The following is a 144179-nucleotide window of genomic DNA, read 5'->3' on the forward strand; positions in this document are numbered from 1 at the left end:
GTTAGATTATAAGTATCAAATCATTGAGTGAAACTTAGTTCCCGTTTGAAATTTAACACAAACGATTAATCTTTTAATCGTTTGTATTAAATTTTGAATTGTTCGATTGGACAGTTTAAGAAAATTATTTTTCATAATTTGCTATAACATGTACGTTGGAGTTTATGGATAAGATTGATAAAATTTTGGTTCAGTATTTGTGTTGTTCTCCAGATGCATATTTGATTGTGGTCATCCTTGACTACTCTCATTTCGTGTATTTCGGAGACCAATGCAAAATGTTGTCGAAATCTTATCAAATTTATGATGTAGACTTCTTTGCACGTGTCTTAGCAAATTATGAAAAATAATTTTTTTGAATGGGTAGGGCCTAACCTTGTGAGAGTTAAAAAACTTAAACTGATGATTTTACGAACATAGTATGGATCAAAGCTGGATGAATGAACGTCGCATAATGAGAACTTATACGTGATGTCGCTAATTTGTATGATTCTCTTATAAATGGCTACTTATAAATTTACACGTTTGTCTGTGTAACGCCCCGACAACTTACAAGGAATATTTACTGCCCCCACACACGCTTAACCATGGAGTTCTTATGGGTTTGGGCTACCGAAAAGCAAATGCATTTGGTGATATAAGTAGCCAAATCAATCCCTTTAAGTTATCCTTCAACTGTATAGTCCCATACCTATATAGTCTCTAGCCCCACACATCACCACGAGGCTTTCCAATGTGCTTTGTCCTCACTCGCACACTTTTCGGGAAAACTTCCTAGAAGATCACCCATCCCTAAATTACTCCAGGCTAAGCATGCTAACCATGGAGTTCTTATGGGTTTAGGCTACCGAAAAGCAAATGCATTTGGTGATATAAGTAGCCAAATCAATCCCTTTAAGCTATTCTTCAACTGTATAGTCCCATACATATACAGTCTCTAGATCCCTTTCATTCTGTGTATGTTTGATTCATCCATGTATCCCTTCCACTCGAAGCGTGCCAGGAGCCACTCCTTGTCTGTGCCCCTTGCACTTCATGCCTCTTACACCGACGATCACTCCCCGCCTTCGTCAGTGCCCGGGTGTCACAGTCTGCAACTTTAAAGTTGTTTAGTTTAAAAGCAAGGAATGGATGGACCGATAAAAGTTTCATAGAGTTGTTGGAGTTGTTGAAGGAGATGCTTCCAGAAAATAATACTCTACCTATTCGTAATTACGAGACAAAAAAAAATTATGTCCAATGGGTCTTGAATATCAAAAGATACATGCTTGTCCTAATGATTGTGTTTTGTACATAAAGGAGTTTGCTTCGCTAAAGTATTGTCCAACATGTGGTTTATCTCGTTTTAAAAAGAAATCTGACAAAAACACTGCTAATGAAGGTAATGATGGTGCACCTGCTAAGGTGATGTGGTATTTGCCTATAATACCTAGGTTCAAACGTATGTTCTCTGTTAAAGAAGATGCAAAGAACCTTAAATGGCACTTTGACGAAAGAAAGTGCGATAATCTTCTTCGACACCCTGCTGATTCACCACAATGGAAGAAGATTGATGAAAAATTTCCAGAATTTGGTGCAGATCCAAGAAACTTAAGACTTGCACTTGCAACTGATGGTATGAATCCTTATGGAAACTTAAGTAGCAAACACAGTTCATGGCCAGTTATGTTGATGATATACAATCTTTCTCCTTTGTTGTGCATGAAGAGAAAATATGTGATGTTGTCCATGATGATATCGGGTCCTAGACAACCTGGAAATGACATTGATGTTTACTTAAAATCTTTAATTGATGATTTGAAATTGTTGTGGGAAAAAGGGGTGGAAGTGTTTGATTCACATGTTGAGGAACAGTTCTGTTTGCGTGCAATGTTGTTTTGCACTATAAATGATTTCCCAGCGTATGGAAACTTGAGCGGTTATAGTGTTAAAGGTCATTTTACATGTCCCATATGTGAAGAAAACACTAGTTACCTTCAATTGAAGCATGGTCAGAAGACGGTATATACAAGACATCAGAAAGTCCTTCCTCGTAATCACCCTTATCGTAGATTGAAAAAAGCATTTAATGGAAGTGCTGAGGATGAGGTTGTGTCCAGACCCCGAAATGGTGAACAGGTGTACAACGAAGTCAAAAACATTGACATTGTGTTTGGAAAACATCATCAAAGTACCTTTGCAAAAAACATTTGGAAGAAACGATCAATATTTTTTAAGCTTCCATATTGGTGTAAACTTGATGTTAGACATTGTATTGATGTGATGCACGTTGAAAAAAATGTTTGTGATAGTGTCATCGGAACTTTATTAAACGTGAAAGGGAAGAGCAAAGACGGAATAAAAGCACGACAAGATTTGGTGGACATGGGAATTCGATCTGAGTTACATCCACAGATAATAAGAAAACGCACCTATCTGCCCCCAACCTATCACACACTTTCTAAAAAATAAAAATAAAGTTTTTGTAACTGTTTAAGAAGTGTGAAGGTTCCACAAGATTATTCTTCAAATATTAGTAACCTTGTTTCTGTGCAAGAGTTAAAGTTAGTTGGTTTAAAGTCTCACGATTGTCATGTATTGATGCAACAATTGTTACCTGTTGTTATTCAAGGCATATTACCTCCTTTTGTTAGGGGTATTCTGACACGTCTGAGTTTGTTCTTTAATGTCATTTGCAAGAAAGTTGTTGATTCTCAGGGTTTAGATGAATTGGAAAATGAAGGAATAAGACTACTATGTCAATTGGAGATGTATTTTCCACCTTCTTTTTTTGATATCATGGTTCATTTGATTGTTCATCTAATCAGAGAAATTCGAATATGTGGGTCGGTCTTCTTAAGGTGGATGTACCCATTTGAAAGATACATGAAGATCTTAAAGGGATATGTCAAGAATAAGTATAGACCAGAAGCTTCAATCATAGAGCGATACGTTGCAGAAGAAATCATTGAATTTTGTTCAAGTTATATGCCATCTTGTGAACCAGTGGGTCTTCCCAAGAGCAGACATGAAGGAAAATGTGAAGGTAAGGGTGTTCGAAGTGTGAGAATTCAAATTGTTAGCAGAAAAGAAGTTGACCAAGCTCATTTGTACATCTTAAACAACACTGTTGATGTGATTTCTTACATTTCTGAACACGTTAATGAAATAAAGGCATCAAACCCAAGAATGAGTGAAAAATGACATCTTAATGAACATGTGAAAACCTTCTTACAATGGTTTAAGAAAAAGATTTATGCAACTCCACATGTTTCTGAAATTTTATTGAGGTTATCTCGTGGGCCGAACACAGATGTCATTACATATGGTGAGTACTATATAAACAATATTTCTTTTCAGACAAAGGTAGAAGATGACAAAAGTAAATGATCAGTGGTTTTAGAAGGAAAAAATATGCATAGACATGATGATGATGATTCTCTTGATATACTTGAGACAACATCTGTTGCATCAAGACCCATTGAAGACCTAGTTGATGACGTTGTCGATGACATCCAGGCAATTTGTAGTGATCATAATGAAGGGATTTGGGAGAAAACAATATCTTAATAGGTTGTGATATTTTTTGTATTGACTTTATATGTATGTTCATCATAATTGAATTGTTACTAACCTTGTATATATTTTTCAGGTATGTCGACCTAAGACTTAGGATCGGGACAGACCAGACGTGGTCGAGGCGTCACACGATTAGCAGATGTGACATCCGGACGCGTTGATGGGCAGAGGAGACATGTTGACATTGACCCGAGATCAGGTCAGGCATCAAGGCCAAATGTTGATAGGTTTAAGAGTTATCTGGGTAAGTTAGCAAAAAGCCATGTCTCTATCCTTCATGCATCTTGGGATAACGTCCCAGAGGTCGATAAGAACCTCTTATGGCAAGATATTCAGGTATGTTTACTTAAAAGAATTTTGATATACTTATTTCTTTCATCTTTTCCAAACATAATACAAGTTAGAAAGAAAGTATTATCGCATATAGCGATAAGATGGAGGGATTTCAAGACAAGGCTTACACGACTATATGTCTTTGGAGACAGACAACATAAAAATCCATGTCAGCAGTATACCTTCACAGAGGAGGAGTGGATACAATTTCGTGCATCTAGAGAGTCTGAGGAATGGAAGGTATGTTTCTTAACATCTACAAAGTCTTTCATTGAGTTCTTATGATTTTACACTTATTTTTATACATGGTTTCACATGGTAAAAGGTTAGCCGCCCAAGAAAGACAAAGGCTAAACGATGCACCACACTTGTTATCACGAGGTGGTTATGCAAAACTGGAAAAAAAATTAGAAAGTCTAGAGCGGATGCCTTGGGACTTGAGTCGCCGGACCTAGCACCTGCAACTGCTAGGTACGAGCTATGGAAGGCTGCTCGGACTAAATCTGATGGGAACATGACATCTTCCTCAACTGTCTTGATCTCACAAAGAATTGTAAGTTCAAATTCTAAACATTGTTTGATTGTGTATCTATCATAGCATGTCTTCTAAGTAACTTGGTTTTTCTATGTGCAGGATGAGTTGGTTGAGCAGCAGACTCAGGGAACATTTGCTAGCCAAGGTAGGGACGACATTCTAACAACGGCCATTGGAAAGCCCGAGCACCCAGGACGTGTACGTGGAGTTCCTAGGGCGATTGGTCTTCGTGACTACTTTGGCCCTACACAGAAACCACTCAATCAATGAGTCAGGAGGCACCGAGAAAGATGGATCTTCAGTGGGAGGAAAGACTCAACCAAAGCATGAGATCAATGGAGCAACGATTCATGGAGCAGCTACAAGAACAAAAAGAAATACAAAGAGCGCTTGAAGAGAAGTTGCATTCCATGACGCAGGGCAACATGGGGCCTGTTGAAACTCCCACACCACCTCGTGTCAGCACTAGAGGATCATGCTCTGTTGTAGAACCTACTCAGTGTAGCGGTCAATATGAGTTGTTGGTTGATGGGGATCCCCCACGCATTGTGGTTGTCGGACGAGTGCTTGAGGGAGGGCAGACTATTCATGGTGTTCCCATATTACCCCACCACGTGCGTGTAACGATTGACGAGGTTCGGGATCCCTAGGCTCAGGTGCCTATACCCACTCCAGAAATTAATTTTGTAGGGAAGGCCATAGGATCATTTATAGTCTGGCCTAGAGCATTGATCATGTCACACATCGCTACTCCACAAGTATAATGTCTTTGTTATTAGTATTTCTATGTTAAGTTTAAAAATATTTGTTGATAACTCTTTCATGAAATTCTTATCTTCAGTTCACATGTCCTCAGAAGCATCCGATTCATGATACAATCATACATGAAGATGATGACATGGCTGAAGCGGAGGATGATCCTCTATCAAAGCTAATGACAAGATTACCCAGGTTGAAGAGAGCACCATTAGAACTATATTGGGATTTGAAAGTATTTGGTCTTCGCCCCCATGTGCCAGTATATATCACATTGACTTATGCATTGGAGGTGATTGGGGGAGACAGGATGTTGAATATTTCCATCATTCAACTGTGGTGCATGTAAGATAGTTAATTTTTTCTTCCATATTACTTTTATTTAGATTCCTAGTTTCTAACAACTTAACTTTGTTGTTTTAGGTACATGGACACATTCGTTGTAGACCAAAGTCGGTCTTCCATGTACGGATTTGTTGAACCTCAGACCATTCAACCTTCTGGTAACACACTTGAAAACAGACAACATTATTTGCAAACATGGATGGATGAGTCAAAAAGAGACGTATACCTTGTGTCATACATTGATGGGTAGGTGTTTTTATATGTAAAAGTTCATTATTAAAGTTTCCTTAATTAGTTAAATAACTATTTGTCCTTCGTGATAGGTTGCACTGGCAGCTGATAGTCATCATTCCCAAACAATGTAAAATTATATGGTTTTGTTCGTTGCACAGGAAGATGAAAAATGACTTGTGAACCATGCTTCAAGGGTAAGTGTTTCTCCAAAAATGACTTTGAATTTGATGTTCACCTTAAACTTTTATGATAAATATAGTTATATTAATTTTACTTTGTGTTTTCAATCTATACAGAGTTATTGGTAAATCTCGAAGTCAACTAGTTCAAATTTTGTATCCAAAGGTTGTAAGTCATTTATAGTTCTAATTCATTTTCTATGTTATTCAATGATCTAAATTCTTGACTATTTAGTTTGTCATTTTAGTGTAACTAGCAGCTAGATTCATGGGAATGTGACTTCTATGTCATGTGTTGGATTAAGACCATCATTCGAGCTGTCATTACAGATGACTGGAATGAGGTAATGATGCATACCTTGAATACATTACAAATCAAATTCATCTTTAAACATATATGAAACCATAATGAATCTTTCTTCAATTTTACAGCGCTTCAAGAGTACATCTCCTATACTAGAGGACACAATTAGGCAGATAAGGCAAGAGTGGACAGCTTATCTTCTGCAAAGATGGAGCTAGGAACACTTTTATTTGTTGTTGAACATTGCTTAGGTTTAGTTTAAGTTTATATCTTGATAGTTTTGGTATTGGATTGTTTTTTATATTAAGTAGAACTTTCTATATATGAAACGCATATATATATTATACTATATTGTTCTGGGACAATTTTCTGCTTTTCAGGTGTGGTTTTATTGCAAAAATAAATTAATTTTTTTTAAAAAAACACCCAATAGACGTCGGTTAGTGCACTGACGGACGTCTATAGACGTCTGGCAATGCACAAACCGACGTCCAACCTTAAACTCTAAACAAACTGTTTCAGGGCATATGGACGTCGGGTGTGACCACATCCGATGTCTATACAGACGTCGGTTATACATACCTCGGACGTCTATATAGACGTCGGTTCTGACCACATCGGACGTCTATATAGACGTCCGAGGTATATCCTCCGACGTCTAAGTAACGTCACCCACAAATACGTTGGGTACAAGTCGGACATTAAAAGGCCAAAAGAACATACGTTTAAAGCTCTTTCTACACTGTAAAGATATCATTAATATGAGACAATTTCTTTTAACCAAATATTATTTCTTAGAAAAGTTATAAGATAATAATTGTTCATGGTTGAATTTATCAAAGATATATATCTAAAATGTTAGCGGTTCTGCTTTATCTCGTAAACCGAGTCTTGTACATATTTTTTCAAGAAACATGGGTATTTTATTCCGACACATTAAATACCCAATTTTGTGTGTATAAAGGATACAATGTTGCATATTCGTTTTAGTAAAAAACAAAAAAAAAATTTTAACTTCAAATTACATTTAAATTATTTATATTTCTGCCTTTTAAGATCAGTCAAAAATATATGTTAATTATCAAAATCATTTCATTTAATTTAATTGCAAATGAACCCTTACATTAGGATAGTGGCATCTATTATATTATAAAAAGAAAATAACCATATTAAGAAATTTATTTTAATATCTACTTTATTTTGTTAGCATTTTCTAAAAATTAGTTTTTCAATTATTTGATATTTTAAATTTTTTTATTTATATTTATTTTATTGTCATGTCTATAAAAAAAGTTATTTTATTTTTTTATTTATATTTATTTTGCTACATCACGTGTTGTATGAAAGTTATTTTATTTTTTATTTACTTATTTTATTTTTAATTTTATTTATTTACTTTGTTGCCCACATGTACACATAATTTATTTTACATTTTCATTCAGTTATTCTATTTTTAAATTCCTATTTTATTTTTTAATTTATTTTATAGATACATGTACATGAAATTTATTTGACCTTTTTATCCATTTACTTTATTTTAAATTAATTTTTTATTTAATTTATTTTGCTGTCATATATAATCAATTATCCAATATTTATTATTTATTATATGAAAATTAAACTAATACCCATAGTTTATTACAATATAAAAGTGTTTCTTCCTACGTCTCATTGAGTTTAACTTGCACTTTTTTTTTTATATTTCCAAATATATTTCTGTTAGAGAATATTTTGTTTTTAAAAAAGTTGACCGATTCAATAATAAAATCCAAGCACCAACCCTTCCTCCTTTGTTGCATTTCAAATTTGTAAACCTTACACCTCCTTTTTCATCCATTCCTCCTCTTTGCTGCATTTTATATTTCAAAGCCTACACCCTTTCTTTCTCCTCTCTTCTAGCGCTCCTGCCCTCTTCCCTCATTTTTGACCATTTCTTTTTAAGGTCTTCTCGCGGAGTGCTCCTCTCCTCCCTGGCTTGGTGATTGTGTCGTGTTGGTGTCGTGGTGAGCTGTAGCAGTGGTGAGCTGTAGCAGTGGTGGTTCTTCTTCTCACACAGTTCACATCAAGCTCTTCTTGGGCGTCCAAGTTGGTTCTTGGTTGTGATTTCCTTAAGCTCATTGTATGATAGAGTATATGATGCATGATGGGTGGTTATAGTGTGATAAAATGCTTGAACTGTTGTTATTATTACATTTGTGCTTGATTTGGGCTTATGCATATTGGATCTGTGAGAGGACGAAGTCGGAGGCCTTAACTGCACTTGGAATTGTTGTTGAGGCCCTGCCGCATTTGGAAGTGCGATTGAGAGGGATGTCGTAGCTGGAGATGCGGTTGAAGGGAGCCGCACTTGGAAATGCAATTGACGCTCGCCGCACTTGGAGTATGTTGCAGTTGGAATTGCGGTTTAGGGTTTTTTTTATTACTTTTTTTTTGCTTTATTATATTTAATTAAATTTTATTTGATTTGTTTTAAATTTAGAATTTGTAGTTGTAGCTATTGTATATTATTTAGTATTTTTTATATTTATTTTTTATATTAAATTTGTATAAAAATATATATATGAAATATTACGTTAGTATATTAAATTTATTTTGTTTATATTTTATATACTTTTTTATTAATATTTTATATTTATATATTCTGTAATTTTAATTTTTATGTTATGTTTTATGCTTAAATAATATTTAATATGTTTTCGGAGTATCTTTTAATTTTTTATTTGTTTGTTAATTTTTTTTTAATGTTTTTTTATAATTTTTAATTTTTTTATATTATTTATTATGTGTATTTTTTATTACATTTTATTTTATTTGTTTTTGAATTTATTTTTTTAATTTGTAATTTTTATGAAATTATTTATTTAATTAAATAATAATTATTGTGCCTAAATTTTTTATTTTTGACTTATTATTTTGTTTCTTAATTTATTTTTAATTTTTAATGTTTTTTTATAATTTGTAATTATTTAAGTATTATTTATTAAGTAATTTTTCTTGTTATTTTTTATTTTTTTATTTTATTATTAATTTTTTATTTTTTGATTATTTATTATTTGGTTCAATATTTATTATTATGTAATTATTTCTTTTATATATATATATATATATAATTGGTTAATAGAAATAGTTAGAGCTAGAGATGCATCATCTTCTCGTGATGAAGCTTCATCTTCTTGTGATGAGCATTCATCTTTATCACATAATGAAAGGAGATGACCTACGACATCTGCTCATAGAAGACACGTAGAAAAATATCGTGTGGACCTCATTCATGAGTATGAGCATGAGGAGGAGGACGAGTTTATACAGTAGGGATGTGGTGAAGATGACTATGTTGAGGAGAGGATGTTCAACAGCAGGATGACTATAGTGAGGAAGAAAATGAAGATGGTGGATTCTCAGGAGGTCCACATGACACCTCCTTACTTACCCATTATACCTAGCACGTTCCATTTGCCATATGGTAAGACTGGGTTAGTCATCAACATAAATGTTAATTGTTAATTAATTGTTTATTTATTTTTGTTATATAATTTTGTGTTTTTATGTAGGATCAAATGGAGATCTCCTATGACAAAAAAACTAAAACATTTTAGAATATACCATGTAGCTATTGAGCCTTATATCTCCATATCGGAGTTGGCCTCCTTAGGGAACCTACATGTGTCGATCATGGATTTCTTAAGAAAAAAATTTTAAAATTAAACTATAAATTACCAAATATAAATGTCTTATAAATTAAATCAAAATTTAAAAAAATTAACACATAAAAAAAAGTATACAATAAATAAAAATAACAAAAAATATTTAAAATTAAATACTAAATAAAAAATTAAACTTATTCAAAATTAAATATAACTTCAAATCATTAACACGTATAAAACATAAAAAACTTAATAAAAAAAATTCATATCAAAATATTAACTATTACCTACAAAATAACACCTAAACTATTAACTAATACATCAAAAGTAACATAAAATATTTTAAATTAAATAAATAAATATAATACATATAAAAAACAAAGCATAATATAGAGTATAATATATATTAAAAATAAATTAACTCAAATAAAATAACAAATATAGCACTCGAGAAACGTGGTGGTGAGTAGAAGGAAGGGAGAAGGTTGTTTAGGCAAAAGGTTTGCATTGCACCAGGAAAGAAGAAGTTTGGTAAAAGTGAAGGTAATGAGACTAACTATATACATCTATATTACCCAAAACAACCTAATAAAAACACTCTTTACCCAAAACAACCCCAATCACAACTTTCTTCTATCTTTTCTTCAACTTTCTTTACCCAAAACAACCCCAATCACAACAAAACCTAAAACTACTGAACCTAAACTCATACCTAATACATAAAACATATAACCATGGAGATTGTTTAGAAGCTCTCTATCACCACCTTCGTCCTCCACCTTCCTTCTCCAATAACCACAACACCATCACATATCACAATCACCACTATATCACCACTTTACACAACACAATCTCTCAACTCAAGAAACAATGAAACAATGAAAGTGAAGAAAATGTTACTGTAAAGAAAGTGAAAAAACTGGGAAGGGAATGCATGTAGGGTTTATACAATCAGAAGGGATTACGGTTGTTGGTTGGTAAGAGATCATTAACTCATCATTGAATTTGTTGATTTTAATAAATGAAGAAAAAATATGTAAAATAGGAGTGTATGGTGAGATAGGTGAGGTGTAGGAGCAACTTTCATGATATAATAAAATAAGTTAATAGGAAAGTTACTTTTTTTTATTCATGTATTTTGTATTGATAATTTATCTTAATAATTAAATTTATTTTGTTATTTGATACTTTTTTATATTAATTATTCTTTTTCTATATTCTAATATCTCATTATTTAGTCACTTAATAAAATTAAATTTAAAAAATATATTTTAATTTTATTTTATAAAATACTATCATTTAAAAACAATAATAATAATTTTATTTAAAAAAAACTATCAACAATAAAACATTTATATTAAGTTATAATATAAATATTTTTATAATTAAATATTCTTCATATTTTAGTATGTAAAATTTAAATCGGTATTACCTAATAAATAATTATACTAATCATGTCTATACATACTATAGAATTCCATATTAAAATTATATAGAATATAGAACTTCACTCCCAAGTGTTTAATTAATTTTAAAAATAAATAATTTAAATAATTTTTCGAGCAAAAAAATAATAATAAATATTTTTTTATAAAATTAAAATTAAATTTTAATAAAATAAAATTTGGTAGGTGGATTGGTGAACCAACCCAACCCACCACAGGTTCAACCCACATGAGTCGGATTAAAATCTAACCCGAAAAAAAATATAATTTTTTCAAATCGAATCCAGCTCAAACCCGTAGTGAGCCAAGTTAGCCCGCGAGTTGTGACCCATTTTGACCGTTCTAATAAATATGTTTAGAAATATATGTCAAAGTGAGAAATTAAATTTAAAACTTACATATACCAAGTCACAAAAATTCAAAATTATTTTTAATATTACAAATTTTCATAAAGAATAATAATTTACTTAGTTGTTTGTTTTGATTACTACTTTTTTTTTATTTGACACTCTAATCTTCTGCACAACTTACGGATATTTAAAGTTCAAATTATTTTCTCAATCAATATAGTTGATAATTAGAAAATAAAATAAAATATTTTAAGTCAATTTCTTTTAAATAATAAATGGAAAATAAAAACTTTAATCCATATTACATTCTTAAAAATTATTTTTAAATTAAGTTGATTTTTAAAATAAATAAATAAATAGTTCTTTAAATGCCTGTCCTTGCACACATTAACCATTATAAAATATAAAAATTCTAACATATTTTCTATATATTTATTTTGTTAAAAGTGACTTTTATTAAAAATATTATTTTTCTACATACTACTTTTTTATTTTTAAGATTTATAATTATTTAGTCATATAATATCATTAAAATTAAAAAACATATTTTACTTTTATTTCTTAAAATAATATTATTTTAAAAAAATATATGTTTATTGATAATAAAATATAAAAAAGCAAATAATTTTGTCTTCAAAATATTATCAATAAAAAATTATATTTATCATTTTTATATTAAATAATAATATAAATAATCTTATTGAATAATTTATTCTTTTTAGTGTGTAAAAATTAAATTAATTTTATCTAATAAAAATTAACATTAATGATGTGTACATAAAACTCTATATAAGATTTTAAATAATTATATTTAAAACAAAATAAATTAAAATTTTGTATTTAATAATTCATTTCAAAGATTTAAAATATATATTTTTAATAAAAAAAATCACATTTTTGTTTTACATAATAGTTTATTTGAAAGATTTAAAAAATATATTTGTATTAAAAAAAATCATATTTCTTAATATTATAATTTTTGTTTTATAACTTTTTAAATTATTTTTTACTATTTCCAACTTCGAATGTGATACCTTATAATTTTAGTAAGAGTGAAACAAAAGATAAAATCTAATGAATTAATTGTCTTAAAATATATTAATAATATATTTATGTTGTTATTAAATGAGTATAAAATCATACATTAAGACTACATTAATCAGACGAGTCTATAAATATACACTGTTATAAATACACATTGAATAAACACTAGTTAGATGCATATAGAAAAAAATTAAACAAATTTAGCAATATACATTAGACAAAACAATGTATATACTAACTAGACAAATATAACAAAAAATGGATTGAACGAATCATTATGTTTATTAATTAAATGAATATAACAAAAAAATTTAAACAGGTATTGCAATACACATTAGACCAATATGTCCATACATTGATTAGAATAATATGCCAAAAAATTATTAGACAAGTATAACAATATATTTTATACGAGTTTGCTCAAATACTAATTAGACAAAATACAGTAAAAAAATTAGATAAGTCATTTCATTCATTGGTTAAACAAATATTACAAAAAATATCAAAGAAGATTATCGATGCACTAATTAAACAAGTCTAACAATACTTATTGAACAATTTATCCATACAATTAGTAGACAAGTATAGCAAAAAATATTAAACGAGACATTTCATACATTGATTACACGAGTCTTGGATAACTTATTATATGAGTCTGTCTAAACATTGATTAGACGAGTTTACCAACAACATACAATGGATGCGTCTTGTAATATACAATATATATTAATACAAGTATATATATTAGACAAATTTATCTATACACAAATTAGACAAGTATATTAATACAATACAAGTTTGTTCATTCATTAATTGGATGAGTCTTGTAATATACTTTAGACAAATCTAAACAAACACTCGTTATACAACTTTTTTCATACCCTAATTAAATTGATTTAGCAAAAATCATTAGATGAGTCATTTCATACGTTGATTAGATAAGTCTAAGAATACTAATTAGACAAGTTTATTCATTGATCGAGGTCATACCCGAATCAAAATAATGTGCAATTAAGTGCAGTATAATACTAGAAAGTGACTCCTAGGTCGTTTCTCAAAGACCTAATTAACACACAATATAAACCCAAATTTAACAACAGGTTGGCAATTGGATCAATTGCAATGCTTCCTATCCTGGATTAACAACAAATAAATGTTCTTCTTACCCCTAATCCCACACGAATTACCCAACTAAGCGAAGGATAATTCGGTCATCAAAATTGCGAACTAAGCGAACGCAACACACCAATTCAATTGATTCTACACCACACAGATTAATCAACTAAGCGAAGATTAATCACCAATTAGGCAATTAAGTGTGTACCTAATTGTAAGCATAAAACAAATTCAATACAATGCAAGGTAAGACAACAGAATCAATGATAGCTCAACAAATCTCAAGTAAGCAATGCAATATCCCCAATTACCAACCCGCACAAATTCAAGCTACCATTAATATGGGTTCAACATAGCAAAACAAAATGGAAACATAATGCAACAAAGCCAATGTAGAACTAAAACGAAATGCACAAACTAGAGTCGGAATGTAGGGCTGGAATGCATAATTCAGATTGAAAACGAAATGAAAAAGGGGAACAAAATTGGAACCCATAAGCAGCAAACAAAAGCACAAAAACGCGATTCAAAGAACTCAAAACGAATTGGAAATACCCTAAGACGAATTTGCAATGCGAGAATGAGAATGGAATTTAAATGGGCAGAATCTAAATCGCAAGCTAAAAGCATAAAATGAAATTGCAAAATCAAAATTAGATTGCTCAAATTGAAAATGCATAATGAAAAATCTAAAACCCCAAATTGGGGGAGCTCTCACTTGTTATCCAAAGCTTAGAAAACATAAATGAGAGAGTGAGAGTTGTGTTTGGGGTCTGTCCCCCTTTTGCACACAATCCTAGGTCAGAATACAAAATGGGCCTAATCCTAAGAATGACCAAAACCACTCAATGTGTTAAATATGTCCAAAAAGCCTCAAAAACGAAATTACAATTGAAATTAAATTAGAAATTCTGATGTGGCAAGTGGAGAATGATGTGGCAGCCCTTTAATATCCCAAAATAATAATCCAAAAATTTCCCTGCAATTAATAATGACAATAATTATCCTAAGATAATTTAAATTAATTAAAATAAGAATTATTGGTCAAATTAAGCCCAAATATCAAAATTGAGAAAATATTGGACAATTAAGCACAATTTCCTAATCAAATGTAGTAGAAAAAGCTAAGTGAATAGTATAAAATAATGATTCATCATTCATGCATTGATTAGATGAGTCTATCAATAAATACTAGACCAGTTTGTCCATACATTGATAAGACAAGTTTAACAAAATAAATTACTCAAGTCTTTTCATACATAGATTACACAAGTCTATATTAATACACATTAGACGAGTTTGTCGACTCATTGATTAGACGAGTCTTGCAATATACATTAGATTGGTTTGAACATACACGGGTTAGACAAGCCTAAACGTACACATTATACAAGTGTGTCCATATACTTATGAGACAAGTCTAGCAATACGTATTAGAAGAGTTTGTTAATGCATTGATTAGACGAGTCTAGAAATACACATCAGACAAGTCTTTTCATATACTTTTTAGACGAGTATTACAAAAAATATTACATGAATCTAACAAAACACATTATAAGAGACTGTATATATACTAATTAGAAAATTATAACAAAAATATATCAGATGAGCTTTCCATATGCTGATTAGATGAGTTAAGGAATACTTTGATTAAACGAGTTATCAATTATTTGATCAGATCAGTCTAGCAATACATAGTAGACAAGTCATTAATATATTGATTAGACGAATCTAATAATACACATTAGACAAACTTTTTAATACACATTAGACGAGTATATTCATTCATTGATTAGATAAATCTTACAATATATATTAGACGGGTTTATTGATACACTAATTAGAAGAGTTTAGCAATACACATTAGAATTTTGTGCATAAAACATAAAACAAGTCATTCCCTACATTAATTAGACGAGTCTTAGAATGCGCATTAGGTGAGTCTATCCATCCAATGATTAAACGAGTCTTGCAATACACATTAGATATATTTGTCCATACATTAATTAAATGAGTCTAGTAATATACATTAGACAAGTTTGTTTATATACATATTATACGAGTCTAGTAATAAACATTTGACAACTCTATTCATTCTCTAATTAGATGTGTCTATACATTATACTAGTCTATTCATACACATTAGATGAATGTGTTCATATACTAATTAGAAAAGTCTAACATTAGATATTAGACAAATCTATCGATGCACTGATTATACGAGTCTAGCAATATACATTAGACCAATATGTTCATATATTGATTTATATAACGAATATACTCAACATATTTTTGTATAGCCTATTTTTTTGTGTTTTTAGAGAGTTTACTCTATATTTTTTCACATGTTATATACTTTGTATTTTTACAAAATTTACTCTTTACATTTCTATATATATATATATATATATATATATATATATATATATATATATATATATATATATATATATATATATATATATATATATATATATATATATATTGACTTTATAAACTTATGAATAATTTTTTACATTAATTTTATTCAAAATTTAATCATAAACATAAAATATTATGTTTTTCTTCAACCTCTAAATATCTTTTAATATAATATATTTACTAACATAATTAGATTTAATAGACTATTTTGTCCCCAGTTTTGCTGAATAATGTGAATTTAGTCCCTTGTTTTAAAAATGTTTGAAATTGGTCCCTTTATGTCAACATCGTTCTTTCCGTTAAATATCACAAATGGCGTTAACATTTTCTTTCTCTATCTTCTGTTTTTGTTTTTCTGTACAATGTAGTGTCTTTTGTCAGTGTTTGTAAATTAATTATTTTTCAAATAAACAGTTTTAAATTAATTACTGCAAGGGGACTTCCCCATCGTTCTTTCCCTTCGGGCCCCTAGCTTGCCGGAAAAGGAGCGCGCTTTACGAACCTTTTTTGGAGATCCGTTGACCCTTTGACGAGACTCTTTGTCGGCGAGCGTGGACACGCTCTCACTCACACTGCAAACTTCACAAACCTCAGAGATCTCTTCGGGCTTGATGAATAACTTCTCCTTCTCATTCTTAACTTCGGTCTTTATGGGCTTCTCCGCATCGAATTTGGGCTTCCATTTGGGTGTTTTTTACAACACTTCCTTCACTGTCTCTTCCTCTGGTGGCGATGCTCTGTTTTCTGAACCTTTAGAAGTAGATCTTTGGCTCGCGAGGCTTGCTTGAGGATGAAGAATAAGATCTGTTGGAACTGACACAACAACCCATTTTAGAAATGTGAAGTAGAGTGGTGGTGGCAGGTTGCTTGGTTCCAACAAAGACAGGAACATGAGAAGTTGTTAGTGAAAGAGTAGGGTGTGGCAAAAGAGAAAGAGAAAGTGGAACGATTTCTCCATTACAAATGTTGCAGTATTGTAATGAGAAGTAGCAGTAGCAGTATTTCAATCAGTTAAGTTAATATGTGTATAAAATACTGAAAATGAAAATAAGGACGAGAGATTGGGGTTCTCCGTGGATTTAGTGCGCAGATGAAGGTGATGAATATAAAGAAAATGTTGTGTTGCATGGAGGGGTAGCCACATCCACGTGAACTAGTAGGATGGAGACTTAGTCTAGGGTGCACTGTATGGTCACTAATGTCAAAGGAAGAATTAATATGGAATAGTTTTAGGAGCAGACTTTGCATGGGAGTATTGTGTTACGTGAATGAGGAAAAGGTGAGAGAAGGGAATAGATAAAGGAAAGGTTCTGATTGCATGGAGAAGGAGAAGATAGAAGGTGAAGATAAAAAGAGAAGAATGAGGGGTGAAAAAGAAGGTCTGGAATAGTAGATATTAGGTGAGAGGATGGAGGGCTGGTGGAACCATATGGGTTTCGTGAATTTGGAGAGCATAGGTTTATGTAGAAAAATGGTTAGATATGGGAGAAAAACATGCACGTGAAATTGGAAACCAATGTTACTGCTTTGGGCACCATGATTTTATACGAGGAGTGAAACGGAGGGGATCATTGGAAGAGCTTCACGTGTGCAGTGGAGTGAGTAGGGTTTTGTAAAATAAATAAGGTTGGGGTTGGCTAGTTTTATAAGAAAGGAGAAAGTGAAATAGGTGTGGTTTAAATAAAAAGAAAGAGCAGAGAATAAAGTAGGGTGGAACGTGAATTTAAAAGAGAGTGCAGAGGAGAATGGTCACAGAGAGGTATTGGGTTTCATTGAACATCCACTAGTTTTGAGTTTGTATGCAGGAAACAATCCATCCTCTCAGTTGGGCTTGGAAGGCAAAGATATGGGTGGATGCGAGATTTTGAAAGAGAAAGAAATAAAAATTATTCATGGTGAAGAACTTCCTGAATGCAACATATAAGGGTGAGGGAGGAGTGAAAATTTGCATTGAAACTTTGATTGAGTATGGGGCCCACGGTGTAAGTAAGAATAATGGGGTTTAATAAAAGTGTCTAGAGTCTTACTTTTTTCTTTAAAGGTTTTATTAAATATTTAGTGGTACAATCACTAATCAAAGATTCACATGTTTTTTTAAGAGAAATTTTTTGGGTGGGTCCCATTGCTATTTAAACCATCTTTGAAGGCTTACTTTTAGGTGAGGGGCTCACATAATTACTGGTACAAACACTGACAAAAATGTTGCATTATACAGAAAAACAGAAGAGAGAAAAAGAAAAGGTTAACGTTGTTTGTGATATTTAATGGAAGGGACGATGTTGACACAAAATTTAATAAGTGTGGACCAATTTCAAACACTTTTAAAACGAAGAATTATATTGACATTATTCAGCAAAACTGGAAACAAAATAGACTATTAAACCAAAAAAAAATATACAAAGAAACATCAACTTGTACATAGACACGAATTTAAAACTAGTTTGTGATTAAAAAAAGTAACTTGTTAATTTAAATCCACTTTTCAATAATTCAAATAGTGAAGTTCTTTTCAATCATTCAAATACTAAACTTCTTATAAAAATGTTGTTTCAATGTGCTTTTAAGTATAGGAATTTTGTGTCTTTCCACATGCACCCAATGAAAATATATCATTTGTAACTAGTTTAGTTGATTGTCAAATCAGACTTGAAGGCACCACTTCTAATTTTTATTTTCTTTTTTGGTAAAGTTGATTGCACTCACTAGTACAATAAAGAGTAAAGGCACCGGTTGTAAATGTTTATAGGCCTCGGTTCTACAACCGAGACATTCGGAGGCAAAGTAAAAAGATTAAAGTTTATGCTTCGGTTATTGACCGAGATAAATAGAAATAGAAATATGCCTCGGTTATCTAAGAACCGAGGCAATAGCGTGTGTGTGTTTTTTTTTTTCAAACTTTCCTCGTTCATTCATGCCCACCAAACTCAATTTCCCATTCAGCTCAAGAATCTAACACAACCAAGAAAATTATAACAGAAATGAAACAAATCCCAGTATTGCAACAACCAATAATCGTCAACAATCTGTGTACAGATGCAGCAAAGATCATGAACTTACCAATGTCCAAATTACAACCCACAAATTACAAATTACAATGAGAAAAAAATCAGATTCAGAAACTCAGATACAGAGATATGAAAATCAGATTCAGAAACTCAGACTCAAAAACTGCATCTTCCCCGCCGGAGTCGACGCCGGAGTCGCGCACGTTGGGGTTTGACCCTCTGAAGGTGACCTTCGCTGTGGCCTCCTTCCGTGAATCCTCCGTCCACCGCCACAGATCTGCCCTCCGCCCCTCCATGCGCGTAGATCTGCTCTCCGTCCACCGCCACAGATCGCCGCGTTCTCGCCGCCGTTGCGTTCGCGGTGTGACCTAGCCGCCACCTTGCCTCCACAGAAACCACCGCGATTCGTAGATCGATGAACCTCCCACCAAATGCCTTAGATCGCGCCTCCCCTCTGCTTTCGACGCCGGCCACCATCGCGACTCCCCTCCGATTTCGAAGCCGGCCACCATCGCGCCCCCTTCGCTTTCGACCCCGGTCACCATCGCGCCTCTCCTCCGCTTTCGACGCCCGCCACCATCGCGTCTCGTCCTCGCACCGTGGCTGTCAAGTGGCTCTGTTTCTGCCGGATGAGAGTGAGATGAGAGTGGGATGAGGAAAGAACGAGAGGGGAGATGAGAGTGAGATGAGAGTGAGACGAGAGTGAGATGAGGAAGAACGAGAGTGAGACGAGGAAAGAACGAGAGGTGAGATGAGAGTGAGATGAGTGTCAGAGGAAAGAAGAGGAAAAAGTGAAAAAGTGGGTCAGGTGCTGATTTGACCGGGTAATAGGCCTCAGTTTTACCTTTAACCGAGTCAATAGGGAGGAATAGAAAGGGGTTTAGGCACCGGTTTCGTAGCAAACCGAGGCAGTAGTTATGTTATAGACACCGGTTTTGTGTTAACCGAAGCAATATGACTTTTGGACCTCGGATTGATGGAGACCGAGGTATATAACCTTATACGCTTCGGTTTCTCAATAACCGAAGCGTATATGGGACGTCAAAATCTGCTTTTTTTTACTAGTGACTACATCTTAACCCACAATACACATTGGCCAAGTTCAACCAAACTTAGATTATAATGAATATCTCACCACCTTTACTCCCTATTGTGGATTCTGATGCAGAAGAATTTGTGACGAGCTTGTGACGAGCTCAAGTGTTTCCAAATGTTGGGTGTTACTGATATAAGCGTTGGGACGGTGGTTAATTTGAGTTGGTGCTCATGGTTGGACAATGATAAATAAGAAGTCATCGATAGTGGCGGATGAGTGACAAGAGTGGGGGTGTTGCCTAGAATGGTGATAAATATTGATTAGATATGGTTAGTTGTCAACTAAAGTAATGTCACATTATTTAAAATTAATATGACATATTTTTATTGGATTTACAGAAAAGATACTGAATTTTTTTCTTTTAAGGGACAACGAAGCAATGTCTAAAATGTTATGAAAATTTTACATTGAATCAAAAGAAAAAAAAAAAGTGGTATATAAGAAAAACAATTCACATGTAGATTAAATTTTAAGATTTTATATACAAGATGTTGATTCTCTTCTGTTCATTTCTAAGAATTTTGAGTTTGGAGTTTGGAGTTTGGAGCCTCTCGACAGCTTGACTTTTGCTAGGTCTTTTGTTTTTTAACTATTCCTTTGCACATTTTAGAGCTAATTAAGGTTTCCCATTGTTATCATAACTAACCATTTCACTACAAAAAATTAGATTTTTACCGGGGGTTATTTTTTCCGTTTCCAGCGGTTTTAACCCCGGAAAATATGTTACCCGCGGTTAGGAAAACCGTTGGGAAAACCTGCGTCGTTAAGTAATTACCGGCGGTTTTTTAAAAAACCGCCGCAATTAGCGGGGGTTTTGAAAAACCGCCGGTAATAGTGGAGGTTTTACTAAAACCGCCGGTAATAGTAGAGGTTTTACTAAAACCGCCGGAAATAACCGGGGTCAAGCAAAACCGCCGGTAATTTGTGAGAGTTTATGAAAACCGCCGATATTTTTGAGGGTTTTTCAAAACCGCCGGAAATGTAAATAATTTAATTTTTTTTATTATTCAAATTACTTTATTATCATTAATAAACCAAAATTAAATAATATGAAACCAAAATTAAATGTAAACATTAAATATAAACCAAAATATTATTATATAAATTGTAAAGATTAGAAATACAATTAATGTTTCTTAAAAATTAAAATTAACATGTTATGAATAATAATTATAGTTTCGTACTTCTTCATTATTTTCATCATTTGGTACTTCTTTATTTTATCCATCATTTGGTACTTCTTCATTTTATCCATCATTTGATATGCTTCCTTTTTCAAATACCTACAATATAAAACAATAATTAGTTAATAATATTTTAAAAAAATTATTAGACGAATTTAAGAACTATTGATGGTTGAAAAATATTAAAATATGATATAATAGAAACTAAATCCAAGTATATCGATGAAAACAAAAGGTTAAGCATTTTATGGAAAGTAAGAGAAAAAAACAACATAGATCTTGATCTTAATACACTACAAAAATATCTACTATATCTTTGATATATATCAAATCATATGATTCAAATTGTGAATCTTAACTGTACGAAAGGTAAAAAATAACAATTGTCCAGATTTGCATCTTTGAAACAATATTAAACAGAACATATAAACAACTATTAATATATGGACATAACTTACTAAAATTTGAACAAAATGCACAAGCACGTGAAAAAAATAATATATTTTTCTAAAATTAATTATTTTTGTAGTGAATAATGCTTTATTTGTTTTGAGAGAAAGGAATTAATACAATATATAGAAAAGATTTTATATCCTTTAATAATAAAGATATGATACAAGAATAAACAAAAACACTCTTAGTAATACATATATACTTTGTGTACTACTGATTATATAAGATATGTTCCTTATTTCTATAATTAAAACAATAACATATGCAAATATCAATTATATTAGAGTATCTCATACCTTTAGCGTGCTTTCATTCTTTGCCCAACTTCTCTCCAGGAAAAGATATTCAGAAAACCACATTGACCAACCAATAACCTGCACATTTTAACTTAGCAAATAGAACAACATTAACACAAATGTTGATATTATCAATGAAGCAAAAAAAAATGCAAGTAGGTTCAAAAGCTTCCATGTCCAATCAGGCCTGAAGCAAGCATAAATCATGTGATAAACCAAACCACCAAACAGAATCCCATCCCATTATTATCAATAGATACAAACAATAAAGCCTCATTTCATAATTCATTCCAATTTAAATCTAAGAATATCACATTTATGGTGAAATAAACCTATAAGTAGGCCCCAACTATGAGTACTTTTTTCCTAGTAAGATAATATTAAACATTTCAGAATGACAAATGAAACATGCAACTGATTCCAATTCATATGTAAATTCCAGTATTAATTTTCTTGTGATGAATGTGAAAGAGGTCATACTAAATAAGACAATCACAATCACCTGAGCTAAAACCCATCCAACAAGCCAATCAATGTCACTTCTGTGATTGGATATGGCAACATTCACTGTTGAAACCAGTGACACAGCCTGCACTAGTTCTATTTTAAACAAAAGAAAGGCTTAATTCATATATATACATATAATACCCCACTATGTGACAGGGCATAGATCAAGCAGTACAAAATTTAATAAGAGAGAACGGTTCCTGAACGTATGGAAGAGGCACCAATAGCAAAATGAAGAGACTTGAAGGACTGTACCAAGTATAGGAAGATCCAGTCAAGTATTTCTATGTGGTGTTGAATTTGCATCGCAAGCGTTAACAAAGATAGGTTACATCACAAAAGCATATATTGACAAAAAAATAAGGTTAAAGTCCAATTATTTGAATGGAAAGAAAACCAGCCCGTGTCATAGGCAAGGAAACCTACACTACAACCATATACTACACTAAAAACAGCGTCTGCACCAATGTAAAGGAAATAAAACTGCAGCAACAATTTTATTAGTGAAAAAGTGACTGCACAACTTTAATGAAGGAGTTTCTTAATTCCATTCGTGAATTCCAATCCAAGGTATACATCAATTCCATATATAACCTTCATTATTTTACCAATTAAATAAATCCTAAAGAATGAAGTAGATACAATACAAAGTAATTTGACAGATCATTTTATTCAAGGTATATGATTAAGTGCATATATATTCAGCACTAAAAGATTCTTTAGTCATGATTAATGTGCAGCTTTGGCCTACACCGAGAGAATTAGCACCTAGCAAGAAAAGTAAACTAAACACAGTAGGATTAATGTTCATCATGTAATCGAAACTCTATGGCTCGGTCAGGGATGATCAGAGCTTATTTCTCTTTCTCCTTCTTCATACTTCTTCAATTCACAGTCGCCTTTGCATCTTCTTCCAACCTAATTCTTGAAATCTAATTTACAAGAAGAGAAGAGATATGTGACTGTGAAGAAAGAAGAAGAAAAAAAATAAACCATAAAAAAAGAGTAACAGAGAGATAGAAAGAGATGAGAACCTCCTAAATGCTCTTGTTCTGCAGCGTGCAGCGTGCGACATGCGGCGTGGTGGCAGGTCGAATATGAAATTGCTGGAAGAATCTCGCTTAATCATTTTAGAAAAACCAAATCCTAAATAAATAAAAATAGATATACTAAAAATACTTATATCCTTATTTGATGTATTGAAACCAAGAAGAAGCATGCATACCTTCCTTGATACTAATCTAATTGTTTGCAGTGAATCCTTAGAAAATATAGCAGTCCGTAATTCTGCAACAAGTAGTTGCATCCAATAAATAAAAATTTAGCAGAACGAATAATGAAAACACATGCCTTTTTTTAAAGTAAATATTTGTTCAAGCTTAATGATATAAAAGTAAGGAGAAATGTGACAAGAATCATCATGTTACGTTCGTTGAGCTTACTTGGTTGCTAAGCCTTCAAGGTTTCCTCCATCACCAATGGTGATATAAACAGGGGCTGATTGATCTTTTATAGGAGTGCAAATGCCAAATGCCAAATGCAAAATGCAAAATGCTATTTGGCACCATTTGAAAAGGTACGGTTTCACCCTGCAACAAAGTGTTCATCTATGTTAAAAACTCTATTCTTACCAACATTTGGATTGGGTAAATGCATTACACCAAATTTAAAATTTCTCGTTGAGCAAAACAGAAAGAAATTTTTCAGATAGTTGAAACCAGATAAAGTGAATTGGTTTGAGAAGCTTACAATTTCTGGAGCAAAATCAATTTCATGGTTCCCTGCAGTCCAAATCCATGGTTGATATGCAACACTTCATTCTGTAAACCTTCCCCAAGTATCCCACCTCATGTTATCATGATTCGGGTAGTTATCAGCATAAGAGAGGTCGCCAACAAACAGTACAGTTTCTCCTTTTCTTGGACTCAATTCATAGTGAAAAAGAGTCACATTTGAATCAAAACTCTGACCAAGATCCCCTACAAATAATGTCACACCAATTTACAACAAAAATATTATCACTAACACAAGTATAATGCTTCAAAACCTACAAAACAACATTTGGGAAGGGATAGTGATCACAGATAACAAAAGTAGAATAATTGAAAAATTTATCGTAAAACCCTAGTCTCAGTCTCCCACCTTTCTTCCCCAATGGAGGTCAAAGTGAAGCTGCGCCTCGCAGATGCTAACGCCCACCGCCGTGTCACCAGCTTGCTCTCCCCCTTCCACGTCGTCACCCACCGAAAAAAACCTCTTCTTCGACGGTGTTGTGTCCGAGCTCTCTAAGCGTCGCGCTGTGCTGCGCTTGCACTTCTACGGTGACGACGAGCGGTGCGTCGTTTCGCTGAAGGCTCGAGCGGTGCTGGTGGACAGCGTCAGTCGCGTAGACGAGGATGAGAAGGATCTGGACCCACGGGTCATGCACGAATGCGTTGCAGAGCCTGGGAAGTTGGGATCGGTGGAATCTAGGGTTTTGCGGAGAGTGAAGGAGGACTTTGGAACTGAAAAAGAGTTTACAGGATTGGGAGGGTTTGGGAGAAGATAAAAAAGAAAAGCAGAGTTTCAAACTAAACGAAAGGCAACGAAGAGGAACTGGGGTTTACAATAATTAGTCAGAAAAATTATTTTAAAAAAATAAATAAATGTTTAGGGGCGGTTTTTACTTATAAACCGCCGGAACTATTTAGAATTTCAAAAACCGCCGGAAAATAACCTCTCTTAAAATATACTTTTTTTGTAGTGTTTGTTCCACCAAACATGCTATTCTATTATAAACTATATCTGTAATTCAAACTAAAATTTGGCTTTAAAAATATAAATGAAGATAATCTTCACTTCTAAAACTAGGTTGAATTAAACTCCAAGAAAGAAAAAATAATAATTTAATTTGTTATTTCTCTTTTTGTGAAATTAGAACAATTGTTAAGTTCCCATATTACTTTTATCATGTGGAGTTTAAATCGATATTTTTTTTTCATGTGGAAAATTAACATTTTTTTTTGACAAATTGAATATCATTTTTTTACAGTCATCAACCTCTACCCAATCACTGCCTTGGTCAAATTGTCAAAAAGCTATTTGTACTTTAGAAAAAATGCATCTTACTTTTTGTCATTCTTATAAAATAATTATTTCGATGAGACTTGTTCCAAGCAGTAAACTTTGCATGGCTTAGTTTAGAGTGTGAAAGGCTCCACCACCTTTTACATCAGTATGTTTTCAAGACGATTCAATTATGGTGGCTGATACGTCTGTGTCAACAATTATGGCGACACATATCAGAATTTACAACTCCTTGCAATTTTATATTTATTTTTACTTTATTCTTATTCACTTATTTATTGGTATTATATTCAAATCATAGTGGTTGCAAATCCACACTTCATATTTTCATCATAGTGTAACTTCAGATCAAGATGGATTTATAAACACTCAAGCTTTGTTGTGTTGTTTTGGTGGTAGGATTTGAATGAATTTGACAGTAATTTTTTTATTAATTTTTTGAGTAGATTTGTGGATAATTGAAAGTGAATTTGGAAATAAAGTTTATGAGAATTAGTGTAGGATTTGATTGATGTGAGAGATAAAATAAAATTGTTTAATTAATAGAAATTAAATATTACCAAAATATCCCTAATTATTAAAGTGATATAAAATGATAATTTTTAATGTTATATTTAATTGTAAAAATGTTTATAAGAAAAAAAAATTAATTATTAAAATATAAAAAAATATTAATTTAGTAAATTGAAATAATAATAATAATTATTATTATTATTAATTATTATTATTATTATCATTATTATTATTATTATTATTATTATTATTATTATTATTAACTATGTACAATATAAAAATAAAACAATTGTGATGTTAAAAAAAATTATATAAAATATTTTGTGAAGAGAGGCAAAACAGCGTTCCTTTCACATCATATAAAATACTATGTTTGTTATAAAGTTGGATAGGAGGAGTATGTTTCAAGTGGTCTCTCCTTGTTCACACGGGTAGAAAAGATTTTTCAGCATAATCACCTCCAAATATCTGTGGATGAAAAAAACACTTCATCCGCAAATCAGCGCGAATCAATTTTTGCAAATCTCTTAAATTTTGTTCACTTGAATGGATTTGAAGGAGAGTAATTGAGAGGATTTGAAGGTAAATTTTTTTGTTGTTTATTTGAGTGAATTTAGAGGTAAATAAGAGTGGATTTGGAAGTAATTTTTTTTAATCTTTCAGGTCAATCAAATCTTACATTAATTTTCACAAACTTTACTTCAAAATTCACTTTCACTTACTTCCAAATCCACTCAAATAAACAACAACAAAATTTACTTTGAGATCCTCTCAAATCTCCTCAATCACTATCTCTCAAATATTGAAGTGAACAAAGCTTTAATGTCAACACAATTATTTTCTAAATCCATCTTCTCAAATTTCTCTTTAAAGAGTGTTTTCTGTTCAAACGAAGAAACGACGATTAGTAATCAAACTACAGTATTCAACCAGAGAAATAAACACTCTTTCTCTAAACTGGAGAAAATATCAAGAGGCTCGGAATAGACAAATAACTAGGAAAATGAAATGTGCAAGAAGAGATTAATCGAGATTAATCAAGAACCGTGTTCATGATTTTGGAGTCTTTCAACGACTTGACTCATGCTAGGTCTCACATCTTTCTCTTCCTCTACACATTCCAAAGCCACTGTTGCCAAAATCTCCATCTTCTTTACGTTGTAATCTGATCCTAAAGTGGGGTCAACAATTTGTTCCACCCAAGATGTTCCTTCTGGTGTTTTCCTTCTTTTCTCCCTCACCCATGTTGCCAACCTCTCATTATGCGAATCTTGCCCTGGTTCTGTCACTTGGACTCCAATCATTGGACTCCTCCCAGTTATCATCTCCAACACAACAATTCCATAGCTATAAACATCAACCTTGGAAGTGATTTGCAAGTTGAAAACCCATTCTGGTGCCATGTAACCCCTTGTGCCTCTTATTCTAGAGAAGCTTGAGTTGTTGAGGTTGTTTCTATTCAAGGGCTTGGACAAGCCAAAATCAGCCACCTTGGGTTGGTAATCAGAGTCAAGAAGTATGTTTTGAGGCTTGATATCACAGTGCAAGATCCACTCCAAGCACTCTTCATGTAAATAGGCCAAACCCTTTGCCATTCCCATTGCAATGTTGTACCTCTTCCTCCAATCAAGTGAATTTGATGGAAGATTATTAGCCAAAGAGCCGTTTTCCATGTACTCATAAACCAGGATCCTGTGTTTTCCTTCCACACAATACCCCCACATGCCGATCAAGTTCATGTGATTGAGCCTTCCAATGATGCTCATTTCAGTGAGGAACTCACTCTCTCCTTGGTCCGCAAATTCGTGCAGCTTTTTTATTGCTGCAACTCGGTTATCTGATAACACAGCCTTGTACACTGTCCCTCCTGCACCCCTTCCGATCTCTTCACTGAAACCCTTTGTGGCTTGTTTCAGTTCAGAGTATGTGTACCTTCTGAACCCTGTAGCTGCAGCAAGAACATACCCTTGTTGGTCTGCCCTGACCAAATGGTCGCTACTCCTAAACAAGAAACACCACACCATAAAGATGCACACCGCCTCAAACCCTCCTAAGCCAACTGCAAACCAAAGCATGAACTTCACAGACCCATTTTCCTTGCCTTTCACATATGGTCTTTCTAGTAGCATTTCTGCATTTCTCGGACAAACCAAGCCATCATTGTTTTGCAGGTGGTTCTCTTGAGCACTTTCTTTTGGCAGACGCACGAAAAATTGCCCTGGGAAACCGGGTGAATGGTGTCCATTTAGCAACTTCGTCTTTGGGTAACACCAAAAGTTCCCATTCTCTACAGCAAAGCTGTACTGAAAGCCCAAGCACTCGCACACCTCCAAGCACAGTTTCTCACATTGTTTATATGTGTAATTTTGAAAGGAAGTTCCATAGTCATATCCATAAAAGTCCACTTCATAGAGAGGCACTACGCGATATTCTGTCTTGTTATCACAGGTAGTTTTGAATTTTGGTGTGCAACCCAAAGACCAATCTTGGCTATCAACCCAGCTATACCCTTCAAGACACTCACACTTTCTACCAATTGCTTTATCATGACTGCATATACTGTTAGGTCCACAGATCCCATGAATGAAACAAGGTTGTGATTTAAATTGCCCTGCTATTGACCAATCTTCTTGACCGTTTTCTCTGCTATAGATACGAACATTGCCATCATAGTCAAGGGTCAACCTTCGTTGAAGGAGTAACCCATAATCAATTGTCGTTAAACTATATTTATCAGAAACACTGAATAGACCCAAATCATCTAGAACTGCAACTCTGCTACTATTGTACGAGGTTCTTCCGTTACCAAACCCAACGTTGTTGCTAACCAGCCAAGGATCCGGCCAATAAACGCTTGAAACTTGACGACCCTCGTACAAAAGACGGAAAACGTTGTCGTTGTCGAAGAAGAGCTTGTAAAACCCAGAGGAATAGTTGCCCTCACTTCTCGCAGAGACAAGCTTCGTGAACCTGCCATCAAGTTATATTATCAGTGTGAATCAAATCGATTTTGAATTACATAAAAGCATTTTAGCGTGTAATCTAAAAGTTCAACGTGTAATTTCAGTAAAATGAAAGAGAAAGTGTGAAAAAAATTGGTGATATATACCTGGTGAGAAGCTGGCCAGGGAGGAGTGTATCAGTCGGAAAATTAAAGCTTTCCCACAACACAGAGCTTCTATTGGTCTGTTCCAGGAGCACGAGGTTCCCGGTGTCGTGCAAATGCAACTCCAACGGCTGCTCCGACAGAGTCTTGGTGTCCCAAACGTCGAACTGTCCGGCGTCAGACAACACGAGGTTGCCGTTCTTGAGCAGGGAGAGCGAGGAGCGTTTCCCGTTCACCGGAACGTCGCGGTTGGCCATCCAAACCACGTGCTTCTCCGCCTGCGAGAACCACACGCCGAAGCAGTACGCGTTCTCCCCCACGTTCCTGAACCCCGCCGTGAACGTCCCCTTCGGCGACGAAACTATCACGTCTTCGTCGGGTCTCTCCACGGAGAGGGGGAGCGCCGCCGAAGAGTGGAGGTACAAGAGGAGGAGGAGGAGGATGGACATGAAGATTAGTGAAGAAGAAGAAGATGAAGAAGAAGCCATGAAAACGTTGTTGAAGATTTTGGAAAGTGAGTCGATGAATTTGTAGTAGCCATGTTATATTATATAGTGAAAATAGCAACTGGGTGTGGGAAAAGAAAAAGAAAGTTCGTACCTTGTATGTAGACAAGACACATGTGGGTGATTACGACCTTCATTGGTTCTTTCGTTCTTCTTTTTTCTCGCTTCACATTCATATTTCTTGTTTACACAAATCTTAAAAAATGATATTTTATTGTTTGATCGGTAAAACAGATAACTTTGGAATGAAAAAAAGGAAATGGATGCCGTGTACGACAGCGTGTGAGATTTGAAGAATGCAGACTTTCCAATTATAGGAAAAGATAAAGAATGTAAAGTAAAGCAGTACTGCATAGACTGTAGTATTTTATTCGATCCACCACGCCATTTGAAATAAGAAAGTTTGTATAATCACGAAGTCAAACGTTACGTACTCTTTTGCATCTGGAAATGCACCTCATGGATCAACTCACTCTTTTCATGCTTCAATTTCAAAAAGATAAATAAAGACAACCAAGAAGTCTTTGTTTAAACATACCCTTGTGACCCGTAAAATCATATGGCATAATTGACTTAAAATTTCTAAGAATAAATCTTATGAAATCGTGACCACCTCTAAATTGAAGTCATGTGGAAATAGTTTCTTTATAAAATTTAAAAAAGTTGAGGTCGTTATGACTTATATGATTTACTTTTAAACATGAACAAGAATTGTTAGGAGCAGCGAAAAATTAAATTAAATCAAAGTTATCTTAACTCATCGCGACTTTCATTGTGAAATCAAATATATCAAATTTTTTCTTTATTGTTGGACTTGAAGAGTTCTTCAGAACTCTCATCAAACTCTGGGTCGAGCTTTTCACTAAGCTCTCTACATACTCATCTAGGTTATGCGAGTTGTCTAGGCTCCTTCCTAGGCAATTTACTTGTTTGGTCAGCCTATTACTTTATTCAACTCTTTGCTACTCGATAATCTTGCTGAGTTTCCAAATCTACTTGACAATTTTGTCTAGTTCTTCACTCACTCATTCCTCACTCAATTGTACATTATAACTTTCGTTCAACATATTTACAAAGAAGTCGTCATGAGTCATGATGACTTCACCTTTTCAAAATTTTATGAAGAAATCGTTAGGACTCATGAAGACTTATCCTTAATGTATAAATTATAAGTCAACTACTCCATTTTTGTAATTTATGAGGTAAATTACTCTATTTTTAAAAGTTTTCCTATTCTTAAGAATCTTGTGTTCAATAAAGTATTATACTATGAATCTTATTTACTCATGTTCAATGAAGTTATGTAACATCTCAGATTATATAAAATTATATAATATAGTAGTCCACATTTTAATATAATAGAACAGTTGGAAGAGGAAGAACCACATATAAAGTATTAAGATTACAGTCATCCCAAAATGGCTATAATTTAAAACTTTAAACACGACAGAGTATTTCAAACTACACAAAACGTTTATGAATCCTAACTAGGCTAAGCAGCGGCGCCATCTCCCTCCAAGGCCTGCTCTAGAGGCACCTCATCTACCTCTGCTCACATCCAAATGGATGATCATTGCAAAAGGAAACACCACACACAAGAAGACACAAAAACAAGCAGAAGGGTGAGCTAGATATACAAAAATCATGTTATAACAATCACACACAACATGCAAGTTTAATTCAAAGTTACTAGAACACATAACATAATTTGTTACACTTTAAACTTGACTCATCCAGACTTAGAATGATTGTCGAGCTATGGCGGGTCATGCACTCGTGGTGGCTTCTACTGCTTCATAAAGCCATTGCCAATGGGTTTCACCCTACCACACTCACGAGGTTAGTCTGTACCGCGCCTTGGAGCACACTGGAAGCCTCCAAGACTAAGACTTCCTACTACTCCTCACGACATAGATCGATCCTCTCTAAATGAGAAGAAAGACTATTGGAGCTTCAGGATAACCCCCAAGACTGAGCATCAATGCAAATCATCCTAAACATACTAAGGGCACCACCATGTATCCCCTCCTTGAGAATCATGGAATTACGTCCAATAACCACACTTATCATTTTCAATACCAACCACAACCTCTTTACTCGTACCTTTTCAATTTAACCACAGTACAAAAATCATACATTGCCTTTCAGTCATCACACACACTTAATTCAAACCAAAACAAATAGCTAAAGAGTAGACTGGACTCAGATGATTCACTCAGCACACTCCACTAGCAAGGCGAGATAGGAGCTTCTCGCACAACGCACCTTCGCTCGCAAGGTGAATTAGTTCGTTGAGGTACCAGACCTCAAACCTCTCGCATAGCACACCCGAGTCGTTATGCGAGAGCCTAGACAGAGACCAACCCCCTAAAACCTCTCGCTATGCGCCCAATTCGCCTTTCGAATTAAACTGGCAGTGGCTCCAAGCCACCACTAGTCGCATAGCGCCCAGATTCGCTATGCGAATCACCAGACAAAGAGAAGCACCCTCCAGTCATTCACACAGCGCACCAGCTCGCACAACGAATGACTCAAATAGAGAGCACCCTCTTCAAGGACTCGCTATGCGAGACCATTCGCGTAGCGAGTCTGCATAATCTACAAAACGCAAAATCTGCAGAATTATGCACTCACACACCCCCTTACCATTTCTAGGCCTTTTCTCCAATTTATAACACCTTAATTCATGTTTTAAACCTAATTAAACTTGTCTAGATGTTCCTAAACCTTCCTACTACAATTCTAAAGTGATTACAACTCAACTTTTACTCTTGAACATCAATTTCCACAACTTGAGGACCCCAAACTCAATTCTAACACTTTGCACTTATTTGGACCACTTTGATGACTCAAACAAGTCATAATACACTTACTAAGACTGCCCCTACAGACCACAATAGTCTTTGACTTCTAACTCTCAAAATCACTACCTCACTTCCTCTATAAAGACCTAAAACACTACCAAACCTCTTTACTTTCAACATAACAGCTGCTATCTCATAATATACTCATCTAACATACTCAATTATAGTTACACATCACATCTACCACAGTTCACAAACCACAATTCAAATTGTTTACAGATGAACATTATAGTACATATCATTCCATACACTCCAACTTAAAATGTAACCCAAACAGCAGAAATAATGCATAATCCAGTACATACACCTAACATATAACTAGTTATAAAGAAGTATTCTAGCTCCCATTACCTCAAAACTTCACAGTCCAGCTCAAAGGCTCGCCTCAACAATACCTTGAGTTGTGAGGAACCTAGACAACACCCTACAAACCACCACTGGGTGATCAAGAACAACTCTTAGAGCTAGAATTTGGACAGGAAATGCAAGAGAGGAAAGCATAAGACGCATGCAATCAGTAGAGATTGCATGGTTTAGATCCAAAACAGCGAAGGAAAGGGAAAAACAGCTTACCGGTCAGAATGAAGAAATTGATCGGTCAAAGGCGGAGCCCTCTACGTCGTGGAAACTTGGACACCACCTGATTGACAATCCAACGACATGATGAGAAGAAATGGTAGAAAGAAGGCAGAGGAACTTGAAGAAATGAGTTCTAGAGAGAGATAGAAGGATTTGGCTAATGAACCAGGATGTTCTAAAAATTATATTTATACTGGTGAATGTGTTTTAACATTAAAATCTGGTTTCATTAACGTAATACACCTATCAGCTTTCTAATTCTAATTTTTCAGGTCCTCACAAGTTATACTCTTTCTTTTTTAACTTAGACATTTTGGGATTGTCTTTTTACTTTTTGAAGTTTCATAAAAAAATCAAGAAAAAGAAAAAGTTCATTATTGATTTTTTTTAGTTTTCTGTTGGCTCTATAATTAAATTAACAAATTTTTGCTGATTGTCTATGATTTTTTTAGTGAGTGTACAACACATTTTTTTCTCTCTTTTGACTCCTCTAATGATTACTAAAATAACACTCTCCTTGACCTAAAAGACCATTAGACTAGCTTAAGGTTCAAATAGGTAAAATCTTTGCTTTAAAATGGTCTCCAAATTTTTTTTTAGTACTAATATACCTTTATTAAATGGTCTTAAAAGAGTAAGAGTAACATGACACACATTGACAATCATTTGACACACCTAACAAGAGTAAAATGGTCTTAAAAGAATGAATTTTTATAATTTTTTAAGAAAGTAAGAAATAAAAAAGGGTAATATCAAGTGAATGTAAAAAAATTATGTGTCAAAGTATCATTTTTCCTAAATTAATTGTAAAATTATGTTTGAGAATAAAATTAAATTAAATCATTACATGTTAATTTGTATAGGTATTAAAGAGAATGATTAGTTATCTTTATTCTCTTACTAATCAATTTTGATTTTTATCTTCATATTTTATCTCTCTGTGACTTCTATAGGAATTTTACTCCTTGGCTTATTTGCTTTCTTCTTGAAAATTACTTCATTAGTTTAATTTGATACATTAGTCAATACTCATTAATTTATTATCATCTCTTTTCTGCAGCTGTCTCATGATCTCCTATGGTACATTTTAACAAATTATTTTATTACTAAATATAAAAATTTCATTTTTAAGTTTGCTTTACACATTATAAACCCTTGAACTACCTCTGCATTAAGCATCACCTCCTAGTTATTGCATTAAGAGTCATTTGACTCAAGTTTAGAGAGCTATTTTCTTGTATCTAGGTGCATGCGCCCATTCATAATGAAGTATCTAGCACTAAGTGTTACTTTTGTTTATGTGACACTTTTTGCTTATTTTCATTGCTTCTTCTTTAGAAAATATGTCTTTAGGTGATTGAGAAGAGGGTTAAGGTTTTGGGCTCTTAGGCCTTATTCTTTTGAGTGGATTTGAGGGAATTTGAAGATAAATTTTTTTGGCATGTATTTGAGTGAATTTAGAGGTAAATGAGAGTGAATTTGGAAGTAAAATTTGTAAGAATTAGTATAGAATTGTATTGACGTGACAAATTAAAAAAAATTATTTCCAAATTCACTCTCATTTACCTCTAAATTCACTCAAATAAACGACAAAAAAATTTATCTTCAAATCCTCTCAAATTCCCTCAAATGAACAAGGCCTTAGGGTTATCTTGAAGACCACAATTTTCATAATTGGATCTTCGTCTACTTCCATTGTGCATATTTTCTTTTTTGTACTCTTTTTTTCATTGGGGTTAGATATTTAATTAATGAAAATCACGTGTAATTTGTATTATCTATATTTATATATGTCTTTCCATTGTTAATATTTTTTTTCTATGATTAATGTTTGTTGGTTTGATCAACCATTGATTGATATTTGATTTATTGAGTACTAAAAAATATTTTTTATTATTTAGAACTAAAACAAAAATATCTATGAAGCTTTTATCTAGAATTGAGTTTGACTAATTATTGTAATTCTTGTGAAAGAAAGTTTTCATAATTGACTTTTTAAAAAAATAGAGTTTTTCTACTAAGGAATTGGGATGGGAGTAATTAAATTGAAAAAAAAAAGTGAGTAATAATTTCCATAATAGTAAAGTTTGATAAAGTTTATATACCATATCCTTTGTAATTTATCTTGAATTTCAATTTTTTGATCCCAAAAAAGAGTGTTATTTGTTTTTTTCTTTTTGCATAATTTTAGTTATTGAATCATTAACACAATTTATGAAAATAATCTTGTGTTTAAATTAGTTATCTTTTTATTTATTTTTACACTCTTCTACTTTCCATCACTTCTAAAACAAAAATTACATAATTAAAAATTAAATTATTTTATTATTAAACATTTCTTGATATACTTTTATTACGAATATCTAATATATTTTCTTACATTGCTTTCAATTAATAAAAATATATAATTAATTCTTAATAAAAATAAATGCAAAATAAATAAAATTATTCTAACTATTGTCTTTTTTAGTGGGACCAATTTCTCAATATAAGATTAGCATAAAAGAAAATTCAACCCTAAAGACTAGTGGGGAATATTTAAGTTCAAGTCAACGTGACTTTTAAGTTTTTAAGAAAAAGGAAATGAAAAAATACTTCTGTTTTTAAATTAAAAAGTCATGGCTTTCATAAATACATATTAATATTTCATTTCATTTTCTTTATTTTAAAATGTAAGAAATAAGTGAAGATTTATTAAAAAGAATATCAACATTGAGCTCAAGAAGAGCCATATGTTTTAGCACACAGGCAATGAATGCTACAAGCTTGATTATGGACTATAGATAACAATAGGGCTCCTAACAATGTAACGTGTGCTTCTCCAAATAAGGGAACCTGATACTATTTTCATGCTTGCCATAGATTTTGCTTTCACCACTACCTTGAAGCTCTTCTTCTGCTGAGTATGAGAGAAAATGAGGCTTGCAGGTTTCACTGTGATCTCCACTCCTTTGGGAGATTTGATGGTGGCATTGAAGATGGTTGGAGCAGGACCAACATTGGTCACTCTTCTCCTGAAAACTCCTACTGTTGTGCCTGAGTTGTTTTCCACACTAAGTTGCATGGTGGGGTAGTTGAGAGCATCATGGCCAAGTCCTGGAAGCAAAGAGGTGCAGTTCACAGGAGAGCCAACTAACACTGATAGAGTGGAACCATTATAGCCCTCATGGCATAAAAACTGAACATATGCAAAGTCATCCATGTCATAGACTAAACCAGGGCTCACAGCTCTTGTAGGGCTCACTTGACCAGCACCATAGGCAAATTCTGCCTCCTTGTTAATTCTCTGGCTCATAGGTTTAGCTGAACAAAGAAGTAGATAGACAAGTCAAAAGTCAAGCCTTCTTAAAACATAGTGTTTAATACCTGCTAGTGTCGGTGTCATCAAGCTTAACCAATCAGAAATTGTAGTTGGTAGGTACAACTTTTATGAAAGTCTTTTACACTAATTACTCTATAAGACATGAGACACAAAAGGCTTCAGATTTTGCATATGATGAAACAAAACAACCAGCAAAAGTGGAAATAGGCTTTGACTCTCACCTGTAGTAATAATGGCTGATCTTATTGCAGCAGGAGACCAATTGGGGTGAAATGATTTCACATATGCTGCTACACCAGAAACATGAGGGCATGCCATAGAAGTTCCAGACATAAGTGTAAATTCTGAAAACTGGGTATCTCCTTTCTCTCCAGTAATTGACTTCATAGGTGTATAAGATGCCAAGATGTTAAGGCCAGGAGCTGTAACATCTGGCTGCATCAAAAAGATTGGAAAAAATGTTATTTGACACCATTTGATTACCACCTTACAACTTTTCTAGGAGGGAAATGGTCTTAATAATAGTTAACTTTTGTATTTCTAAAGAAAAAAGAGAGTAATGAGGAATAGTGTTAAATGGGTGTAAAAAAATTTCTGGTGTCAAAGTACCTTATCTGATTAGATTATAAAACTTACTCAGTTCCTCAAATAGTAGCTAAATGGTCAATATACTAACAGATAGCATTATGATTGCTTTGCAGCCTCTGGTACCTTGAGAATATGTTTAGATGCTGGATTTGGACCCCTAGATGAAAATGAAGCAGTAAATGGAGCTGGAATCTTTACTTCGTGGGTCTTATGTATTACTGCTGATGGTGATCTTAGTTTAACAAGAAATTAAAATAAGTTATCTAGAGATGATTAAGTAGAAGAGTGTTGTATTGTAACAATGATTCATTTATGATAAGCTTGTTAAGGAAAAGTAAACAAGTAACCAAATATGGAGAGAGCAATGAAGAGAATCTTATCATACCTTGTGGAGTGTGTATAATTGATAATAATTTGACCTATGCTACTATTCACTATGGTAGCTGGAGCCATGAATATTTGGGCAATTTCAAAAACTTGGTCAGTTTCCATTATAGTACCAATGCCACCAATTCCTTTCACAACAGATTCACTGCCCCAGCCACTTAAACTACAGTATACAAGTTTTCCTTTCACCTTATTTGGATCCAAGGAGTCTTCAAAGCAGAACCTGTCAATGCATTGAATTGTTCTTTGCTAATATGGAAAGCTTAACAATGTGCTGTCAAAAGAAACAAAAAAGAATACCTAGCATTTTCCTTGCTTCCAGAGTTTCTGGCTGCATCAGTCCCATTGACAAGGGGGTACTGTTTCTGTTTTGGATTGAAGGTGGTCAGCCCTCCCCCCTGCATTTTCACACAGTTGGATGTGTAGGAATATAGAGTGAATTTTAGTAACCATAAGGTAAATATATATAGTCCTTTTAACCAAATAAAGTTAATTTTTTTTACATGTTAAACAGTATTTCAAGTTGACATTTGAGCTGTATTTGGTCTGTGTAATGACAAACTACATTATTTGATCTTGGATATTGATGTGTAAAATTTTGTACACCATGTTTCACTTCTGTTTTTCATGGATTTTCTGTTAGGCTGTGACCTAATTCCATGATCATTATTTGTTAATTTCTCTTAAGATGTTTTTATTGCATTAAGTTGTGTTTTTCTGGTTTTGAAAAGATTGCTGGTGGACTGAAATAGAGGAAGAGAAACTGGATCGGTGAAATATCATGATACAAGTTCAATGTAGTAACTTGTAAAGACTTGCAACTTATAACAATGTAGACTCACCTTAAATACTGAGTTACATGCATCATGACTCAACTTGAAGTCTATCAGAATCACAGAAATTTCTCAGTTCTCATACAGAAACAATAACTGAAAATCTCCTCTACATTCTCATAATTGATTTCAATGCAAAAATTTCCTCTGTATAGATAATTATAGGTGTATGTGAAATTAAAAATTGGTTAATTGTGAACACAACTGTTTTCATTTTAAAATATGGTAAAGTTGCTGTGGTTATGTGGAAGAACATATGTGAATGCCAAAGTAAGAACTTACAGAAAAATTCTTTCCATTTCCCAACTGAATAGTGCTCCTGAAATCCCTACCAATGGCACTAGCAGCCACTGTTACAATCCATGGTGCAGTATTTGTGACAGTTGCCATGAATGGTCCATCATTTCCAGCTGAGGCCACAGTGATTATGCCTTTCCTCATGGCATGAAATGATCCAATTCCTATAGAGTCCTGCACATAATTTGGATTCCCTCCACCAATGGAAATGGATATGACATTAACACCATCATGTATAGCAGCTTCAAATGCTGCTAGTATGTCCATGTCTGCACAATCATCACTCGCCCAGCAGACTTTGTAAACTGCCAATCTGGCTGATGGCACAGCACCACGAGCCGTTCCTTTGGCTATGCCAAAGAGACTTGCATCTGGGACAACAGTTCCTGCTGCTGTTGATGCAGTATGAGTTCCATGACCAACCACATCTATGGGGGATAATATGTCAGATGGATCAGGCCTTCCACCAATCTTGAAATATCTGGCTCCTATCAGCTTGCTTCAAGTATTCCATGGACAGAATACTAATATTTAATTCAACTATTAAATTATTCATTTTAGTAGTTATTTTTTAATCTTTTTCTCTGTCCACTTATATCAATAGTTTCAAGTAAACTACTTTCAGATAAGTAAACGTAAAATTTAACTAAAACATGATCACAGATTCAAAAAACAGTGACAAAAATGTACAGAAGAATAGGGATGTTACCTATTGCAGCCTGAAAAATTTGCATATTTATCACAAGTTCCTTTCCACTTTGCAGGTGGAGGACCAAATCCATCGTCCTTGAAGCTTTGAAGCTGAGGAGTGACCCCTACCTCGTCAATATGGAGAGACACAATGTCAGTTAAACCATGTAAGTTTCACTATGTGTGTGTGTGTGTGATATCAAGAACAAGGATGAAATATTGAAAATGGAATGTAAAGTATGATGAACCTGTATCCAAAAGAGCCACAATTATGTCACTTTCTGATTTCAGTTTTCTCTTAGCAGTCAAAGGTAATCCTATGAAGTCCCATGATCTTGTTGTGTGTAGCTTGCGGTACTGATTTGGAATAACAGAAACTACTTCATCCATGGCTAAATATAGCAAGCAAGAAAGTAAAAAAAGTGACTAAAACTAAAACTACTCACTAATTGACAAATAACATGAATAAACTAGGGAAAAATGACCACATGCCAGACAAGTTCTTAGCTTCATCCTCGGACAATTTAGCAGCAAATGCATTAAAGCTCTTTGTGTAGCTGTATACCATGGATTCTTTGGCTTCAAGGATGCTGCTAAGTAAACACAGTTCAAAACAAGAGCTACACAGTCACTTTTTTTGTGTCTTACGCTTGAAGAGTAAAGAATAAGAAAATGTTTATGATTTTATTAGGCCACCTTCCTTTAACAGCAGAGAGAATATTTAAATGGGCGTCTAGAGCTATGTCTCTACTCCCAGCATGATCTCCCAGGAAAACAATGTAAAAGTTCTGCATACATCTCAAATGTTGTGATCAGGCTCATATACAGTAGGAAACAGAATGACATGTTAGAACCTAAGCATAAATAGTGAATATGTGGTTGGTCTTTCCTTAAAAAAAAATAAAGGATTAAGTATGCTTGATACAAAATTGGATTTCGTTCATATCCCAAAATTTGATATATTTTGGTCTTCAAACTTCAAAAATAAATTAATATAGAGATTTTTAATCCAACAATATCAATTCTTTTAGGTGTTAAACAGTATTCTAAATTGGCATTTGAACAGTAACATGTCAGATGATTTAAACAGTTCAATTATCAGCCTGAAATACAGTTTAAAAGAGGTTGACGTTGTTGTGTTAAAAGACTGTATAAATTTGAAAAAATGTATCAAAATTTGGAATAGAGATGAATTGCAATTTCGTATCCAATTAACTAAAAACATATTTAACCAAAAATTAAAATAGTACATATGTATTCAGATATAAAGAATAATTGAGGAGAATAAATTGATTGCCTTTTGTTTGTCACCATCAGCTGAAGCATTTCTCAGCAGAAGCAGAAACAATGGAAACCAAAGAAAAGGAGTTGGGAAGTTTCTGCATGAACATAGTGACATCTTAGGCTTATAACTCATTAACATACGGATAAACAGTGTACAGCTTCCAAGAAGAACCTTATATACTGTAGAAAAGAAAGAATACAGAAGCAGGTTTCAACTAGTTTTGCTTCTTTCAATTATTAATCAAGGTTTTTGGTGGGGGAAACTTGCAAGTCAGATTACAGAATTTCTGATTCCACCTTTGACTACAGTCAACATCACATTGCTTCTTCAGGATAAACTTCTACTAACATTCTCATTTTCATCATCTTTGTTGGTCTTATCATATAGCAGTGTTAATGAAGATTAATAATGCTGAAATCTCCTAGTTTTTTTGTCTTGGGTTCAAAATCAACAGATGATGAGAAATTGAAGAGTTTGAGAAGTTTGATATTGCTTAAGTGCAGAAGAGACATTGCTTAAAGAAAATAGTCATTTGCATTAAGAACCCTTTATTCCTTGAATTCCAATGCAAGAGAGTTAACCATTTGGAAAATATTATTTGTTTTTCATTAGCATAGCTTGAAGTTTAACCTAAATGAATCACAAGTTGATGATATTAAACAATTGGCAGTGTCCCTCTTAGCTTTTTCTTATTACCTTGTAGAACAACAATGTATAAGAATTTACTTTGATTTCCTTGTATGGATTAATTCATGATCTTGTTTATTGGTACATTTTTATTATTTTTTTATTAGAAAATAAGTTTTAAATCTAATTTATTCTTACAAAATTAATTTATAAGATTTTAATTTAGTAATAGGTGATACAATAGTTTTAATAAATCATACTAAAAAAATTTTAATCTAATATTAGATGAAGTTTATTATCTTAAAACAATATTAATTAGAAAATGAAGTTATATGATAAAAATTATTTTATTTATATATTATTAAAAATATATAATTCTTAATTTGTAATTACCATAATTTTATTTCATTGCTTTTATAGAAAAGTTTTCACATAGAGAAACAAATCTATTCACGTTTTTAGAAAGAACCTTTTTACTTTTGAAAAAGAAACTATTATTAAATCAATTTATTAATATGTATTTAGTAATGTAATAAAATAGTGTTAAAAACCCTTTGAGACAGACAATTAGTCCTTATCACTCCTTGTTCCCTCCTTAAGATTTAAGATAAAGGTCTCACATTCTTTTCAACATCCTTTAAAGCTTTATAGAAATTCTCAAACTATTAATTCCTATAAATGATTTTTTTTTATAATGAAATTTATTCTATTTTCTAAAATTTCAACCATTTATATTTCTCAAAAAGTTATGTGACATTTTTTTTACATTAAAGTTTTTCTTCAGATTTTTTGTTGACTTATAACTTCCAAATTAATCTCTTTTAAACAAGAGTTGTTTCTTAGTTGTGAGAAAGGATGAATATTTCATATATCTTTCTCTATTTTGTTTATTTGAATATTAAAGAAATTACAATTAATTAGATCATGGTGCATGTTATTTAAAGTTAATATTAGAATTAACTATATAATGGACCGATAAGATGCATAAAATAAATGTTTATGAGAATATCAAAGTTAAAAGATAATGTAAAATTAAATAATGATAAAAAATAAATAAAAATATCAAATAACATCAAATTAAATATATAATAAATTAGTTATGTTTACAATTTGAATAGAAGTTGTTATCTACATTTCTATTCCAAAATAGATTCAACCTAAGAAAAAAATATTTAATTAGAAATTGAAAATTACAATATTCCAAATAGGGTTTAAGAACTAAAACATCTAACTAACTTAGTAGAATATGCTTACAACTTGTCATATTAATCATGCATGATAGTTGTACCATCTAGAATCATCTCGGTGTTAGATCGACCACCCTAGACACTAGAGAACATTCTCATGAAAAGATATGAGAATAAAAAGTACATTATCATATTATTTAATCGAACTGTAGAGAGTGATGTCCTAATGTCGATGTTTGAACTTAACTTGAAAAAAATAGATCACATGATTATTATTCTTAATGAACTTGTCATATTTTCAACCTGTGAAAAGTTGAACTTATCTCTACGCGTAAGGCAATGTCCTTTGGGCCGATATCTATCTTTGGGAGAGACTAGTGGATCTTGATATTGATCATCTACTAGTTGAGTCAATCGTCGTATGCGTACGAGATGTTTAGAGACCGACTTAAAGGATTGAGCCATAATTTGGGACCCAAGTTCATCTATTAGCTAGTTTAATTTTTATTAAGCGATATAGGATTTTTTTTATCTGGTTATTATTTTTGTATATTGTTATTATTTTCTCTTAGTTTTTAGAGAATAAACAAATTGTAACAAATTGTAACTTATTTTCTCTTATGATCAATGAACATAATTGTTTTGGCCTTAATGATTATTACTTTGAATTAAGAGAGGTTATTGTATTTTTTTGTCTTTGATTTAAGACTCTTAGTTTTTTTTACCGAAACAATAATCATAGTATCAAATGCAAAACTTGAAATTTTGTTGTTGCATCTAACATCATATATGGAATTCCACATTGTGGGAACATGAAGACACAATAGCTTTTTGCAATCAATTTTTTAAAACTCTATACACTTTGTGATGAAGACCTTACAAATTTGACAACATTTCTAATACTTATTGAATTATGCAACTCTTTTAAGTCATCAATCATAAAAATATTGTCTATCCATTATTAATTCACTCATATTCTTTATTTTTTTTAATATGTAACAACCATATGATTAGATGATTTATTATCAACTTGACACATTTCTAACTCTTCATTCTCTTAAAATTTCCTATTATCTTTATGATTATATATGATTGAAAAACTAATCATCCTTTTTTTATACCTCCAATCATTGTCTATGAAATGTGCAATGAGTGTCAGGTAGTTTAAGTTATGAATTGACGTCTAACAATGGATAGTGAGTGCTACTTTTAATATAATTTGACTTAAAGAAGACCTTTATTTTAACCTAAAATGTTCCTCCATATACAACAAAAAACAATTTTCTTTAATGGAACAAAAAAACTATTGAATTGATTGTACAAATTCTTAATATTCTCACCCTCCATTGGTTGTTCATACACAATAATAAAAAGAAAATTTCCTCTCAACAAGCTTAAATATTATAAAATCAATACAATATATCCCATCTTATTTTCTCATACGTCAAACAATAATATAAAGGTTTAATGTTTCAGTAGGTCCATTTTTTCGTCCAGAATCTCAAATAAGTTTCCTACTTATTTGGTGTCTCAATTGGGTCCTATTTTTGAAAATTTGAAACAAATAGAGGCTTGCCGTTAAATTGGACAAACATTGTTTAAGAGGGCCTTACGTGGCATGCTGACAATATTGTTTAAATTGACGTGGCATTAAAAACCTGATTGTGAAGTGTATTTTGTAATTTATGAATTAAAGAATTAAGGGCAAATTGGGAAAAAGAAATTAAATTAAGGGCAAAGTGGGAAAAAAAATAAAATTAAGTGTAACCCCTTTCTCTGCAATTGACAAATCGAAAAATGATTGAGGAAAGAAGATTGGGGCTTGTATTAGGGTTCATGGGAGAAAAAAAAGATCATTTTTGTTCGATTGGAAGCGAGGGTTCCTGGGTGAAAAACATCGGCTTGAAACAAGGGTGCATGCGCGACGTTTGGAAGAAGTTGAAGCACGGGGTGAGGTGTGGGACCTTGTGTCATTGGAAGCACGAGGCTGAAGCACGTGGTGAGTGGAGGTTAATCTGAACAAAGGTCAGCGTTTGTGCTTTATTTTCTTAGTTTTTATAGTTGGGAAACTACAATATTGGGTGGTGGTCCCCCATAGTTTCAATGGTTTGGTCTGTGTTGTTGATTGCAATATGATGGTCCCCCATGTATGTTTAAAGTTATTTGAGTTTGTGTGAGTGGATTTTGTTATGGTTTTAATATATATATATATATATATATATATATATATATATATATATATATATATATATATATATATATATATATATATATATATATTTATATTTGTCGTCATATGTTTGCATAATAGGTGTGTGTAGATATATTTATATTGTGTTATGCAAAATGGACGACATTATTGACTTTGTTTTCCACCATGGAGGGAAGTTCATTAAGAATGATGGTACCCTGAAGTATGAAGGGGAGACATCTTCTTCACCCTCATGCACCTCTTGTGGTTGTTAGTGTAGTGAAAGGTTTTGAATATGATAATTTTAAAGATTTATGGTATTGTGTAGGAGAGGGTTTAGTGTTAGAAAATAGGTTGGAAAAATTGATTAATGACACTGGTGCCATGCATATGGCTAACTTAGCTAGGCTTAATGGTGAGGTTCATTTATACGTTGTACATGTTATTTCTAAGCCCGAAGTGATACATATGCTTGAATATATTACTAATGATCAAGGACAAGTTGAAGGTCATGGTGAAGTACAAAAAGAGGTGAATGAGGGTGAAGAAGATGGTGATGGTGTTGAAGTAGACGGTGAAGGTGATGGTCACGTACAAGAGGTGCATGAGGGTGAAGAAGATGGTGATGGTGTTGAAGTAGAGGGTGAAGTTGATGGTCATGTACAAGAGGTGCATGAGGTTGAAGAAGATGGTGATGGTGTTGAAGTAGAGGGTGAAGGTGATGGTCACGTACAAGAGGTGCATGAGGGTGAAGAAGATGTTCATGGTATTAAAGTTGAAGTTGAAGGTAATGGTGACGAAGAGCAACAGTTGAATGTGTGTGAAGGAGTTATGGAGGAAGAAGTTGATCTTTGTAGTTGGAGTACATCTACTGATGAAGGTGGTGTACATGGAAATAGTGAGTGCTTAGAGGGGCTAGTTGATGTGAGTGTTGAATGTGATATAGATGGTGATATAGATGGTAATGTGGAAGTAGAAGTAGAAAATCTTTCTGATAGTTCAGACAACAAGATTGATGATGATGATAGAGGTTTGTCAGATGAGGAGTGAAAATATGAGGAATCACTTAGTGCAACAGATAGTGATGAAGAGGTTAATGATAATGAAGGTTACGGGAGGTTTGGTACATTTTGTATGCCAAAAAGTATGGTAGACTTTACATGGGAAGTAGGGACTTATTTTGCTAAAAAGCAAGATATTTTAGATGTTGTAAAAGGTTATGCTTTGGAAAATGGGAGGAATATAAAGTTTGTAAAAAATGACAAAACAAGATTGAGGCACAAGTGCTTTGGTGCAAAACGAGAATGCCCATGGACCATATATTGTGCTTATATGGAGGTTGTGAAATCATGGCAGCTGAGAACTATAAATGACAATCATACTTGCAATAGGGAGTTCAACCTGAAGTTACTTGATGCCAAGTGGTTGAGCAAAAAGTTGGAGAAAACAATAACGAAAAATCTTAAAGTGAAGGGTGTAGATATTCGTGAAAAAGTTCAAAGGAAGTGGAACATAGGTATATCTAGGTGTATGGCTTATAGAGCCAAAACTATTGCTTCTGATCACATTGATGGGTCCTTTAAGGAACAATATAAGAGGATATATGATTATTGTTAACACTCCGGCAAGTGTACCGAATCTTATCAAGTAATAATAAATGGTAAGACCAAATATCGTTTCCCAAGAGACTAACGGCCTAGACATTCATGTGGGTTCTTGATTCTGATCACATTATAAGGGTCCTTTAAGGAACAATATAAGAGGATATATGATTATTGTTAACACTCCGGCAAGTACCGAATCGTATCAAGTAATAATAAATGGAAAGACCAAATATCGTTTCCCAAGAGACTAACGGCCTAGACATTCATGTGGGTTCTTGATTAATTAAGACTTGTAAACAAGATCATAATGTTTATAATGCAGAAAATAAATATGAATGCAAGTGTTGATCAATTGACTTGAAGAATGCACAGGTGATTGGTGTATAAAATATGGAATGATTATGTTGTTGGGGTTTCCGACTTATCTTATCCATTCTCATGTATTTATGAATTCATCTTCTTCATTAATGTTAATGTCACTTTCTAATTTACCTTAAACCCGATGTCTCAGTGAAGAAAGTCTACTCTTAATTACTAGATCACAATGTCTTGTATCCCCAGCAATTAATTATGCATTACATTCGCACAAAAGCTTAAAGACAACCAACTCTCCTATCCCTGTGTCTATGTAATATTGCTTTTGGAAGAATTTCCCGAGTTCTAGATTTCCCCATATGTTTCCATATCGACAACACCAAAAATCATGCAATTGAATGAGTTAAACAAAGTATGCATAAAGTGTAGAGGAAAAACCCTAACAATTAATGAAGTAAAGCATTTATAATATAAATCAATTCAATATATGAGAGTTTCACAGGATTACATCGTTTCCCCAACAACAATGGAGGTTTAGTTCACCATAGACATGGTGAAACTAGACGAAAATATGGAAAAGAATGAAAGATAAAACCCTAAAAGTTGAAAATCGAAGCTTCCGCATCTAAACTTCGCCTCCAAGGGATGAAAGGAGTGTTTTTGCGCCTCTTTCTGTCCAAAGATATGAACCCTAGGTCGTCCAAAACCTTAAATAGTTCATAAAAATAACATAAAACAGGTCCAAGCCCACGTCGTCGGCGCTCAACGCCCCAAAAGGGCGCCCAACGGTAGTTGTGACACTAAACTGACGCTGAACGATGGCGCTCAGGCGTGAAACAGTGGTTTCACCTCTAAATTGGCGCTCAGCGGTGCGCTCAGGCGTGAAACAGTGGTTGCACCTCTAAATTGGCGCTCAGCAGTGGTGCTCAAGCGTGAAACAATGGTTGCACCACTAAATTGGCGCTCAGCGCCCCAAGATGACGCTCAGCGCTATTTGCGATTCTTCTATGTGCTACTTTCCCTGCCTTCCCTAACTCCAGCTCCTTGCTACTTCAACTTCTTCATCCAATTCATCTTAATTCCTGTCAAAACAAGGAAAACCACGCATAAAACCAATAATACCACCTTCAACTCTCTTATTCTCACAACTTAAGCAAAAACATGATTTCAAGCTAGTTTCTAAGTCATAAAGGGTGTTTTTAATATCAAAATTAAGTATAAAAATAACGATATTTCAACCGTTATCACAACCCCAAACTTAGAACTTTGCTTGTCTTCAAGCAAATAAGATATAACTCAGTCTTCCACCAATCAATACAATGGTTCAACACATTCAAAAACTCTTTCTTCCAAGACAAGTAATTACTTAAATCAGCTCATCAAATAGAATTCAGTTAAGATGTACACATGCCTTGTTTAAAATCACTCATCATCATGGTGTTCACATAATCACATAATATCCAACAGATGCTTATTCTCATGAATGATCAATTAACTAAGCATAGATGTAATCATGTATTCATGGAACTATTCCTCACCGGACAAAGTGTTTCACTCAATCACACAGGTGTATATAGAGGTCACTCATTCACTCTACTTATCCCAATGTCACATAGAACAAAATTGTCTTTCATTTACCACAATCAAACATACTCACAGACAAGTATGATCACAAGAACGTTTCCATGGCTTGTAGCGTGGCTGGGCTAAGAAGCAAAATTGGTTTTTCAAGATCACAAAATCCTTGAGTTAAGAGAGTCATTCATAAATTTATCATTCAAATACAATCTCTCTTTAGACAAATCAATCTCACTCATTCCCAACTTTCCCCTTTTTGCATTGAGCTTTTCTTTCTTTGCATTCTATTTTCTTTTCTCTTTTTCATACTTGCTCAATACTTAGATCAATGCTTTTCATCACTTTCTCTTTCAATTCTCCCAATCAACCCCAAACTTGAACCTTTATCAATACCACACCATGATTCTCAACTTAACTCAAGGTAAAGATTTTCGCAAAGGATATGATCTGTTTAAGGCTTAAGGTTCAAAAAGGGTAGAACACTTTGTGCTCTCTGTCCTTTGGGCTAAAATCATACATTGGCTAAGAAAAGGGGTAATAAAAAATGGCCTTGATCATATGACACAAGCAAGCAAGTAGTTCAATCATAGAAACCTGGGCAAAATCATTCATGCTTTCAAAAGAATAACAATCATTCACAACAAATACTCTGGAGTTCAAAACCTCACATATAAACTAATTCAATGTTCCACATACACCAAATACACATCATGCTTAGCATCATAATCACAATCATAACATCATGCATCTGCTCACACAGTTTGTGAACAACCACCTATATATCAGCATCTTATGCAACATCTCAACATCAATCAATATCAAAGCATCATCAAGCAATATTCATCACACGCAGATCAATATCAAACCATCGCATCAAATATAAGTCTCAAACTGAGTACATCAACACCTATTCTGAAAACATAAGCAAAATAAAGTTCACAAGACAAAGATAAGCAACATCCTGTTCTACTGCAAATAGCATTCATCAGTAAATGCTATCATCATCCTCTACTAACAATCAGAGTCCTCCTCCTCCTCATCATCTTCCTCTTTCTTCATCACCATCTTCATACTCATCATCTTCATCATCATCCTCCATGGCCGAAGCTTCAGCTACTCCAGCTCCACTAGCCTGTGCCTGATCCTTTGGCCATCCCACCACAGTATTAAACTCGTCCATCGTCCACTACCATCTAGGGGGTGTATCATACATACCTATAATCATCTCTACAGTGGCCACCTGTCCTCTATGTAATGCATGCATCCTAGACTCCATCAGGGACATATACATGTCCCTCATCTGAAAAGGCTCTACATCCTGAGGCTGCACATGTGCTGGTGGTGGTCCTCTCCTATGAACTCTAGGAGGATGTGGTGGTGGCACTTGTTGGGCCGCCTCATCCAACATGCAATACTGGTTATAGTAGGAAGAATCAATCTCCTTCCTTGGTCGCTCCATCGACGGTGTGGAAGTATTCACCCCAGCTAACTCACACAGATGCGTGATCAAATATGGATGCTCTAGAGGTGCTTTGTCGTTCACAAAATTGGCACAAGTCTGAATCTCATTTGCTATGACCTGCCCAATATTAATATTCAACCCTTTAAGCACATAATAAAGGAAGATGGCCTTAATGGTAGTGATATCAGACACATGAGAACACGGCTGAATGTTGGCATGAGTGAATGTCATCCAGTACTTTGCCAAAGGAGTCAAATGGGATCTCCTAATATGAATGGGCGCATCATTCCTGTTCCTTTGGAAGTGTCCTCGAGGTACACACAATGTCCTCTCTACATCATCAAAATCTGTTCCCTCCTCCATACTCAATGCAAACTGACACTGTTCACTAGCCCACTCAGTATTCAGAAACATGTTAATAGTATCAGGATCATACCGAATAATCTTTCCTCTCACATAGCTCATGTACTTCTATGTATGAGTATTGCCAAATGGCCTTGCATTGGTGTAAAATTCATTGACTACTGCTATGTTTGCTGATGTAGGGTAAGTAGCTACATTCTCCCATCCTCTTCTTTCTAATTCCTCTCCAAATTGCGGGGCCAAGGATGGTATCCACCCCACTTTTCGCTCCATCAAAAGCCTTCGATCTTGAACTATTTGAAAGTGTCGCTCATGCTTATGAGAAAGGAATTTGTTTGAATAGAAACGTTCTGGCTCCTTTCTCTTGTTTCCCATGGTTTTAACTCTCTTCCCTGACGAGGAAGCCATCCCTGCATCAAAAATAATTCACAAAACCACAAGTAGCATTATCAAGCATTAGTATATGAACCATCAAAAACAATCCAAACCTACTATTCTTATCACCGCTGAGGACAAAACAGGGGCCATCAGTGTCACCTGCAACAAGAAACATTCAACCAGACAACAACAAATGGCCAGCAGCCAGAAAAACAACTTCTGCAGAAATCGCGCTGAGTGCCCCTTAGAAGGCCCTCAACGCCAGACAGTTCATCCATGAAAATGACCTAAGCCAGCCTTAAACACTACTCACATGCATTTTTCACAGTTCCAATCATCAATCAAATATTTTAATCAGTCCAAATAGTGATTATTTCAACAAATCATGCATAGATATCAAAATTCCTCAAGAATCATGCTTGGACCACAACATTCATTCAAAATCATACTTTGAAATGTCCTAAAATGTAAAATGCATGTACTTACTTGGTTGGGGATACTCAATGTGCGAAGAATGCCAAATAAAATTGGGGAGACCAAACCCTAATAGTAGTGCTCTCAACAAACCCCAAACTTGGATGGAAAAATGAAGAAAAATGGGTGGAGAAAGGGTTTTATGGAGGAGGATTAAGGAGAAAGTGGAGAGAAAACCTTTGGAGAGTGCTTTGAAGTGGTTAGAAAGAGTGAATGGAGCGGCTAGGGGTAGACCTAAGGTAAGGAAAGTGTCTCATGGGCCAACTTACACTGCGCCCGATTTTAACCTAAAAACCCAAGTCTACAGAAGTCGCGCTCAACACCCCCAACTGGCGTTGAGCGGTGTGCGCGATTCATCTCTCCTCTTTTCTTGCTTGCCCTAAGCATACTTAACCAATATTCACTCAACCTCAACTCTCAATTTTTCGAATTTCATGCATTTTTCACTCACTTCGCATACTCTCACTCAATCAATGCATTTAATCTCTCACACCACTCAAACATTCAACAATTAAGAATCTATAATGCAACTAGAACAAAAATAAATCAAAACAACAAAGATAAATTCAAACAACTGGGTTGCCTCCCACGTAGCGCTTGTTTAACGTCATGAGCCTGACCCATGAATCTTCCAGCATCCTTTAGTAGATGCATATCTTTCTCACCAACACCCATAAGTAGGTGTGTGTATAAGCATAGTATCCTTCAGTAGATACTCTATCGCCTAGCATCCATCCGTAGATGTTATGCCACAACAGTCTCATAACAAAATAAAACAGTGTTCCAAAATTTTAAATTACATCACCAAAATAAACAATAACTCAAAGAAATTAATGTTTTTAAATCACTGGGGTGCCTCCCAGTAAGCACTCTTTTAATGTGATTATCTTGACCCAATAAAACTCAAGTTCCATCTTTAATGTTGGTGTTCTACTTGCTTTCATCACATCAACTCAACAATTGCTTTCGGTCCACCTTCTTGACTCGTTTTGAATATGGAGCTTCAATCTCTATCACTCAATTCTCTTTAAAATCTTTCATAACCCACAACTTGTTCTTGAATCTTACAAGTGTGCCAAGTTTGAATTGTGCATCCACCAAGTCATCATGAACCATCCTTCCTTTGTCATCTTTTTCTTCTTCCCTAACCTGTGACAAGAAACAATTTTTACCTTTGATGACCGGCTTGGCAGCTTTAAGGCTAGTCACTATTGCATCCTTACATGCAGCTTTATGATTAGTCTTCTCTTCTTGAATCTGTTGCTCACCTTTGAAGACATTAAAGATCACATTTTCATCTTGGTCTTGAAGCACTATCATTCCATCATCCACATTGATGATTACCTTTGTCGTTTTCATAAACGGCCTTCCAAGAATAATTGGGATCTTCTCATCTTCATCCATCTCCATCATCACAAAATCCACCAAGAATTTAAGTTTCTCTATACAAACCACAACATCTTCTGCTACACCATAGGGTTTCTTGGAAGACCTATCCGCCATAAGCAAAGTCACCTTTGTTAGCTTGATTTCAAGATCACCAATCCTTTCGAGCAGAGATAAGGGCATCAAATTAATGCTTGACCCTAAATCAATTAAGGCTTTCCTTATATTCACCTTCCCAATGACGCAAGGAATAGTAAAGCTTCCTGAATCTTTCACTTTTGGAGGAAGTGGTTTCTCCAAAATAACACCGCAATCTCCCTGTTCATCCATAGTCTCCTCATCTAAATATCTCTTTTTTGTGAGGAATTGCTTCATGTGCTTCGCATAAGCAGGAATTTGCTGCAGTGCTTCGGTCAAAGGTATAGTAATCTCCAATTGCCTAAAGATCTCCTTAAAACGCTCATATTGTCTCTCTTTATCTATATTTTCACGCCCCTTAGGGTAAGGAATAACTTTTTCAATTTTCTCAAAAAATTTCTCTTCCCTCTTCTTTTCTTTCTCTTTCATCTCAACCTCACATATTCTCTCTTCTCTTTCTTCTCTCTTCTCTAACTCAACTCTTTCTTTACTCTATTCCACCCTCTCATCATTTATGCTTGCAATAGCTTTACACTCTTCCTTAGGGTTAACCTCAGTGTTAGCCCCAAATTTCTTTTCTGCTTTGTCTTTCATCTTCTTGGCCAGTTGGCCGACCTGCATCTCCAAATTTCTTGTAGCAGCTTCAATGCTCTTGTGATTGGAGATAGTCACCTGCATAAATTGTTGAAGAGTGTCTTCTAGCTTTGTTGATCTCTCATTTAGTGCAGATACTTGTTGCCATAGTGATGGTTGCTGCTGTGGTCTATTAAATTGTCCTGCTTGTCCAGTTTGTCCATTTTGACTTTAACCCATGCTTGGGTGAGGTTTCCACCCTTGGTTGAAGTTTCCTTGGCGGTATTGGAATTGATTGCCCATATAATTGACATCTTTTAGGGCCTCCACTGGAAAAGCACATTGACCATTGATATGATCACTACCACATAATTCACAGAGTTGTTGTTGAACCTGTGAAACATTCTTCAGCTCCTTTTGCAACTGAGCGAGTGTCTTTGTCAAATTCTCCAACTGTTGAGTTATAATTTTATTTTGTGCAAGCAAGACATCTTGAGATTGTAATTGTAGAACTCCCTTCTGTTGAGATGGAGCTCTTCTTTCATTATGCATCTCGTTATCATTAGTAGCCATGTTGTCAATCAATTCAAAAGCTTCCTCTAGAGTCTTACACTTAATATTACCTCTAGCTGAGGCATCTAGCATCAATTTGGTTTGTGAACCTAGACCTCCAAGGAAAAGAATGACTATTGTTGCTTCATCAAAGCCATGCGTGGGCGTCTTCCTCAGCAAACTCTTGTATTTATCCCATGCTTGACCTAACGTCTCCTCCATACCTTGCCCGAAAGAAGAAATTTATGGCTTACCCTTGTTGATTTTTGACTGTGGGAAGTACTTGTTCAGAAAATTTGAAACCACAACTTTCCATTCAGTAAAGCTATCCTCCGAGAAAGAATTCAACCATAGCTTAGCATTGCTTCCCAATGAGAAAGGAAATAAACTAAGGTTTATAGCGTCATCCGGCACACCATTGATCTTCACAGTGTTGCAAATCTCATTGAATGTGGTCAGATGTTCATATGGACTTTCATGAGACAATCCATTAAATGGGTTGCTCTTCACCAATTGTATCAACGCCGGTTTCACATCCATATTTGTAGCATTGACCCTCGGCCTTGCAATGTTGTTAAAGTAATGAGGGCCAACAACAGTGGTGTAATCCGCCAGAGTGTGTCTGCCATTATTTTCTCCAGCCATCTCTTCAGTACTCTGGTTAGATTCTTGTGGTGAGGGTTGTAACAGTGTCTCTAGAGAAGGAAATAATTCTCTAGATATTCGGATTCTCCTTCTCCTTCTACTCTCCTACAATCCTTCAAGAAGAGGTTTCGAAGTTTTCTTGCTTCTAGTTCGAATTATACCCTCCATACACAAGAAAACAAAACCCTAAAAAGCAATTTTAAAACAAAACAAAACAAAAAATACACTAAAATAAAAAAATCAAGTCAAAGCTAATCAATAATCACACGAATAGAATAGTTAAACCATGAGTCCCCGACAACAACGACAAAAACTTGTTAACACTCCGGCAAGTGTACCACATCGTATCAAGTAATAATAAATGGTAAGACCAAGTATCGTTTCCCAAGAGACTCACAACCTAGACATTCATGTGGGTTCTTGATTAATTAAGACTTGTAAACAATATCATAGTGTTTATAATGCAGAAAATAAATATGAATTCAAGTGTTGATCAATTGACTTGAAGAATGCAGAGGTGATTGATGTATAAAATATGGAATGATTATGTTGTTAGGGTTTCCGAATTATCCTATCCACTCTCATGTATTTATGAATTCATCTTCTTCATTAATGTTAATGTCACTTTCTAATTTACCTTAAACTCGATGTCTCGGTGAAGAAAGCCTACTCTTAATTACTAGATCACAATGTCTTGTATCCCCAACAACTAATTATGCATTACATTCACACAGAAGCTTAAAGGCAACCAACCCTCCTATCCCTATGTCTATGTAATATTGCTTTTGGAAGAATTTCCCAAGTTCTAGATTTCCCCATATGTTTCCATATCAACAACATCAAAAATCATGCAATTGAATGAGTTAAACAAAGCATGCATAGAGTGTAGAGAAAAAACCCTAACAATTAATGAAGTAAAGCATTTATAATATAAATCAATTCAATACATGAGAGATTCAAAGGATTACATTGTTTCCCCAACAACAATGGAGGTTTAGTTCACCATAGACATGGTGAAACTAGATGAAAATATGGAAAAGAATGAAAGATAAAACCGTAAAAGTTGAAGATCGGAGCTTCCGCATCCAAACTCCGCCTCTGAGGGATGAAAGGAGTGTTTCTACGCCTCTTTCTATCCAAAGATATGAACCCTAGGTCGTCCAAAACCTTAAATAGTTCATAAAAATAACATAAAACAGGTCCAAGCCCACGTTGTTGGCGCTTAGCGCCCTAAAAGGGCGCCCAGCGATAGTTGCGGCACTAAACTAACGCTCAGGGATGGCACTCAGGCGTGAAACATTGGTTTCATCTCTAAATTGGCGCTCAGCAGTGGCGCTCAAGCGTGAAACAGTGGTTGCACCTCTAAATTGGCGCTCAGGCGTGAAACAATGGTTGCACCACTAAATTGGCACTCAGCGCCCCAAAATGACGCTCAGCGCTATCTACGATTCTTCTATGTGCTACTTTTCCCGCCTTTCCTGACTTCAACTCCTTGCTACTTGAACTTCTTCATCCAATTCATCTTAATTCCTGTCAAAACAAGGAAAACCACACATAAAACCAATAATACCACCTTCAACTCTCTTATCCTCACAACTTAAGCAAAAGCATGATTTCAAGCTTGTTTCTAAGTCATAAAGAGTGTTTTTAATATCAAAATTAAGTATAAAAATAACAGTATTTCAACCGTTATCAATTATGCACATGAGTTGTTGGGAAGAAATCTAGGATCTATAGTTAAGGTTCATGTTGAGGATAATGAGGGTGAAGTAATTTTCAAGAGATTTTACTCTTGTCTAAAGGCATGCAAAGACAATTTTGTCTGTTGTAGGCCAATATTTGGATTAGATGGAGCCTTTTTAAAAGGAAAGTATGGTCGTGAGTTGTTAACAGCTGTTGGGAGAGATGGAAATGATCAAATGTTGCCCATTGCATATGCGGTGGTAGAAGTTGAAAAAAAAGATTCATGGTCGTGGTTTCTGAATCTTTTGATTGATGACCTTGTTGGTGAAGAAGTATGTTCATCAATAACTTTTGTGTCAAACCAACAAAAGGTAATAGTGTATTTAATTTGGTACGTTCCTACACTAATTCATTACTTATATATGCTCCTAACTGCTCTTTATCATTTTAAAACCATAGGGTCTACTACCAGCCATACAATAACTACTTATTGGTGTTGACCAAAGATTTTGTGTGAGACACTTATATGCAAACTTTAGGAAGAAATATCTTGGTAAAAATCTAAAACGGTTGATGTGGAGGGCATTTACTACCACTCACCCACAAACTTGGGAGATGGAAATGAGAAATATTAAAGATGTGAATGAAGACGCATTCAAACATTTGATAGCCATCCCTCCAAGATTTATCTTTTGAACTTCACTCCAAGGTTTATGTTTTAAACTTAACACTATTTTTTTGTTTTTAAATATTGTTAACATATGTTTAGATCATATGCTGTAGATATTGGTCAAGGTTTAGATTCAGCCTAACACCAAAATGTGACACCTTGATCAACAATATGAGTAAGACTTTCAATAGTGGTCTGGTTCATGCCAAGACTAAACCAATCATAACAATGTTGGAAGAAATCAGGGTGTACATCATGCAATGATGGGCAAGAAACAGGTTTAAGATATAGTTCATTACAGGATCAATTTGTCCAAAGATCCAGACCAGATTTAGAAAGAAATCCCAATTAACCAAACATTAGATTGCTAGGTAAACTTTATTCATTACTTTTGAATTGTGTTGAATTACTTTTTTGGTTCGTAAATATTTTTGCCATACTTTGTTTACAGTTGGTCAGTAAATAAACTGTTTGAAGTGAGACACGTCTCCTACAATGGAGACAAGTTTGTCATAAATATAGACGACTTTTCATGCTCCCTGCAGGAGATGGAGCATCACTAGAATTCCATCTTGTCACTTTCTGGTCGCAATGAAGTTTCTCAATATTGATGGAGAGCAGTTCGTTCCAGCTGGCTTTATGAAGTCCACCTATGAAGAAACATACGCATCAATCGTATACCTCATCAATGACAATAACATGTGGGAGCTAACACCATATTCGGATGTCATGCCTCCTAGGAAAAAAGTTATGCCAGGAAGACCTAAAAGGAAAAGAAGACTGGAACAGTAGGAGATCAGAAAGGATGATTGTCGACTAAGAAAAGCTGGTTTGCACAAGAGATGTAGGCTATGTAGGGAGGTTAGGCACAACAAAAGTCGTTGCCCCAAAGCAACCCAAGAACCTACTCATGAAGCTACCCAACAACCTACTCCATCATCAAACCCAGTCATCCCATCAACACAACCACTCATGCCATCATCACAATTATCTGAAGTTTTTCATGACCATGAAGCTCAACCATAGAAATGTGTATGAATGACAATGATGCCAAGTTTAAACATCTTATTATGTAATAATTCACTTGTAAGGAACATGACAACAAATACCCCCACCCTATTCACCTTATTTTAGTGTCCATACATAATTTGCAGACAACTTTGATTCATTGATCTCAACATGTTTCTCTTCATCAATTTTCATATACCATTAACATCATTCCTTAATTTATTAGGATTCCTACTTGAGTAACACAACTTCATTCATTCAGATAGTCAAATACATTGTTATTTGAGTTTTCATTCACAAACTCACTTTAACATCATCAGTTGCATCCTAACAAAACGAAAAACCCTACTAATATCATCCTAACAAAACGACCAACCCTGCTACATTATGAATTTGTCATCGATATTGAAATTACAATAATATTAAGCAGAAAAATCAAACAAACCACCCCTATCAACACCTTTATCCATTTTTCCACAACCTTAACATACTTCTACAAATCACTCATCATCTTCGTTCCACCTCCCATTTCTTCTATCTTTGACAAACACTCATGTTTTTCTTCCCACTTTAAATTTGTATAGCTTTTCTCAATACCATCATCACAACACCATTTGAAGAAATTGCAACCACCTTCTTCATGTCCATTCTGTAAAAAAAAACATCTAAAAGGACTTTTTACTAACACAAACAACTATTCATCCACGTTGTTTTACCTTGTGCTTAGGACAGCCCAAAAATTGCTTCCCTCTGTTCTTAGCCGTTCGAGTTGTTCTTACCACTGTTTTCTCTCCACACAGGCAAAAGGGTGAGACACCATCAATCCTAGATACTCCACCACCACGAAAAATGACATTAGAGTTTTGATTCTGCTACCCATTGCATGTCGAAGAAGAATAAGAATGTGACTTCTGCATTTGATTATCCATCTCTTCCAATCGAACAAAAACACACTTCTTTTTCTCCCACGAACCCTAATACAAAGTCTCAATCTTCTTTTCCCAATCTGTTTTCAATTTCTCAATTGTAGGAGCTGCACTTAATTTAATTTGTTTTGCCCACTTTGTCCTTAATTAAATTTGTTTTCCCCAGTTTGCACTCCAGTTTTTAATTCACAAATTACAAAATACACTTCACATTCAGGTTTTTAATGTCACGTCAATTTAAAGAAAGCCATGTAAGGCTCTCTTAAACGACATTTGTCCAATTTGACGGTAAGCTTCTATTTGTTTCAATTTTTCAAAAATAAAGATTCAATTGAGACACGGAATAAGTAGGAGAAATATTTAAGATTGTAGAAGAAAAAAGAGACTACCGAAACATTAAACCTAATATAAAACGATCTTAATTTATAATAGTATAAAATTATGATTTAAATTTTAAAAATGATTTCAATTATTTATTTTATTAATGTACGTTTCATTTTTCAATCATTAGCCTTAACTCTTCAATGCCACGTCCCATTTTTTAAATTATTAATTAATATTAATGTTTTATTGTTGTTTAATATTTTATATTTACTATTTTTTTAAAATATATTTACGAAAAGTAACTTTAAGTTTTGAAAATTTGTTACGCCAAATGTGACATTCGTATTTTTCTAACTATTAATATTGTATAGCCTTTAATTTTTAATTTTTTTTATCATTCATTTGTTTATTTTAACGTATATTTTTGCTTAAATGATTGTGCCTATATATATTTTTTAGTTTTAAATAGTTTTCTAGAATGTTTATTTAAGTTGTGTTTCGTAAAATTTGCAATGCAACTTGGCCTATTGGCAAAAGAGAGAAAGATTAAAATCTTACACAAATTCATACTTCAACTAACCTCCATCACATCATAAATAGCATGGTTCATTAATTTTTATATGGTTGTGTTTTTATCACTCTTAAATTATTTTTTATACATTACATTAATAATTTTACCTAATTATGCTTAGACTTCAATGAATCGTTCAGCTTAAACTAAAAGAGAACTAAAACATACAAGATAATACAAAAATCAAACCCGTCATTTTAATAATTATCATAAATGTTCTAAATATTTTACATTAAAAATCAGATATTTAGAAATTTGTCTTGGATACGTATAATATGTTTGATTAGCATGAGATGCCATAATTAAACTGAGCAGATAAACACTCAAATAACTACAAATATAATCACCAATTTGACTATTAATTTAATTTAAAACAATTAAAAATAGTAAATAGCTTTCCACGGTTTTTCTTAAATGTAAAAACTTGCAACGGGATAAATCATAAATAAAATTAACAAAATATGTTGACTCTAACATAAAATAAATACAACTTTGATAAAACACTTTAGAATGAACTAAAACATAAAGAATAAAACCCAAACAGAGATGTGGATGGAGAAAAACTTTAATCATATGCTTACCTAATTAACGTAATTCGACCAAATTTAGAAAAAATGGAATTAATAATTTTAACTTATTAAAAATGGAGACATGAATAGGGACGAGAAGATATAGTTGCGGGTTTTATCATCTCATTTAGTAAAAAATTATTCTTAATTTTATATCTAATAATGGATATATTTGTAGTCATTTTTTACTGTCTCAAATATTAATTACATGTTTTTTAAAAATTAAAAATAATACTAATATATTATCAAATATTTAATGTAAAAATAATATATTTCAATTTTTTCAATATCAAATAAAAAATAAATCATAATTATAAAAATATTAAAGATTAAAGTGTAACATCTCATTTTAGTAGTATAAAACTACTAAAATAAGACGTACATAAACGAAAACTTATAAGAAACAATAGACTGTCGATGAAGATCTTACATTTGGAGAACCAAAACTTTATTTATGTTGTTCCTTCATTCTCAACCTCACTCTGATATGACTGAAAAGACGTTTTCCTTAAGCTCACACCATTTAAGGTGATCATCGCAAAAGAGAAAACATACATAAAGACAGACAACACAAAAAGTAAGTGTAAGCTAGTGACAATTCATCTTAATCAAAGAAAATTTCATCACACATTATATTACACACATAAGATAAACATCCATCCTAACATGCCACAGACTTAGACTTGACCATCTGGATACAGTATGAATGTCGAGGTACGGTGGTTCATGCACTTGTGGTGGCCTCTAACGATACCCATTCAAATCACACAAACCTATGTCATCCACAAGGTTAGTCCGTCAAAACCTATGTCCCTAACAGATGACCATAGACTAGGATCTCCTGCTACTCTCCACCACATTACAATCCATCTCTACTTGAGATTGATGTTATTGAGAGGATAAACCTCGGATTAACTCCATACATTCATACAACAACAACATAGATACCACCATGTAACTTCTCCACGAGTCATGGAATTACATCCATCAACCATTCAACTCATTCACAAACTACTCATCACAATATTCATATGCATCATTTTCATTCACATAGTATACCAATAAACGAGACTGCTAATAATACATTAGAGAACAAGAAACACACTTACAAGTCAACAGAAATCACAACACAACACAACACAATTTTCTTCATAGCATCTTGATACCCACATTAGGCAAGGAAAATGACTTTGAAACCTCATTAACAGTTCCGGAAGGGTCCAAAATCCCCAAAACGACCTAAAGAACGTAAAAATTGATATCCAAAACACTGAATTTGAGATTTTCAAAACCTGAAAAAAACCAAAACTAGTGCAGTGGCGCTCGGGCACCCTTAAAAGGGCACTCAGGCTCTAGATCCCTAGACAAGGGCACCCAGACGAATTCCTCTCTCAAAAAGGGCGCCTAAGGGGCGCCCAACGCTACACCAAGTTCTAAAACTCTTCTATTTTGAATTTGGTGACCCTCTACACAAGTTTAAAAAGTTCCTACCACCTTAGGCACTAGAAACCTCTAAAAACATACTTCTAACTCAAAATGACCATCCAAAACCCCATATCACTTACCTAAGCTACCCAAACTCAATTCTACATTTTCTAACTTCCATATCAGCAAACTAACATCATGTACAAGTCATAATACGCTAATAACTCACTTCAACCTTCCAGTTTACTCCTAGACTTGTTGTTTCAAAAACTCACCATGTAAAACCTCAATTTGAACCAAAAAACACCTAATAACTCCCTCTAACATGCTCAAAAACTGTTCTACACTAGATTTTCTTCATTTGACAGCCCAAATAAGTCATAATAGGTCTCCCAATCAGCTTCCAACTATCCAAATAGCCCTCACCTCTTATCTTCAATTCTTACTACTCAAAACCCCTTTTTTACTCCAAAAACACTTTAAAACTTCCACTATAAATTACCTCTTCATTCCATATCAGTTTCCAATCAAATAACACCTCTAACAAGTCTCAAATGAACCCATGACAGTACTAATCCAGTTATTTTCTCATTCTAATACCTATCTCTCAAACCCAATTCTCAAAACCTCTCTTTTTTTTACCTTAAAACTGAAGAATTTGGTTAATCTTCACTCCAACCACTTTGAATTCAATATCAATCGTCAATACACTTCATTATACACAAACATATCAACAGAATCATTACAACTAAACCATACCAAACATCTAACCATCACATAGTCTTTAATCATTATTTAAAGGAACTAATATTAACCACAATATTCAGATTGTTATCAAATCAAATTATCATACATGCAAGCACTAAATTTACACAACATAATAGAAATACAAACACTAGCTTCCCTTACCTTACACCGATCAATGAAGCTCTAAAATGCTGACCCCCTTGCTTAGAGTTTAAGGAACTCTAGAAATGCCTACAAAACACCAAATTGGAAATGGAAAGAGTCCTAAGGACCACAAATTACAATAGAATTAGGAAGAGAAATAAAAAGATGCATGCGACAAAGAATCACTTCCTAGAATTTCAAATTAGAAACGGAAGAGAAAAAGGAGTCGAAAGTTATTTACTCTATTCTAGAAATTGATTGGGTAGATATGTAGATTACTCCACCGTGATCTCCTAGGAACTTCCTGATCGTCAAACAGATGATTGATGTGCTATAATTGAGAAAATAGAGAGTTCTAGAAAAATGTTTTCTAGAAAGATAATACATTTTTAAATAATAAAACTTATTTATAACAAAACTATTTATATACTCATGTTTTGTTTTGATATTTAATTTACAAAAATAAATATTATTTAGGTTTAATAGGTTCGGAGGTCCCTATATTTGCGGGTTGGTTTCAATTGGGTCCTCCAATTTTGAAAGTGATCAATTGGGTCCCTAATTTGGTCAATCTGATTCAATAATAGGATCTTCGTTAAATGCAGTTAACGACGTTAACTTTGTTATCAAGTGGCAAGCTGAGGCATCCAGGTGGCATCCTTTTGAGCTGTATAGGTGGATTTATAACATTTTTATATTATTCACAAATAAAATAAAAGAAAAGTTTACAAGTTTAACATTTTTGGTTTCGCGGTTTTCGTTTTCGTTTTTTCGCTCTCACCTCTACAATTCTTTCATCCCTTCTATCTTCTCTCTCGATCTAACCTCTATCTTCTCTGTCGTTCTAACCCTAGTTGCGTTTTACCTTGTTTTGGGATTTGACCTTCACTTCTTTCATCTATGTCGTTGTGTCATCTATTCTTGTATCTTTTTTCTGATTCGAAGTCTGGTGGCGGTTTGGGTGTCATGAATTTAATTTTTTTACGTTGTGTGTGTTATAATGAATAAAGGTGTTATATTGAAAAAATAACGCAGAATATTAATAAGTATTTAAAATGTAGGCAATGGTTTCAGAAATGAATATAAGTTGTGGAATTTGTAGACCAAAAAACCATACAAGTGAATTTAAGGGTCATTACTGGTTGGGAGGTTATGTTTGGTGACCCCAAGAAGTGGAAGTGGGGAAGAAGCCATTCTTACTGAGGGGACCAAGTTGGACAAGTGCAGAGCTAATCTGCAAAAAAAACATTATGGTAATCGTTTACAGTGGCCTCGTAAACGATTACACGAGAGAAATCACTGTTTTGTACAGAAAGTTGAACTGAAGTAGTCAGTTGTGGTGTCCTGGGTGATCATTGGCAAAAAATGTTAATTTAAAGCACAAGTCTACTTGTATTTACTTGGTGTTGGTGTTTGACTGGTGGTAGAGGGTGGTAGGTGATGGGAGGTGACCCCAAGAAGTGGGGAAGAAGCCATTCTTACTGAAGGGACCAAGTTGGAGAAGTGCATGGCTAATCTACAAAAAAAACACTGTGGTAATCGTTTACAGTGGCCTGGTAAATGATTACACGAGAGAGATCACTGTTTTGTACAGAAAGTTGAACTGAAGTAGTCAGCTATGGTGTCATGGGTGATCATTGGCAAAAATTGTTACTTTCAGGCACAAGTCCACTTGTATTTACTTGGTGTTGGTGTTTCAGTGGTGGTAGAGAGTGGTAAGTGATGGGAGGTGACCCCAAGAAGTGGAGAAGAAACCATTCTTACTGAGGGGACCAAGTTGGACAAGTGCAGAGCTAATCTGTAGAAAAAACACTGTGGTAATCATTTACAGGGTCCTTGTAATCGATTACAATGGCAAAAAAGGCCTAAACTTGATTACCATGACATAATTTGAAAGGTCTTTGAGTATAGATTCCAACAAAACAAGAATCAACTCATTTGGAGTTCGGTGGAGAAAGTTATGAGCAAAACAACCAAGAAAGGTCAGAGTTGGTAGGAATATATAAAACGCTAACTTTAAGGAATAAACTGTATGAACTCAGATGTCCAAAAATTACAAATTAGTAGTCATTGGAAAGCTTTTTGAGTCTAGTTTCTAATAAAAAAAGAATCACATCATTTGGAGGTCGGTGAGAAAAGTTATCATTAAAATAGCCAGCAAATGTCAAAGTTGACAACATGTTATCTCACTCAAATTGTCTTTGGCTACTTATGTGCGCACAGGTGGCTCCTGCAGCACAATTTTTTGTACAAAACTAGACTTTTGTTCGTGTAATCGTTTACAAGGCTCTTGTAATCGATTACAAGGCACAAAATGGCCTGCACTTGTTTCAACACTTGAACCAACTTGGTCTTGACACCAACGTTGGCAAAAGTGTGTCAAAAATCTGTTGTCAAATATCGGGATCCTTAAGGAAATGAATGAAATGGAAGAGTTGTTATAAATTCAGTCCATATACTATGTACAAAATTACTGCTAAATTATCTTTATAGAGTCCATATAATGCTGAATTATACAGTCCATATAAATTCAGTCCATATAAATTACTTTATAAATTACTGCTAAATTACTGCTGAATGTATATAGTCCATATAAATTCAGTCCATATAATGCTAAATCATCTTTATAGAATAAGCAGTTTCATTGTTATAATGCTAAATTATAGCATTGTTATCCTGTTCAGACCACAGATAAATTGCTGAGATACTATTGGCTTCAGCTTTACATTTGATAGCTTTGAGTTATGAGCTGCTGACATTTTAAATTACACTCATCAGGTCATCCCATTAACCTTGAGTTATTCCTTGTGTTGCAAACACAGAGATAAAAAAACTTCTTAAAGAAGTAATCACTGCAAACACAGGAAGATAAAGACAAAACTTCTAAAATAACAAAAGCTTTGAGCAAACTGGTATGAATCATTCCATAAAAGCAAAGATAACATTTCATAAATGCAAAGTTGACATTACAGCAAACTGGTATTAATCAGAAAAGGTTCAACATCATAATTTTTTACATCATTACAAGGTACAAAAAACAACTGCTGCAATTGTGCCAGTAAACATCAGAATTGGTTGTAGCTTGCTTGCTTAAGGCTGATTTGATGATGGTATGTTTTCTTCATTTGTTGGGTTGCTTTGTTGTGTTTGGTCAGGGTTGACTTCACCATCTTGGGTTGATTTCTGGCAAGAAGTTCTGTTGTGACCCAGCTCCTTACAAATGCCACATCTTTTATGTATACCACCCTTCCTCATTCTTGTTTCGTCCCTGACTAACTCCCATTCCTGCAACCTTCTTTTCTTCTTGGGCCTCCCTGGCAATATTCTCTTTTTTGGAGGGAGCACATCATTATATGGGGTAATTTCCCACATATTCTGATCATTAATTGGATACACAATGGAAGAGTATATTTCTTCGTATGTTGACTTCCTAAAGCAAACAGGGATGAAGTCATCTGCATCTAACCTGGACACATGCTACACCTCCAACGACCTTCGCGAAACTCTTCCACGTGATTCACCGCCAAAAATTACCTGCTTCTACTCAAAACCACCGATAGATCACTACAATTTAATACAACGAAAGCTTATGTCTAAGTAATTTCTCACGCAAAAGCGATGCTCCCCAAATGCCAGCACAATGCCATTTCCAGCAACGAACCTTAACTTCGTAGATTTTCCCAATTTCTCATACAGAAGCTACCCCAAAATAGGAAACATTGCTTAATATGTTTAATAATTTAATATGTTTAATAATTTCTAATTATATTTTCATTTATTAATATACTTAACAATTATAAATGTTAAAAATCCACGAAGGATGCCACCTGGATGCCTCAGCTTGCCACTTGATAACAAAGTTAACGTCGTTAACTGCATTTAACGAAGATCCTATTATTGAATCAGATTGACCAAATTAGGGACCCAATTGATCACTTTCAAAATTGGAGGATCCAATTGAAACCAACCCGCAAATATAGGAACGTCCGAACCTATTAAACCTATTATTTATTCATACTCAATTAATAAAATAAAAAACTTTTTGTCAAAATTTATACAAGTTCAAACAATACCCATCCATTTATTTGTTATCTCGCAATGAAAAATCCTATTAAACTAAGAAATGTCTCATATTCACATTCAAAGTTAATATCCCTGCCATACTTTTGTCAAAAAAATAATTGATAAAAGACGGATAAATATGAATTCAAATTTTAAAAATATTATCTAAATTTAAAATTATTATGCAATAAGTATTTACTTAACTAAACAATTTGAAAATATATTTCAAATTATATAGACAGTGTAATTGAGAATATAAATTTGGGTTTGAAAAAACATTTTATATGGTATAGTTTGAAATATATTTCCAAATTTCACAATTCAAGGAAGAATATTTTAGACATTTCCGTACTTCATGGAGGTGCAGGAAGAAATCACGGGGTGCAAAAGTAATTCTGAAATGTACGGCAGGTGTGGAAGGAAAACTATAGAGTGCATAAAGAAGTATTTCATTTACTATTTTATTCAGTTTCACGATAAAATGTCAGAATGACATAGTTAATACTAGCTATTATGTGATCACATGATCTAAACATAGAAAAACCATATCCAACACGATTAGATCAAACCAAATCGCATGCTTCATTTAAATAATTTTCCAACACATACTTTACTTTTACCAATGGATTATTTATTTATTATTTTCCAAACACGAACATCAAAAAGAGATATACTTTTTTTTTCTTCAAAAAATAAATTAAATTTTATTTTTAAGACAAGGAACCATTAAAAAGATACTTATCATGTCACTCTTAAAATTTTCTTTTAAATTGTTTTTCATTATTTCCCCCTTAATTTACGCAATCTCATATTTTATTAACCACTTTCCAAAGAAAAAAAAAATTAAGGCTGATAAATTTTTCTAAATTTCTCATTTCTTCTCTCATATTTCATTTTATTTTTATTTTTAATCAATATTAAACTACGAATAATCTAAAAAAAGAGTAAAATGAAATAATACAAAATAAAAATTTTGTGCTTATATTGACTTCTTTTATCAAATAATTTTAACACACACGTTTGAATAATCTCTTCTTAAAAAAACTATTTATTAGTTTATAGTATCTATAAATTCAGCATTTCCAGACACATTCATTTTGTAAGACATTTTTTTATTGTTCTTTAGTTTTCCAAAATCCAAACTACTAAACAAACTACCATTCCTCCAAGCATCAACAATATTATTTTTTATTACATAATTTATATAATAAAAATAATAATAATAGTAGTAATAATATATATATATATATATATATTATTTTTACTTTTTATTTTTTTTCTCCAAATCCATGGACTAAGGTTTTGAAGAATCCATGTGAAAACCAAGTGAAAGAGACGAAACACGCCGTCCACATCCATGACAACATGCATAGAACAAGTGGCTACATCGTGTTTCTCTCTGCAAAATGCTTTCTTATATTAATAATTCTTTCATATATAAACATAAATAAATATGTAATAAATATATAATAATAATACCAACATGCCAACTTCCACTTTTCGTCACCCGCACTAAACCGACCTAATTTTTATAAATTATCAACAAGTTTAATTAAAATTTAAATCTAATTTAAGAGATAAGAAAACAAAATTAGGAGGGAATTCAAATAATGAAATAATTAAGCCTAAAACAACAAAGGAATAAATAATATATTGAAAAAAAAAAGAATTTTAAATAACAGAATGAAATTAATTTTGAATATTTCTGTAAAGCGACAGACAGACGGTACATGCCATCAACGTCGAGAAAAAAAGAAAAGAAAAGAAGGAAATAAAACGCTGCACACCACAAACGAGGCACCGTTTCATTCTCTGATTCATCATCACTCGCTTTTTCTTCTTCTTTCTTTCTTTTGCCTCTCTTTTTTCTTCTTAGCCACGTTTCAGTCCACTTCCACTATACAGTATTTATACCGTATCTCTACGGTCATCTACACCGGCCAATGGCGGATGCTGATCTCACCTCCCCGCTTCTCTCCCCCGATCACATCGTACTCACCGTCCACTCCTCCGCCGCTCCCTCCGCCGATGGCAACCCCTACCGCTCGCTCGGATGCGACGACGAGCTCCTCGTGCCGCCGCCCACAACCCTGGACCCCTTCCGCAACGGCACGCCGACGGTGGCAGGGCTCTATGAGTGGGCGAAGACGGTGCTGTGTCTGCCGGTGGCGCTGCTGCGGCTCGTACTGTTCGGGCTCTGCCTCGCCGTCGGGTACGTGGCGACGAAAGTGGCGCTGGAAGGGTGGAAGGACAAGGAGAATCCCATGCCCAAGTGGAGGTGTAGGGTTATGTGGATCACAAGAATGTGCGCCAGATGCATTCTTTTTTCGTTTGGGTACTCTTCTTGACTTCGCTTCTGGTTTTTCTTTCGATTACGGTTTTTTCAATTGATTTTAGATCTTAGTTTCAGCGACTGGTTTGTTTAGATGTTTGCTTTGTTTTTAGGATTATTTGCTTTCTGGGAAGTTGGAACTGTTCTTTAAAGATTATTTGCAAGAATTGTACCGTTGATTTTGGAGAACGATTATTTAGCTAACACGGACTGATTTGTTTGCTTATTTATGTACTATTTTTTTTCGTAAGAGGGGTTTTGGAAGGAAGTTATTTTTTTCTGGAATTATTAGTGTATGCAAGGGAAAACAATGGTTTAGGGTACGTGCGGTGAGTACGTTTGATGTGGCATTTGGGCACATGCTATTATTGCTCCTTTGGACATGGTAATTTGTTACGTTGTGATGGGAATTGCTTAATGATGATTGGAGTGAAGTTCATAACTGTGGTTGGTGAGAAAAAGACCGCTTCAAGTTTGGTGAGAATGGGGGAAGGGACTTTTTTTCCGTTGTTAATGGAAATGGGGCGGGTGATTTTCTCGTTATTTCAGCAGATATGTTTGTCAGTGAAATTTTTTTTATTATTCTTGGGTTGGGACGTGGGAAATGATGGGGGGAAAATAGGTGAATTGCTTGCCAGAGAAATGCTAAAATTGGCTTTCGTGCAAATAGTTTTGGTAATTGCTTTGTTTAAGGGAGGACAAGGGACGAGTAAAGAAGAATGAAGTATTCTTTATAGTTTTATGAATAAGAATTGGAGGTTTCCTTGTAACGTTATGTTTTGTGGAAGGTAGCATATGGGCATAGAGTGTACCGTGTATTTGTACATGTGTATATAATTGTATAAGAATTTCATTAGAGAAATCAGTAAAAACTAAAAGTAAATTAGAAAAAAAAAGACTGAAGTAAACAAATAATTGCCATTGCGTATTATATGACCACAAACCTCAGGTAAATATTAGTTTATGTTGTCTCATTCAGGTAAGCATATGATGGTTCGGTTGTTTTTACTTGAAGGTTCTTTTTGTTTTCTACATTTGTTTACACCCTTATCTTATTTGGTTCTGAAACATGAATATCTTTGTATTGTTGTCTCCTTCTGCTCATTGCAGCTATCAGTGGATAAAACGTAAAGGAAAACCTGCACCCAGGGAAATTGCTCCTATAATTGTATCCAATCATGTATCATACATTGAACCGATCTTCTATTTCTACGAATTATTTCCCACTATTGTGGCATCTGAGTCTCATGACTCCATACCTTTTGTTGGCACCATTATAAGAGCAATGCAGGTAATCTCATTTATTGGTTGCGTTTTATGTATGCAAATTCACAAATACAAGTACACTTGCCATTCAACCATTTTCCATTTCTTCCACTTCTATGTTTTCAGGTTATATATGTTAACAGATTCTTACCATCATCAAGGAGGAAGGCTATCAGGGAAATAAAGGTAAAACATTTCTTTTTGCACGGCTATTGTTATTTGATCTATATATGGAGATTGCTGTTGTTTGATTATTATGTTGTCAATTGATGCTCAATCGCCTATCTATTCTCATTTACCTCTTTTGACACCCCTACTTTTTAGCAAAATCTCTAGAAAAGTTTTGTAAAATATATTTAATGATTTAGGGTGTGTATAACTAATATAAGTAGAGCACGACATACAGTAAAGTGTTTCCTCATTTTTTTTCTTCTGTTGGCCTTTGGTAGGTGTGTTTAAATATGTTATTAGCATAAAATGTGCTATGTTAATTCTTGAGATTGTAAAAATAAGTTAGGAAAAGTCTAGCTGTCTGTAAAATCTTGAAAAAACCATGGAGCCGAGTGATGGTTGAGCAAGTTGTAAAGTAACAGTTGCTTCAGATTGTAGAATTGAATAGCAAGAATTATTCAAAACTAACTGGGCTGAACAACAGATATGCTGGGCATGAATTACTTTATATAATTTGCATGTTATCAATTTTATAAGCTATTTGATACAGAAATCTGCTTTCAAGGAACTGAATAACAGAGAAGGGCCTCTTGCGATAAATTTCCCCGAGTTCTATTATTTCCTGAGGGAACGACAACCAATGGCAGGAACCTTATCTCCTTCCAACTTGGTGCATTTATCCCAGGATACCCAATCCAGCCTGTAATTGTACGCTATCCTCATGTGCACTTTGACCAATCCTGGTAAATTATTTGTGAAACCCCATGCAATTCATTACCGTTGTTTGTAAGAATAGAATATCGCACTAATTGTTTTACATGCAAATTTGTTAGGGGTAATGTTTCTTTGGGGAAGCTTATGTTCAGGATGTTCACTCAATTTCACAATTTCTTTGAGGTATACTCTCTTATGGATTGGGTTTTCTTAATAGAGTTTAATCCATCACTTTGGGAAACTTATTATTTTTTGAAGTGACTTTGAACTTTTATCTTGAATTGAACAGATAGAATATCTTCCAGTTGTTTATCCCCTGGATGGTAAGGAAACTGCAGTTCATTTTCGGGAGAGGGTGAGTTTTCTGGTTTTGTTGTGCAACTTTCATATATTGTTGGAGGATTTTAATATTTACGCTCATATTTGCTAAATGCTGAAAACAATCGTATCTGTATGATACTAGAAATCTCCATTGGTTTATAAATTTCTGCTGTGAATTGAGTTGAAGAAGATTTGTCTCTGGAAATCTTGGAATCTTCATTTACCTCTGGATTAGTTTGGTGTTTTGGTTTCCTTATGAAGTGGTGAACACATTAAGGGCAAACTTGATGTTAAAGATTGTATAAAATTTAACTTTGAATTTTTTCACCCTAAATTTCAAGGAGGCACTAATCTGATGGATTGCCGGTTCTAGGTCTCTAGGATCCATTTTTCAAAGTGATGGCAAGATTAATGGGGATGATGCACTTGTACATAGGATTTCAGTAGATGGACAGTTTGATTGGTTTAGATATCATAACTCATCTAATATGTATGCAAGAGAAAGTCGGAGTAGCTTCTATCTAAAGGAATTTAATCAAAACTCATCTAATATTTTGTAAATATTGCATCCTTTTCCCTTTTTATCTCTTCTATCACTGTCTTTTGTTACATAGAAGTATACTGCATGATTTGAATTTACTCGTTCCTTGTATTGGTAACTATTCAACAATTAATAAGTGGACAAATGCAGACTAGCCGTGCTCTTGCAACTGCATTGAATGCTGTCCAGACAGGACATTCTTATGGAGACACAATGTTTTATTTGAAAGCACAAGAAGCAAAACAGGTGTGTTTTTTTTATTGGTTTCAATTATATCTTGATTCTAGTTAGTTTATTGTTTTTTCTACTTATAAATTTGTTCGTTTTCTATTATATATAATGGTCAAATTCAAACATGAAAATCAAATGTCAGGACGCGTGTGCATTTTTATATTATTGTGTATGTGATAATGAATATCCAGAGTTTCGCATATTTAAAAACATTTTGATATTTCAGTTACTGTTGTCTACTGGATGTAATCTCTACTAAAGTGAAAACATGGGTATATCCCTTTTTTGCCCTTATCAAAATCCTAAGAGTAAGTCTCTAATCACCTACATAAGTGTCCATGTACATTTAAAAGCCAACAAAAAAGGGAAGAAAACCAGGAAGTTTGTCACAAATGGAACTTGTGTAGAAGAGACAACCAAGTAAACAATTCTAGCATTCTATTTTTTTTACTTACTGTTTTCTTCTTGAAGATTGATGATTTCAATGTGCTGTGATATGGGTGAATAACTCCTCTTGCTGTTGAATGGCAATCTGGGTTAAACTGAAATTCTGTTGACGTGTACCAAAAATATTTTTGTTGGCTTGGTATTAGAAATCATTCTTGATGATTGAGACAATTGCCATGGATTTTGAATGCAGCAACTTGAATTTCTACTATGAAATTGAAATTAAAAAATTTATATGGGAAATAGTTGTTGGCTAATCATATTATTATTCTAATTAAGAGAACAAGCTGGTCAGTTTATAACCTAGTCATGTTATCTCGGTCTAATTCTTTATTACTACTAACATAGATAACACCCAACAGTTATAACATGGCCACATGCTTCCATTGAAGCCCTCCTTTTTCCTCTCAAGTTTTTGTTTATTTAATTATTAAAGTGATGTTTAAATAAATCAAAATTCTCATCGGTTAACTTATCTTTCTTCAAGCTTTACAGTCCCACAACTATTTTCTCAATCTCCACGAGTCCACTCTTCAAGTGGCTGGCATGCGTATAGATCATGCTTCGAGTCTTTTTTTTTGGATTAAATCAGTGTATTTCTTTAATTATCCACCTTAAGGAATAAAAGGTAGAGTATTAATGCAAAATATAGATACCTTAGGTATGTAGATTATGTTTAATATTTTCTTTATATTACATCATTGCTTTAAAAAGTTTAAGTTATGCTTAGCATTCATATTTTGATGTTGCTGACATTTTATCTTGATTGAATTTTTTAGGAGAACCCCTCAAGTTATATGGTTGAAGTGACTAAGTTTGAAGCAGTGAGTCCCTTACATAAAACAAGTTTGAATTGATATTCTATTTTTAAATATACCCTTGACTTCTTTTTTTCTTTCCTGATATTATCAAGTCTCTGGTAAATTATATTTTTTGCTCTTATGTAAGCTTTTGAGTTACACTTTTTAAATCTGTTTCTTTTTTAGTATATGCAAATGCCACTGTAACCCTTTGTCCATGCCAGTGGATGCTAGAGGTAACTGATAAGTGCCCAAGATTGGCTCCATAATGTTTGAGCCTAATAGTAATCCCAGTGAAAGGGATAAAATATTATGTATTGTGGTATATTGATCATGGTGTTAGTATAACACATCCTATGTCGTTGATTGATATTCCTATGTGGTATTACTGAAATAATAAAGATTTTTGTACTTTTCAGTCATTTCATGTCAGCAGCATGGAAGTGGTGGACTTTCTGGATAAATTCTTGGCCATGAATCCTGATTCCAGGTATTAACATCACATTCTTGTAAGTTGTAACTGTAGCTAACTAGAAAAACGTGTATTGCTCTAGTACTGTGGGAGGGTAACATTATTAACTGATGTTTATATTCGGTGGTGAGCAATTAAAATATTGATGAGGATGAATGTTGAGTTTTTACTTGAACTGATGGTGTTAATACATTGTTCACAATGAAATAACCTTAAACCTTCTTTGTGAGACATGGTTGTTGAAATCCTTACGGTTGCTAACTTCATGTATATCTATATCCTTGCAAGACGTCTCTTGAAAGAAATTCTTCACAGGAAGTCTTAGGAACCAAGAATTGAAACGAGAAAGAATATAAATTTTTTACTGAATATGATCGAAAGAACAAGAAATAGGAAAACACTTTCTCCGAATTACAAAGGATTTCTCCTTTCACAAAGAGCGAATGTTCAATTTACAATGTCATCAATTTTGAATTTCTCCTATATATATATCTAACAATCCAACCAATTGGATCTGGTCCAACTAATGTCAGAATCTTCATGGCTCAAATTTTGTGCTTCCGCCATCTCTAACTGACTCTCCCTCAAAGATCTGGCACCAATTTGTCAAATCTAGAAATGAAAATGGGAAGAAAATGATTTTTTTTGTTGAATAGGAGTAAAGAACAAGAAATAGGACACGACTCTTCTCCTATCCATCTTCCCTTACCCCTCTAACTAGCTAAATACCCATTAATTACATTTGCTCAAATTGGAGACCCGGACAAGATGTGTATACTATTGATACATGGATGTGTTGTTTTATGAGATTACCAGTAGCATCTCAAATTCCTTTTATTTTCCTTAAGGTGTCTTAGGTATACAGGCACATGTTGCTCTTTCAAGCTTGGGGATCTTAGATTTTCGGGCATGTAATATTTCCAGATAGATTTTTAAGTTTCCCATTCAGTCCAATAAGGGCATTACACATGCCTAAGGACATGTAAGACAATTAACATTTGTCATACAATGGGGATCTTTAACGATAATAATCTATAAGGTTTACAAGTACACCAAGTACCTCTCTATTGAGCTATAGAAACCTGTTGAAAGCTAATCAATCCTTCTGTCCGCGAGTATTGCTGGCAATTCTCAGCTAAAAATCTATCCATCCTTGCATATACGCATTGGGGCAAAGACATTAAAGTAAGATAATGGTTTTTGCATAATAATTTTTTTTTTTTTGCTTTTTTTACTAGCAACTGTAACCTATATATGTGATTGTATTTGGTGAACTTTACCACTTGTATGACGGAGTCTCTATCTTGCTTACAGTGGTCGTGTCCAATATCATGACTTCTTGAGGGTTTTAAGACTTAAGGCTTGCCCGCTATCTGCAAAGGTAAGTCATCAAATAGCTTGAAATTTCTTTAATATTGAGGGATTAAATCAAGATTTGATGTTGCGATCTGCACATTTTGTTACATTCTCTACTTCCATCTGCGTGACATGGTTTTATGGTATATCATTATCAGAATGCTAAAAGATTTTTACTTGGAATTTTGATATAAGTTTTTCTTCCTTTCCTGTGGAATTTTTTCAGCTTAGGAAATTTTTTCTAACTTCCTCTTTTTCATTTGTCTACTTTCTGTTGCCAAACCAGAACTCGAGCTTGACTTGAGAGTTCACTTTGCTGCCTTTTTCATCTTTTGTTGATTATATTATGTTTTATATTTCATTACAGATATTTTCATTCATTGATGTGGAGAAGTGTGGGACAATTACTTTCAGACAGGTAACTATCTGTGATGATGTACCACGTTTCTGTGCTATATAGAAGATTGGAAGTAGCAAAATAATGCTATGACATCTGGATGCACTTTTTTTTTGTGTGCAAAACCAATAATTGCAACACAAGGTTCAAAATTTTTTTGTTTGATTCCAACACTTATGTTTTGTGCACTCTTGTAATTTCATGTTGCTTCCAGTTCTTGTATGGATCTGCCCATGTGATGTCGCAACCAGGGTTCCATCAAGCCTGTGAAGAAGCCTTTGCTGGGTGTGGTGGTGCAGTAAGGCCATATATTGTAGAACAAGAGGTATGTAATCTTTCACCTTATTCGCCTTTACAAAGTGTATGGTTATCTCTAACATGTTTTCGATTCCCTTCAAAATCAGTTACGAGATTTCATTCAACCTGTTATCATCAGCTGGAATGCGGATGAGGTGATTTATATCTAGTCTTCTCTGCATTGTTTGTCATTAAAAATTAAAATTCTTAAACTCTTTGTAGCTTGGCTGATTTAAACTGGTTAATTGTAGGTCAATGAACTTTTTATGTTATTTGATGACGATGTTGATGGAAGAGTTGACAAGATTGATTTTATTTCTTGCCTTAGAAGAAATCCTCTTCTCATTGCATTTTTTACACCTCAACCAAAGCAAAAGGAATTTGAAGGTAATGGAGTGATAGAGGTAGTGTGATGGATGGATCTCACATTTGATAAGATACTCTGGCTTTTTAGGATGTTGTCTTTTTTGTGGACTACAAAGAAAAGAAATCAGTAGGGGATTCTTGGTGAATACATACAGTGTAGGGTTTTTTTTTATTTTTGCTCTGATTAATTACTCATGAAGCTTAAATATTATGCAGATCTGAGCCATCCGTCCTTTGTTTTTTAATATTTTTAGCTATAGGTGAGTTTTCACAGCTAGATGTGAGTAACCTGGGTGTTGTGATCACACTGATTCAACATATGAGTTTTGGTTCATGGGGTTCAGTGTGGTTCATGTAGAGTTTGAGCCATCGTGTCAATTTGTAACAAACAGTATAACTGTAATTTTCAAAGATGTGAACATGATGAAAGTAATGTACTTGATCTTGGATTTGAGTCTCAATGAAGGACTGAGGCTGCTTTAGAATGTTATACTTTCGTATATTAATTATGTTGAGAAATAACTCTCAGATTAACAACAACCATGCTTTAGAAGTCAAATAATGTTTTATTCTAAACAATGTTAATCCAAATATAACCTACGGAACGCTGTAGACTGCACTCATTTGAAGTGTTGGTCATTTTTGTTGTATTTGAAGATTTTGATATTTACAATTTTGATATTTATAAAATTTTAGAACACTTAATCTAACATATAGTTTTTGTTTTTTTGAAAATATATTAATTCCTTATTATTTTAGTAATAATGATGTTAAAATATTATTAGTATTATATGCTAAAATTTATTATTAGTATTATATGTTAAAATTATTATTTTTATTATATGTTAAAACTATTCAGTTTTAAATTCGTTAAGAAAATTAAAATGTTTTTTTAATAAATCATATAAGAAATGTAAATCATATATTTTAAACCCATCTTAAAACAATGTTTTATTTTTAGGTAATTATGGTGAGTAATTTTCTTTAGTTATTTCATAAAACTTAATATCAAAATTTTAAGTTTGAAATATATTATAAAACTTTCATATAGTAAAAACTAAATTGCTATACCAACCTATAAATTTGAATAAAAATATATCCATAATATTTAAAAATACATTTTAAAAAATTTCAATTCCCAAACCTACATGTTAATTGCTAGATGGCCATTATCAAACATTTATTTTTTTTGTAAATTTGAAATTCCTTAAATGATGTAGCTGTAACCATAGATTGTAATTGTAATTGCTACATACCATTATCTAACCACCAAATTGACATGAATGAAGTTGTCCCTCTTTTCCACTACACATGCTTCCTCAATTATATGAAGTATCTTATTGAGTTAAAGTAAGGAATCTTCAACTTATCATCACCACCATTCATTTTTATCAAATGATGTGTGTAAATTTTGATCACACAAATTAACCATTAAATAAACCAAACCAATTCTAATGTGAATACACAAATACCTTACTCTTATCATAATATATCTGATATAGTGGTAGTTCAATTGATTACATTATGAACTTATACTTTATTTCATGATTTAGAATGATTTGAAAGATGTCAATAATGCATATGGTTGATTGATATGCTATGTACAAACAATTATATCCCTTTTAACTAAATCTTATATTTGTTAAATTTGAGGATTAAAATTTCTCATAATTGTTATATTTACTACAAAATGCCTTTTTAGTAAGATAGGCTTATGTTCAAAATATATCAACTGGAATATAAGATAATAATTTTTAATTTCGAAACTAATAAATCCCTATTCACATGAATTTAAATGACAAACAAAGTCAAACAAGGTATAAGAAATTACATTAAAGTTCAAATTACAATAAATAATATATTTGAAACAAATAAAATTTAAAATCAACATATGCAACAAGTAATATTATGTTTAAATATATGTGGTGAAAATATAATGTATGTACTAGAAAGATAAGAAAATTATGATAGAACAAAGGTGTGAATATATGGATTTATATCTATGAACTTCATGATAACAAACTCTATTTTATTTTTTACATAAATTATTTGTCTTCTCCACTTACGTTATCATTGTCATGTCCTTGTCATCTTTCTCCTTGTACAACCTTCAAATGTAGGTATGACACTTTTTTTTTGGTCTTTTTGGTTTTCATGGTTAGGGTTTGCTTCTTCTTGTTTGTAGCAATGGCAACCAATTTTTACCAAGATAGTCATTTGTTGGTTTAATTAAATGTGATAAATTTTGTGGCAATTTGGGTTCACTTCACTCACCTACTTTGTTTCTTAACTTAAATATTTAGAAATTTGAATTCTTTACTAAGTTTTTGATGTTGTCTGTACCTTCAAAGTATTGATTCACACTGAATTTAATGTTTTAACTTATATTAAAAACAATTATAATATATTAATATTAACGTATTTTTAATGTTCAAAAGAGAACAACATAATAAAAACCCAGTAGAAAATATAGATAATGTGTCAATTTTATTATTTTATTTAAATCTTAAATATTTATAGATACATTTATATAATTAAATGTTATATATATAAAAATAATATATTTATCACTTCTCAAACAAAAAGAGAAATATTGAAAAATTATGATAATTTTTCCTTCAATCCTGTGATTAATTTTTTTTATGACATGAGTAAGGTTTTTGTAGAGTTTATATATATATATATATATATATATATATATATATATATATATATATATATATATATATATATATATATATATATATAATTGAGAGCTTCAGGGTTAAAAACTAAATTAAACTAACCTGAGTTTCACAAAATTGAAACTAGAATTTATTATATCTATTCCAGTATGTACTGTTTTATTTTGTTAGCCAATTAATACTATATGTAGTCCAATCATGCCATTGCAGCTTAATTTGTCTTTTTTAGTGTACTAATCACCATAAGTGTGAATAAAATATTGTTAAGTTGAGAATTTGTTGATAGATTGTCTTTTCTAAATTGGAATTTGTTGAAACCAAGATAAATTATCTTCATAATTCTTAAACAATTAGAGAAAAAGATAGTGTTTCGTAGTGGGCCGAGAACACTCTTCCTTGCTTCGGACTTGTTGTTCCTTTCCTGATATCGATCGGAGTTTTACCTGCACAAAACACTCCGACGCTCAAGTCAGAATTACGCTATGGCAGGCTAACTTAACTATTGATTCCGATGTCTAACCTGGTCATTAATCTTGTATTTATAGGCTTCGTAAAATGGCCAACCCATTAATCATCCATTAATGCTGTATATTATTGTGCCCTGAAATATGCTAATTATCCATAAATGCCGCATTCTTGCTATTATCGTGATTATTAACCGCATTGACTAACCATTAATGTCATTTACCTCACCTGGACCCTCTACCGATCGACTCAATCGGCCCGACTCTCCTTCCTCCTAACCGATCGGTTACTGGGAGGTAGTACATTAAGTCCCCCAAGCCCCGAGCGCTTATTAATAGGCACGAAGAGATTTAAAGTTTAAGGCGATTGAGGTAAAGAGTAACCGTTGATGCTAGGACACGTGTAATTGTGTCAGTTGGATTTGAAAGGTCGACTCTTCTCCAACGTTGGATCTAGAGGACACGAAAGACTTGGATTTATCGTCGAAACCACTTTTCTAGGATATAAATACGGGGAGGGTCCACCCGTCATTTTCACATCTTTACTCCTCTTTTCTCTCGTCCCCGATCATCTTTGCTTAAAGGTGATTATGTCTTCTTCGCCTTCCGCCGATGAGGTTGCCGGTGAGGGTCTGAGGTACGCTGACGATGCGATAGAGTCATCGTCCTCAGTAAGCTCTTATATTCTTGGATATGAGAACAAAGGTTCCGAAGGGGATGTGGAACTGAAGGTCGACAACACCCGAGAATGGTTCGACGCAGCTCCTCCTCCTACTATTAAAGGGTACAAATGGACTCTGTATGAGGTAGGCTTGCACGTTCCTTACTTTACTACCAACGCTTCCATAGAGTTTTTGGCCAGTAGAGTGTGCTTACTATCTAATATAAGAGATGCTGAGCACATTAAGCTAGTAGTTTGTCGAGCAAACGAGTGGGCATGTCATGGGCATGAAGGTTATGATCTAGATTTCTTTTATGTGTACGTCACCCTGTTTCGAGATTTAGGTGTTCGACTTCCCTTTACCGACTTTTAGATGGGCGTTCTGCAAGCCCTGAATGTATGCCCAACTCAACTACACCCGAACGGGTGGGCTTACATGCAGGCCTTTTCCGTGGTTTGCTCCGTCCTCCTCTTAACCCCAACTCTTGCTGCCTTTCTGCACTTCTTCCGAGCTATACCCATTGCGAGTAAATCCTGGGTGTCCCTCGCCCCTGTGAAGGATAAGCAATTGTTTACTTTGTTCAATGCGTCATACAAGGATTTCAAGACCAATTTCTTTAAGGTTGCAATGAAGGACTCCCACTGGTCGGGTTTTTACACTAAGGATGGTCGGCCAAAATTTCCCTTTTATTGGACGTCATGTCCCAAGAAAGTGATTTCTTGGTCTAAAGCTGAAATGTCCCTTGATGAACTAGACGTGGTAAGCCAATTCGATCAGCTACCTCAGAAGATCTTCTCTCACAAGCTCATCGGTTTCTTGGGCTCTAACACTTTGCGTGCTAGAGTGTTCGGTAAGACTTTTATTATCCCCTTACCGCCACCTGTGACTTATCTAAATTTTTCTTCTTATTTCAGATTTATACGGTGGCATGGAAAAGCATCAGGCTTTCTTAGCAATGATGGCCCACAAGAAAGAAGAGTTGAAGAAAGCCGGAGAAGGCACATCCTCTCCTAATGTTGCCGTTTTGAAGGATCCCCCTTCCCGATCGGTGCATTCTGCCCCAAAGGTTTCTATTGATCAACCCTCCAACTTTCCTCCTACGAATCCTGGAGAGGTCCACCTTGAGAGTGGTGCAAAGAGAAAAGCTTCTCGAGAGAAATCCACTTCTTCTAATAAGAAAAGAAAGAAGAAGACATTAGAGGGTCCTCTGCGTGCCGGTCCCCTCGATCCCAATTTGGGCATTGTTGAGCATCTTCAATATCACCTCCAACCCGAGGAAAAGAAACCCTTTAGGGAGATGTCTCCCAGCGAAGCTTTGGATATGGCCTATGAATTCACCGCTCGGGCCAACGTGTGTATGAGTTATGCTGCTGGCGCAGCCAAATCTTTGATGGATGAAGAATTGGAAGTTGCTCGTCAAGATTTAGAAGCTGCCCAAAAGGAAAACGTCAGCCTGTCACTTCGTCTGAGCGAGGCCCTGAAAACTGTGGAAGACGATCGTGGTAAAGCCGCCACTGCTCTAACTCAAGCCAAAAATAACAATCGCCAACTCAAGCAGGCCAATGACACGTTGAAGTTGGACCTGTAGAAAGCTTCCACCCAAAATGATGAATTGATGAAAGAGAAGGACTCCCTGATAGCCGATAAGAAGAAACTTGCTGCAGAAAATGAATACCTAGCCCGTGCCGTATGCGACGAGCGCCTTCATGGGTTCGAGCAAGGCATCACGCAATGTCATTACTTCTTTGAAACCCCTCTAAATCACCCTGGGTTCGACATCATGAAGGTCTTGGTTGACGGCCAGCTGGTGACATTAACCCTTCCTGACGATAATGCCACCCAGCCTGCCATTGACCCTAACATTACTAAGGAGACTCTAGTTTCCGAGCGTGTGGGTGATGAAGACGCGACCCTCAACACTTGATCGTGAACTTTTTCTAAGCTGTACTTTTGACTTTACCTAGTTTTAGACCTACACTTAGTGTACTTTTCTGTACAAACTTTTAACAATGAATGATCAAGACGTTAGTCATATTTTGTATTCCATATTAGCCAACATTAGTGTTAACTGATATCCTCATCGCGATGCTAATCCCAATTTTCTTCATCGTTAAGAAGTAAAAATTGTCCGATATTTACCGATAACAGACCATAGATAAAGGGAACATGATCTTTGAGCTCGGAGCTCGCAAAGTTAGCCGATCGGTAGGGACCCCCTTTTGAGCTTAACAGTCTGAGGGCCTTCCCTGTGTTGAGTGACGAACGACAGGAACCCCCTTTTGAGCTTAAAAGCCCGAGGGCCTTTTCCTGTGTTGAGTGATGAACGACAGGGACCCCCTTTTGAGCTTAACACCCCGAGGGCCTTTTCCCATGTTTAGCGACGAACGACAGGATCCCTTTTTTGAGCTTAACACCCCGAGGGCCTTTTCCCGCGTTGAGCGACGAACAACAGGGATCCCTTTTTGAGCTTAACAGCTCGAGGGCCTTCTCTTGTGTTGAGCAACGAATGACAGGGACCCCCTTTTGAGCTTAACAGCCCAAGGGCCTTTTCCCGCGTGGAGCGTCGAACTATAGGGACCCCCTTTTGAGCTTAATAAGCTGAGGGCCTTTTCCCGCGTTGAACGACGAACGATAAGGACCCCCTTTTGAGCTTAACAGCCCGATGGCCTTTTCCTGTGTTGAGCGATGAACGATAGGGACCCCCTTTTGAGCTTAACAGCCCGAGGGCCTTTTCCTGTGTTGAGCGACGAATGGCAGGGACCCCCTTTTGAGCTTAACAGCCCGAGGGCGTTTTCCCGCGTTGAGCGTCGAACGACAGGGACTCCCTTTTAAGCTTAACAGCCCGAGGGCCTTTTCCCGCGTTGAGCGACGAACGACAGGGACCCCCTTTTGAGCTTAATAGCCCGAGGGCCTTTTCCCGAATTGAGCGACGAATGACAGGGACCCCCTTTTGAGCTTAACAGCCTGAGGGCCTTTTCCTGTGTTGAGCGACGAACGGTAGGGACCCCCTTTTGAGCTTAACATCCCGATGGCCTTCTCCCACATAGATCGATGAACGACAGGGACCCTCTTTTGAGCTTAACAGCCCGAGGGCCTTTTCCTGTGTTGAGCGACGAACGACATGGACCCGTTTTTGAGCTTAACAGCCCGTGGGCCTTTTCTCGCGCACCACAATTATAAAATGAACATAAATTGTATAAAAAACCTCCTAATGTTATTTATTAACTGAATGCAAATTTACATAGTTGTAGCTAAAATAAAACTTCAAATGAGTTGCGTTCTAAGTATTCGGGACAACTTTGCCATTCAGATGCTCCAACCGATATGCTCCACCGTCAACGCTTTCAACTATCTTGAAAGGCCCCTCCCAGTTGGCAGCGAATTTTTCGTGGGCCCATTCTTTCCTTGCATCCACTGTTTTACGCCAAACCATATAACCCCCTACAAACTGCCTAGGTCGGACTTTCGTATTGTATCTTCTTGCAATCAGTCTCTTTTGCGCCTCTGACCGGACGACCAATGGTTTTTCTTGCAAGACATCTAACTCGGCCCTCAATGACTCCGCATTTCGCTTAGCATCTTTTAACCTTCTCCTGACCGTGGGTTCTCCTACCTCAACCAGAAGCATCACATCGGTGCCATATGTGAGATTGAAAGGAGATTCCCTTGTGGTGCCGTGCGGCGTATAGCGATAGCTCCACAGGACTTCCAGCAACTCATCTGACCATGTGTCCTTCGCCTCTCCAAGCCGCCTCTTCAATTCTTGAACAATGGCCTTCTTCATCGCTTCTGCCTGCGCATTAGTCCGGGGATGCTCCACCGAGCTGGTAATGTGCTTTATTCCCAATCCCTAGTAAAAGGCTACCAACTTCTTGTCCATGAATTGCCTTCTGTTGTCCGTGATTATCGTCTGCAGTAACCCAAACCTACAGATGAGCTTCCATACAAACTTCTGGACATGTGCAGCGAATATGGTAGTGAGAGGCTAGACTTCCACCCATTTAGTAAAGTAATCAATGGCTACCAAGAGAAACTTTCTCTAAGCCCTGCCGACCGGTATGGGACCTACAATATCCATTCCCCATTGGGCGAATGGCCATGGGGATACAAGACTATGTAGCTCAGTAGCGGGAGCCTTAAACACATTCCCATTCTTCTGGCAGCTTAGGTACTTTTGGACAAAAGTGCCACAGTCTTTACTCAATGTTGGCTAGAAGTATCCTACTCTTAATACTCGGGCTTGGAGTGCCCTTTGGCCAGTATGTCTCCTGCACACCCCCTCGTGTAATTCCCTTAAAACATATTCCGCTTCCTCCGGCATTAAACACTTCATTAGCAGAGCTGCGAAGCCTCTTCGGTACAATTCTTTCCTGATCAAAAAATACAGAGCAATTCTCTTAGCGTCTTTCGCTTTCATTGGTCTCCCTTCCTCCTGCCCCTTGATTAACTCTATGATTTCCTTTCTCCAATCAAATTGCTCAGTCGGCTGGAAGGTGGCTGAACATTCTATGATAGGTTTCATCAAGGTCCTTCTAATCACTAACGACAACTGTCCCTTTTCGTTCCCGCAGGCTAATTTGGATAGCAGCACATCCGCTCCAGTGTTCTCCTCTCGAGGTATATGCTTCACCTCTATTGTTTTGAACCGCTCCCTTAACCTCTGAGCTCTGTGAAAATATTGAAGCAACTGATCGTCTTTTACTTGGAAGCTTCCATTTATATGTCCCTCGACAAGCTGCAAATCAGTCCAGCACTCCAAAGAGATAACGCCTAAGTCAAGACCAAGCTCCATACCTGCTATCAGGGCCTCATACTCAGCTTGGTTGTTACTTATCTTGAATCTAAAGATAAACGATTGTTCAATTATCACACCGTCTGGCCCTTCAAGCACAATACCCGCTCCTCCTCTACTCTTACTAGTTGATCCATCGACGAAAAGTTTCCAGAGGAATGGGTTATCCCCGTCATCTATAGGAAGTTCCGTCGCAAACTCTGCCAAGTGTTGTCCTCGTACCGACCCGAGTGGTTCATAACGTAAACCGAACTCTGATAACTCAACGGACCAACCCACTATCCTTCCTGCCAAATCTGGTTTTCGCAGGATTTTTGCTACTGGGTGATCGGTTCTTACCACCACCTGGTGGATCTAGAAGTAAGGCCTCAAGCGCTGCGCTGCGTTCAATACTGCCAGCACTACCTTCTCCAGCTGCTAATACCTTGTCTCTGAATCTTTGAGAATTCTACTCATAAAGTAGACTGATTTGAACTCTGGAGGTTCCTGTACCAGTGCAACACTGATCGTGACATCAGTCGTAGCTAAATAGAGTTGCAAATCATGCCCACTCTCTGGTCGCCCCATGACAGGTGGGCTAGTTAGTATCTGCTTCACTTCCGCAAATGCACCTTCGCACTGATCGTTCCACAATCCTTTAACATCCTTCTTCATTATTTTAACGATTGGCCTTATCCGTTCGGCCTATTTAGGGATAAACTTGGATAAGGAAGTCAATCGTCCAACTAACCTTCGCACCTCCTTCAAATTTTGAGGACTTCTCATCTCTAACACTGCTTGGCACTTCTCTGGATTAGCTTCAATCCCCCGTTTAGTCAGCATGAAACCCAAGAACTTTCCTGCCGCAACCCCGAACGAGCACTTAGCAGGATTCAATCGCATACCGTAACCCCGCACCTGTCCAAACACTTCTGCCAAGTCCTTCGCATGCTCCTCCACCGTGCGGGTTCTTACAACCATATCATCAACGTAAACTTCCATACATCTCCCAATTTGCTGCTTGAAGACTTTATCCATCAACCGCTGGTAAGTGGCCCCAGCGTTTTTAAGGCCGAATGACATGGCCTCATAATAGTAATTAGACCGCTATGTGATAAATGCTGTTTTTTCACAATCTAGATGATACATGGGAATTTGATTATACCCAAAGTAAGCATCCAAAAAACTAAGAATCTGATATCCCGATGTGCCATCTACTAATCCATCAATGCTAGGAAGTGGATACGCATCTTTCGGGCATGCCTTATTCAAATCAGTGAAATCTGTACACATTCGCCATTGCTCGTTCAACTTTTTAACCATTACCACATTAGCTAGCCACGTGGTATACTTCACCTCCTGAATGAACCCTGCCTCCATTAACTTCTTAACTTCCTCGTCCACCGCCCTCCCTTTTTTCGCTCCCAGTCTTCGTTTCTTTTGCGCCACCGGACGGGCTTCTCTGAATAAAGATAATTTGTGCAACATTATACTGCGATGAATTCCTGGCATATCTACCACCGTCCATGCAAACAAGTCTTTATTATCCCTCAATGTTCCTCCGATGGCCTCCTTCTGATCATCCTCGAGGTTCCCTCCAATGGAAGTATATTGCTCTTCCTTTTCTCCCAGACTCCACGACTTTAGCTCATCGAGCGGTTCCATACGATCTTCGATGTTCGTCCTAGGATCCAGATTTGCCATAGCTACCTCCACTCGTCTTGCTCTTGGTCTTGGTGTTCACGGTTCCATCTTTAGTCCTGCCACATAACATTCCCGCGCCATCCTCTGATCCGCCCTGACCATACAAATCCTGCCCTCGTTTGATGGATCCTTCAACGTCAAGTGGGGTGTGGACACTATTGCTCCAAAAGCATTCAAACAAGGTCGACCTAGCAAGACATTGTACGAGGTGTTAGCCTCAACTAACAAGAATCTGACCTTCAATTCTTTGGCCCCCCGCTCAGTCCCCAAACTCGTTCTGAGATTTACATACCCCATTGTATCCACCCTTTCACCAGCAAAACCCAAAATCTGCTCATTAAACGATGCTATGATATCTTTCGATAGGTTCATTTGCTGGAACGTCTTCCAATATAATATATTGGCCGAGCTCCCCTGATCTATCAAAACCTTAGCCACGGTATACTGGGATATTACCGCCATTATTACCATCGGGTCGTCTTGATTAGGGTCGGGAGCATGAAAATCTTTGTTCGAGAAGGTAATCCTAGGCATTGACCTCTGCCTCACATCTGCTTGATTGACACTTCTCAGGCTTCTCAAGTGCCTCTTCCTGGCTGACGAGGTCGCTACTCCTCCCGCGAAACCCCCCGAGATGGTATTGATATGGCCCTTAAAGGATCGCTCTACCCCAGTTCTTCCCCCACGCCGATCTTCCCAGCGCTTTCCATTAGCGCTTGAGTGCTGATTATTTTGCCTTGGATAATTATTCCTTGGCGCCTCCCGGCTCTTTTCTTCCTGTACGTATCTCTTGAGATGACCCTCTCTAACTAGTTCTTCCAACATATCCCTCAGTGTGCCACAATCTTCTATGTCATGCCCCAAGTTTTGGTGATACTTGCAATGCTTCTGTCCATCGACATTCTTGGGAGTGGGTGCCTGTATCAAGGTTAAAAGATCCGCCTGCAAGGCCTCTTCCATCACCCTCGTTCTTGTTGCACTCAACGGTGTATACCGGGTGTATCGGGGACCCTTAAGGAATTCTCTTCTTTTGAAGTTCCTTCCTTCATCTTGCTCTCGTGCTTGCTTTCCATCCTTTCGTCCTTGATCGCGACCTACCACCCGCGCATACTCTTCCTTCTGAATCTGCTGATAAGCCCACATTTCCTCCACGTGTATGAACTTGTTGGCTCTGTTTTGTAGCTCCACCATGGTCAATGGTTCTTCAGCATACAAAGTATCTGCCAAAGGTCTCGGTCGTAAAGCCTGTGTGACTCTATTAAGTATGAATTTCCTATCCACATCCTTCACCTGCCGAACGGTCCTATTAAACCGATCCATGAAGTCCCTCAAGGTTTCCCCTGTTGCTTGCCTCATTTTTAATAGGGCCAAATACGTCAGCTCTTGGGGCTTGCTTGAGGCATACTGTTGCCCAAATAGATTGCGCAGCGTCCCAAAACCATCAATCGTCCTGGGTTCCAACGAATGGAACCAAGCTATGGCTTCTCCCTTCAATGATAAAGAGAACACCTTACACCACACCAGATTATCATTAGAGTAAACAGTCATCGGATCTGCGAAGGATCTTAGATGCTCACTTGGGTCAGTCGATCCATCATACTTTTCCATTGTAGGAAGCGCTTTATTCTCAGGCATAAGCGCCTCCATCACAACCGCCGTAAACGGGTGCAAACCCTCAGATTCATCCAGCCGTTCCCCTGACCGACATCAGCTCTTGGGTTACGTCGGCCTCCCTGGTTTCCTGCAGCACTGTTCGCTTCATGGTTTCCACCTCCCCCGTGCGTGTTTCCTCCGTCTCCTACTTGTGTTGTGTTGGGATCACTAACGGTTGGAACGACTGATCCCTGTATCCGTCCCGTTCTGCTCTTAACGCCTCAATCTCCGCCTGCATTGCCTCCATCCTCCTTTTCATTTCTTGCATCAACTCCCCTAGATCCGCTTATCCCTCCATCCTTGTGATCTTAACTGGGTATTTGTTCTCGGCCCCACGGTGGGCGCCAATTGTTTCAATAGTGGGCCGAGAACACTCTTCCTTGCTTCGGACTTGCTGCTCCTTTCCTGGTACCGATAGGGGTTTTACCTGCACAAAACACTCCGACGCTCAAGTCAGAATTACGCTATGGCAGGCTAACTTAACTATTGATTCCGATGTCTAAACTGGTCATTAATCTTGTATTTATAAGCTTCGTAAAATGGCCAGCCCATTAATCATCTATTAATCCTATATATTATTGTGTCCTGAAATCTGTTAATTATCCATAAATGTCGCATTCTTGCTGTTATCGTGATTATTAACTGCATTGACTAACCATTAATAATATTTATCTCGTCATTTACCTCACTTAAACCCATTATCGATCGACTTAATCGGCCCGTCTCTCCTTCCTCCTGACGGATCAGTTACTGGGAGGTAGTACATATAGATTTTGTTTATTTGAAGTGCAACTTTCTTCAACTTCCAAACAAAATAACCTCATGAAATAAAGTTTGAAAAAAGTACGACTTTAAAGTATATTAAATTATAAACATTTTGTTCAGTTAATTTAGATATTCTTTACACCAATCTTGGTATTTTTGGTGTAATTATCTTATAACCCGTATCTTAAAACTTACATCAATTTTTTAATTCTCTGTTTTAATGTAATGTATTATTTTATGCATCATAATTTTATCATTTTTTTACCATTGAATTCTGAAAAACAAAATGTTCCTCATTACCAGATTTTATTTGTATCAATACAATGTATTATCATAAATTTTATATTTTTGTGATCTCAATAAAAAAAATAATATAAAATACTTAATCAATCGCTAACGGATATAACAAATCTGACATTAGTGGTTCTTTTAATAACCAATATACTTAATTATTCTAGATATTGCCAAAATAGCATCATCAAGTCCTCAAAATGGCCATTGAATTGTCAAATTAATCGTCTAATCTATCAGTAACTAACACCTTCGAATGGTCACAAATTCACTAAATAGAATTTAATCCATCAACAAGTTTTCATCATTCAGTCTTTTGTCAAACTAAACCAATATCTGAATATTAGTGGCCGTTAGTTAATTAAATATTAAATATTTACGTTAAATTAATTATTTTTAAAAATGTGAAATCAATTATTTTCATAAATATCTCCATTTTATCAATTAAATTTCAGACTCATACACTACAAAAATAATTAATTTTAGGGGGTTATTTTCCGGTGGTTTTAAAACCCCCGAATAATTTCCGCGGTTTTTTTTCTAAAACCGCAAATATTCTTTTGTTATTATTTTTTTATTTTTAGAATACTTAGGAATCCATCGCGCTTTCGGTCATAGAATATTTCATCTAATCTACTTTCAGGAATACTTTGAACCCTAACCTCCCTTCATCAAATTTTCTCCCAAACTCTTCCCCGCAGCACAATCTTCTCGTGCTTGGCTTCGTGTTCGTCTTCTCTTCCTTGACTTCGTGTTCGTCTTCTCCTATGAGGTGGAGCGTCGAGGTGGAGGCGTCGAGGCATTTATGGGTTGAGCGAGTTCGAGGTGCTCTGGCGCGCTCCCGCATTAATTGTCAAGGTATGACTGTGTTCGATCTTGGCTCTCCGGTTTTGGCTCTCTCGTTCTTTGTTCGATCTACTAATGTTCAATATTTGTGTTGTAACTCAAAACATTTCGTCTCTGTTTTTGGCTCTCTGGTTTTGGCACTTACGTAAAAGTTAATGAAACTTGTTGAAGGTATCAGGAATCTACTAGGCGATTTCTATCACTACAATACAAAACATTCTCTCTCCAATCCCTCAAACTGAAATCCTCCCTGGTATGTTCATCTTATCTCTTCAATCTGCATGGTTTAGTTGCACCTACACTTTGATGATTTTATTTTGAACAATTTTTCTACTATATCTGTTTCCTTTAATTTTCTTATCTTTTAGGGATTTTATTGGATGGAATATCGAATTTTATGTCATTAAACTGGCTTCGAACTGGATTAAATTGTGTAACTTTGGTCTTGAGCAAACTGGTTAAAATGTTGAAATATTGCATGGAAAGGACAATCCTTAGTTGAAGGTTTTGACTATGCTGCAAAAACATAGCTCCAGATTACTTATGGTTTTAAGGAAGTTTTAGAAAACTTTTAAAAAGTAAGTAGATCGAGAATCAAACACTTTGCACTGGAACTTTGTCCTTGCATTTCCCCAGGAAACCAACATCAGTATTAATATCTTATATGAAGAAATGTTAATATATACATAATCTTAATTATTATTTTAATCTCCTCCGTTTTATGTGGTTCAATTGCTGACCTATTGGTTCAACCTTTAACTGATTAACCCAATATCTAAACCAAGTTAATGACTATTATTATTTTTAAAACACTGGTTTCATGAATTTATGTGTGATCTAGTATAATAGGATAGCACTCTAGAATCCTTGTAGTTGATCCTGTTTGGTGAGCATAAGTATTGATGTTAAAAGACCATTACACAATCAGATATTAAATTTTACAGGAAATAAGTTTACTTTTTACTCGTCAAGTATCCAATGGATCGACAATTTGTTCCATTTGCTATGTTTTTTGAAAATTCAGACTTGGAATGAAGTCATATATCATTATTGTTATAATTTATAAATGTAAAGAGTCTTTCAATTAAAATGTTAAACTACTAAGATATTTTGTTTGAGACACGACATCAAAAGTTCAATGTCCAAGTGTTTAGCAGTTCAATCTTTGTTGCCCTTGTTCTTTATAGTTAAATTAATTTAGGTCTGTTAGTGTATAGCCTTATAGTAGGCTTTAAGTAGGGAACCTATCCCTGTAAGACAGTTGCACTTATCACTGTTAAATAGTTACTTTCAACAGTTAGAATTTACCTCTTGTATCTTGCTCTATATATATGGAGCCTCTGAGTACACTACTCTCATAGTCAATAATACAACTTTGTAGTTCTACATTCTCATAATTATAACTATTGATTTCTAATTTTTAACTTCAATTCATTTTTATTTAGATTGAAATGAATTGAAGAAGATATATTGAAATTTTAAAAGATATCAGATAAATTTTTCTGATATCTACATTTTTTTTATTTACTTCTTGTGTATCAGGGAGCCCCATTAGTTGTGTTACAAGATTTAAAGACTCTTCTGCTAAAAAAATTCTCAAGTGGTAAGAAAAAACATGTTGACTTTGTCCTCACTTTTGAAAAAAGTTATTGTAAATTACTTGTATTTCTTTTTGCTTTGTATTATTCTGCTCATATGTCCCTAGGCTGAGTGTGTTGCAACTTCCTATAATATGATTTATGTAGATAATACGATATATGTAGATAAAAAGTGAAACAAAATCAATCCTAATAAAGTAGCTAATTGTGAAATTAGCTCCTGAAATAAATCCCTTGATCTAAGGGATTGTGGGTTGACTTTCCCCATAAAAGGAAAGTAGATTGTAAATGATTTTCCTTGGATTAGTTCTCAAAGTTTAGTAAATTCATCTTATGTAGTGTTTCGTTGAATATCGTCACTTTTTCTAACCTTCCAATCCTCTTTGGCATGAACAGAGGTCATTTTAATGGACAAATCATGGATAGACATGCCTCGAAATACAAGTCAATATATGAGAGGATTGAATACCTTGGACTTTGCACTCACTAATAGTGGTGTTAGGGGAAAAATAATATGTCCATGTCCAATATGAAATTTTAAGAAATGACAAAGTTGTGAAGAAGTAAAAGAGCACCTAATTATTAAACCTTTTCCAAAAGGGTATACATTGTGGCTTCTACACGGGGAGAGAAGAGTAAATGACGAAGCACCTCAAGTAATGGCCGAAGAAGATGGTGGAAGAGTTTAAATTAATGATAATATGTGTGAAATGATTAATGATGTATTTGCACATCATTGCTCTAACAACGACATGACGGATGATGATGAGATGGGTGTAGAGTCAAGCCATACTAGAAGTCATGATGGGACATATTTTTTTGAATTAATGCAAGATGGACAACAAAGCTTATATGAAGGATGTGATAAATATTCAAAACTTTCTTTCTTGGTGAAGTTGTATCACGTCAAATGTCTATGCTGAATAAGTGACAAAGCTATGTCCATGATACTGGAGTTGCTAGCAGATGCATTTGAACATGCTAAAATTCCAAAGTCATTCTTTGAAGCCAAAAAAGTTATTAACAAGCTTGGTCTTCATTACACTAAAATTGATGCTTGCCCGAATGATTGTATGTTGTATGTTGGAGAAGACAAAGATAGAGATTCTTGTAAGAAATGTAAGATATCAAGATGGAAGCCAAAAAAGAGAAATACAATTGGTGACGATGTTGTTGTTAATAAGCGAAAGAAGATTCCTACAAAGGTGTTAAGGTATTTTCCTTTGAAGCCTCGATTACAGAGGATGTTTTTGTCATCTAAAATAGCTGAGCATATGAGATGACATGCATCAAAAAGTACGGATGAAGGCATGTTAAGACATCCAAGAGATTCTAAAGCATGGAAGAAATTTGACTTGATGCACCCTCAACTTGCCTTAGACCCTCGAAATTTGAGACTTGGTTTAGCTACTGATGGGTTCAATCCATATGGCAACTTGAGCACCAATCACAGTATTTGGCCAATTGTTCTCATACCATACAACCTTCCTCCTTGGATGTGTATGAAACAAAGTTCATTCATTCTCTCCATGATCATTCCTGGAAAGCGAGCACCGGGTAATGATATTGATGTTTACTTACAACCATGAATAGAAGAGTTGAAGGAGTTGTGGAACACTGGCATCAAAACTTTTGATTCATATGGGAATGAATTATTTGATATGCGTGCAGCCATATTGTGGACTATTAGTGACTTTCCAGGACTTAGAACCTTATCTGGATGGAACACACATACATGATTAGCATGTCCGAGATGTAATTTTGACACTACTCCTAAGAAGCTTGTCAAAGGTGGGAAATTTTGTTTTATAAGTCATCGTCGGTGGTTAGATGGAAGACGTAGGTTTAGATTGGCTCATATGAGGTTTGATGGAACTATTGAAAATAAAAGCCAACCAATGGCAATCTCAGGTCATGATATCTTACAACAACTTGGTAATGTTCATGTTGAATTTGGTAAAGAACCTATAGTTGAAGAAAGATCAAAAAGACAACACAGAGTTGATCATCCTAAGGTAGAGACTCTACAATAACGAAAGAAAATTATATTTTTTGACCTTCCTTATTGGGTAGATAAGTTATTGCACCACAATCTGGATGTTATGCACATTGAAAAAAATGTCTGTGACAATATATTGTTTACATTGTTGAATGATAGTACAAATAATAAATGCAAAGACAATCTAAAGGCAAGAAAGGACTTATAACTTTCGGGTATAAGACTAGATTTGTGGCCTGACGAGAATGGTAGATATCTTCCTGCTATATATACATTGTCAAATGTAATTAAGGATATGTTTCTGAAAAATTTGAAGAATATAACTGTACCTGATGGTTACTCAAGTAACATCAGTAGATGCGTTGATGTCAAACAACGTAAGATTGGAGGACTAAAAAGTCATGACTCACATGTGTTGATGGAGCAACTTCTCCCTTTGGCAATAAGAAGGACACTCCCTAAAGAAGTCTTGTCTATTTTGATTGATCTATGCTTTTTTTTAAACAATTATGTAATAAAGTTTTGAAGATAGATGAACTTGTCCAATCACATTGTGTCACATGGAGATGTTATTCCCTCCTTCTTTTTTCACAGTGATGGTTCATTTGATTGTACATTTAGTAGAAGATGCCAAGCTTAGAGGACCTGTCCAATATTGATGGATGTATCCTATTGAGAGGTACTTGGGAAAATTGAAGTCTTATGTGCGTAATAAGGCACAAGCTGAACGCTCAATAGCTGAAGGTTACATGGTTGAAGAGTGCTTAACCTTTTGTTCTAGATACTTAGATGGAATTGAGACTGTGTTTAATAGATTGCGCCGTGTTAATGATGAACCAAGCATTGGCTCTTGTACTGTAAGCACTTTATTCCCACCGATCAGAAAACCAGTTGGAGGTTTCACTTATTTCACTCTATCTGCAAAGGAAAAGTTATGGGCACATCGTCATATCTTAACAAATAGTGCCATAGTTGACCCATTTCTTCAGTAAGTATTTTCACTCGATCAATTCTATTAATTAGTCTTTTATTAGAAAGTAACTATGTATAATTTGGACACTTCGTGTAGGGAATTTAGAGACCTTATACGGAGACAATTGAGAAATCGGAGTCGACAATCATCTTTGATAGACAAGAGAGTTCATAGGGAATTTGTAGATTGGTTTTCACATCATGTACATATATTGGGTCCATTGATGATTGGTTTCATTCTGTGTTATAATTGATAATTGACTTGGATATGTTATTTTTATTCCTTTTAGATAAGGAATGACTCAACTAGCCTTCACTCAACTGATTTCAAATTCTTAGCCATGGGTCCAATTGATATTGCAAAGCGATATAGTGCCTACAATGTTAACGGATTCAAGTTTAGGATCTTGGAGTGTGACTTATGGCTTAAAACACAAAATAGTGGAGTATTTGGTACATTTGGGACAAAGAGTTATGCAAGTACTAGTGATAATCAAATGCAATTTGGAGGTGTGCCTTATTATGGTCGATTAGTGGACATAATTGAAATAAACTACCATGGTCGTTTCTCAGTTGTGTTGTTCAAATATATGTGGGCTAATACAACTACTTATAGGGGGATTGTGACTGATGAGTTGGGATTTACAAGTGTATGTTTTGGATGCTTGATTCATACTGGTGATGATGATGATGATGAACCATACATTCAGGCATCACAAGCACAAATGGTATATTATGTAGATGATGAGTTTGATAAAAATTGGTGCATCCTTGTACATATAAAGCCTAGAGACTTGTACAACATGGGTGAAGATGATGTTGACAAGTTTCATGAATGTGAACCGTTTCAATAACAAAACTTAGAAACATTATTTCCAAATGATGAAAGAAATATACCATTAACAAGGTTTTAATTTTAATTGTTAGTTATTATATATGTTGTTATTCTATTTATTTTTTTCTTTATTATATCTTATATAGGTGGTTTAACTTTTATTTATGTAATTGTTTGTAGACCACCTGAAGATGAAGAGAATGACAATTAAGAAGAAGGAGACAAAACATCATACATAGCAAAGTGCCTCTTATACATGGGGTCATATTGTTAATCATCCACCAGCAACTCAAAGTGCTGCTCCTCAAGTCCAATCCTCTCCCTCTCTATCTGCCCCTCAAAGAAGTAATCCACTAGCACCTCAAAGTGCAGCACCTCAAAGTGCTGCTCCTCAAGTCCAATCCTCTCCTTCTCTATCCGCCCCCTCAAAGAAGTAAGTTCCCTTTTTTAAATGTCTAATACTCGTTTTATTCATGTTGTTATCATTTTTTGACATTCATTTATTGCAAACCCACTTAGAGTTACTTTAGAATATACACGATTTCTTAAATACAGTTAAGGCAAGTTCTCAAATACGGTTACCTTATCTAAGCAATATAAATTTGAAGTAGACATAACCTTAGCAAGATTGAAAATATCAACTATTAACTAAAACCATAGTCTGTAGATGCCAGAGTTCATTTCTTTACCTTTGATATTCAAATTACATGGACATCTCAACAATGTTCTATTATTCTAAAATAACATTTTACTTGCTTGCACCTGTTGTTTATGCAGTCAATATCATAATAGTGATAATAGGAAGAAATGTTCATTTGATCTATCTAAGGAAACTAGCAAAGCACCAAGGAATATTCATTTGATCTATATTGTTATCAAGTGCATTCATTTGATCTGATACTTAACCTTGTGTAGCCCTCAAATGAAGATGCTCTTCATTCACCACCTCAAGTTGGAGAAAATTCTCATGTACAGGATGAACATGAACAAGATGAAAATGAAGATATTGTATTGGAAGTGCAACAAGAAAGGCCATCAACATACAAGAGATCATGGTTGGTTGATGTTATTGGTAAGACACTATTACTTATATCAATAATTATTGTTGAAGTTGTTTGACACAAGGGTATTTGATACAAATTCGATTTCTTCACAGATGACCAATGCAAGATGGCTACCAAATACTTAAAAACAAATGATGTTTGGAATTTACCTATAAATGAAAGGATTATTGTGCGCTGGAATGAGGAGTATCAACCAATTGGAGATGGTGGTGGGTTATTGGATCGATTCGTAGGGAGTATTGCTAGAAACTTTAAGGCATTCCCTATTTGCTATTCTACTTGGAAGAAGATTCCTAAAGATTATAAAGAAGACATAATTCATAATACTATTCCAGTAAGTAATGTAAATTTTCAATTCACAATTGAGTTATTTGATAATTGTTGTTAATTTTGATTAAAATTTGTTTTGAAGACAAAGTTTGCAATCAATTCCGATATTCAAATAAGTTACATCTTAAAAGTGCTTAATCATAAATGGAGAGATTATCGGCAAGAGTTATGGAAACAAAGAGATGATGGCACACGTACTAGAGATGAATTGATTGCCATGGCTCCAGAAGGAATAAATAAAGATCATTGGGCTTTCTTTGTGGACGCAATCGCGCTCTAGGTTTGGGTCCTTGCCCATCTAAAGTATTTCGAGTCAAAGCTCGTTCTCATAGTGAATCATCTTCAGCTGCCACTTCTAATGATGAATTACAAACTCAGGTTAATGAATATTTTATCAATTACTTGGTTAGTTCCTTTTATGATTAACTTGTTAGGTATCATTTTTCTTTTTAAATAATTTCATCTGTTACAGGTATCTTCATTGACATCAGAAGTCATTGACATGAAATCACAAGTCAATGAAATGAAAGAAATGATAGCATTTATGTTGCAAAATTATCAAGGTCAATTGCCTTTAAAGTTTGCCGCATTTCAACCATCGGTAATAATTACTAAATTTATTTGTATGATTTTTTTTAAAAATATATAACTAACTAACTATTATGTTATATTGTAGGTATTTGATCAAGGAAGCGTGCCAAACGATGAATATAATGAAGATGAAGAAAATTAGACATGTATGAACAATTAGTTATGTCTGGATTGATATGGTATGATGTTTTGAGGATGCAAATATCACCTGCCATCCTTTTAGTTGTGTATGTATTGATAACTGAATTTTTCCTAGGTGCCCTATAAGCATCATTGTTTTTTTCCTTTTCCACCTTTTTAAAGTTTGACGTCTGTTTTATGCTTAGTTAAGATAAGCTAACACTATTTGAACTTGTTTTGTATTGAGGAGATTGCATTAAACATAATTCAAGAACTGATTCTGTTAGTACACCTATGTCTATGTTTTATATTAAAATAAAGTGTGTAAGTCACAGTGCATTTGAATATTGTAGTATAGTTTTAAAATTATGAAGTATTAAAATGAGAAATGGAAGGTAATGATGAATATGATAGGAAATGTGATTGGGTAGTGTAAAAATTCACGACAGCAGAGTGAGTCTGTCTGAAATAGTGGTTGGCCCCTCAAAGCATCTATGGTAGGAGCTACCTATGCAATGTTCATAGTAGACATAGCCTATGAACATAGTATGTGTTTTGGAGCCATCTTTTTGTACGACTAAATCCTTCAATTTAAAGTGGTACAAGTGTACTCCTTGCAGAGTGTTGGAAATTAGCCTTAATTATGGGACCATCTCATTATTACTCCACAACTCTACATGTCTCTTTTGACCCTCTGAATCCTTCCTCATCATCTTTTACTCTAACCATCCATTCTGTTCCGTTCCGTTTGTTCATACAAAACAGGTAATATTTCAAGTTCAAAGGGTAAGGAAAAGGAATCGTGTGAAGAGGTAAATGAGTACTGTTTGAATAGGCCCTTATTCTAAGCAAAGTGGACCATGAAAAAGTATAAAATAGGGCATGATTAAATACTTTGACTTGTTTTAATATGTTATGATTATACTTTTTTATTCTTTATTAGTGTTTTTTTGTGTGTTTAGTGTTAGACTTAAAATTATTGGCATTAAGGAATATGTCACTAATGGTTAAGCGACATTAACCCATTGTTGTACTACTCTTTTGGGTGCATAAGGTCTTAGAGTATCGACAATGTGACCTATCGAGACTACCTAGGAGTTGCTCCATGGAGCCATCTATTCTATGTACTTGTGTAGTATGGAATGATGTTGCTTGTTTATGAAGACCCAATTTTTGGATAATGTTTGTGAGTTGCTTTTGACTTGATTATGGAATTGACATGTTTGTGAATGCATGAGAGTGAAGTGGATGAATCCTAGTCTTAGGAATTTGTAAATAATTTATGTTACATTTCCTTGCACACCAACTATTTGATGAAAATATCAAAAAAAGGTTTTGTGAATTTTGTAGTCTAATTAAGTTAGAATGGAAGAGTTGTTGAATGTTGCACAAGTTCCTTGGAAGAGAACGATATTTATCACTTGTTATGTTTTGACCGATGTACTTGTTGTTGGTTTTCCAGCCAACACCAAACGTTTGTCATATGTGATAAATTACTAGATGAATAAATCATAATGTTGTTCATAAAATTGATGTTTAAGGGTTCATGGAAGAATGAAAAAAATTATAGGTTGGCCAACGGGCTAGAACCTATGTGGGTCAGGTCAAACTATTGAGCTCGCATTTTCAAAGCTGGACAGACCAAGTACAACATAGGTCTAAACGGGCCAATCCAACCTGTATTATCACTCCTAGTTGGAAGTCTAATGTTTGCTTAGGTTTGCACTAGACCTGACATTTAGAAATTGGAGTTTTAAAAAGATAAAAGAGTACCACTAGTGCAAAATATACTTTTTATAACAATTTTTTATACCTGTTGAAACCATCAAAGTATAAAAAGTGGCGTGGTGACATTATCGTAAATAAAAGAATTTGTTTTATACAAGTTGTACTTAAAATAGGTATAAAAAAAGGTGCGATTGAAAAAATGTAATAATTGATAAAAATTTATACACTAGTTTCACTCAAAAGAGGTATAAAAATTCTTTTTTTATCCCGGTTATGCATACAACATATATAGAAGTAGCATGGTGGAAAAAATGTAATATTTGAAAACTTGCTCTATACTTGTTAGACAATATAACCGGTTAAAAGTATTATTTTTCTGTCCAGAATTTCCTTTCATTCCTCACTTTCTCTCTTGTGTGCTTCTTCACCTTCCTAAAATCTCATTTCTTTTGTGTTTCCTTTCTCACTTCTTTGCTTCCGTTCTGTGGTTGTGCGCTCTGGTGGGTTGCCATTGCTTTCATTTCACTTGTTCATTTGGTTTCGTTTTGCTCTTCTCTAGTGTGGTGGGTGAAGGGTCAAGCTGTTGTGGCTGTCACTATGGTTGAAGTTGTCGTCTGTGGTGGGTGAAGCTCTCGCCGTGCTGCTCGTCTAATGCGCCACTATTGTGGTAGGTTTTCCTTTCATTAAGGCCATTTGAATTCAATTTTTCTACTTCGTTCTCAGTTTTTTATATGTTTGATAACACCTTCATGTCACTTATGATATTCCAATGAGTATCAAAGTTCATTCTAGCCTTGTTGAACTTCACCTTAGTAGTAATCTCTTTTGACGATTGTCTACATATATGCACCTAAAATCTGCTTCTGAATCCATCCTAACAGAGCTAATTGGTTAAATGATGAACCTACTTTATGATAGGATGGTAATCAATCTAAACTATTCATTTCTCTCAAGGAATGTTTTCATCATTTCAATACAAAAAAAGGTATTACCGACAGATAAAATTCGTCAGAAACGTAAAAAATATGTCGATGATGACATTTTTTCGATGGACTATAGACAGGTCAAAATTCGTGAGTAATAGTGTTGTTCTGAAGAAAAAATTCGTTTGTAATTATAAAAAAAATCATCAATAACATCCTTTGGTAAATATTGTGATCTGATTAATCTTCTTCCTCCTCTCTTCTTCTTTTAGGGTTTTTCCATCTACTTGTTATTGCACAATAACCATTTTTAACACAACAAGAACCTAGGAGGGAACATAAAGTTCTACCACTTGTCACCATTGGTGTTTCCTCCGTTTGCAACCAAGGATGCTCGTCGGAGGCTCTTCGTTCATTGCAGATTTCCATGGAGGCTCTCGGTGGTACGATTTATGGTGTTGCAAGGATAGAGCGATGTTTGGAGAAGACGTGAGATGGCAGTTTGGGTCGCTCTTGATGCTACAAAGGAGATTTGTTGGTGGTTGTTGTAGGTTCCTTACGGTGGATTCTAGTGCTCTTGGATGTGGTTGTTGATGGTTATGAGAGGTTTGAACCATTGGACGTTTATAGTGATATTTGGTAATGGCTTATAACATAGGGAGAAGGGAAAAAGAAAGAAGAAGAACGAGAAGAGCAAGAAGAAGAGGGAGAAGAGGAAAAACAAGTTTACCTGATTCTACTTATGAGAGAGAGTGAAATAATGAGTGGTTCGCGAAGAGTGAGAAAAAATGGGCAGAAATTTGCTACTCTTTTTAGCGACGAACTTACCAACATATTTTTTTTATGGTAAATGAAATATTTATTACCAACAAATTTATCGATGAATTTTTCCGTCAGTAAATGAAATACGTTTTATCAACAAATTTTTCCGTGAGTAAAATCTGTCGGTAAATAAAATATGTATTACCGATAAATATATCAACGAATTTATTTCCATCGGTAATTTTGAGAATTTTTGTAGTGTTTAGGGGTAAATCATAATTATCCATTTAATTATCTCATTTCTTTCTTGTTTTAATTTTTAATAATCTCTCTTTCTCTTATAATATTTAAATTCAATTATAATTTTTTAGCTTAGGAGGAAATGGAAAAATTGAGAGTTTGCTTACGAAAATCGAACATTCATGGATAGGGTAGTTGACGCAACAAACGTGGGCTTTTTACAAAGTGAAGTGTATTTGTTAATTAGTTGAAAAACTTGTTTTAAAAGGTACGTGATTGCCATTAATATTTGAGTTCATTTACTACTAATCTTAACACCAAACAAAATAAAATATGCAGTTGTTCAAGATTAGCAAGGAAGTGGTAGTTGATGCAACAAACGTAAGCAATATTGCACGCTTAATAAATCTTTGTGTAAGTTATTATAAATGTACTTTTTAGTGATTTTATTAATGATTTTATTTAATTTTATTTTGTGACATGTCCGAGAGAATGGCTCTAACACTTTGTTAGGGATAAAAGAAAAAAAGGGGGAGTATTGTTCTCAGTAACTTGGCTTTTTTTCCTTCTAAATTTTAACTACCATAGGTTGCTAGATTTTCATAGCCTGGGTTTTATCTATACAACAATAGTTTCTAGTTTCTATTTTGACAAAAGAAAGAAGAAAAATAAAATGTATGTTATAGTTAGATTATAATATTGTTTGAATATTATCTAATTCAAACACAATCGTGCACATGAATTTGTACAAAGATAATACTTAAATGTGCCAAAAACAAAAGGAAAGAGGCTAATGTTTATTGATGTTTATGGAGGTATGTATATGGATGGTAGCACACACATATATGTTATTAAAAACAAATGTCACTTTTATATCCATTATAATGAGAACATGAATAAAATTTACTTTTGTACACGTTCTGGCTATAACAGCTATAAAAGTCAAACTTTTATACATGTTCTATATCTAACTGGTATAAAAGTTGAGACTTTTATACTTGTTTTAGAATCGGTATAAAAATCGAATAGTTTCTATACCTATGTTTTTATAACTGTATGAAAATTGGCATAAAAAACATTTTTTAGTCGATATAAAAAGGTTTTTTTTCCACTAGTGAGTAATCCTCGACAATTGAAAATATGCAAAGAGAGTAATCATATATCTTCAAGGAACAAAGGATTTCATGCTCATACGTAAACAAACTGATAATTTGGAGGTGATATACTACATTGATTCAAACTTTATTGGTTGCGTTGATACTAGAAAATCAACATCTAGTTATATTTTTATGCTAACTTGTGGAGTTGTATCTTGGAGGAGTCGAAGTAAGTACATTAACATTAAATATCAATAATTGAACGTGCTAAAAGAAAAGAAAGTGATCATTGAACGCGTTAGCACTAAGTTGATTATTATCGATTTTTAAGGATAATGTAGAGCAAACAAGACTTAGTTCCATGTTGTGACAATCATTAGTTATAATTTGATAAACATATGGATTATTCATTATAGTTAAGAGTCTTTGACAAAAAAACTTGATATAATGTGATACATGAGAGATAATACTCAATTTTTGAAAACTTGTACGTACCATGATTCTTATATTTAGTTTTTTTTTATTGATTTCTCATGAAAAAAATGGACTCAGCGAAAGAATGTTGACAATTATCCAAATATGTGAGATATTCATATTGAATAAATTATTGTCAAAAATATCAATTATTTTAAAAAATATGATCTATGTCGTTAATAATTTTTAGGGCTGTTGCATTCCACCAAATTTTGTAAAATGTATTATAGTAATTATTTTATACTTTGAATTATTAAATATGTTATCTTCTATATTATCCTGGATAATTAAAATTTGGTTTAAACCCTCGGATCGTCCTCGTATTTGTTGGGGAATCTCAAGTGGATCCTCTAGTTTTCAACTGTCTCAATTGGTTCAAATTTTTGAAAAATTGAGCCATCTGTTAAGTTTTCACTTACGGCGTTAAACTGTGATGACGTGATGCACACTTAAAATCCTGACGTAGTAGTGTTATATTAGGTGGAATTTTTTAGGTGGACAATTTATGATAAGACACAATTTAATTAGAAATGTTAGGGATTCAGAGTCTTCATCATCCTCCACCGTCTTCATCTTTCCTTTTGAGCCTTAGGTATTCTCCATCATTTTTTCCTCTTGTTTTGGGCGGCGAAGGCATAATTTCGGTGTGTGCTCAAGTTGATCCTCAAGGTTCTTTGTCACGCAAGGGAGAGTTTTCTCTCCTTCTCCATTCTAGAGGGGTCGTAGAGGGCAAAAAATGAGATACCCTTCTCCTTTCTCTTTCTCGTTTTGGTCTACTTGCAGGGGAACCCTTATTCTCTTCTCGGGTAAGGGCGCGATTCAACGCAGAACCCTTCTTCTCCCTTTCTCGCGAACAAGATCATTGAGGAGCGGCGAAGGCGCGGAGGAGGCGCGACGATGGTGCAATGGCGCGTTGGCAGTTATTGTTCTACTTCCCTTCATTCTGATTCGTGGCGCAAGCTTCCTTTCCCCTCCATCTTTCTTTGATTTTTGATTGGGTTTTGTTGGGATTTCCTGTTACTGTATTGCGGTCTTGAAATTGGGATTTCTGGGACGGTTCATTGGATTTTCTATGCAGGTTTTTGATCACATTTTTGGAGGTTGGAGTTGAATTGGGATTTTGATTATGTGTTCGCGTTTCTAAGCTTGAAACTGTTAGGTTTAATTGAATTTGTGAGTTTTTCGTTTTTTGGTTTTAATCTTGTGTATGTTTTGTTGGACGGTGGTGGTTGGTGGTGGTGGCGCCGATGGAGCAGCGATGGGGGAAGATGCAGAGGGGGAGGGAGGGGAAGATCTGGTGGAGCGTGTCGTGTGGGAGACGGTAGATCGGAGGCTCCTCCTCCATCACAACATGGTGGTTGGGTTGGTTTCGGTCAAAAGTTTCTCACACCTCTTTAAATGTTAGGTGGAATTGAGATTGTAAAACACATCGCTCACTAATTTGAATCACAATGACACGTCCTCTTAAAAATAATTACAGCTCAGCATCTGTTAACACCGTTTGAGAACATTTAACGAAAATGGCAAAATTGGCTCAATTTTTCAAAAATTTAGACTCAATTGAGATCGTTAAAAACTAGAGGACCTACTTGAGATTCCCCTACAAATACGAGGACGATATGAGAGTTTAAACCTTAAAATTTAAGTGAGTAAGAATTCAAATATGTAAAATATATTAAAAAATTATCATAAGAATGAGTATGTCTCGATGTTAATCCTTATTTATATTGCCAATTAAAAAAAATATTCGTCTTTTATTTAATCTTTTAAGTACTAGTCATTGAATCAGTCCTCACATTAAATATTATAACGTTACACAATGATGACTACTAATGAGATTAATTTATTAAGTTTAATAACTCAAAAATTAGTCACTATTTACCTATTTTCTTATTGTCAGGTAAAAGGTACATAATTAAAAAACAGTTTTATATAAATTAGAATGAAAGTTTTGTGTAAATGTTTATGAATCTTAAAAGTTAATATGAGTTAGAATTGTTCGAATATGCTAAGCCTGTTAAATATTAATATTAACTTGTGTACCGTACGATATCCTGACACCACCAGGTCGAGTGGTCGACCTTTAGGCCGAGTGGCTGACCACCACACTAACCACCTGACTAAGTGGTCGACCACCAAGCTGACCACCAAAGTCAACCACATGATTAGATTATAAACGACAATAACTCATTAAAATCCTAATGCATATTAAGGTATGATTGGGCCGTCATTAGGCCAATGAAAGGTAAAAGCTCATTACAATTAGTATAAATAAAGGTCCCACGTATGACTTTAGGAGATTTTTTATGCGCATTATATGCATCACTTGCTGTGATAACCGGTCGGTTATATTACTGACTTAAGCGTCAGAGTGCCTTTGACAGGTACCCACCCACAAGACTTCGACAAGCAGGAGGGAGAGCGAACAACAGATGGATGACCATTAAGGAGCCCAGTCAGTCTTCAGGAAAAACTTGAAATGCTTTGCGTAAGGGAACTCAACCCCCTTCCCGAAACATTTTGGCACTCACCATGGGGTGGAGCGAGTATCCCCCATTGTAGCCAAAAGGAGCCAGTGAGTAATGTTTTAAAGAACATCGACCATTCCACCTTAACCATTCGACATCAACCATTCAGCCTCAGCCATTCAGCCTCAATCATTCGGCATCAACCATTCGTTCTCATCCATTTACACTCAATCATTCGGCCTCAACTGTACGACCATTCGACCTCACATGTATTCAGCCATTCTACTTCAACCATTCGACCTCAACCATTCAGCCTCAACCGCTTGGCCATTCGACCTCACATAACATAAAGCTAAATGGCAGAAATTTTGATGATGTCTCAAACTCAAGTCTAAAGTGCTCTTATTGCCGGAAGATCTTCATGAAGACTTGTTTTTATATTAAAGCTTTTATAATTTAGTAGATTTATGTATAGGATGTGGTTTATATTTGATTCTATGTATTGTTTGTCTTAGGTTATGTTAAAATTTATTTTGAATCAGAAAACCTCATTTTATACTCAAGATAATTGATTATCAATTTATAATAATCGATTATCAGTAATCAATTATGACTTGCCATAATTGATTATAATGAGAAATTATGAGAATTTTTAAGCAAGATTTTTTTTACCGTTGTGCATTCATTAAATGCATAATTAATTACCATAATTGGATAATTGATTATCACATGTTAATTAGTTGACAACGGATTTTTGGAGGTATCCTTGAGTGAGATCTCTATAAATTAGATTGAGACTCTCATTCTAAAATACGAAATAAGTATATTTTGAAAAATCTTATCTGCAGTGTGCGGTGATAAGTGTTCTAGGGTTTGTTGAACCTTTGTGCTGTGACTTTGAGAACTTGGTGTGTTGGCATAGAGCGAGAACTTTCACAAGGAGTGTGATTGAGTGTTGTTGTTGTTGCTGAGTTAAAAGCCTATCATCCTTCGTGAAGCATTCAGAGGAGGTGTTCATTCTTTGTGAAGATTCAGAGGAGGTGTTCATCCCTTTTGGATTACAGGGGAAGTGACTTTCATCTCTTAGAGTAATAAGAAAGGTGGTTTCTAAACTTTTACAAATTGTTTCTTTGTGGTTGTAATTTGTAATTATTTTGTGAGTAGTGAATTGCTTATCTTGATTTGAGATAAGCGACTGGATGTAGGATTTGTAAAATCCGAACTAGGATAAAATTATCTGTGCAAATTTCTCTCAACCTTACTCTCTTTATTTATTATTATTATTTGCTTGGTAAGTTTAATTGAGTAGAAATTAAAAGGCACACGTTCGTATTAAAAACCCTATTGGTTTGTTATTCCACGCTAACCATTCTGCTGCAGCTGCTCTGACAATTGGCATTAGAGCTCGACTTGATAGCTATTCAAATGGCAGGATCATATCAAAATTTTGCAGAGGGTGCTTCTATCAATAGACCACCCCTATTCATAGGTGAAAATTATGCATTCTCGAATGTAAGAATGCAAATATTTATTGAGTCTATTGATTGTGATATTTGGGAAGTTATTGCATTTGGTCTGTCTATTCCTACTGACAATATGCAAGAACTAAAGCCCCGTGTTTAGCGGACTGCTGAAGAAAAGAAAAGGTTTCAAAATGACGTGAAAGCTCGAAACATTATTTCATCTGCTTTAACCGTTGACGAGTTTTTACAGGATCTCTGTTTGTAAGACCGCTCAAGAGATGTGGGAAGTGCTGAGAGTGACCCATGAAGGTACATATGGCGTAAAGAGAGCGAGAAAGAATACCTTAATCCAAGAATACAAAATGTTCAAGATGAAGCAAGGAAAAACAATCTCAGACGTTCAGAAATGCTTCACCAACATCGTTAACCATCTCATTGGACTAGGTAAGTCTTTCGAATATGATGAGCTTAACATAAAAATATTGAAATCATTAGACAGGTCGTGACAACCAAAAGTGACTGCAATTTCTGAGTCAACAAATATCAACACAATGACTATGGCGGCATTATTTGGGAAATAGAGAGAGCATGAACTTGACCTTGGAAGACTAGATGAAGAAGAAGCAAAAACTAAGACAAAAAGGAGCAAGAACAAAATAGAAGATGAAGACTCAGAAGATGAAGAAAAATTGAGACTCATGATAAAAAGGCTCAACAGGTTCATGAAATCAAAAGACAAAGGAAGATTCAAATACGAAAAGAGAGAAAATCAAGGATCTTCCTCAAACTATAGATGTTATGGTTGCGAAGAAAGGAGGCACTTAAAAGCTGACTGCCCAAATCAAAACAAGGGCGAAGAAATAAAAGAAAAGATGTTACTTGAGCAATTATGATGAAGAAGCAAACATCTGTTTAATGGCGGACGACGAAACTGCTGGAAGCCAAGTAAGTACATCTAGCGATTCTGATAATTATAGTCAATATAGTGAAGATGAATTGCATGAAACTTATGCTGCTTTAATAGTAGAATATGAAAAATTAGATAAAGCTCATAAGAAATTGAAAAGGATTTCCAAAATTTAAAATTAAATTTTGAAAATATTTTTGAAGAAAATAAAAATTTGAAGAAAATAAAAATTTAAAATAAAAATTTGAAAATATTTTTGAAGAAAATAAAAATTTAAAATTAAACTCTGAAAATATTTTTAAAGAAAATAAAGATTTAAAAAATAAAATTTCCTATTTAGAAAAAGAAAAATTTGTTAGTAATGATGAATGTATATCTTGCATAAATATGAATAAATTACAAGAAACAAATCATGCTGAAAGTAGGGAAAATAATTCAAATGTTAAAACGGTTAATAAAAATGTTCCTAAATATAATTATAATTACTACGATTATGATTATGGTAATAAAATTGAAAATGTTCCTAAATATAATTATAATAATTATAATTATAAAAATAAAATCAAGTATGTTCCAAAATATAATCAAAATTATTATGATTATAATTATAAAAATAGAAATTATAGGAACCCAAATGATGTTATTTGTTTTTATTGCATGAAAAATGATCATACATTAAATAAATGTAGAATAAAACATTATGGTGTTCCAAATGGAATATATGCATGGATTCCAATTATAAAATAATTTGTCTCTAACATTAAAGGACCCAAATAAGTATTTTTGGGTACCAAAATATTATTTTTTCTATTTTGTAGGTTATTTCAAAATTAAGGAAGAAGTTTTTGGGTGTGCACCAAAACTTGGTAAAGTATGGTTTGTCAAATTTAGGGGGAGTTTTAACTTGAAAAGAAAATTTTGTTAATTTTTTTTAACTACTTCTCTTTCTTCCTTAAAGGATTAAATGCAATTTAGTTCTGTTTAAGTTACTTAATAAAGAGGAGTATTTCTTTATCCTATTTTTATTTATTTATTATGATTTCTAAATTTATTATATTTTCTATGTTTTGAATTATGCCTCCGGTTTCCCTTTAATGAAAATTATGATAAATTGTTATTTATTTGTTTATGACTTATATTCAAGGGGAGTTCTTATATTTAGGGGGAGAATTTTTTTTTTAATCATACATAGTGCCTTTTTAATAATGATAAAAAAAGGGGAGCAATATGTTTACAGGCTTAATTATGTTTATCTCTTGTCTACTAATCCACCTTCTTTAAGTTATGTATGAGTTATAGATCAGTACAGGTTACAAAAAGCTTTAAATTAAAATATTTTTGATCATCATCAAAAAAGGGGAGATTGTTAGCATAAAGCTAAAGAGCAGAAATTTTGATGATGTCTCAAACTCAAGTCTCAAGTGCTCTTATTGCAGGAAGATCTTAATGAAGACTTGCTTTTATATTAAAGCTTTTATAATTTAGTAGATTTATGTATAGGATGTGGTTTATATTTGATTCTATGTATTGTTTGTCTTAGGTTATGTTAAAATTTATTTTGGATCAGAAAACCTCATTTTATACTCAAGATAATTGATTATCAATTTATAATAGATTATAATGAGCAATTATGAGAATGTTTAAGCAAGCTTTTTTTATTGTTGTGCATTCATTAAATCCATAATTAATTACCATAATTGGATAATTGATTATCACACGTTAATTAGTTGACAACGGATTTTTGGAGGTATCCTTGAGTCAGATCTCTATAAATTAGATTGAGACTCTCATTCTAAAATACGAAATACAAAATACGAAATAAGTATATTTTGAAAAATCTTATCTGCAGTGTGCGGTGATAAGTGTTCTAGGGTTTGCTGAACCCTTGTGCTGTGGCTTTGAGAATTTGGTGTGTTGGCATAGAGCGAGAACTTTCACAAGGAGTGTGATTGAGTGTTGTTGTTGTTGTTGAGTTAAAAGCCTATCATCCTTCGTGAAGCATTCAGAGGAGGTGTTCATCCTTTGTGAAGATTCAGAGGAGGTGTTCATCCCTTGTGGATTACAGGGGAAGTGACTTTCATCTCTTGGAGTAATAAGAGAGGTGGTTTCTAAACTTTTACAAATTGTTTCTTTGTGATATTAATTTGTAATTATTTTGTGAGTAGTGAATTGTTTATCTTGATTTGAGATAAGCGATGGAATGTAGGATTGGTAAAATTCGAACCAGGATAAAATTATCTGTGCAAATTTCTCTCAACCTTACTCTCTTTATTTGTTATTATTATTTGCTTGGTAAGTTTAATTGAGTAGAAATTAAAAGGCACATGTTCGTATTAAAAACCCTATTGATTTGTTATTCCCCGCTAACCATTCTGCTGCAGCTACTCTGACAGTTTTTAGCCATTCGGCCTCAACTGCTCAGCCATTCGGCCTCACTGGTATTGAGCAATTTGGCCTCATAGGTATTCGGCCATTCGGCCTCAACCATTCGGCATTAGCCATTCGGTCTGAGCCATTCGGCCACCCTTGGTCCCAAAGGAATCTCGACGGGCCTCATCGAAGGTCGGCGACCGTGGATCTTCACCAAAGGAATCCCAACCAGCCTCACCGAAGGTCGGGGACCGTGGATCTGAACCAAAGTAATCTCTGCCGACCTCAATAAAGGTTGGGGACCGTGGATCTTCACCAAAGGAATCCCGATCGGCTTCACCAAAGGTTGGCGACCGTGGATCTGCACCAAAGGAATCCCGACCAGCCTCACCGAAGGTCGGCGACCGATAAAGGCACGACCTGGTTTAGCCTTGCAACTAGGCGCCCTAATCAATGAACCAAAAAAGGCACAAAGAAAAAAACCAATAGGAGAACCTGTCTTTATTAGGAGTGGCATGTGCAAAATCCCTTCGCATAATTAACATCATGCTCGGGCTTGGGGGGCTTGTGTACCGTACGATCTCCTACCACCACCAAGTCGAGTGGTTGACCACCGGGCTGACCACCCAGGCCGACCACCCGACTGAGTGGCTAACCACCGGACCGACTGACCCTCCAGGTCGACCACATGGTTAGATTATAAACAATAATAACTCATTAAAACCCTAATGCAGATTAAGGTGTGATTGGACCGTCATTAAGTTAGTGAAAGGTAAAAGCCCATTACAACTAGTATAAATAAACTCTATTTATCTATGGTATAAATGTCATGAATATAATGTCATGAATGGTGTGAATAAATATTATTTGTCTATGAACTTCATGTTTATTTGTCTATAAAATTTATTTTTATACATATTATATGCATCACTTGTTGAGATAACTGGTCGGTTATATTATTGACTTATGCATCAAAGTTCCTTTGTCAGGAGGTACCCACCCACAAGGTTTCAACAGACAAGAAAAAGAATGAACATTGAATGGATGATCACTAAGGAACCCATTCGATCTTCAGGACAAATTCAAAATGTTTTGAGTGAGGGACCTCAACCCCAACAACTTGTTATATATTAAATAAATGGTTAGTTATTTAGTGATATATATATATATATATATATATATATATAATAATAATTTAAATTATATTTTTGTAAATTAAGGAAAGTAATAGAATTATTTATGAGTGACATTATATAAATATATCAAGAAAGTGGCGTGGATATTTTGTAAATGGAATGGTTTCTGAGATTTGAAATGAGAAAAAAAAACTAAATAAATAAATAGGTGTGAAAATTTTAAGTGAGGGTGAATTGTTAATTTTCTTATACTATAGTTAATAATAAATGAGTGAATGTGATGTGTGAGAAACACACATTGACAAATGTCAGCAGCAATTGAATTATATATATATATATATATATATATATATATATATATATATATATATATATATAACGATTTTAAATACAAAAGGTTAATAATTTATGTGTAGGTCATTAAGAAAATAAATATATAAAATAAATCAATATGTGTGATATTTGATTTATAAATATATTGGATAAAGGTTTATTATAATTATTAATTATATAATTCAAAATCATGTATTTGATTTAAGTATATGATAATTTTGTAAAGGTACGAGAAATAAATTATATTACAGCAACTATGAAGACATAGAAAATGATATTTTAGAAATGGTAGTGAGTTAAAAATAATGAGACTATTATTTTAATATAAAAAGATTTTAATATAAAAGGAATTGTTATAAACGAGTTTCATTATTTTAAAATACACTCTCTTCTTAGAAATCACTTTTCTAGAGTCTTCTATCTTCTCTCTAAGGGTTCTTGCACCTTATTTGTCTGTTTGAAGATCGAAGACCACCTGTGTGATCCTTGCGATGAGATCTTCAATTCTACCCGATTAGTTTCTCAAATAAAGTAAGTTAATTTTCTACCTTTTTCTCTAAGTTTCACGTTCTTCAATGCATGTGAAGTTTCTCTTTATCGCAATACCTTGGGGCATCGAAGTTATCATTCCTCACATGGTGGTGGTGCAATGAGGGTAGGGATAATCCCCATTTTCAATTGTGGTGAGATGACAGTAGTAAAAATGGCTAGAACTTCAAAGAATGCTAGAAGACATTTTTGGGGTTGTCGTAACTACAAGGTTATCTGAATAAAAGTATTTTTAATTAAACCCTATTTTCGTCATGTTTTGGTAATTAAAATTGTGTTTGAAGTGTTTGTTTTTGATGAATAACATAGTGGACTTGACAATGTGATGTGTTGTAACTATTTCAAGTGGTGCAATGAAGAAAATGTTGATGAAAGGGATGTTATCATTGTCAGACAAAGGAGGAAGATTTATGATATGGAGAACACAGTGAAAGTTTTGAAGAAAAAGATCCAATTATTAGTTGCAGCGATGTGTGTTGTTAGTGTAGTGAACATACTTATGTTGTGTGTGTGTTTAGGTTGATGTGTTGTGTGTGTTTTCGTTGAAGTGTTGATGTGTTTTAGGTGGCCCCAATGTGGCTTATTTTAGTGTTTTTAGGGCAATCAAGTTGAGGTTTTGTAATGTTAAGGTTGAGTGACTATCTTTTGTAATGAATGAAGGAATGAAATTTGTATTAGTGTTTAATTGTTCAATGTAGTTCCCATTTAAGTTAATTATGTGTGAATGTGGTCCCTATGATGATGACTGATTTATGCATAAAATCAAAGTGGTAAAAATCAAAATCAAAATAACAATATCTTTGCAATTGTAAAAATTAGAAAAACAATATCTTTGCATAAACAAATTGAACTCAACTGATGGGTACATCTAAGTATTTAAATTGAAACATCAAAACATTATAAAGCACATGGTCTCCTAATTACTAAAGTACATGAAAATAGATCTAGTGCCTAATGGAAGCCATTTCTAAATGTTTACCACACAAGTGTTGGTTTGTACAATATAAAAGTACACCAAATTTGTAACATTATAAAGCACATGGTTTCCTAATTTGTAACTTGTCCCTTCTGATTGGCTGAGTTGGTTCTTGTCTGGATTCCTCTGTTGATTGGGGTGGTGCTTCAAATGGTTGTCATTTCCTCAGTTGGTGGTTGTGGTGCTTCAGATGGCTGTGGTAGGTCTGCTTCATCTTGAGGATGTAAGGGGCAATGATTTTTGTTATGCCCAACAATACAACAAATGCTACTTTTTTTGCGATGGCCACCTTTGGTCATCTAGGTTTCATCCCTCCTTAGCTCTCATTGCTCCAACCTTCTTTTTTTCTTTAGTCTGCGAGGTAATTTTCTCTTAAATGGTGGGAGGACGTCTGGGAAGGATGTTCTTTCCCATAAAAGGTGGCCATTGAATGGAAATATGATAGAGGCATATGTTTCATCATACGTGGACCGTCTAAACCAAATGGGTACATAGTGTTCTGGATCTAAATTTAAGAACTTCATGGCTGCAATTGCATGGCAGCAAGGGATGCCACTAATGAGCCATTTCCTACAAGTATAGTCTTGACTGTCTAGGTTGACTGCAAACTTGTTTGTAATGACTACAAAATGCCTAACTTCAAACATTTTTTCTCTAGACGAACTACCATCAAGTAATAAATGAATAAAAGTTAAAGATGAAGTGATGAATAACATGATTTTTATGATAGACCAATTGGCATCAAGTAATAGTGGGATAGGAAATGCTTACTTAGGAATCCAATTTTTGGTTAAATTTGATTCTTTTGTAAGTCTCTTTCTAATCTCGGGGCAAATATCAAAGTCCATACTACAGATCTTCATTTTGTTGGTTGCCTATCTTTTCATGAGGTAAAGTCTAATTTCTTCGAGCATGGTTATAATGGGCTTTCCTCTAGCAAACAATAACATTATTAAAAGCTTCACTCATGTTATTGTTAAGTGTATCACATACTATAAGACCTGTAAATCTAGATCTAGACCAATACCTGTTACAAGGAATAAAAAATATGTTTATATCCACTATACATGTCATCAATGTTTTGTTAAGGAACAAAGAATACCTCGGGGCAATACGAATTAGATATTTGTAAGCCTCTACATTGACTTCCTTTATATTTAACATTTCTCTTTCCCAAGCTTGGGGGTATGTACTTGTAGTAGCCTTCCACATCAGATTCTTCAATGTCTACCCAAAATACATTTTCTTGAAGTTTACATACAGTTGAGAAATCAGTCAATGACATGCCATTTATTCGCCATGTTTAACATATGTTCATTGCATCTCTGTCATCATACAACTTATGCATCTTTGTCAGTGACTTTAATATACCCCAATTTCTTAATGGCATCTACCACTTCAAAATAACTCCATTAGTCAACATCCACACTCTAAGAAGTCACTTCCTCACTAATATATCCTTTACCATGGTCCTACTATGGTAGACCACAACATTAAACCTCTCATCAGACATCCCAAATGCAAGCCCACAAAATTAACTTTATGGGCATGTGACCACTGTGTAAACGCTAAAAGTAACTGCTAAAAGGTATGGGAAACCAAAACCAAAAACACAAAACTGACAATCACCCACATACAACCAATTATAATATGTTACATACCAATGGCTTACCCACTGACATCCAAAACATTTTACACAATTGTTCAACAAAATTTAACTTTGGAAAAATCTAACACTGACATTCAAAACATTTTACACAATTGTTCAAGAAAATGTTACAAACCAATGCGATAAAGCATAGATTAGGAATACAAACCTGACTTGCCAAAGATCAATGCTTCCAATTTCAACTGGATGTTACTGATGTTCGATTTCTTCTAGATTTCCCTACCAAACCACGATCAAACCTTCACACCTCAAAAACCATAACTTAATTTAGATCCCACTAAACTCCATCTTACGAAAACAATACCTAAAGACTTCAGAAATAAAAACCCTAATATCAGAAATACACTTTCAAAAAACATAAATCCACCTCTAATGCCTTAAAGTGTCCATGTCAGCCAATAAATGGTTGGTCATTGACTGATTGCACAATTGAATATTTAGTCATTAACGATTTAAACATCGTTTGTCAAAAGAACTAAATTGAACATAAAGTACGATATAAGGGACGACATTGAACATTCTAAAAAAATGACCATTTTGAACAAAGTTGATAAAAGTTGGGACCAACATTGGTATTAAACCTAACAAATATAAGTCAAGTAAAAGTAAAAATAAGATAAAATATATGCATTTTACTCTAACCTAGAAAAGAAAGAGAAATATGTTGTGGAAACAAAAGTGAGAGAAAATGTTATACGATAAGTTTTGAAGTTAAAGACTTAATATAAACATAGTAAAATGATAAGTGAAATTAATAAAAAAAAATATCATGCATGAGATATAAGCAAGATTAGTCAAACGGAGAAAGGGAACAAAGGTAATTACTTATGATAATAACGTTTAAAAGAACTTGTGTTTTTGGTGTTGTATAATATAAATGTATGAAGTAATTCATGATAAGTAAATTTAATATTGATTAAATTTTAATTAAGTTAGTGAAATTTTGTAGTGTGCTAATGGTGTAATTAGCAATACAGTCATGGGTTTTAAATTTTTAGATAGAAAATCTAAAGTAAATAGATGAAGGTGAACTTTGAAGTATAGGGTGTCACTAGAAGAATTTCTATTCTCTCATTTCCAAAACAAGAAACACATCACAATCCTTCTCATTCTTTGTTCTCCCTTTTTTATCTTTTCCCAAGACTCTGCTTTCTCATCTTCAATTATCTTATGCCTCCAATAGATTGAATTAGGCACTACGAGTGAAGTATTTTCTTTTACTAGAATAAGTCCATTCCTTCTCTTTGATTTCATTAATGTTCTTTTTTCAGGTTTTGAATGTAATTGTTTTAGGATTTTGTGGGGATTGGGAGTAATTGAGGTTTAAAATATTAGGTTCTTAGATTTAATATTGAGGACTTTTCTCTTGACATTTTTTCTGCATCCTTTCCTTTCGTTTCAAGATTTCTTATATCACTAAGGAATATTAATGGTAAGAAAAACTAATTAAGATCTAAAATTCATTTTAGGCTTGGATATGAGATTTGGGTTACATGTTGGCATAAATGATTTTCATGTGCTAAAATTGTAAATTATGTTGATGTAATTGTTAAATAAATTACTTTTGTATGATGTCTAAATACATGGATATTTTGGTTTAGATTCTAAATTATATATGATGTCTTGAATCATGTTTTGGATCATAAAAAGTTAAAAGACTATAAATGGTTGGAAAGGTAAATTTGAATGGATATATTGAGTTCAAATTGTTAGTGAGTTTTATTAAATTCATATAATGACTTGTAATTTGGGATTTTGGATATGTTTTATGCTCTTTCTTTTATTTATCTTAGTTGTTAGATAATTTATAGTCAATCGTGGTAAGGATAAAGTACATATTTGGGTATAACATAAATCATTCAACGTGAATTTTCTCATAAGTTCTTTTTGTGTATATTACTAGAAGTTTGAATCAATGATTTCAATTGATAAAGGGACTCAAGACAACACTTGTTGAAATGTATTAAGTTTATGTTGTTTTGTGAGTGTGTACCCAACTTAAGAGGTGAGTTGTATTATGTCATGGTATTCTATATATATATAGAATACCATAACCTTGTTAGGGATATATGAATGAATAAAATGTCTCAGCTAGTTCTCTAATAACACTAAAAATGTAGAACAAAGAATCAATTAAAATGAAACAAGGTATAGGAGAAATACCATCATATAATATATATATATATATATATATATATATATATATATATATATATATATATTAGATAAAAATATAATTATATGAAAATACATCAACCTAGCTCCTCCACATATTTAAATTGCATTATCATATACATATAATAATATTTAGTTTTGAAAAATTTATTTACATACTTGATATACATGTAATATCATTTCAATTGTTTTGTAAAATACATGATATTGTGATTTAATATTGTTCTTTCAGGAAATATTTCCAAACCACACACGTGTGTACTTATGTTATGTTTTTTTATTTTTATATTTTTGGACTTATTAGTCTTTGATATCTTTTGTTTATGTCTTTTTTCGATTTGGTGATGTGAGTCGTCAATCAAGGATTTTGTAAATACACTACAATACTTAAGTCGGTAGTGTGATATAAGTACGAAATAATGTAAATAATTGAATTTATTAACACATCTCATGAACATTGAATATTTTTAGTATGTGCTGTGTTTTTAAGGTTTCTTTGTGTGATTAATTATTCTTAATCCTTTTTATCTAATATAAGTTTAACCTCTTAAGATAATATCTCATGTTGATATGTTGACCAATGATAAGGACATGACCAAGAGTAACGGAAATGATCCACTTGAAGAACTAGTAAAGCCTATGACAAGGGTCAGAGCAAGGAAATAAAAGGAAGATCTTTAATAAGTGTTATCCATATTAATTGAATACAGCCCAATATTCAAGGAGAAAAGGCCAAAATGGTGAATTACATTATGGCCCAAATTGAAGAGAACTAAAGCTCCATTTTGCTGTTGTATTATTTTATAAATTAGTTTGTTTTTAAAATAGCCCAATCTTTGTAAAATTGGCCGACCAAATTATGTCTTTGAGCCAATCAATTAGAGAGCTTTAGTTTGACTTTATTTTCAAGTTGTAATAAGGGTCCAATTTGAAAACTTAGACATCACCCCTTATAAGCTTAACTATTTTCATCAAATGCATAAGCTAGATTTTTATGCAAAGAAATTAGGGTTTTCTCCCTTCTCTCTTAGTCAGGGTGATTCTTCTAAGTTCTTGAGTGATTCAAGAACCCTTGACTATATCAAAGGACTTTCCATCTTTTGTGTATTGCCTCCAATGGAAGAGTGATTTTTTCATTCTATTTATCTTAATGAAAAGGACGTGACCAAGAGCAAGGACAATAAAGGAAGCTCTTCAATAAGTGTTATCCATATTAATTGAATACAAGTCTAATTTTCAAGGAGAAAAGGTCGAGATGGTGAATTGCATTATGGCCCAAATTGAACAAAATTAAAGCTCCATTTTGCTGTTGTTTTATTTTAAAAGTTAGTTTATTTTTAAAATAGCCTAATCAAAATAACCTAATCTTTGTAAAATTGGCTAACCAAATTATTTCTTTGGGCCAATCAAATAGTGGGCTTTAGTTTGACTTTATTTTCAAGTTGTAATAAGGACTCAATTTGAAAACATAGACACTAACCCTTATAAGGTTAACTATTTTCATCAAATGCACAAGTTAGATTTTTATGCAGAGAAATTAGGGTTTTCTCCTTCTTTCTTTGTGAGAGTGATTCTCCTAAGTTCTTGAGTGATTCAAGAACACTTGGCTGTATCAAAGGACTTTCCATCCTTTGTGTGTTTCCTCCTGTGGAAGAGTGATTATTTCCTTCTGTTTATCTTTATTTCTTCGTTGTTCTTTCTCCTTCTCGATTTATAGAATCTTTATTTTTGTCCACTTTATCTCATAGTCATAACTTGTGTTCTACACATCCAAATTGAGTGTTTATTGAGCCTAATTGGTAGTTCAAAAACTTGATCTTTTACACCATTTTAGAAACACCACAATCAGAGTTTCGTTCCTTAGCTTTTACTAAATTTTGATTTTTCTTTCAAGGTTCTAACCCTAAAGATCCTCAATCAACCCTTTTGTAAATAAGGTTCACATCATTTATGCTTAATGGTGGCAAATCTCTTCCCGTTTAAAACCTACATTCTTTTTAATAATTTCATTTAGTGGTGAAGTGAAGGTACTAACATCTTTGAGAAATCTCCTATAGAAACTTGTTAAGCCATGAAATCCTCTCACCTCACTCACGATATTAGGTGTAGGCCATTCTTGGATGGCCTTGACCTTTTCCTCATCAACTTGTACACCTTTGGCATTCGCAACAAAACCCAAAAATACCACATGATCAGTACAAAAGATGCATCTACAAAAGGGCTGATGGAGGATCTTTAGGGTTTGAACCTTGAAAGAAAATTTTCAAATTTAGTAAACAAAAATGGGGAACAAAACTTTCATAACTTCAATATCTTGAGCTACAGAATCCCGATTGGAGTGTTTTCAAAATGGCATGAAAGATCATGTTTTGAACTACAAATTAGGCTAAAGAAAAACTGAATTTAGATGTGTAGAACACAAGTTTTGACTATGACATAACTGGAAAAAAATAGAGATTTCGTAAATCGAGAAGGAGAAAGAACAACAAAGAAATAAAGATAACGCGAAGGAAATAATCTCTCTTGCACAGGAGGCAACACACAAAGGATAGTGCCCAGAAATGATGGTTCATGGAGGATGTATTCTGATTGTAGAGCCATAAACAACATCACCATCAAGTATAGGCATCAAATTCCCAAGTGAGATTATCTTCTCGATGAACTTTATGGTGCATGTGTGTTTTCTAAAATTGACCTTAAAAGTGGCTATAATCAGATTATGATTTGAGAAAGTGATGAATGGAAAACTTCCTTTAAAACAAAATATGGCTTGTATGAATGGTTGGTTATGTCCTTCGATTTGGCTAATACACCTAGTACTTTTATGAGGTTAATGAATCATGTTTTAAGGGAGTTTATTGGTAAATGTATTGTAGTGTACTTTGATGATATTCTGATCTATAACACTAATCCTGAGTTACATGTTGAGCATTTGCAATTTGTTTTGAATATGCTTAGAAAAGAAAAGTTGTATGTCAATCTGGAAAATGCATCTTTTTTACTGATCATGTGGTATTTTTGAGTTTTGTTGTGAGGGCCAAAGGTGTACAAGTTGGTGAGGAAAAGGTCAAGGCCATCCAAGAATGACCTATACCTAAGATTGTGAGTGAGATTAGAAGATTTCATGGTTTAGCAAGTTTTTACAAGAGATTTGACAAAGATTTTAGTACCTTGGTTGCACCTCTAAATAAAATTGTTAAAAGGAATGTGGGTTTTAAATGGGGAGAGAAACAAGAGGAGGCCTTTGTCGCCCTTAAGCAAAGGCTCACTAATGCACCTATCATTTCCATGCCTAATTTTGAAAAATCTTTTGAGATTGAGTATGATGCATCAAATGTGGGTTTAGGGGCTGTTTTGTTGCAAGATGGACATCCAATTGCTTATTTTAGTGAAAAGTTAAGTGGGCTTCCATTAGCTATTCTACTTGTGATAAGAAATTCTACGATTTAATTAGAGCTTTAAAGACTTGGCAACATTATTTGTCACTGTTAACGGTTGAAAATACCATTATTTGGGATGTAATTTTAATACTAAATACACCCTTTTTCACTTAGAAATTTGCTTGAATTCATGCTTTTTCATTAGGTTGTGTGAATAAGAAAGTTGAGGTTGAATTTGATGATTTTATGACTAATTTCCCTTGTTTTGATAGGTAATGAGAGAACGCGGAAAGCAGAGATGAAGTGCTAAGGAGTTAGAGCTCAAAAAGGCTTGGAAAAGCACCAAAAGGAGGAACCGCACAAAGCTTGGGCGCCCATCTGGAGGCTTGAGCCTCGGAAAAATGACGTCAACCGCCCGGGCGCCCTCATAGGCCACCTGAGCGGCGCACCCCGAAGCCTGTGCGACCAATTGAAGGCTCAAAACCTACATGAGAACCGTCAACCGCCCGAGTCTCCTAAATGGGGTGCCCGAGTGTCGTGCGTCGCAGATCCGACCCAGTTTTTTGCTCTGTTTCGACTCTTTTGGATCGGTCCCTGTTTGTTCTCTTTTCCGACTTTATTTAAAGTACCCAAGCGCTCTAGGTTTTGTATCTTTGGCTGGAGCAACCAACAACACACTCTTCTACTCTCTAAAGGCCGATCTGGAGGCGGGAGCTTCCTCTTCTACTCTTAGGGTTTCACTATCTTATGCTTTTCCATTATTCATCTAGTTTCTCCATGTCTATGGGGAACTAAACTCTATTTGTTGTTGGGGGATGATGTAACCTTTTGAACTCTCATGTATTTGAATTGATTCTTATTTTATATGTTTTTTCATTAATTGTTAGAAAATTCATCTATTTCAATGCTTGCTCTATTTAACTCATTTAGTAGCATGATTTATGAATTGCATGAGTGCCGGGAGGTTCCTTACAACTCAGGTTCTTGTTGAATTCTCCCAAGAGTAATATTTCTCACGGATGAGGGTATGAGTACTTGGTCGTCTTAAGCTCTTGATCTTTAGACTTAATTTTCTAGGAACGCTAGGAATTGCATGAACTAGGAATTCAGGCAAGCTTATTGTGCTGAGGGATCGAGTTCTAAGTAATTTAGTGAGTGACGTTAACATTAATGTATAAAGAAGAATTTTTATATACATGAGAGTAAACTTGGTGAAATCAAACCCTAACAACATATTCATCTCATATTAAAACAACATTCGTTCATCTTTATGTTACTCTACTATTGATGAATTTGCATTCATATTTAATTTTATGTCTTTGCATTTGAAACCAACAATTTCGTTTTATTTAAGTCTTAATTAATCGAGTTATCACACAATTGTTTAGTGCCGAGAGTCCTTTGGGATACGATACTTGGTCTTACCATTTTATATTACTTGGTACACTTGCCAATCCATCAACAAGTTTTTGACGCCGTTGTCAGGGACTCACGGTTTTAATTATTCTATTTGTGTGATTCTTAATTAATTTTGGCTTTATTCTATTTTACTTTATTTTATTTTATTTGATTTGACTTTATTCTATTTTATTTTATTTTAGTTTATTTTCGTATCTTTTATTTTTATTTTTACTTTTGTGCTAATAATATTTTCTAGGGTTTTGTTTTTAGTTTATGTAGGATATAGTTAGAACAAGAAGCAACAAAAGTGATGAACCTCTTTTTCAAGGACTTGAGACTAGTAGGAGGCCAAGAAGAAGCAGATTATCTAGAGAACCTTCTCTAGAGAGAATTTCACAGGCCTTACAACAATGGTGTTAGGCGTACTTTGGCAGATTATGCAACAGTGGTTGGCCCTCATCATTTTAACAGCATTGCAAAGTCGAGGGTCAATGCTGCAAGTATTGAGATGAAGCCTGCGTTGATCCATCTAGTGAATAGCAACAAATTCAATGGGTTGTCTAATGAAAGTCCATATGAGCATCTGACCACTTGTAATGATATCTGTAATACTGTAAAGCTGAATGGAGTGCCAGATGATGTTATTAGAGTGAGCTTGTTTCCTTTTTCATTGGGAGGAAATGCTAAGCTGTGGTTGAACTCTTTTCCTGAGAATAGTTTTACTGAGTGGGAAGATGGGGTTAAAATTTTTTTGAATAAATACTTCCCACAATCAAAGATCAACAAAGGGAAGCAAAAGATCTCTTCTTTAAGACATGGCATGGAGGAGACATTAGGGCAAGCATGGGATAGATACAAAGGCTTGCTAAGAAAGACACCCACTCATGGTTTTGATGAAGCAACGGTAGTTATTCTTTTCCTTGGAGGTCTTGGATCACAGACCAAATTGATGTTGGATGCCTCAGCTGGAGGCAATATCAGGTGCAAGATTCTAGAGGAAGCCTATGAATTAATTGAAAACATGGCTACCAATGACAATGAAATACACAATAAAAGAGGAACTTCATCACAACCTAAGGGAGTGTTACAGTTACAATATTATGATGCCTTGCTTGCTCAAAATAAGATTATCACTCAACAGTTAGAGGTGTTGACAAAGAAACTTTCTTAGCCACCAAAGGAGTGTCGGAATGTCTCACAAGTTCAACAATAATTTTGTGAACAATGTGGTGGTGATCATATCAATGGCTACCAATATCAATGAAGAAGTTAGTCACATGGGTAACCAGTTTCGTCCCAACAATTATAATCAAGTGTGAAAATCTCATCCTAGCAATGGACAAAGTGAGTTTGGGCAAACTGGTGGGCAATTCAATAGACCACCACAACAGCAACGACAATAGTGGCAACAACAACCCTCTCTATCTGAAAAAACTAAAAAGCTTGAGGAGACTCTCCAACAATTCATACAGGCCAGTCTTTCCACTCAGAAAAGCAATGAAGTTGCTATAAGGAACCTAGAGATGCAGGTTGGTCAAAATGACCAAGAAGTTGGAAGAGATGCCTATCAGAAGTTTTGGGGCTATTACTGAAGTTAACCCCAAAGAAGAATGTAAGGCTATTGTGAGTATAAAAGATGAGAGAGAGAAAGAAAAAGAAGAGTTGAGTGAGAAATAAAAAGAAGAGAGATTAAGTGAAAAAGAAAAAGATGAGAGAAAAGAAAAAGAAAATTTGATTGAAAAAGAAAAAGAAAGAGAGGAGAGAGAGAAAAAAAGAAAAATTAGAGAAAAAGTTCAATCACCCTAAAGAGTGCTTCAGAAGAAAAAGATGAGAAAAAAATAGAGAGAAAAGAAAAAGAAAATTTGATTGAAAAAGAAAAAGAAAGAGAGGAGAAAGAGAGAAAAAAGAAGAGGTTGAGAGAAAAAAATGAAAAATTAGAGAATAAGTTCAATCACCCTGAAGAGTGCTTCAGAAGAGAAAAAGAGAAACAATTAGGGTGCGTTGAGGAAATCTCTAGAGAATTGGGGATTAGAATTCCTGTGACTGAAGCATTGCAACAAATTCCTGAATATGCTGAGTTTTTGAAAAAAACTTCTCAAAAGAGAAGAAAATTTAAAAGAGGAAACAATGGAGGTACAAGAAGAGTGCAGTGTGATCTTGCAAAAGGCACTTCCCCCTAAGGTTGAAGATCTAGGAAGTTTCACCATTCCCTGTATTATCGGGAAGCATAAAATAGGGAAAGCCCTAATTGATTTTGGGTCCAGTATTAATTTGATGCCCTTATCTCTTCTTGAAAAGATTGGTGGTCATGAAGTCAAACCTGCAAGGATGACTCTGTTTATGGCTGATGGATCCACCTAAAAGCCCTATGGTATGGTGGAAGATGTGATGGTTCAAATTGAAAATCTCAGATTCCTGGTAGATTTTGTGATAATGGAGATGGGGGAAGATTTGGAGATCCCTATTATTCTTGGAAGGTCATTCATGAAAACGGCCAAGGTGATCATTAATGTTGACAATGGAACTATAACACTTATATAATCCAGGTGAAGAAGACTAGTCTCAGGACTTCAAGTGGACGTACACCAGAAACTAGTACAAAAGCTGCTAAACCAGGTAAAAAGGGTAAAAAGTGTTTTCTGTCACAGGTTAAGGAAGAAGAAAAAGACAACAAAGGAGCAGATGTTCATCTAGACTCACTAGAAGAACATGAAGGACTGAGACGAGGGATACCAGTGAGATTCAACAAAAAGCTTTGGGTTGTGAAAGAACTCAGAGCTGATGGACTGATAGAGATTGATCTCCAATTTCAAGGAGAACTAAAAAGGTGAACAGGAAGCTGTTGAAGATCAATTGGTGTGAAGAAGGAAAAGATGACACCAAGATCAAAGATGTGACATGAGCTTATTGGGTCAAGCTAGTGACATTAAAGAAGCGCTTGTTGGGAGGCAACCCAGTGTTCTAAAAACCTCTATTTGTTTATTATTTCTTTAAGTTTGCAATTTTTCTGTTTATTTGGTGTGAGCTTATCGGGTCAAGCTAGTGACGTTAAAGAAACGCTTACTGGGAGGCAACCCAGCTTTCTAAACCTTTCTTTGTAATCTTTTGTTTTGTTATTTGTTTCTTTTACATCAATTGTTTTGTTATTGTACTTTGCTTGAATGAACTACACTGCTTTGATTCAACTGTGATGTGTTTTGTGATGAGTATTGCTTTGTGATATTCTAGTGTATTGATTGATGTTGAGATGATGCATGATGTGCTGATATACAGGTGATGGCTCACAATGTATGGAACAGGTGCTTGAGGTAAAATTTGATTGAGATACTGAGCAGGATGTTTTTCTGAATTATGGGACTTGAGAGTTTACCTGTGTGAGTTTTGGGCTTCAGAGTTGTTGTGAATAATTGCTATTATTTTGGAAACATGAATGATTTTGCCCAAATTTTCTGTGATTGAACTACTTGCCTGCAGGTTTCATATGATCAAGGCCATCTTTTGTTATCCCTTATTTTTGTTAGCCTACTCATGAATTTTTCCAAATAAAAATAGAACAATTTGTTCCATCCTTTGAACCTCTAGGCTTAAGCATGTTTTGAAAACTCTATTTTAAATTCTTTACCTTGAGTTGAGTTGAGAATATTTGTGAGGTATTGATAAAGGTTCAAGTTTGGGGTTGCTAGAAAAATAAGCAGTGAGCACAAAGAAAAAGAAAAAGAGAAATCAAAAGAAAAGAAACATGAAAAGAAAAGAAAGAAAAGCTCATTACAAGGGAAAAGGTTGGGAATAAGAAAAATATCTTCTTGAAAAGAGAACCTGTGTGTAATTGTTAAATTCATAAATATCTGTCTTAACTCAAGGATTTTGTTGACCAGAAAAACCAATTTTCTTCTTAGCCTAGCCAAGTTACAAGCCAAGAAAAGCCCTTGTGATGTAAACCTGCTTGTGATTATGTTTGATTTTGGTTAAATGAAAGGCAAAATTAATTTGTGTGACATTGTGATAGCAGAGTGAAAGAAACACCAACACCTCACTATACACCTTTGAGTTGAGTGATACACTTCTGAGTGCTTGAGAGATACACTTTTGAGTGCTTGAGTGAAACACTTTCTTTGGTGAGGAATAGTTCTCTGAATTGCTGATTGCATCTCTGTTTAGTTGATTGATCATTCTTAAGGATAGCATCTGTTTAAACATATGAGCATCACATTGATTTTAATTGAATTAAGGCATCTCCACACATTGACTGATATATGTATGCTAAGTTGATAAAAGTGATTGCTTATCTGAAAGAAAAAATTTTCGAAAAAGGTTGAGTCATTGTAGTAATTATTTTGAAGAGCTGAGTTACATTTTGTTTTGCTTGAGGACAAGCAAAGTTCTAAGTTTGGGGTTGTGTTAACAGTTGAAAATACTGTTATTTGGGATGTAATTTTAATACTAAATACACCCTTTTTCACTTAGAAACTTGCTTGGATTCATGCTTTTTCATTAAGTTGTGTGAATAAGAGAGTTGAGATTGAATTTGATGATTTTATGACTAATTTCCTTTGTTTTGATAGGTAATGAGAAAATGCGGAAAGCAGAGATGAAGTGCTAAGGAGTTAGAGCTTAGAAAGGCCTGGAAAAGCACCAAAAGGAGGAACCACACGAAGCCTCGGCGCCCTATATGGAGGCTTGAGCCTCGGAAAAATGACGTCCACCGCCCGGGCGCCCTCCTAGGCCGCCTGAGTGGCAGGCCCCAAAGCCTGGGCGACTAATTGAAGGCTCAATCCCTACATGAGAATCGTCTACTGCCCGGGCGCCCCAAGCGTCGTTCGTCGCAAATCCGGGCTAGTTTTTTTGCTTTGTTTCAAATTTTTTGGATTGGGCCCTGTTTCTACTCTTTTTCGACTTTATTTAAAGGACCTAGGCGCTCTAGGTTTTGTATCTTTGGCTGGAGCAACACAACAACACACTCTTCTACTCTCTAACGGCGGATCTCGAGGCGGGAGCTTCCTGTTCTACTCTTAGGGTTTCACTATCTCATGTTTTTCAATTATTCATCTAGTTTCTCCATGTCTATGGGGAACTAAACTCTATTTGTTGTTGGGGGATGATGTAACCTTTTGAACTCTCATGTATTTGAATTGATTCTTAATTTATATGTTTTTTCATTAATTGTTAGGGAATTCATCTGTTTCAATGCTTGCTCTATTGAACTCATTTAGTAGCATGATTTATGAATTGCATGAGTGTCGCGAGGTTCCTTACAACTCAGGTTCTTGTTGAATTCTCCCAAGGGTAATATTTCTCACGGATGAGGGTATGAGTACTTGGTCGTCTTAAGCTCTTGATCTTCAGACTTAATTTTCTAGGAACGCTAGGAATTGCACGAACTAGGAATTAAGGCAGACTTATTGCGCCGAGGGATCGGGTTCTAAGTAATTTAGTGAGTAACATTAACATTAATGTAAAAAGAAGAATTCTTATATACATGAGAGTAAACTTGGTGAAATCAAACCCTAACAACATATTCATCTCATATTAAAACAACATCCGTTCATCTTTATGTTACTCTACTATTGATGAATTTGCATTCATATTTAATTTTATGTCTTTGCATTTGAAACCAACAATCTCGTTTTATTTAAGTCTTAATTAATCGAGTTATCACACAACTGTTTAGTGCCGAGAGTCCTCTAGGATACGATACTTGGTCTTACCATTTTATATTACTTGTGCGATTTGGTACACTTGTCAATCCATCAATAGTTACCTAAAGAATTTATCATTCATAGTGATCATGATTCTTTGAAGTACTTGAAAGGACAAGGCAAACTTAATAAGAGACATTCTAAATGGGTAGTGTTTTTAGAGCAATTTCCATACGTCATCAAGTATAAAAAGGGAAAAGGACATATAGTGGCTAATGCACTTTCTAGCAAGCATGCATTGCTTTTTATGCTTGAAACTAAATTGTTGGTCTTGAATCTTTGAAAGACATGTATATGCATGATGAGGATTTTGCTGAAATATTTGTTGCATGTGAAAAGTTTTATAAAAATGGTTATGTTGAGATTGTTGATAGGGGAAACACATGATTAGCTAAACCCACAATCTTAGTGATATATGTGTTTTTGATGATGGCAACACATAGTTAATAAAAACACATGTGTATGCACTATGTTACATGTTACTTGCTTTGATAACAGTTGAATTTAGCGTTATCTGTGATGCACTTTTGATACTAAATCAACCCTTTTTGACTTAGAAGCTTGCTTGAACTCATGTTTTTAGTTTAGTTTTCTGAATAAGTGAGTAGAGGGTATAATTAATGATTTTATCACTAAATACCCTTAATTTTGTAGCTTATTAGTATGGTTTGGAAGAAGAGCAAAAGTATCAAGGAGTTGGAACTCAAGAGGGATAGATAAAGTACTAGAGAAGAAGGCTGAAGAAGGTCGTAGGGCGCCTGGTTGCCTCTTTAAAGGGCCCTCAATGCAAGATGTCACGCATCACAGCCTGGGCGCCCCATTAAGGGCATTGAGTGCTAGCTTCTTTCTGCCACACACCGCCTAGGCGCCCTCTGAGGGGCCCTAAGCGCTAGTTCTCTCGCAAGCTCGCCTAGTTGCCCTAAGTTTAGGGCGCTAAGCGCGAGCGTTATTGGGCTTGGACTTTATTTTTGCTCTATTTAAGAACTTGCACGCCCTAGGGTTGGTATCTCTTGATGACTTGAGCTTAGAAACACATGTTTTGCCCCTTTGGAGGCAGATTTGGGGATGCGAGAGCTCTCCTCTTCAATTTCTAGGGTTTTTCTATCTCTTTCATTCCATTGTACACCTAGTTTCTTCATGATGATGGAGAACTACACCTTATTTGTTGTTGGGGAAGATTTAACCTCTAAACTCCCATGTATTTGAATTTGTTTTAATTTATTATATGATTCTTTCATTAATTGTTAGGGATTTTCTCCTTTGCTCTATGCGTATTATATTTGGCTTTCTTTGTTATTGGGAAATACCTAGAAACCATGATCTGGAGAATTTCTCCCAAAAGCAATATTGCCCAGGGATGGGGATAGGAGGTTTGGTTGTCTTAAGCTTCTATTTGTAATGCAGAATTAATTATTATGGATGCAAGGGATTGTGGCTAATAATTAAGTATAGGCTTTCTTTGCCGAGGGATCGGATTTTAAGTAATTTAGAGAGTGACGTTAACAATTCTTATATGCATGAAAGTAAGGATGGTGAAATCTAAACCCCCAACAACATTATCATCTCATATTATCAACATCATCCATTCACTCTTATGCTTTAGCCTCAATTGATCAAATTGCATTCATATTTACTTTTGTTGCATTTGCATTTAAAAACCAACAAAATATCTTTTCAGTCCTAATTAGTTAAGTAATTACACAATTGTCTAGTGTCGTGAGTCTTCTGGGATATGATACTTGGTCTTACCATTTTATATTACTTGATACGATTTGGTACACTTGCCAATGTGTTAACATGCTTATATGTTTATTGTGTTATATTTGTATAAGCATAACTATGAACATATTGTGTTGATTATTGCATACTACTATGTTGGAAATGTGTTTTTATCTATGTATGCATAATATGAGTTTTCGGAAATGAAAAACCACAAGCACCAAGCTTCAGTTGACTGAACTTTTTAACTGTAGCAAAACAACAAGTTTTAAGTTGATTACATTGGTGGTGAAATCGTTTAAAACTCGTGTGTTTGCACAAATTATTTTCAAGTGTGCTGTGATGAATTTTGAGAAGAAAAGTTTTCAAAAATATGCTAAGTGTTACTACTTAATCGATTGCATGCATCTTGTACTCGACTAAGTTTGTTAAAGATTTGAAAACTCTTTCAATGCTTGACATAACGGTCACAACAGTCATATTTTTAAATATGTTGACCAAGAATTTATTGCAAATCGATTACATTTATTGCGCTTTCAATTAATGCATTTGACTGTTGTTAATATGTTATAACTTTGAAATGCATTCGACTAGATTAATAGCGTAATCGATTAAAACGCGTCTGATTTGTCTTATACGATATATAGCCGCATGATTTGATTTCTGTAAGAAGAATTAATCTTTACACTTTCATATCTTTTTCAGTGTGTTGTTTGAAATCTTACAGAAGAGAGACAAACTCCAAGAATCAAGAATTACCGTGGTGATAAAGTCTTGAGGATTTCTTGTGAAGCAAGATTGTGTGATTGGAAATGTCTGATAGTTTTGTACAAGAAGGTGCTTTCTACGTGATCAGGAAAAGCTTTGGCAAACGCTGAGAGTTGCTGGTATTCCTTGTGTTGTATACAGGAAGAAGAACGTGGTTCTTGACTTTGAGGGGGATCTCAAAGGGGTTGATAGCAGAAGAGGATTGTTCTTGCTGCTTGTCTATTTTGTGTATTGCCTATACTTAGATTAATGAGTTAGAGAGGTTATTTACATTTTGACGTGAGGTCGCTATAAAGCCCTTGGTGTAAAAACTCATATCTATATAGTGCATTGGCTTCTATCTCGAGTTGAGTGAAAGGACATTGGATTTAGGCTTTGCCGAACCAATATAAAAACTCAGAGTTTGAATTTTCTTATCCCTTCTCTCTGCATTAAGTCGATTATACTGTCATTGCATTCGAATACGCTTACTGTTTCATTTCATACAAATTTACTTGCGATTCAAGAAAAGTTTAAAGGCTTCCTATTTTGGGAAAAATATTTTAAAAACAATCATTTTTACACATCACCAATTCACCCCCTCTTGGTGTGAGAAACGAAGCACTTCTTTTTTAACATATTACTATAGGCATAATGGATTCTTGTTTAAAGCTAATAAATTATGTATGCCTAAGTGTTCCATTAGAGAGTTGCTTGTGACTGAATCACATGAGGGGGGTTTGATGGGTCATTTTTGGAATCAAAAGACTTTGCAAATTTCGCAAGAGCATTTCTTTTGGCCTCATATGAAACGTGATGTGCATAAGTATTGTGATCACTGCATTGTGTGTAAAAAGGCTAAATCTAAGGTTAAGCCTCATGGATTATATACTCCTTTGTCTGTTCCTAAATATCCTTAGATTGACATTTCTATGGACTTTGTTATGGGACTGCCTAAAACAAAGAATGGAAATGATTTTGTGTTTTGCTGTTGTTGATCGATTTTCTAAGATTACACACACTTCATACCTTGCAAGAAGGTGGATAATGCTTGTCATGTGGTTTATTTATTTTTCAAGGAAATAATAAGACTTCATAGACTATCAAGGAGCATTGTGAGTGATAGGGATAAAAGATTCCTTAGTCACTTTTGGAGAACCTTGTGGGGTAAGATTGGTACAAAATTGTTATTTTGTACTACTTGTCACCCACAAACCGATGATTAAACTGAAATAGTCAGTAAGACTTTAGGGACATCACTTACATTTGTTTTAAAGAAAAACCTTAAGTCTTGGGAACCATGTTTGCCTTATGTTGAGTTCTCTTATAATAGGATTGTCCATAGTAGCACAATTAATGTTTCACCTTTTGAGATTGTATATGGATTTAATCCTTTGAATCCTCTTGATTTGTTGTCTTTGCCTAACATTTCTATGTTTAAGCATAAAGAAGCACAAGATAAAGTTGAGTATGTGAAGAAGTTTCGTGAGCGAGTGAAATCTCAAATTGGAAAGAAAAATGAGAACTACACAAAGCAAGCTAACAAAGATAGAAAGAAGGAAATCAAAGCTTCAACAAAGGTGGAATGGTCCATTCCAAGTGCTTGAAAGAATAAATGACAATACCTACAAACTTGACCTATCCAGTTAGTATAATGTTAGTTCCATATTTAATGTGTCTAACTTATCTCTTTTTGATGTAGATAGAGAATCCGATTTGAGGACAAACCTTCTCAAGAGGGAGAGAATGATGAGGACATGACCAAGAGCAAGGGAAATGATCCACTTGAAGGACTTGGAGGATCTATGACAAGGGCCAGAGCAAGGAAAGCAAGGAAGCTCTTCAACAAGTGTTGTCCATATTAATTGAATACAAGCCCAATTTTCAAGCAGAAAAGGCCAAGATGGTGAATTGGATTATGGCTAAAATTGAAGAGAACAACAACTCCATTTTGCTGCTGTTTTATTTTAGAAGTTAGTTTGTTTTTAAAAATAACCCAATCTTTGTAAAATTGGTTGACCAAATTATCTCTTTGGGCCAATCAATTAGCATACTTTAGCTTGACTTTATTTTCAAGTTGTAATAAGGGTCCAATTTAAAAACTGAGAGATCAACCCTTATAAGCTTAACTATTTTCTTTAAACAAGTTAGATTTTTTATGCAGAGAAATTAGGGTTTTATCTCTTCTATCTTAGTAAGAGTGATTCACCTAAGTTCTTAAGTGATTCAAGAATCCTTTGTTGTATCAAAAGAATTTTTCATCCTTTGTGTGTTGCCTCCTATGCAAGAGTGATTATTTCTTTCACATTATCTTTGTTTCTTCGTTGTTCTTTCTCCTTCTCAATTTATAGAACCTCTTTATTTCTATCCAGTTTATCACATAGTCAAAACTTGTGTTCTACACATCCAAAGTGTTTCTTGAGCCTAATTTGTAATTCAAAATATGATCTTTCACGCCATTTTGGAAACACTCCAATTGAGGTTCTGTAATTCAGTATATTGACGTTTTGAAAGTTTTGATCTTATTTTTTTTATTAAGTTTCGAATTTATTTTTAAGATTCTAAATCTAAAGATCCTCAATCATGTCTTTTGTAAGTAAGATTCACATTAAAGTGTCTCCTACAATACTTTCAAGTAATAATACAATGATAGTTTCAATTTTTATCAAACTTCATATATAACATGATAGTGATGAAGATATATTGTCTATGATTAACCATTGACTTATATTGGATTTCTCTCTTCACATAGCAAGAATAATGTCTTCAGATCCCATGTTAGAGTGAGATATGACAGGTAATAGATATGTGTAGGGATGATAGTCGTACCTTTCTGAAGTGACTTTCCTGCTTTCCAATGCTTGAGTCGCCGGCTCCGCTCGCTTGCACTCTTGACCAGGGGGAAGGGTACCTACAAAAGGCACTCTGACGCTCAAGTTAGGCGTGGTTTAGTGAATTGTTTATCACAATTGAGTATTTTGGATCTAGTAGAACGTACCTGGCTTTTGGCCTTGACCTTATATTTATAAGTTATCCCATGGATCCAAAACTACCATAGATCCAATAAAATAAAAACAAACTTACCTTTAGATTCGGTTAGTTACTCATAAACAGCTTATCAGTATCTTTAATCATTCTACTATTATTTTATCATTTTCTAGACTATTGGCCCAATAATAACTTAAACATTGGCCCAATTATGGCCCAACATCAATAAAATCATTTAACCTGGTTGACCATTGTTGCTGTAGCAGATGGACCGAACGATTTGAGTGTTAACCGTTCAGTGACCATACATATGCCCCCAAGTCTGAGTTAACCGTTCGGCTTTAGCCAAGGTTAGCTATAGGACTTATATGAGCTTGAGAGAGGTCGTTCTCGTTGTATTGGGGAGCTTATTTTCAATGTGCTTTAAGTCTTCATTCCTCTCAGCACTAAGACGTAGACTCTAAGAGTTCACTTAGAACGTTCCCTGGGTTTTGTGGACGAGAGTGAGAGTTCACGGAGAACGTTCCTCACCGCTCGGTTTAGGACCAAGGGTTCTCGGAGAGCGTGGGTTTTGTGGACGAGAGTGAGAGTTCACGTAGAACATTCTTCACCGCTCAATTTAGGACCAGGGGTTCTTGGAGAGTGTTCCCTAGGTTTTGTGGACGAGAGTGATAGTTCATGGAGAACGTTCCTCACCGCTCAGTTTAGGACCAAGGGTTCTCGGAGAGCGTTCCCTAGGTTTCTTAATATTGCCACGCAACCTATGATTGAATGGAAATTGTCTAGCTTTATTTAAGGTACAAGAATTTCAAGAATGCCGAGAAATCTGTTGATAAATCAAAATGTACTTTGATGTCGTTTCATAAACTGGGTTTTCGGGAAGATGAGATCTTGAATTGCTTTTGAACATTATTGCACTTGAAAATTCATTAGTAGGTAAAAGCAGTAATAAAAGCTGCAATGTTAGTATTGAACAAGAAAGGTCATATAGAAATTGCAAAGTTCAGGAAGCATTCACTGCTTTAAGAAAGCAAAAAGACCTGCCTATTAAATTAAATGAATTTGATAGAAATTTTAACCTTGAGAACGGATGCAAATGAAATTAAGGGTTGAGGCCAGTCAGCGGAAGGGATCACATGTATTTGATTCTAATAATATATATATATATATATATATATATATATATATATATATATATATATATTCATATTAAAAAATACTTATCTTGTTGATGAAATTTCATGTCGAGATGATGACCCATATAGTGTAGTTTGCGCTTTGCTGAAAGTTCCTGGTGTTGATCCGAAGTAGCAATGTCGAAACCGAGCATTCATCTTGGTTCCTTGCGGTTTCACTGGGATGCTGCACGGCCCCACGGTGGGCGCCAAAATGCTTCTGTATAAATATGTGTAGGGTTGAGAGTAGTACCTTTCTGACGTGACTTTCCTATTTTCCAATGCTTGAGTCGCCTGCTCCGTTCCCTTGCACTCTTGACCAGGGGGGAGGATACTTGCAAAAGGCAGTTCGACGCTCAAATTAGGCGTGGTTTAGTGAATTGTTTATCACAATTGATTATTTTGGATTTAGTAGAACATACATGGCTTTTGGCCTTGACCTTATATTTATATGTTATCCGAGGGATCCTAAACTAGTACAGATCCAATAAAAAAAACAAATTTACCTTTAGATTCAGTTAGTTACTTTTAATCATTCTACTATTATTTTATCATTTGCTAAACTATTGTTCCAATAATAACTTAAGCGCTAGCTTAATTATAACCCAACATCAATAAAATCATTTAATTTGATTGACTATTATTGTTGTAGCAAATAAACCGAACGATCTGAGTGTTAACCGATCTATACTATATACCATACATCTCTCCTCACATAAATAGTGTCTTCAGATCCCATGTTAGAGTGAGATATAACATGTAATGACCATCGTAAACTGAACCAATATATGATATTAATCAGGTCCATTTGTCATAACATGTTTACACCATGATTGCATAATAAATTATTAAAGTTTGCAAAACTGACATTTATTTCGTGTTCATTTCCACACATGAGGAAGGGTATTGGGTGGTAATTTTGGCCAAGTAAGACTTAAATATGATTATTATTTTCTTACTGATTAGATAAGAATGATGCATTGGTACATGCCACCAATTATTCATGATATTAAACTTTTAGCATTACCAAATTATTGAAAATCTATAAGAACACATACATAAAGCTAAAGTTGGAACCAAAATAATACAAAGATACAACTAATTAAATCCAAAATAGGCTAGGACAAACATAATTGTGACATTGTCTCTTAAGTAAGAGGTGACTTTTACAGTATTTTAGTGAATAATTTGGCATCCTTACTTTTTAGTTGTCAATTCGCACAACACTTACTATGAGAACGATTTACTTCTTCGGATTGAGTAGAGATATTATTTAATGATCATTTCTTGTTTCAAGAAAAAAAATATAAATATGTTTGAATTCTTTTATTGTTTACTAGTTTATGTTTATAACAAAAGAGGATTTTTTTTTTAATATAATGTGGCAGTAATAATTATACTCTTTACGCGTTATTCTTCTTAATATTTATAATTCTCACACTTTTCAAAAAATATATATAAGAAGATAATAACCTTAATTCATAATAGATCCAATAAAATACTCTTTATAATTTTTTTTTGTTCTCTAACCTCCTTTATCCAATCTTAGAGTATTATATTCTTTACCAATTCTTTACACACTATCTTTCTTATGGATCAATAATAATATCTGAATTTTTTAATGTAATTATTATTACATGCATCACCTAATATACTAAAATTATGTAATAACTGTGCTTAATATATTAAAAAAATAATTTTGAAAAGAAAAATAAAACACTATAAGAATGTACAATTAAAAAGAATTGGGAAGTACTATTCTCTAATAAGCTAAAAAATTAATAATGGTCTTCAAACATATAATTTATTCTATTTGTCAGAGTATTAAAAACAACCTATCTATATTTATATCAGTTTAACATATTTTCTATGTCATTGGATAAGATTCATCATCCGGTTCTTTTACAGTTTAGAAAGTTTAACTGTTTGGTGAGGAAAACTTTATTGCATAAGTTAGGAATGTTGTTATTAGGATAATCAATTTTAGCCAGAAAATATTAAAATAAATGTATTATATCATTTTTCTCTCTTTTCTACGCAGAAAAGGCTTTAACGTATGTTATTTTGGACTTTTTATGTCTGATCTTGACCTGACGTCTTTACGGGTAACATTGACGGGACGTCGGTTTGCACTGTCATAGACGTCTGACACTACAAATCAAACGCCTATATAGACGTCTGACACTACAGATCAGACCTCCATATAGACGTCTGACACTACAGATCAGACCTCTATATAGATGTCTGACACTACAGATCAGACGTCTAAAGCGTCGTTGTATTTAATTGGATCTTTCTCCGCTTGAGGCCTCTCGGGTTGCTCTTGGCTCATGGTGATTCGAGTTTACAACTTTATATTTTAGTTGAATAGAATGGATTGTATGTTTGTTTGTATTGGATGGTTTTAAAAACGTAGTGGAGGAAATTGGAGGAGTGCAAAACGCAAGAAATCGCCGCCCAAGAACACCGCCCAAGGACACGAGCAAAACTGCACCAAAACCCAACGAAAACGCATTTTAATCGGTTCAAATGAAAGATTATTCATCAAAGAGTAATGTAATCGGAGTAAAACTAATTTTAAATAGTGCAAAAGTGAGAAAACGAACCTTAAAAATGTAACCCGTGGAGAGAAAACACGAGGAAGACGAGGAACATTAAGTGCGCGTAATTGCTGCCTTGTGTTCGTGGTGTTTTAATACAGCCATATAGAAGTCTGTTCCCCCCACAACAAACGTCTATATGGCTTTAGAAGTCAGACTGACGGGATCTGACGTCTAAATGGAGTCAAAAAGTGACTTTTTAGATTTCAAAAATAAGTATATAAAAGTCTGTTCCCCCACATCAGACGTCTATATGGCTTTAGAAGTCGGATTGGCGGGATCTGACGTCTAAATGGAGTCAAAAAGTGACTTTTTAGATTTCAAAAGTGAGTATATAGAAGTCTATTTCCCCCACATCAGACGTCTATATGGCTTTAGAAGTCAGATTGACGGGATCTGACGTCTAAATGGAGTCAAAAAGTGACTTTTTAGATTTCAAAAATGAGTATATAGAAGTTTCTTCCCCCCACATCAGACGTCTATATGACTTTAGAAGTTTGTTCCCTCCAGAAGACGTCTATATGGTTGTTTTATCTATGGAAAATGTCACTGATTATTTTTTACGTTGGATATTCGAGATTCAGACGTCTAAAGGGTGACGTTAAAGGCCTTTTTTGCACTAGTAGTTGAAGCACGGTGTTTCTTTTTTATAATTCTTTCATGATAAGAAAATACTTATTCTAAATATGATTTACTTCTAGATTACGTTATTGGATAATAATTCTCTAAAAAAAATCAAACATAATCCTCTTAATATTCGTAATTTATTTGAATCACTCATGAAATCACTAGTACAATTAAGGATTATGACATCGATTCTTTTGGTTTATAGGCACCGGTTATAGAACCGGAGCATATTCAGCCGAAGTAAAAAATATAGGCTTTATGTCTCAGGTTTTGAACCGAGTCAAAAGTGTTCGAATTCTACTTCAGTTTACAGACAACCGAGGCAGTAGAGTGTTTTTAATTTTTTTAATCTCAATCAAAATCTCTTCTTGGTTCCTCGTCTGTTCTTCGTTCTGTTCTGCCATGTTCTTTTCCTTTCTCTTTTCTATGTTCTGAACCACAATTTCTTTCCCAGATTTTCAACCTCAACCTCAACCTGCACTAACAAAGACCTTTCCAGATTTTCAACCCCAATCATCACCATCCACCCTAAGACCTTTCCCAGCGAGCAATCAGAAGGCGCAGACAAAACTAAGAACCAGTACCCCCAATTCAAGAGGCGAATCCAAACCGCACCTGTAGAGAAACAGAACCAAACACCCAAGGCAGAGAAACATAACCAAAAACAGATCCACCGGCTACGCCCTCGCCGCACCGTCGCTGTGCCTCAAAACCTCTTCCACAAACAAGACAACTCCTTCCTTCTCCCTCATTTTCCAGTTCAAGGAATCACCTTTTCAATCATGTTAAAACCCGAATCAATCTCTTCACCCAACCGAATGCTGGTCAGACTCTGAAAATCGCAAAGGGGCAGCAGCGCGTTCGCGTCGACGTTGTCGTCCTCGGCCTCCGAAGCAGAGTCGGACGGTCCCACCACAGCGGCTCCACCACGGCACGGGCCGCACCAGGCAGTCCACAAAAAAAGAGGAAGAGATTTGTAGATCTCAGAAACAAAAAAAGAGGAAGAGAAAGGGGATAAGAGTTGAAGAATTGTAGATCTGAGAAAGGGGATAAAACCCTAGGAGCTTCACTCCCAACGACCACCGCTTTATCTCCCTAGGAGCTTCACTCCCAACGGCCACCGCTTTATCTTCATTCCAGAGGTGACGCACTCGCAGGCGAGGTGGAAGCCGTACTCGCAGCCGTCGCACACGACGAGGTGGTGGTGGCTCCCGGCGGCGGTGGATGAGAGGGGTAGAACCAGAGAGAGAACCGTCGCACTAGCAGTATTGTTTGGAAGAGTGAGAGTGGAGGAAGAAGGCTTGAGCAGGCGACAGAGAGAGAGTATTGGAGGAAGAAGAGTGCGAGAATGGAGGAAGAAAGCGCGAGAACTAGGTTAAGAACCCCTGGACGCTATACTAACTCGGTTCTTCAATTAAACGAAATAGTAGACCACTATATGCCTCGGTTCACATAGGAACCGATGCTTCTACACTTGATAAAAAATAAAATAAAAAATTTATTGATAGTTATATGCCTCAGTTAACTGTTAAACCGAGGCATAAACATGTTTTCACACTGGTTTTGCCCAAACCGAGGTAATAGGTCAGTCTCGAAAAGCTGAAAAGTCTGTTGTGCAGAGGGGTAGGTGAAATTGCAGGGTGTTAGGCATCGGTTGTGTACTTCAACCGAGGTAATAAAGTTTATACGTTTCAGTTTCCTTTGAACCGAGACGTATAAGTTCGACTAAACTACAAAAATGCCACCGTGTTTTGATAGACTTTGGTTTTACCTAAACCGATACCTGTTGTGCGAGTTTAAATAGCGTTTTTTTACTAGTGAATTATGTATACAATTATCTCTATATAATTCATAATCTAAACTAGCTAGCTAATAGGTGTACAAATATTGTATATAATTTATGTTGCATTCCCTATGATAGAGTAAGACTTTATTGAGATTATATTTTATAGATTAAGGAACCAAATAAGGAGGAAAAAATGGTGAAATATGATTGTTAACTTATTACTTCCGAAGTGTAAGTGGAAATTAAGTATATGTAGATAATAGTATATAATTCTTTTTTCTTGTTGATATAAATATTTATATTTATATATATATATATAATATAAATTAAATAGAATGAAAAATAAAATAAAATAAAATAAAAGAATACAGTACAAGAGATAAGGGAGGGACCAGAATGCAGTCAAAATAATTGAATTGATGAAAGGAAGAAGGACCCGCCAGCCGACAAACATTTGAACAGACAATGATATCTGCAGAAACGTTATCTTGTACGCTCACACTTCGCTTTCACAAACAGCCTATAAATGACAAGAGCAACTTAGGTAAACTATTTTTCCAAACTTTCTCTTTTTTTTTTAATCAAATTTATATAATCATTATATTTACCTTCTGAATAAAAAATGGATAATTATTGTTGGACCGTTCGTACACAACTTCAAGAATATATTTTCACATTTTCTTCTGTCAGCCTAATGTTATATTCAGTTCGGTCGGTTTGTTATTCCTGTATTTGTTTTAAACTATCAGGAGAAAGTATTTTGATACTTAGGGTCTGAACGCTGAATATTAAATACAATAATCAATATTCTCGACTACTTTTAGATATATTTTCTATTTATATAAATTATAATAAGTTTTTATTTACCACCAACTAAATTATAATCAAAATCACACTCTAATTCTAATTATTAGGTTGATTTATGATAATATTTGTAAATATTCTTAATCACATTAAATGTATGTTCGATCAGCTATCAGTTAGATTCTTTTATGAAGATGGTATAATTTTATTTGTTTCATTAAATTTTTGTTGGATCGATTTGATTATCTGAGGTCGGGGTTAACTCGACCAGTCTACATTGAACGGACGGGCTCATACTATACACAAGTCCCCCAAAACTCAAGTGGTCAAGGATTGGCTGCAATGGGATGAATGTTCTATGAAAGTAATTTGGTAGTATCACTTGGTATTGGCCTTTGATAATTTGTAGTTAAAAAAATTTATCGTTGGCTTGAAGAGTTGTGACGCTTCGTGTCAGCTCTAAGGCAAAATCTATAGTGTCACATATTCTTAGTCATTAGATGTGTCTAGATCTGACGATCTAGATGACACGACGATTGGCTTTCGTCCGCTATAAATAGGAGGGCTCCTGACCTATCATTTTAACACTTCTTTCTACGAGGTTCTACATATATTGATTGATCTTCATATTCTTTTTCTCTTAAGGTAATAATGTCTACTATGAGCATTTCTTCTTCAGCAGAGTCTTCTAGTTGGGAAGGTCAAAGATATGCCAACGCCAGCTTGTCGTTGTCGTGCGTCGTCTCTAGGGAGCCAAGATTTAACTAAATGAATTGTGCGATTGGTTAACACCAGCACCACAAATGTGAATGATGTTGATAATAAGGAACATATTCCAAAGGGGGACTTCCCAGAGTGCAACCAACGAGGTCGAAATTGATGTGTCGATAAAGGGGGACGAGCCAAACCTTCCAAAATTTCGAGTTACGACTGAATGTCTCATGATGTTCATGAACATAACTCTCGATACTAATGAGAAAAGGAGCCGGTGGATCTGGCCAAACAGTCTACATTCTTGGGATAACATCAATGATTTGTCATCAATCTTAGGATGTACAAAGGAAATGAGTGGTATATCGATTGGGGAGATTCAAAGCTAGACTTATTTTTCGTGTACCTATTTCTTCTCTGACTTTTGCATTGGATTTCGTTTGATGATTTCGAAACAGAAGTATTACGAGTGTTAAACATTGCTCTGACCCAACTTCACCCAAATAGGCTTTTAGAATAGTGTGTAAGGCCTTTGAATTTACCCTTACTTCGACCTTACTTTTTCATCATTTTTGCATTCGACCAAATCCGAAGGTAGGGTGGTTGTCTTTGATAAGCGAGTTTCACAAGTGGTTTTTCCAACTGTTTGTCGCCTTGTACAGAAGTTTTAAAGATAAGTACTTCAAGGTGACCATTAAGGCAGAGGCTCATAAATATTTCTTTGACGAGGATGATCGACCTTAGTTCCCTCTTTACAAGACTAGGAATCTCGAATGGGTGATCTCTTGGTGTGATACCTTGATGATGCCTGATGAGCATTCAACATTTAAAGTGTTGGAGGAGCTCCCTTACCGATTACCAACCAAGGTGCTCCTAAAGTGTTATAAGTCTTGCAATAATGGTGAGGATGTTGTTGGTAAGAAGTCTTCCCTCGTTCACTTATTTTGTTGTCCAACTTTGAACTTGGCTAATTTTTTTTGTGTTATAGATTCATGATTTGCACCAATAAAAAAAAAGTGGATTTTTATAGAAAATTATTAGATAACCATCTAGCACCTGGTGGCAGCTCTAGTGCATCCAAGGAGCTAGCCTCAACTCATCCGACTACAGTCAACCATTTGTTCGAGGCAGTGATTAACTTGGGAAAAAGAAAAAAGATAAGAGGAAGCATGAGAAGAAGTCTTCCTTCACCCTGTCTTCTAAACACATTCGGGGCAAGATGTCTACTCCATTAGCTAGGGGTATTTTTGGTACCAAGTTGAAACTTGGTAACAAGGTCTCCTTCAACCTTACCTCCATTGAGAATGACTTGACATAGTTTTGGTGCGTATTGGATGACTTGGCAGTTGCTACCTCTCTACCTCGAGCAATTCATTTGGAAAAGCACCCAAGAAGCTAGGGCTTACACAAGTGAGAAGAACCCAGAGCCAGGGCATGTTCGAGTGAGAGAGTTGAAGAGAGGAGCGCATCACCTGCCCAGAGAAGATGACTGCTGAGAAAGAAGATGACCGAAGCTGCCACGTGGAGAGGATCGAACGACCGAAGAAAAGCTCGAAGGAGATTTAAAACAGAAACCGTTGGATCAAGAGGAAGCATGAAGCGTCGAAGGTTCTTGACTCATCTTCGTTTTCTTTTTTCTTTCCTTTTCATTTCTTTTCTCTTTTCTTCTTCGACCCTATATAAAGGGGCTTCCACCATGTAAAAACACACTTTACACACTTTCAGATACACAGTTTTACATTTTTTAGCTTAGGTTTAAGCTTTCCATAGAGTAGCTTTTCGTGCTTTTGGAGCGAACACTCACAGTGGTGACAACTCGTGGTGGCTCCGATTGCGCGTTTCATTCGGTATTTTTTTGTAATCTCGTTTCTTGGAAATAAAATGTTTTGTTTCTTTGATGTGTTTCTTTGTGATTCTGTTATGTGGATTTTTTTATGTTTTCGTCTTCTTGTGTGATTATGTGACTGTGTTTCTTATTCTTCCTTGAAAAAGAGTTGAACTCTAGAACTCTGCACATCTATGATTCCTTTTTGGAATTAAACGACCCCGAGGTGGGCGTGCATGATCAGGATGTCTTCTAGTGTCAAAGATGAGTTCAACAAATAAAAAATTGATTTTGAAATTGGTTTTGTCAGCTATTTTACTTTGAAAATTTGATTTGGACTCTGTGACTCCACACAGTTGAAATTCCTTAGGGAATTACATGACTTCATAGTGAGCATGACTTATCGGGATGTCTTCTCGAGTTGGAGATGTGTCCAATGAAAGAAAAATATTGTAATTCGTATTTTGTTTATGTCAGTTCATTTGAATTGGGATTTTATATGTTTTAGAGTAGATTGCATGTTTCAATTGCATTTAGATTAGGTTTTGCATCTGGTGATGATTAGAAACATGAATTAGGAGTTGAATTTGCTGCGATTTGGTATAGTGAGTAGACATTTACACACTTTAATTTCTGATTTGAACTTAAATACCACACAGTGGGTATGACTACACAGGATGTCTTCTTGAGTTGTAAATCATTAGTTTTCTACACTAACTTTGGCACTTTTGGTTCTTATTCATGGTTCTAATCAACCAATTTGTTTTTACTCATTAGTTTAGGTGTTTGTTCATTTGATTTCAGTTTTAGTTGAGAATATTAACATGATTGTTCTTGATTACTTCTGTTTAGAATAGGATTTGATGATTCATTTTAGGTTTTATGTTTTACGTTTTAATTCAGATTTGATGCTTTGTTTAGGAATCTCTTTTAATTGTTCATGCATTCTTTTATACTTAGGTTTTGCTTCTGTTGTGTAGTTCTGTTTCAAAGATTTTCTTTCCTTAAGTTTTTAGCATTTGAGTTTTGTTTAGATTGTATCATATCTGTTATGTTTCAGTTGTAGGAAGTTATAGTAAATAGGTTTTATTTCTGTTTTGAGTAGTTTAGACTGTTATTTTCTTTTCTTTTATTGCATTTCAATTTCTTTATTCTTTCAAAACAGATTTTAGTTTAAACTAGTTTAAATCTTTTATTTTAGTTTCATTCATTTTTAATGTCCCCACCCAGTTTAATAGTAAATAGTTAGTAAATAAATACAAGACCTTAACCCTACACTTTAATCTTAATTAGCTAAGTCCTAAGATTGTTATTCTGGTTGCCCTATGCTACATTAGTGGGGACTAGACTTTGTTCTGCCTTAGGCGACTAAAAGGCAGTTTAACATGGGCAAACTCTACTTTTGTTACTGTTGCGACTTTGTCAACAAATAGATTCTCTATGCCAATTGGATCTTCGACCTCCTTTCTTAGGCGAATGACTACTCAACGGACTATGCATTTGAGGAGCACTTCTTCCAACGCGTTTGGCTTTCACAAATTTTCTTAAAATCCCTTCTCGAATCAAATCATCAATTTTATCTCTTAGGACAACACGCTCCTCAGTAGTGTGCCCAAGGTTGTAGTGGTAAACATAATGTATGTGTTCGTCTGTGTTTAGAGAGTGGCTTTTTTTCCTAGGTGGAGGCAAAAGATCCACACTTAAAGTTTCATTCAGGATCTTCGCTTGGGGAGCGCTCAAGGGGTGTATTGACCAAAGCACGATCCTTTAACTTGTTCCTTAGATCATGCACCGCTTTTCCTGGACAGTCTTCCATCACCCTATCACTGGTGGATGACTTGGCTCTCATTGTCTTTCAAAAGTCACTCTTCTCCTCCACACCCATGAAATATGCGACTCTCTTCCTTAGCTCGTCGAGGTTTTCAACAGGATACATGCACAAACTTC

General features: G+C 34.6%; 5 protein-coding genes and 1 pseudogene across 5 annotated transcripts; 2 read left to right on the top strand and 4 right to left on the bottom strand.

Moving 5' to 3' along the window:
* Window positions 1-24959: 24959 nt before the first annotated feature.
* On the top strand, window positions 24960-25353 carry LOC108346475 (triphosphate tunnel metalloenzyme 3-like; annotated as a pseudogene).
* Window positions 25354-27307: 1954 nt separating this feature from the next.
* On the bottom strand, window positions 27308-30178 carry LOC108346338 (putative receptor protein kinase ZmPK1). Its single transcript, XM_017585400.2, has 2 exons — window positions 29494-30178; window positions 27308-29354 (listed from the first exon to the last, which is right to left on the bottom strand). Exons 1-2 carry the CDS (start codon window positions 29976-29978, stop codon window positions 27422-27424), a joined length of 2418 nt encoding a protein of 805 aa, XP_017440889.1. The 5' UTR covers window positions 29979-30178; the 3' UTR covers window positions 27308-27421.
* Window positions 30179-36133: 5955 nt separating this feature from the next.
* LOC108346476 (subtilisin-like protease SBT4.14) lies at window positions 36134-40350 on the bottom strand. Its single transcript, XM_017585553.2, has 10 exons — window positions 40253-40350; window positions 40049-40146; window positions 39805-39948; window positions 39576-39681; window positions 38852-39365; window positions 38037-38134; window positions 37735-37959; window positions 37473-37581; window positions 36983-37196; window positions 36134-36742 (listed from the first exon to the last, which is right to left on the bottom strand). The coding sequence occupies exons 1-10, from the start codon at window positions 40348-40350 to the stop codon at window positions 36210-36212; spliced, it is 2139 nt and encodes a 712-aa protein (XP_017441042.1). The 3' UTR covers window positions 36134-36209.
* A 27800-nt stretch (window positions 40351-68150) lies between these two features.
* LOC108347555 (lysophospholipid acyltransferase LPEAT2) lies at window positions 68151-76615 on the top strand. The gene is made up of 14 exons (XM_017586871.2): window positions 68151-68778; window positions 69886-70066; window positions 70168-70227; window positions 70792-70955; window positions 71046-71109; window positions 71216-71281; window positions 71939-72034; window positions 73246-73290; window positions 73686-73756; window positions 75053-75119; window positions 75462-75512; window positions 75706-75816; window positions 75896-75943; window positions 76040-76615. The coding sequence occupies exons 1-14, from the start codon at window positions 68387-68389 to the stop codon at window positions 76199-76201; spliced, it is 1578 nt and encodes a 525-aa protein (XP_017442360.1). The 5' UTR covers window positions 68151-68386; the 3' UTR covers window positions 76202-76615.
* Window positions 76616-84174: 7559 nt separating this feature from the next.
* LOC108346477 (uncharacterized) lies at window positions 84175-85818 on the bottom strand. Its single transcript, XM_017585554.1, has 4 exons — window positions 85495-85818; window positions 85249-85440; window positions 85096-85204; window positions 84175-85010 (listed from the first exon to the last, which is right to left on the bottom strand). The coding sequence occupies exons 1-4, from the start codon at window positions 85816-85818 to the stop codon at window positions 84175-84177; spliced, it is 1461 nt and encodes a 486-aa protein (XP_017441043.1).
* Window positions 85819-86475: 657 nt separating this feature from the next.
* On the bottom strand, window positions 86476-88086 carry LOC108346478 (uncharacterized). The gene has a single exon (XM_017585555.1). It carries the CDS (start codon window positions 88084-88086, stop codon window positions 86476-86478), a length of 1611 nt encoding a protein of 536 aa, XP_017441044.1.
* Window positions 88087-144179: the final 56093 nt, after the last annotated feature.

This window comes from Vigna angularis, chromosome 9 (genome assembly GCF_016808095.1).
Source record: "Vigna angularis cultivar LongXiaoDou No.4 chromosome 9, ASM1680809v1, whole genome shotgun sequence".
Classification (NCBI taxonomy): Eukaryota; Viridiplantae; Streptophyta; class Magnoliopsida; order Fabales; family Fabaceae; genus Vigna; species Vigna angularis.

What these genes read in the sequence shown, in the direction of transcription:
- LOC108346478 (XM_017585555.1), bottom strand. Translation starts at nt 88,086, where the DNA reads ATGGAGGCGCTTATGCCTGAGAATAAAGCGCTTCCTACAATGGAAAAG.
- LOC108346338 (XM_017585400.2), bottom strand. Translation starts at nt 29,978, where the DNA reads ATGGCTTCTTCTTCATCTTCTTCTTCTTCACTAATCTTCATGTCCATC. An exon ending in CCTGGCCAGCTTCTCACCAG is followed by an intron (nt 29,355 to 29,493) that starts GTATATATCACC and finishes ACTTGATGGCAG; the next exon opens with GTTCACGAAGCTTGTCTCTG.
- LOC108346477 (XM_017585554.1), bottom strand. Translation starts at nt 85,818, where the DNA reads ATGTCATTCGGCCTTAAAAACGCTGGGGCCACTTACCAGCGGTTGATG. An exon ending in GTCCTCAAAATTTGAAGGAG is followed by an intron (nt 85,441 to 85,494) that starts GTGCGAAGGTTA and finishes ATCCCTAAATAG; the next exon opens with GCCGAACGGATAAGGCCAAT. An exon ending in TCACGATCAGTGTTGCACTG is followed by an intron (nt 85,205 to 85,248) that starts GTACAGGAACCT and finishes CTTTATGAGTAG; the next exon opens with AATTCTCAAAGATTCAGAGA.
- LOC108347555 (XM_017586871.2), top strand. Translation starts at nt 68,387, where the DNA reads ATGGCGGATGCTGATCTCACCTCCCCGCTTCTCTCCCCCGATCACATC. An exon ending in AATTTCACAATTTCTTTGAG is followed by an intron (nt 71,110 to 71,215) that starts GTATACTCTCTT and finishes TGAATTGAACAG; the next exon opens with ATAGAATATCTTCCAGTTGT. An exon ending in GGACAATTACTTTCAGACAG is followed by an intron (nt 75,513 to 75,705) that starts GTAACTATCTGT and finishes TGTTGCTTCCAG; the next exon opens with TTCTTGTATGGATCTGCCCA.
- LOC108346476 (XM_017585553.2), bottom strand. Translation starts at nt 40,350, where the DNA reads ATGCAGAACTTTTACATTGTTTTCCTGGGAGATCATGCTGGGAGTAGA. An exon ending in GGAAGCAAGGAAAATGCTAG is followed by an intron (nt 37,960 to 38,036) that starts GTATTCTTTTTT and finishes ATGCATTGACAG; the next exon opens with GTTCTGCTTTGAAGACTCCT. An exon ending in AATTATACACACTCCACAAG is followed by an intron (nt 37,582 to 37,734) that starts GTATGATAAGAT and finishes TGTTAAACTAAG; the next exon opens with ATCACCATCAGCAGTAATAC.